This window comes from Rhododendron vialii, chromosome 4a, assembly GCF_030253575.1.
Source record: "Rhododendron vialii isolate Sample 1 chromosome 4a, ASM3025357v1".
Lineage (NCBI taxonomy): Eukaryota > Viridiplantae > Streptophyta > Magnoliopsida > Ericales > Ericaceae > Rhododendron > Rhododendron vialii.
The window spans coordinates 40,610,935-40,744,015 of NC_080560.1; the positions used below are offsets into that span (position 1 = coordinate 40,610,935).

General features: G+C 38.4%; 12 protein-coding genes, 1 long non-coding RNA gene, 1 other non-coding gene and 3 pseudogenes across 24 annotated transcripts; 8 read left to right on the forward strand and 9 right to left on the reverse strand.

The window, feature by feature from the left end:
- Positions 1 to 9,496: 9,496 nt before the first annotated feature.
- On the reverse strand, positions 9,497 to 18,150 carry LOC131322388 (squamosa promoter-binding-like protein 7). Its single transcript, XM_058353696.1, has 10 exons — positions 17,420 to 18,150; positions 15,203 to 15,375; positions 14,701 to 14,927; positions 14,506 to 14,580; positions 14,294 to 14,401; positions 13,834 to 13,951; positions 13,446 to 13,581; positions 12,653 to 12,821; positions 11,172 to 11,711; positions 9,497 to 10,436 (listed from the first exon to the last, which is right to left on the reverse strand). Exons 1-10 carry the CDS (start codon positions 17,998 to 18,000, stop codon positions 10,134 to 10,136), a joined length of 2,430 nt encoding a protein of 809 aa, XP_058209679.1. The 5' UTR covers positions 18,001 to 18,150; the 3' UTR covers positions 9,497 to 10,133.
- An 8,273-nt stretch (positions 18,151 to 26,423) lies between these two features.
- Positions 26,424 to 27,362, forward strand: LOC131324036 (uncharacterized). The gene has a single exon (XM_058355866.1). The coding sequence runs from the start codon at positions 26,424 to 26,426 to the stop codon at positions 27,360 to 27,362; it is 939 nt and encodes a 312-aa protein (XP_058211849.1).
- Positions 27,363 to 27,598: 236 nt separating this feature from the next.
- LOC131322764 (serine/arginine-rich SC35-like splicing factor SCL28) lies at positions 27,599 to 33,224 on the forward strand. The gene is made up of 7 exons (XM_058354219.1): positions 27,599 to 27,893; positions 29,157 to 29,234; positions 29,503 to 29,667; positions 29,786 to 29,844; positions 30,029 to 30,068; positions 31,652 to 31,951; positions 32,916 to 33,224. The coding sequence occupies exons 1-7, from the start codon at positions 27,742 to 27,744 to the stop codon at positions 32,923 to 32,925; spliced, it is 804 nt and encodes a 267-aa protein (XP_058210202.1). The 5' UTR covers positions 27,599 to 27,741; the 3' UTR covers positions 32,926 to 33,224.
- A 632-nt stretch (positions 33,225 to 33,856) lies between these two features.
- Positions 33,857 to 38,295, reverse strand: LOC131322766 (NADH dehydrogenase [ubiquinone] 1 alpha subcomplex subunit 8-B). Of its 2 annotated transcripts, XM_058354222.1 has the most exons (3): positions 38,136 to 38,295; positions 37,725 to 37,947; positions 33,857 to 34,183 (listed from the first exon to the last, which is right to left on the reverse strand). In XM_058354222.1, exons 2-3 carry the CDS (start codon positions 37,916 to 37,918, stop codon positions 34,051 to 34,053), a joined length of 327 nt encoding a protein of 108 aa, XP_058210205.1. In that variant the 5' UTR covers positions 37,919 to 37,947; positions 38,136 to 38,295; the 3' UTR covers positions 33,857 to 34,050. The 2 variants fall into 2 exon arrangements, with proteins under 2 accessions (XP_058210205.1, XP_058210204.1); XM_058354221.1 differs by having other exon boundaries at positions 37,725 to 38,187.
- A 1,063-nt stretch (positions 38,296 to 39,358) lies between these two features.
- On the forward strand, positions 39,359 to 42,432 carry LOC131322767 (uncharacterized). Of its 3 annotated transcripts, none has more exons than XM_058354224.1 (2): positions 39,359 to 39,441; positions 41,731 to 42,432. In XM_058354224.1, exon 2 carries the CDS (start codon positions 41,734 to 41,736, stop codon positions 41,908 to 41,910), a length of 177 nt encoding a protein of 58 aa, XP_058210207.1. In that variant the 5' UTR covers positions 39,359 to 39,441; positions 41,731 to 41,733; the 3' UTR covers positions 41,911 to 42,432. The 3 variants fall into 3 exon arrangements, with proteins under 3 accessions (XP_058210207.1, XP_058210209.1, XP_058210208.1); XM_058354226.1 differs by having other exon boundaries at positions 39,415 to 39,438; XM_058354225.1 differs by lacking the exon at positions 39,359 to 39,441 and adding an exon at positions 39,592 to 39,693.
- A 3,431-nt stretch (positions 42,433 to 45,863) lies between these two features.
- On the forward strand, positions 45,864 to 71,278 carry LOC131322763 (probable 1-deoxy-D-xylulose-5-phosphate synthase, chloroplastic). Of its 3 annotated transcripts, none has more exons than XR_009198956.1 (11): positions 45,917 to 46,356; positions 47,496 to 47,624; positions 47,807 to 47,971; positions 48,059 to 48,209; positions 48,636 to 48,907; positions 49,263 to 49,536; positions 49,938 to 50,245; positions 50,905 to 51,186; positions 51,666 to 51,950; positions 52,586 to 52,787; positions 70,892 to 71,278. XR_009198956.1 is itself a non-coding variant. In XM_058354218.1 (10 exons), exons 1-10 carry the CDS (start codon positions 46,249 to 46,251, stop codon positions 52,733 to 52,735), a joined length of 2,124 nt encoding a protein of 707 aa, XP_058210201.1. In that variant the 5' UTR covers positions 45,864 to 46,248; the 3' UTR covers positions 52,736 to 53,068. The 3 variants fall into 3 exon arrangements, 1 of the variants encoding a protein (XP_058210201.1); XR_009198955.1 differs by lacking the exon at positions 70,892 to 71,278 and adding an exon at positions 52,968 to 53,068; XM_058354218.1 differs by lacking the exon at positions 70,892 to 71,278 and having other exon boundaries at positions 45,864 to 46,356; positions 52,586 to 53,068.
- LOC131324037 (peroxidase 24-like) lies at positions 54,802 to 62,803 on the reverse strand (annotated as a pseudogene).
- LOC131322765 (brassinosteroid LRR receptor kinase BRL2-like) lies at positions 63,034 to 68,570 on the forward strand. The gene is made up of 2 exons (XM_058354220.1): positions 63,034 to 63,457; positions 67,941 to 68,570. The coding sequence occupies exons 1-2, from the start codon at positions 63,145 to 63,147 to the stop codon at positions 68,090 to 68,092; spliced, it is 465 nt and encodes a 154-aa protein (XP_058210203.1). The 5' UTR covers positions 63,034 to 63,144; the 3' UTR covers positions 68,093 to 68,570.
- On the forward strand, positions 63,451 to 68,570 carry LOC131322762 (probable leucine-rich repeat receptor-like protein kinase At1g35710). The gene is made up of 3 exons (XM_058354217.1): positions 63,451 to 67,065; positions 67,205 to 67,657; positions 67,902 to 68,570. Exon 1 carries the CDS (start codon positions 63,628 to 63,630, stop codon positions 66,064 to 66,066), a length of 2,439 nt encoding a protein of 812 aa, XP_058210200.1. The 5' UTR covers positions 63,451 to 63,627; the 3' UTR covers positions 66,067 to 67,065; positions 67,205 to 67,657; positions 67,902 to 68,570.
- LOC131324038 (probable 1-deoxy-D-xylulose-5-phosphate synthase, chloroplastic) lies at positions 68,127 to 70,720 on the forward strand (annotated as a pseudogene).
- A 1,967-nt stretch (positions 71,279 to 73,245) lies between the features above and the next one.
- On the reverse strand, positions 73,246 to 75,385 carry LOC131324039 (peroxidase 1-like; annotated as a pseudogene).
- Positions 75,386 to 80,663: 5,278 nt separating this feature from the next.
- LOC131324040 (uncharacterized) lies at positions 80,664 to 92,163 on the reverse strand. Its single transcript, XM_058355867.1, has 11 exons — positions 91,931 to 92,163; positions 90,520 to 90,711; positions 90,192 to 90,351; positions 88,807 to 89,204; positions 86,221 to 86,462; positions 85,319 to 85,379; positions 84,814 to 84,882; positions 83,871 to 84,188; positions 83,162 to 83,353; positions 82,062 to 82,227; positions 80,664 to 81,412 (listed from the first exon to the last, which is right to left on the reverse strand). Exons 1-11 carry the CDS (start codon positions 92,150 to 92,152, stop codon positions 81,006 to 81,008), a joined length of 2,427 nt encoding a protein of 808 aa, XP_058211850.1. The 5' UTR covers positions 92,153 to 92,163; the 3' UTR covers positions 80,664 to 81,005.
- A 3,287-nt stretch (positions 92,164 to 95,450) lies between these two features.
- Positions 95,451 to 105,000, reverse strand: LOC131324042 (uncharacterized). The gene is made up of 10 exons (XM_058355868.1): positions 104,544 to 105,000; positions 104,068 to 104,259; positions 103,674 to 103,839; positions 103,154 to 103,545; positions 98,486 to 98,566; positions 98,353 to 98,442; positions 97,792 to 98,052; positions 96,420 to 96,611; positions 96,078 to 96,243; positions 95,451 to 95,935 (listed from the first exon to the last, which is right to left on the reverse strand). Exons 1-10 carry the CDS (start codon positions 104,763 to 104,765, stop codon positions 95,523 to 95,525), a joined length of 2,175 nt encoding a protein of 724 aa, XP_058211851.1. The 5' UTR covers positions 104,766 to 105,000; the 3' UTR covers positions 95,451 to 95,522.
- A 5,185-nt stretch (positions 105,001 to 110,185) lies between these two features.
- LOC131322759 (uncharacterized) lies at positions 110,186 to 117,680 on the reverse strand. 5 transcript variants are annotated; one of them, XM_058354210.1, is made up of 8 exons: positions 117,485 to 117,680; positions 115,239 to 115,700; positions 111,837 to 113,824; positions 111,318 to 111,587; positions 111,164 to 111,244; positions 110,947 to 111,058; positions 110,795 to 110,861; positions 110,186 to 110,587 (listed from the first exon to the last, which is right to left on the reverse strand). In XM_058354210.1, exons 2-8 carry the CDS (start codon positions 115,639 to 115,641, stop codon positions 110,491 to 110,493), a joined length of 3,018 nt encoding a protein of 1,005 aa, XP_058210193.1. In that variant the 5' UTR covers positions 115,642 to 115,700; positions 117,485 to 117,680; the 3' UTR covers positions 110,186 to 110,490. The 5 variants fall into 5 exon arrangements, 4 of the variants coding, with proteins under 4 accessions (XP_058210193.1, XP_058210192.1, XP_058210195.1 ...); XM_058354209.1 differs by having other exon boundaries at positions 117,302 to 117,680; XM_058354212.1 differs by lacking the exon at positions 115,239 to 115,700 and having other exon boundaries at positions 117,302 to 117,680.
- A 1,171-nt stretch (positions 117,681 to 118,851) lies between these two features.
- On the reverse strand, positions 118,852 to 118,923 carry TRNAP-AGG (transfer RNA proline (anticodon AGG)). The gene has a single exon. It is a non-coding gene; the product is annotated as a tRNA-Pro (tRNA).
- A 1,259-nt stretch (positions 118,924 to 120,182) lies between these two features.
- On the reverse strand, positions 120,183 to 126,431 carry LOC131322761 (uncharacterized). 2 transcript variants are annotated; one of them, XM_058354214.1, is made up of 2 exons: positions 126,209 to 126,431; positions 120,183 to 123,485 (listed from the first exon to the last, which is right to left on the reverse strand). In XM_058354214.1, the coding sequence occupies exon 2, from the start codon at positions 123,346 to 123,348 to the stop codon at positions 120,637 to 120,639; it is 2,712 nt and encodes a 903-aa protein (XP_058210197.1). In that variant the 5' UTR covers positions 123,349 to 123,485; positions 126,209 to 126,431; the 3' UTR covers positions 120,183 to 120,636. The 2 variants fall into 2 exon arrangements, with proteins under 2 accessions (XP_058210197.1, XP_058210198.1); XM_058354215.1 differs by having other exon boundaries at positions 126,200 to 126,404.
- LOC131322768 (uncharacterized) lies at positions 123,492 to 124,881 on the forward strand. Its single transcript, XR_009198957.1, has 2 exons — positions 123,492 to 123,904; positions 123,958 to 124,881. It is a non-coding gene; the product is annotated as an uncharacterized LOC131322768 (long non-coding RNA).
- Positions 126,432 to 133,081: the final 6,650 nt, after the last annotated feature.

Here is a 133,081-nt window from a genome sequence, read left to right on the forward strand (position 1 = left end):
GTCAGAAATCTAAAAGTTGATTTTCAATTCTGACCGTCTATTTATTGTGAGGCAAATTAAAATCGTTTAATCATGCAGACCAATCAACTAGATTTTTTTCATCGGTAATCACACATTAAAACTTACAAAATAAAATACTCGGATCATCAATTTCATGATCTCCGTGTGCGAAAATATACCCTAAAGCTCTCAGTTCACGAGGATCAATTATAAATTCCTGATACTTAACTGAAAAGATCATCTGTCCCAGCTCATGTATTAGTAGCAGTAGCAGTTAAGAAGCATGGATCATGTGTATTTAACAAGTATATAGAATGATTTGCTTAATTTTTGGGTAATCTGATTCTTATTGACTATCAATATTACAGGCATTTAGATATAGTGTTTGGTCGTGGTTAATATATGTGGCTGATCACACAAGTGTCGGCACACGCCCGACATCACTCCCGACGTATACATACGTATCCGGTTAAACCACAAAGATAATGGGGAGCCGACACGTGGCGCCCCAAACACCCCTTCTCTAGCTTTTTCCACATTTTTGCAGGGTTGAGTAGTGTCGCAGCACCCTTCTCTAAACAAGTACTTATGATGCGTGTGGAGAAAAAAAATTCGAAATCATGTGAGGATGACGCAAGACAGCCGAATACTTTGCTCTAAACACCTGCGTCCACAATCATCATCATCATAATTTAAAATGTGATCACCATGGTGAGAGAAAAATATAGTCAAATTTGAAGATGATGGGCACCAATACCCCATACCACTGGGTCATCCAATTGAACTCTCTCATTGTGAATTGAAAAATCTACTCCTATTATAAAGAATTATATGATGGGGTTGGAAAGTTGAACATTCCATATATATGGGGTGACATTGCTGTCACTTATCATAGTCGTCATTAGTCACAACGCTTACTACTATTATTAATCCTTTTCCTTTTCTTTTTTTTTTAATCGGCAATTAATCTCTTGCTGACTAACAAGCTGGGGGACGGATCTTGTCCAGTCCTTATCGACCCCAGTTTCTTCCAGTTTTTGCATCGGGACTGTCCAAAACATTATGTCCTAGGCCTCCTTCTAGTCCAACTTCCAAGGTGGTAGCATGTCAGGCTCAACTATTCCAGTTTTGGCATCAGGGCCCAGATTTGTCTGCATAAATTTTTATTACAAAATATCCAAAAAAAAACCCTAGCAAATATGAGCTGTCCAAAACACTTTCGGACGGTCCAAATACAAAAAACTGGACGAAACTGGTCAATAATGACTGGATAGGATCTGAACCCAACAAGCTGTGTGTGCTTTGACCATTACCCACATTTCGTTTCTTTTTTTTTTATCACGACCAAGATCCAGATTAATTATTGTCTCCCTTTTTTATTCTCTAATTTTTTTTGGGTCTGACTTTGTGCTTATGGAACTTTGTGGTGCATCGTTGGTAGGGATGGTAGCTGGGCAGGGCAGGGTAGGGCGGATTTTGTCATGCTCCGACCCCACGCCCGGACCCCGACAAATGTGTGAGTGCATCTGTCCCTCTCATGATCTGTTGACGGGATTTATCTGTCCCGTTAAAAAAGAGAAAACTGTTTAACTTAAATTAGAGACCGGAGAAAATAGCTATATATAAGGTGGTATTTTGGCATAATAGTGAAAATAGGATGGCAAGTACTGCCTTCGTCCTATTTTGCTTGCTCATTACGGGATCGACTTCAAAGACTTTTTGTTGAAAAATGTGCAGATTTCCAAGAAATGTTTTGTTTGCTCATTACGGGATCGACTTCAAAGACTTTTTGTTGAAAAATGTGCAGATTTCCAAGAAATGCCCTTTAGAGCAACACAATTACTTCAATTGTTGTGTTAGAATTTTACACTAAAATGTTATAATTTGAACTTTGCCCATTTGGTGGTTTCAAATTATGAAAAATTGCAAATAATTTGAGACAGTCCAAAAAAAAAAATGTGAGCAAACAAAATGGGATGGAGGGAGTATATTATTTTGTTTAGTATAATGGTGAAAACACAAGGATATAAAATATAATTTGTTTTGGTATAATCATAAAATATTAAGGGTGAAAATATAATTTCATACATAATAATATTTCGGAGAGGGTTTAGGGTGGGGCAACAAACCCCAAACCCGATCAGGTTTTTCAACATTTTTCCGAAACGTACTCACCCCTGTACTTGAAAAATTGACGAAAATCCACCCAGATCGGGGCCGAGGCAGGATGGAGCGAATTGCCACCCCTAGATGTAACACATGGATGGCATGAGTTTTCAAAAGCTCGTGGGTTTTTACTTGGGGAAAATTCTATGTAGTCACAACTTAGTGAAATTTGTACTGACCTCACAAAAGATGTGAACGTGTATATATATGTGTGTAACTAGTAAAACTCTTTTTACAATTTTGGCTCAGTTTGATGGACCAAATCTACAAGGAACATGAAAATAGTGGTTTAGATTTGGGCGCCGCTATTCGCAGCTCTCTATTTACTCCCGTAGCCCACTAAATTTCGGTAAATGATTGTTGAAAATCATAAATAACATTTCGGTAAATTGCTGTTGAAAACAAGATTATATTTCGGTAACTACATGTCGAAAATATGTTCAACTTTCGGTAAACAACTGCCGAACATGCATTTTCGGTAAACATCTGTTGAAAAAAATATTATATTTCGGTAATTGGACGCTGAAAATATATCTCAATTTCGGTAACTAACTGTCGAGTATAATTGAAAATTTTTAACGGGCTATGGGAGTAAATAGAGGGCTGCGAATAGCAGCGCCCTTAGATTTTCATAGTTTTTAGGGAAATTTATGTAAATGATCCTCCTAGTTTCACCCAAGTCTCATTTTTCATCCTTCAAGTATCAATTACAACTATTTTGCCCTTCAAGTTTGGTTTTCGTATCAAATTGGTATAATTGATAACTTCTGTCAGCAAAACTGGACAGAAAAAATCAAATTGATGGTAGTTTGGACGTTGCAGTTCATACCAAGTTGGTCCAATTGATAACATCTGCCCTCAATCTGATTTTTTTCGTCCAGTTTGGCTGACAGACATTATCAATTGGACCAACTTGGTTCGAAAATCAAACTTGAAGATCAAAAAAGTTGCAATTGATACTTGGGGGACGAAAATGAGACTCGGGTGAAACTAGGAGCACCATTTCTATAAATTTCCCTAGTTTTTATGTTCAAAGTGATCTGAAATGGAACTCCATGTAATTCGTTGATTATCTAGCTACGTAGTTTGGAATCCCGTGTACAAACTAAATAGGAGTTTGATCCCCACCTTCTTCCGTAGTAAGTTTAGTTTGACTCTCACCGACAATAACATTCTTAGAGTCAATGAAGGTTTGCCTAGTCATTCATTATAGAATTTCGTGATTAGTCAATATATGAGCTGATGCGTATATTATATGTGGTGTGCATACATATATATTTCATCTCAAAACATTGGGACCCAGAAGAAGATCTCCCTGATCCTAAAATATCAGACATGAAATTAAAGAAGTATCAAAACCCTAATGGGGAGAAAATATTTTGAACTTTGGGATTCATGCATTATTTTGACTAAAGTAGTATCTGATTTGTTATCTTATGATGGAACACCCATTGATTTTGTGTCATCAACTTTTCCTTACCCCATTCAATGTATAGAGTTTAATTGAACCTTTAAACAAGGATCACCAAGATCGATCATTAAAGTGAAATCCTTTTTCTTTTTTCTTTTTTTTTTGGTTTCCACAACTTAGCCCGGCCTTTTTCAACTCCTTAATTTTTGTTTTCAAAATAGGGGACACATTAATCATGCACGTATCTAGGATTTTTTTTTTCTAAAAGAAAAGATGTCCTTAATTGGTTATTCGAAAAATCTTAATTTCGATAGACTATTTCGTTTAATTCTATGGAAAGTAGCGAAATAACGTCAATAGATTAAAGTCTGCCAATATTGATGATGAATTAATGATCATATATGCATCTCCTTCAAAATGATTTTCGCTCTCGCTCTTAATCCTCACTATGCGCTTGCGCTTTCAATTTTTACACTCATGAATTTAGTTGTTTGAAAAATTTTTGGAAGACGGACTTGCGCTCGCCCTCTTGCTCCTGCACCTGCGCCCCCATTATACGTGACTTAGATCGCAGGTTGGGGAGCCTCACCCGTCACCTTTCCAAAAAGGCCGAACGGCATGCATGCTGACGGACTCCCGCATGGTGCGTCTGGGCCAAGGCCTGATTATTTTCAACATATATACATAAAATAATGTAAAGCTCGCAAGAAATACTTTCAGATCGACGACGACGATTGCTGACTACAAGATATAATGCTCCATGACCCTTTCCACACATACAAACCTAAACACACACACACACACACTCTCTCTCTCTCTCTCTCTCTCTCTCTCTCTCTCCCCCCGCTTTTGTGCTCGAAGCCTTGCACTCGAAAGCCCATTTGAGAAATTTGGGCATTTTTGAGGTGGCCAAAATAATCAGTCCATTCATTCAGGAAACAAGGTGGTATTTGACTTTCTTCTCATTGGAGGCCACCACGTCCACGTGTCACCCAAACTTCCCATTATAGATTTCCTGCTGCTGTACGTTATCTTCTTGTGGGAGCCCCCTAGATCCTCCTGTCTTATTAGGGAGTAATTATTTAGTGGTCTAGCGGTGCCAGTATCTCTAACACTTTTTTTCCATCGCACATTCATATGGAGTATGGTATCCTAGAACTAAAAGTGAGTTGTGATGATGAGTCTTCCACATACAATGGTAAATATTCCATGTAGAGTGGTAAAAATTCAAATGTAGTGGTAAGTATATTTTATATCTAAAATATTTACCCGTGTACTGAAATACTTAACGCTCCATGTCTAATACTTACTACTATATATGAAATATTTATCACAATCCATCTTCGGGATACCATACACCAAAACATATTGGTGTACTATAGAAAAGTTCTCATACACGTACATATTACTGAGCTCGATATAAATGTGTGATGAAGAAATATATAGGGCACATATGTTGTGTCCAAATACCACTATGCTCCTCCACTTCCTATTCACCAAAATAATACACCAAACTACAACTGTTCCTAATCGATGGGTATAACAATTGACTAATCAAATAAGTAAAATAGTAATTTACGAAAATATATAGTTTAAATGTTTTCCTTACTTCTTTTTTTCCCTTCTCTTAATACAAGTCGGCTACCACTATTTTCTTTTCTTTTTTTGGTAAGTTGCTGCCATTCTCTCCCTCTACTTCGAACCAAGACTCTTCTTCATGTAGCTTTCCATTCTCGGGGTACGCAGATCCACCCGTGTTTGTCTACTTCCCACGAGCCATTTATGTATGCTATTTCATCCATTTTTTTGGAACCTAATACCTTTGTAGAGGCCACATCTCAACCCTGTAGGCAACTCTATGCAGAAAGAGATCGTAGCGCTTTAATGAATGATTTGTTATTTGGGATGGAGTCAAAGATATTTAATTTGGTTTGAACCCCATATAGACACGCACGGAAGGCCATGAAATTAAGTCCGCTATGATTTATGGGTAAAAGTTCTTATTCACAAGATACTACTCCGTTTGATAGAATTTATATAAGTCAATTTATTCAACTTATTTGCTCAATAAAAATTGATGCTCTTAAGAGATTTGTTTCATACTGTAATTTTGTACTGAGCGGCAGATCCCGACGACACGTATATTATTCTATTTTCTTGAGATTGTGAGATCACTGATGAGTACTAAGAAACTTCAACATTCAAAAATGGAATGATTAGATGTATTTGGACTTTCCCCTTTGAGTAGAGGCTGCAAAAATTGAAATGATTAAGTTGAGTACCCTTTTCATTGTTTGGTGGGAAGTACTATTCAAGGACTAGCTAGCTCACTCTGATTGGTCCAAGGTTTGATTTGTTGTCCAAACACGGTGCTAATTAATGGAAAAAGTTGACCTTTTTTTCTTCTTCTTTTTTGGACTACAAATTAAGCAGTTCGCACGAGGAGTATAAAGGAAAGGAAAGCACCTTTTGTTGCCCAACAAAACCTTAGAAAATTAACCAATAATATGCTTCTAAAATCTTCTCTAATCCTTTTTTGGGTGGCCCTTATCCCTTATTATTTTAGTTTATCCAATATGTCAAAACCGTTGTAGTTGCGGCCTTTTCATTCTCCACCATCGGATAAAGAAAAACACCCAAACGAGTACATTCATCTATATTATTCATAGTATTTTAATCATCTGCGAGTATTGAACTTGTTACGCTACAAAAGTACACTTTCCTCGAGAATTTTGAAGCTAAAAATCATATGCTCGTGCTTACGACATCTGAATTTCAAGAGTTATTAGTTACTCAAATCGAGACTTTATTAGATGCGTTTGATATCAGAAACTCTACTTTTGATTATTTGTTTCTATTATATTTCCGGAAAAAATTATAGTTGTTTTATGTACTTATTAGATACAAAGAAGAGGTATATAGAGGGGGGGCAGTGGGCCATAGCCTCCAATGCTCATTGAATGGTTGAAAATGGGGAATAAGCTTTGTGACATAAATGTGCCCACCCAGGGGCTAAATTAACTAAAATTCCAACCATAATGAGATTCTTCTAAAAGGGTCTAAGATGATAGTATTGGGAAAAAAAGAAAAAAAGAAGAAGAAGAAGAAGAAGAAGAAGAAGTCGGCAAAAGGGTTTTTTGTGCAGTTCTTTGCTTTGGAGCTTTTTTTTGGCATAGAGTAGTTTACTTCCAATGAGTAAACTTTTAGAAGAATCTCATTATGAAGAGCTAGCCTACATTCATTTTACTTTACAAAATGCTACTCTGTATATATAGCTGGAACTATTTCTCCTACTTAAAAGCTTAAGCTTGTAAGTTCTGATTCCGAAGATCTAATTCGCATTTTGAGTCATTGTATAAGGGGCTCTTGCTATCCTTTTGAGTTTGATTTACCACATTTTACAGTGAGTTAAGAGTTCAAGATCGTCAAAACTCTGTCTCAGCCCATTGGTCTTCGTCAGCTACCCATGTCGAAAGCCCCTACGATTTTTAGACTAGGAAAGTTACGTGCACTCATAGATCGTCAATCATCGACTCTTATATATATATACCTCATGTTAGGAGAGAATTTGCTTTAGGGGTCCGGTCAATGGAAGCCTATAAATAGAGATCTAACGTCGTCGTCCACTATATACATTATATGAGCAAACCCTAAAGTCCAACTATCTTGGTCCAAGCTAGAGTGAAAACAAAACCCGTAGTAAATAGCAGCCAATATATATGGCTGCTGTATCGAGTATTAGGGCCTCAAGTCTAATAATGGGTTTGGGTAAAAATAAAATATTATTATTTAGGCGTGCAAATTGTAATGCCAAAGTTTAAAGAGCTAATTATAAAGTGGCTTTGTAGTGGTGAAAGCTAAAATGGAGTGGAAGCATTGATTCTTTTTGTGAAGTCAAGGCCACCTACGCTAGAAATTCAAAAGCCACTTTGACTTTTATCTTTGTTACTACTAGCTTTAATTAAACAAAAGTAAAAATTCAAAATCCATTAAAGAATGTTTTAGCAAACCTTGAAAAAGTTAAAACTCACTTTAAAAGCCTGCGAAAATCACTAATCCAAAGTAGGCCTATATTCAGATCACCAATTTATGAGGTGCTTTCAAGAAACTAATTTTCAATAATTCGGTCCCGCGACTAGTTCACGCACACTTTGACTAATATCGAAATCTTGAAATTAATGGTTGATAGCGAGAGTAAAACCATTAATTTACTCTCCAACTGGTTGTATTCCGTATGGATTAGAAGCTCTTCTTTCTAAAGATAGGCCCCTGTTACTTCTTGTTCCTCCATGATCTTATAGAAAAAAACACAATTTCGCAATAAATCCGATCGATGATGATGATAGGATTTACCCTAATTATTGGTTGTTTTCCATTTGATAAGGGTATTAGCCCTTAGGATTGAACTACTAATCCCAAGGGACTAACAATACTTTGTTTGGTAACCCAAAATGGGTTGGGACTGTTAGTCCAATGGACTACTAAAGTGGGCTTTAGGAGGTATACACAATACCCTCTCACACTTGGTATTGATAATTCAATCCCAACACAAGCCATGCAAAATTACTTTCCTATTGTTGTTTAAACCAACTAATGACCGATCCCTCCTCCCTGTTACAGATTTTAGTTCTTGTTTTTTTGGGTTCCATTAAACGCAAAAAAATAGCTAACACCATATAGATTAGGTTTGCTACTATTACTAGTATATAGATTAGGTTTGCTACTAATTGTTTGGTATTTTCGAAATTTCCATCTGCGTAATAATTTTTTTCCAAAAGTATTTTTTTGATGTTGTGATAGTTTCTAGAAAATTGGTTTGATCCGGAAAATATTCATTTGGGTTTGAGTTGGTTTGATTAGGTATTGAATAAATCAAATTGCATAAGGGTAAAAATGAAAATGTATACTATCAATCCAATTCTATCACATGTGAAACAAACATGATATTAATAATCTCATTGCCAATTTCAATTCTAATCTCATGTCCTTACAAATCTCAACCATCTATTACTGTTATCAAACGAGACATTAGGGACCTATAATATGAGGATTCTTGTTGTTAAAGAAACAATCTACAAAGTTCACGCCTATTAGCTTTTCAACTCAAGACGAACTTTACTAAATAAGTAAATTATTATTTTTTTAAATGGCCTCCAACTCTCATAAGGGAATTGAATGTTCCACATTGTCGTCCACTGGCCTCCACAAAAAACACATAAAAAAAAAGTCCAACTTTCTCTTCTGAGGGCTAGTTTAATAGTCATATACCTGAATAAAATGACTTTTCTTTGATGTTGACAAACCAAGCCATACCTAGAGAAGAATAAAGAGAGAGTACCATTTGTTCAAGGAAAGTTCAAAACAAGCCATGTCTAGTCTAGAGAAGAATCAGTTTAACAAAAAAAGTCTAGAGAAGAATAAAGAGAGAACCATTTGTTCAAGGAAACTGCAAGTTCTTCACCACTCGCAAGCTTACATCCCAATAATCCCACGACAATATGATCTTGGGATTACTAGAGAATTTGTCCGGTCGTCAATTTCAAGGCCCCAGACTTAGTCGAGATGCATTATATTGTGACACTGACTAGTATGTTAGCAGCATAGTATTGTAGCATCATCTGGATTTTTCAAGTTTGTATCCCACTTCTGCTTCAACTTTTTTTTTTTTTTTTGAAGATGACTTCTGCTTCTGCTTCAACTTGAAGCAGCTAAAAATGTCATGTCATTTTGTCAAACAAACAAAACAAAAGTAGAACAAAAGAGTGGATATACAAAATCAATATTTACGCGGTCTACATAAATAGATAAACCTGGCATGGGTGGCTTAAACTTAAAACTACCCAACTTACCAAACATGGACCCCTGCGACTTGACCTGGGACATAGCCAACTCGAAATGACCATTCAAAACGAATCAGACTTCACAAACCAAACATCAATAGCACTTTTAAACTCAGAAGCCAATCACAAGGTCGTAGTAATGCAAAAGAAAGTGCTGCTACAATCATGATTAGAGCACATGCCTGTCTTGTTTTTCCAACAACTTAACTGAACTTAATGTACAAGAGAAACGGGTGAGAAAAAAGGATTTGAATCACAAGTTACACTAGAAAGGGAAAAGGAAAAACAATATAGAAGTACAAGGTACTGTGTGGTTCTAGTATACATGCTTTTGAAGAATTCCCCTCCAATAACTACTGCCAGCCCTAGTAGAAAATGTCTGGTGCATCTGAAAGAGCAGCAAACCCACACGATTTCGACTCTGGTGGAGCAGAAAACCAGCATTCAGGTTTGAAGCTCAATAGCATAACGAGCACATGCATATGCTGAAGATTCTGACCTGAGACTGCGTTTTTGGATAAAGAACTGGCCGAGGTATCTTTAAAGGAAAGGAAAATGATAAGGAAATGGAAAATAACTTCTTCACCTCATTACCAACCTATCTTTTTCCTTTCCAGCCGTAAACCCACCACAAGTAAGCGATCCAAACACAGCGTAAAAGAATGGCATCCAAAGCATGATTACAAGAGACTCTGGATCTGAGATTCAGTTAACAGCTATTTGTTGTCAAACAGACACCTGCGGATAGTCGTGGCAAAATGTCCAACCTTTTGCGGATGGAAGACCACAGCACATATCCCAAAACAAACAGCAGCAGCAGCAATTACAAAGACAAGACGATGAGATGCCAAATATTTGTTAGTAGTAAATACACGACTGCAGGACATTCTGGGCCTTTCCTTTATTAGGTTCATCCTCGTTACCGCCTCTCTACTCAAAAGTGGTAAACTTAAACTCTGGTCTTGAGAATTTGATCCTGCTCTAGCATCCAAATTGCCTCTCTTTGTTGCCTCCATTTCCTGCAATTACAAAAGCCACTATACTTTAACAGAAAGAAAATAATATCTGACTTAAAGGAGTAACTTTGCTACAAGTTCAACGTTTGCGGGCATCTTTGCCCCCTTGCCCTTTTGTATTTTTTTGACAAGGCACGTGAACACCATTTTATATATAACCTATTTACTGAACCAAACACTAAAAGAGAGTCAAGTCTAGCATCACATGAAGCCAAAACAAAAACAATAACAGCATAAGTGAAACCAGGTGTCATAGTTATGTTTCAAGGCACGCTCCAAATGTAAAATAACAGAAAATGAACCAGACAGCTGAACCCAATCAAAATGAAACTTAATCAATCAAAGTTAGAAAGCATAACAAAAATGTAGACAAACTTATTAATACAATGCTCAAACACGACCCCAACAATAGGAAGAAGTGTAATATAAATTTAAAAAGCTGATCAAAATACACACACACACACACACACATTTAAAAAAATTTGAATTACATTTACGTAAATAAATCATGATTCCTAAGCATCCTAACTTCAAAGTTCACCAATAACGAGAAATGAGTAAATTTTAATATGCGATATAATGGCACAGTCCTCTTAACAAAATGATGTTCGTACTATCTTGCTAAATCACGCAGAAGGTCAGTAAACAAAACCACTCATGAAGAAAAACATCAGTTTTAAGCAAATATAGAAACATCATTCTTTTATGTCATTTCTGCACAACTACTCATATTCTCACCTGATCAGAACATGTAATGGAGAGCATGTCAGCTTGAGAACTTCTGCATAAGCTGTCCCGTTTTTGGACAAGATTTCCAGAATGCAGAACAGAATCCCCATTCGGCTGAAGTCTCTGACAAAGGATGTCTCTCGCATGTTCCAAATTGCCCTGAAGTAACTTCATATCGGAATCAGCAATGCCATAAGCCAACTTGTTTAACTTGGTATGATCCATCAGAGTCGTTATATAATGTAAAACTCTCTCCAATATGCTCGTGGACTTATTGTCTATTAGAAAGGTCAATAACCTATTGAATCTTCCTATCTGAGACAAAGTTAAGATGTGTTCTAGATCTTCCAATGCAGGCTTCCTGAGTAACCAAGCTGTATCTATGATAAATTGAGAGAATGCAGGTTGTCTTCGAACAGAAACCTCACATTCATGAGATGAAGAACTAGATGATTCAAATCTGTGCTCCATAATCTTCATTTCAGAACAAATTTCTTTGGTCCCGATGACAATTGGAATGAAGTTGGATAGGCCGGATTCATTCTCAACCTACAACAGAAGGTAAAACAGAACTCTTCAGGAGTTGAGTAGAGGACAATTTCTCCCATGCTGTGAAATGCAATTATAATCAACACTTTGGATCTAACTGTATTGACGAATTTGAAAGAGAAATGATATGTCTATTGTCTACATCTAACGCAAAAATCTTCACAAGTCTGCCTTCTTCACCAAAAAGGCAAAAAGTTTATGTAACTCCATTCTAGATAACAAGTCGACAGGCCAAACCAACATATTACCGGACATAGGAAAAATGAAAAAAAAAGATCTAACTAGTAGTTAAGATACAATAATTACTATATTCCTTATCATATCAAGTTCCAAACATTTAGATCTTTCTTCAAGGCATCTCAAGTAAAAAGGTGTGCACGAGGCTGTGCAAGATGTACCACAGTGGGTATAGACCACAAAATTAGGAAAATCCACACAAAAGACTTCATCTTTTACTACCACAGCGGGTATATACCAAAGACGATGTACCCACAGGCTAGGATGCCTTTTTCCATAAAGCCACAAGAATTTTGTGTGTTTCTGGTACGGTCTTTCAAGGGGCTGGAAGCCGAACAATAATCGAAGCAAGGAAAGCACCTTTTTGCGATGAATATCACAAGTACAACCAAACTTAGTGCCTGAGAATCTGTCGAAACAAGCATAGCATAATAATCCATACAACATCTAGTGCAGAATCTGCCCACTGTGAACTGTGCAAAAAAAAAAATAGTGCAAGCAAAATCAATCTACTTAAAATGCGTTCATTACAGCATAAATCTGTTAAAGGGAAAAATAATGTCCAGTGCAGGACACCTTTATAGTCGTTGCAAATTTACTCATTCTGGGAGCATCTCACACAGATAATGGTACTTTTAGTATGAGATTAGCGGAGGAACAAAAAAATTGAAGACAACAATGTGAAAAAGTAGCTCAAATCCAACCTCAATAAAAGCGGGACCATAAAGATCTGGTTCAGAATGAGGGACATATATCTTCAATAACTGATGATCAGAACTAGCAGTGACCCCTTCACTGTCACCAGACTCGCCACACATAGATGGAACACAATAATCACATCTTAGATACTTCCCAGCAAAAGAAACAAGAAACCTGCCATCGAGATCCCAGTCAGGAATATGTCGATCTGAGAAGAATAAATTGACAACATAACCAGAATGCAAAAATGGCACTCTAGCATGTAGATGCCAGGGCTGGATGGGAGAGTAATAATATATGCTTTAGATATCTGAATGCTGAGTTTTAAAATAATTTGGAAATATGAAGCAAGGTACAAAGAATAACATAATACTGGAGAACCTCATAGGGTTCGAGCAAGGTGAAATTAGAAGATGATAGACGCCAAAAAATTTAAGAATCTGACACATGCATAATCAATCTTTCTTAAATCACGAACTGTTCCTTTCCTACAGGTACTTTATTTTCAATCAAAGAGCCACAATTCCATAATTAACCACAATGGCCAACTGCCGACATTCTTGCTCTTAATTTAGTTTGTTGGGCTGCTTTGCATGGGACCACCAACCTAGGGGGGCTGGGAGGAAGAGAGTAGAGGAAAATGACAAGTGAAACTAAGGAGCTTGACTCAAAATTCTTTGTGAACTAAATACTAGATGAGAAATATACAAATAAAGGGGGAAAATCATTACCAATGCAAAACAAACGGAATGCTGAGCCTATTTGAACAATGATCAAATCAAGGTAGCACTGCCATACCGAAATTTAGGTTGAAGTAGATTACTTCCACAAGCCAAGAACTCCATGGGCTGCCCAGCCTCAAAACATGAAGGACGAACATAGTGAAGCTTTGGGGCCCGCTCCTCCACCTTGACATTCAAGACAGAAGTTCCATCTGTATCCATTACAATGCTATGACCGCGTTAGAGAGTTTGAAAAAGCTCCAAAAAAGGCAAACCGTTCCAACTGAACAAGAAAACTTCCAAGACTAAGAACAAAATGTCACTCTCAGGAACTGAGGAAGTGCATCTACTGCACAGATACAAGTAACATACGCATCAGATTATTTTGATAAAAGAAAATTCCTTGAGAGGTCATGCTTTAATTAAAAGAGAAGCACATACTATACACAGAGGCCTCAACCTACCTCTTACCGCTCGGAAGAGCACATTGTCAATATAAACAAGAATATTGCCTCTTCCAGGTAGCATCTTCCCGGGAGCAGCAACAAAGTTTCGTATGTAAACAACAGGGTCTTCAAGTAGCTGCTTGACAGTATGTAGAACTCAAGTTAGATAATAAAGATTGCTCCAAAACATGCCCTGAGAACCTCAGGTCATAAAACATGACTTAAAACAAGTACACATACAACAAAAGCAAAGTATCATTTACAAATAATGCTGCGGGAATTTAAATACAAAACCACAGTTAATGCAAACAATTTGGGATTCAATGAACGCCTACAAAGGAGTTTCAAAGTAAACTAAGTATGCACCAAAGTTTTCCATTTGTAGCAGAAAAATAACCACGCATACATAAGCATATATTTATATAAACGCTGGTGGGATTTGTAGGAATGAGCTTACAGAAAATAAACAAGACATTACCTTAACCCACATAAAATTTGGCATAGCAATGAACACCGTCAAGATTGTACAACCAGGGCGGATATACCCCTCCAACTCAACAGGCATGCTAGCCAACCATTGAAATATCTGCATAACATTTACCTCGTGTTAATAACCTCCCAGTACCTCTGATGCAAACGAAAGTTTATTCTTTTCTACATACTAAACTGTAATAACAATGCTGTAAATACTTGGTGCCGGAGTCGTCTGGGGAACTCTGCAGGATTCCAATCATAAAGCTTAAATGAGATCCGACCGGTGGGGCACTACATTCAAAAAGAAGAAAAGGAAAAAAAAACCATTTAACAATTAGTTTCAAGTAGTTTACTCACAGGCACAGAAACATATAAACAAGCAAACTGGCAAAAGGCACCCATCGGACATACCATTGAAGAGTAAGCACTCTTATCATCACAGTAGGATGATGAGCGAGCATATTTGGACTCGTCTTTTTCTCCAACTATCTGGGCCTCACCAGATGCCCCAAAAGATCCACCACTATCGTTCTGGTTATTCTCAGAACCAGGATTTGAGCAGAGTGTAGAAATTCGTCCTTCTTCAGACTCTAGTAACGGTTCCCTTTCTGCTATTTGGTTGCTCAAGCATATGCTTTCTGTGCCAGGTAGAATTCCAATATTTCAGCAATTAATGTATAAGTAAATGTAAATGGATGTAACAGGGTGAGTTTGCATTATCATGTTTGGCAAACTGCTTAATAATAGCTCCAATAACGTTAAACAATATGTGAACTGCCTCTCGAGCAAAGCTACTAAAAGGACATCATCTTCCCCAAGTCAACATATCTAAGACTAGGAAGTTACTTAAAAAAGCTACAAATCCAAGAGTAGGAAACCATGACAAAATAACATAGGTATTTTTCTGCAATACCTTTTCCATTTTCATTTTCACAAGCTTCATCATCAGCCAATACAAGCCCATGAGGTTCCCTTTCACCTGCAACTCTGGACTCGCAAGGTTTTCTTCGGCGTCTATTATTGTGGCGTTCTAACTTTCTTCGACAACTACGTTTACCTTCATCAAAGTCCGACAAGATATGAAACCTGCCAACAAATCACCACACCAGCAAAGATAAACATCAAAATACAGAAAAACTGTCTCAATACATTTATCCCTAGAAAGAATGCACTGCCACAATGGTGCACACTATATTTTTGATGAGCTACTATGATCCTAAGAATATAAGTTAATCAAAGCAAATTCTCCAATCTTTCTATGTGCTTCACTCTTTACGATTAATAACCAGTTTCGTGTCCACGTAAGTTCGCTCTCATAAGCATGGTGTACCCAGAGAAAGAGTGGATAAACATTACATCAACAAACACGAGCAGACAAATCAGTATTTGCAGATTAGTTAAGAGGATGGTACGGAGGCACTACAGATAGAATACTAAACCTACCTCCTTCCCCCTAATAAGCTTATTTTTCAATCCCAACTATGCGGAGGCGGAGTCTAGCCTTCTCTATCCCTCCAGGGAGGAGTAAATATGATCGGCTAATTGAGTGAAAGAGATTATGTCTTTCGAGCTATGCTCATAGGGAATGCTCTGAGTAAAAGGAAATTTACCTCACATGAGGCATCTGGATATATCTGCTATTACTTACTCCTTTCTAGGGTTTCCAAAAGGACTTTGACTTTATCTCCATGGAAAACAAAGAAAGCAGAGGATCCTAGGGTGTTTTCTTAAGGAAAAGCTTTACAATCTTTGTGCCCCAATGAGAGATTCGTTCACATTGTTATTCGGCCTAAAAGGGACCTGCCAATAGAGACTGCCTTTCACGGGAAGTCATAGACAGGTAATGCTTGCTGAAGCACCATCATGGATAGGTAATAGGAATGAAAAGGATGAAGCTAAGACAAACAAAACCTTATGAAACAAGCAACATTTAATCAAGCAGAATCACCAGATTTCCTGGTGAATAAGAACCACTTCCCAGATGTTTCCACGTTATTTGTAGTCTAACAGAGCACAGGTGCTCTTTATCACCATTCAAGATTCATTCCATAAATATTCACCCATAGTTTCATTCAGTCACATAGTAGAAAATAAGGCAAATTTTCTTCTTTGTGTTTATATCTCAGAGTGTCTGGGCCAGCTTACGCGCACCTAGACTAATTCTTGGGGACCAATCCCACCGTCCACTTGTGGGGGCCGCAAATTTTCTTATTCAACTATAAATTTCACAACCTTTAGTAACCCTACAACAAAGATAGCCAATCAATCACTACTACCTAAATACCTAAATGGTTAACACCTATCTAGCTACAAGTGGTCCAGTATAAGATCATCGTTTGCACAAGGATCAACAGCTATGATATTCAGGGCCGTTCTATTGGCCAAATTAGACATTGAACTCTACTAGACTGCTACAATTCCGAAAGGACCGCGTTCTGAAATCTCAATGCAATAATGCAATTAGAGGAGGGGTCACCTATCCATTGGAAACCAATCCCAAAAATCATGCGATATAAAATAGCTTATGAGATATGTGGTATTCAAGTAAAATTGCAAATGCAAGTTGATGTTCCTGACAAGAAAGCAACCGGGGCAAATCTTTCCCCTGTCTCTAAATACACTCTTAGTATGGTGGAATTACTAATCATAAGGAGATTACATAGCGGTCCATGTCATGCTTAGAGTATCTTCCACACAGTTAGTCCCAAGCCCGAATAAAATAAGAGTAGTATGTGTTAAACACGCGACAATCAGCACGTAAAAGTCCCCGTCCCCCCCTCTTAGATCCTTTATTTCCTTATGACATGAATCCAATTATGCATACGGGGCCCTATCAAGAGTCATGCAGCTGACCCCAATTGACTTTATGACATGAATCCAATTATGAATACGAGACCCTATCAAAAGTCATGTAGCACCACCCCAATTCATAGGGAGTCTTGGGACTTAAAAGACTAGGACCGGGCGACCGGCCGGGCGACCGGCTAATCAAACATGGCTTTCTGTCATTCATTAATGACTAGCAATTCACAAAATAAGCAATAAATGTGGATCCACATCTCCTCAATTACAACTATAAAAAGCAAAACCCCAACAGCCAAACATCAAAAAAAATTCAGCTTTTACTTACTTGCCACACTGTTGACAGTATCTCTTCCTCACCCCCTCAAGCACAACAGCACTCGCATTCGCACACCTAAGACAAACCCTATGCCTCTTATGATACCCTTTCAGCTCCCCGATATCCGCCCCGCATACCGGCACCTGACACCTGGCCCCCGTCGCCTTATCCATCACCTTCACCCCCTTATCCGCCGCCCTCACGCGCTTCTTCCCGGGCAAACCCTCCTCCTCCTCCGCCTTCTCCTCGTCCAACTCGGGGCAGGCGCAGGGGACCCGGGCGATGTAATTGGGGCAGGTCAACCTCGGGTCCCGCTTTCGCACCCTGTCCAGATCGTGATCGGGATCGGGTGCAATCGGAGGAGAAGGGAGTTGGGGCTCGGCTTGGGATTGATCAAGGTTTAAGTGATCGAAGGGGTCGAGTTCGAGGCCAAAGTCGAGGAAGTCGGACCAGTCCCATGGGGAGGGGGAGGGGGAGGGGGAGGAGGTGAGGTCGGGTTGGGCTGGGAGGTGAGAGAAAGGGGTCGGTGTTGTTGCTTCCATTGAGGAGAGAGAGGGTTCGGCGGAGGGATGCTGCGGCGGAGGGTCCATGATTGTGGGGGAAAAAAGGGGAGAGAGAGTTGGTGGGTGGGTGGGTGGGTTTTGGTGGCGGTGGTTGAGGGGAGAGAGAGAGAGAGAGAGAGGGTGTGGGGGAGGAGAGAGAAAGGGGTTGCGGGAAAGGGAGGGAAGAGAGTGGACCGGAGGTGCGAAGATTCGGTTGGGGAAAATGGGGTGGTACTGACTGCGTGGAAAAATAATACTGTACAGTGCACACCTGTGGGTAATAGTAGGGGCCCACTAGGCAAATAAATGTTGTCATATGGAGGAATGAAATTTTCGGTAATGCTTCCAAACATGAACATATCATGCACATGCATTTTTATGGAGCCTATATCGGGGTTTCAAAAAATGATCCGAACCGCTCATCTTTTTTAAATATTTTTTGAAAGGTTCTTGTAAAAAATCAGCTCCAACGGATATCGATAAGGGCTTTCTCAAAAATCGTAGGGCGAATCAATCTGTTTTGCCCTACGATTTCTGAGAAAGCTATTACCGATATCCATTGGAGCTGATTTTTTACAAAAACCCTTCCAAAAATATTTTAAAAAATGTGAGTGGTTCGGATCATTTTGTGGGACCCCCATATGGGCCCCATAAAAATGTATGTGCATAATATGTGCACAAAAGTATGTGCAAGTAGCATTGTTGTGAAATTTTATGGCCCCCACCGTATGTAGTTTTGTTCTTTGTTTGTTTTTTCACAGAGGTAGTCGCCCGGAAAAAAAATAATACAGTATACAGTAATAATAATGGATCTCTAAAAAGAAAAAAAAAATTACGGCGGAGTCATGAGAATAATTTACGGCACTCAATCGTGCGTGTTCAAATGTGTTTTGAACAGTCTAAATTTTGAAAAACTATTCGAACTCTTCAAGCGAATAGTTCTTTTAAATCTAGACCATTGATTGCCGAAACAGACGACTAAGATTGCGTGGAACCGTGAATAAGTTTCTTTAAAAAAAAATGTCATTTTCTAACCAGGTTAGAATTGGTGAGAAGTAGCTACCATCCTGTTGGAAGTGCCTTAAAGCATGGATAATCCCTGGTTGAAAGAAAATAAGAAAATATGAAACAAATGTAGTGATATGAAAATTGTAAAGTAGTAGTTTTTTTAATGGAAAAGTCTAACAGAAGTTATTGAATAAAAAAAGGGTCATATCTTTGGAAAAACAAGAACAAAAATATAATGACTTCCCTTGGCACAAAGGTTGTGTTAAAAGAATTACATTCAGATGGAAGTGTTGGTATAGTACTCGTCACTTCTGTCAGGAAGTATTGCTCTGTCACGTCACACTACCGTCGGTAATCCCACCGCACGGTTCACACCTATGTTGGTACCAAAGCTAAGGTCCCACCATATAAGGGGTAGTGTTGTCTTGCTAACCTTTGTCCACTAGACGGAGGACAATAAGCATATAATATCAAACAAGTTCGAATATCAATAATACACTTTTTTTCCCCGCATAAATCTGATATCAAGATTCAGATAATCTGATATCAATATAATACACTCTCCTATTGTAGATAATTTATTATCTGCTAAGTCAGATTTATTCCTTATCTTGTATACTTCATTTCGTTTATTTTATCTTGTTCTATTTATTTGATTCTACTCTGCGGAGTGTTTTCAGTAGTGAAAAATTTGTAAATTTTTATTTGTAGTCGAAAAATTGTTAGGTGTTTCTGGTAGTGAATAAGTTGTTAGAGAAACATCAATTTGTTTCCGGTAATGAATAACTTGTTGATGGTTTGTGAGTAGAGTTACTGTAGCAAAAATAATGTTTTTTGACAACTTTTTTGTCAGTGAAAACGAGATGGTAAAATGCATAAATTTTTTGTTAATGAAAACGATATGATAAAATACGTTAAGATTTTAGTATTTTTTTGTTAGTGAAAACGGGGCCGCAGTTTTTAAAAGTATATTATTGAAAACTTGAAAGCATAAGATGCTATCTAATCCAAGATTTGATTACAAAGAAAATGAGTGAGAAAATAAATGCTTTGCTGGGAAGTGGATAGTGAAGCCATTATGACGACACTCAAGAAGACTCTGTTGTTTCTCACATTTGATTCGCAGTCTCTATCTATCGCAATAAAAAAACATACTACTGCTAAAACTCTGTGTGAAATGGTGTGATGGTTGACCGGAAATAAGCAATATATACCAGCAAAGGCTAGTTTTGGACCGACAATGGGTTGTCTTTATCTTTATTTTTAAAAAAATTGTATTGGTTAGTTTTGCGTTAAACTTTTGTAAATTATTGATTCATCTCGGCGAAAGGAATTAAAAAATTAAAAAATTATGATCGAAATTTGGTAAATTTGAAGTTTTAAATTCGCACTCAAGTTATATTAGGCTATTTTCGTCTCTCAAATTTACAACTATGTCATTACTGAAACTTAAGTTTGTCCATTGGTGTGTTTCATAGTGAAGGAAGTTTTTAATCCAATTTTTACTCAAACTTGACTAAAAATTCGAGTAAGGGCGGGAGATGCTCTTACTAGACCTTCGTTTCGTTTGGCTTAAAAATGACAAGATAAGTATATGCTTAATTTTTTGTTCAGGCATCCATTAAAAATACCATGTATGGAGTAAAAATATTAATCTTTTATTTTCTCGTCAATATTTTATTTTACTTCCACTTGTCTTGTTTCAATAGCAATGAGTGTCCACATCAACTTACATACATCTCGGCAAATTTCTTTCTAGGTTCATTATAGAAAAACCGTCAATGCCGAGACCAAAGGATTCATGAGGAAAATGCTCGTGATCTATCACGAAAAGCCTACTCCTTGAAAGTCGAACTAGTGACCTATGCTTGCAAGACATTTATCTAAAGTCCCAGCAACATAAAGGGGCCCATTACCTGTGCGATATCTTGGAGTGTAACGACCCTGAATTTTGGTCTATAAAAATTTCGTTAAAAATTTGAATTTTATTTAATTTACTTATTTTCTTTTGAGTGACTATATGTTTTCTTGTAAAATTCGTTGTAGTTAGATTTTGGTCTCAACTAGAAACCCTACTTGGCCAATTTGGTTAATTTCCAACCGACTACTTGGAGGAACCGAGCAACCTGTAGCAGGCCGAACATGAGTTCGCTACTTAGCAACCGAGCCCGTGCCTTGCCGAGCACGCATCTTCAGCACGGCTCCCGTCCCTGTTCTGCGACAGCCCTTTCCATGACCACGGACTCGTTGTCGGATCGTCTCGTTGACGGCCACCTTCCACGGCAAGTCACCTGTGACTGTCCTCTCCTGTCGATCTGACGCCCGATCGACGAAGGCGTCTTCGGCCACCCGCAGGGCGAGGCCACTGCCGACCACGGCTAGCCGCTGGTTTTGCATATTTTTCCACGTGTAAAGACGGTTATAACAAGCAATGATCATGAGCGCACATGGGTATGCCAGCTCAGCCCTAAAAACGGTTACCAGATCTATTTGGTGACGTCATGATGACACTGCCTGACCTGTGCAAGGCACGTGTTAGTGCTTGAAGATCAAGTGAAGAGATTCTATAAATACCTAGCAGTGAAAACCCTAGAGAGGTACATGCTACTACATACTCTCTGATAATCTTCTGCCTACTCTCTCTACACATTACTCATCCTCACGCCGGAGGGCCTTGCCGGGACAACCCCCGGCCTGGCCTTTAGTCGTGCGCTCATCGTGCAGGCTGCGTGGAGAAGGCGAGGAGACCACTGAATCAACGAAGGAAGGACTCGAGTCGGAAGAGAGGGGCCACACACAACCAACTTACCTAGTTACTAGTTGGACCTTTTGAAACCCTTGGACCTTTTGAACCTTTGCCTTTACCCTTTGGTCCATAATGATTAGGGTAATTTTTGTCCATTGGATAATAAACTTTTTATAAAAAGTACATGTAGTCTTTTCAAAATTTTATTTTAAAGGTACTTGCACTCTTTTAACCAATGGTTATTAACCGCAAGGGAAACTATTATCCATTGGGTAATAACCGTTAGGAAAGTTAGTGATCATTGGATAATAGAGACTTTTGACCAAATAAAGTACCGATGTGACAAGGAAACTTTCCAATAAAGTTGATTTGACTTGTACTTTATTATTATTTTATTGGGGAGAATCCTAGTCAAACTTTTTAACCCTAGAAAATTACTTCCTTATTTCCTTTTGTTAAATTGGTTTTACTCTTTGTCCTTTGGACAATAAAAGATTAGGGGAACTATTATCCATTGGATAATAGAAACCCAATTCTTTATATTAAAGGGGTTTTGAGCAAAGTACTTGAATAGACTTTTATAATTATTTTGAAAAGTACTTTTGATTATTTTTTCTAATAAAAGTACCCTAGTAACTATTGTCCCTTGGACAATGATTGATAGGGTAATCTTTACCCATTGGTCAAAAGCCTTTTCTTTATTTTATTTGGTAAGTACATATATATATATCACATGTGTATTTTCAAAAAGGACATGTAGTCTTTTCCAAAAACTTAAATTATGATTTAAAGTACTCGTACCTTATTATCCATTGGACGATAACCGTTAGGGTATTTATTATCCATTGGGTAATAGAGTTATTCTTTCACCAAGTACATGGGTTTATTAAATTAGTCTTTTTTTCTTAAAACCCATGTGATGAAGTACCCATATTTTAATTTGAAAGTACTTATTAGCCTTAGTAGCCTTTAAGGCCTAAGATTTTCCAAAGTACTCCTTTATTATTTTGTATTGGGGTTTTTACCCAATTGGATTTATTTATTGGGGACTTGATCTTTCTAGATTACAAAGTACCCTAGTTTATTTATTTAATCAACATGTGCCTAAATTAGATTTCTTTAATAGGATTTGGATTTAGAAAATCTTGTACCTTTGTACTTTTCTTATTCTTTCTTGCATTTATATTTATATATATATATATATATATATATATATATATATACATGTGTGTGTAGTGTACTAGGGAGAGAGAGAGAGAGGGAGAGAGACCCGAGAGAGAGAGAGAGAGAGAGAGAGAGAGAGAGAGAGAGAGAGAGAGGAGGAAGGAGAGTAGAAGATAGGATTGTATTTCCTTGATCTTTCTCATCTTTTCAAAATCCTTGGTGAATCTTTCTCCTAACCAAACATAACTCCCATTTGTACTTCTAGGATTTGTTCAAACCAAATCTTGTACCCCTTGTCTCCTATCCTTCCAACAAATCTCCCATAAATCCCATCCTTGGTACAAACTAGCCTTGCAAGCTACCTATATAGGCCTAAGTCTTTTTATGCCTAATGACAACCTATGATGGACCATTATGACATAATCCTAGCCTTTATTAGCCTTAGACCTTGACTACAAGCTAAACCTAGGTTATGACTACCTAAAAAGCCTAAGATCTTAGTTGATTACATAGCCTTACACCTAAGATTTAGATTGGACAAACTATGACTTGGTTGAAAGGTTGATTTGATGACTTGATGGAGCAAAATCCATGGGAGATATAGAGAGAGAGAGGGCCAGCCATAGAGAGAGGGGGAGAGCCAAGGTTTTGCCTATAAATAGCACCCCATGTTTGCCATTCAACTCACACCTTCACCTAGCAACTTCTCTCTCCAGAAAAATTGTATTCTTTCTTTGATTCTTGTTAGTTCTTCCTTTGTTCTTGAGTAGTTCTTGAGTTCTTCAAGAAACTCAACCTAGGCCGCCACTAAACCGCCACTCGACCACCCTTCGATCCAAAAGTAGTGGTAGTATTAGTCAAGTAGAAGTTTCGAGAGAAACCTTTCTCTTTCGAAGCTACCGGAGACCACCGTAGGAAGTTACTCCGTCCGACCACCGACGTACTTTCCGTAGCCGACTACCGCCAAGAAGTAAGGTAGAGTCCCTCGTCCACTAACTCAACGTATAACGTAGAACTGTATGTTGGAAAGTATAATGTAGAACCCCTTGACCCTAACTCCACGTATAGAACCGTATGATATAAAGTAGGTTATCTTTATTTACGTACTTATCGTTTGATTAGAAGTATTCGTATTTTGATCTTTAAGATAGTTATGAGTATGCGTATATGAGTTGCTTGTATTACTTGTGGTATGTGATAAAGCATAAGTGATTTCACTCCAAAGACGTCCGTACATGTGGCGTTGTGCTTTGAATAAAGCATAAGTGATACACTCCAAAGGCGTCCGTATATGTGGCGTTATGCTATAAGTAGTGATTGAGCGTGTTAAAGTAATATAGAATTGGATGATCTTGTTAGAAAGATTCATGTCCTACCGCGGAGTCTTTGAATGTAACGAGACACGAGAACCGAGAAAGTAGAAATATGACACCTAGGGTGTAGTTAATTAAAAGAAATGTTTTCTGAGGAAGGAAATATTTTTGAAACAACATAATGACCAGTTTTGGGTGACATTATGTGAGTTGTGTGCGTGTGTAAAAGAGACATTTGAAAAGGTTTTTGAAATGTTTTGAAAACCGCAACGTGGCCGGACTTGGTAGCCCGTTGTGTGTATGAAAACTCGTAATGTGGCGGGACTTGGTAGCCCATTGCGTGGATTGTGAAAACCACAATGTGGCCGGACGTGGTAGCCCATTGTGTGGTGTGTGTTTTGTGTGTGTTCCAATGGGATCCGGGAAAAACGGAACCATTGTGAGGTTGTGTGCCAATGGGAACCCGGCGCGGCGGAACCATTGTGAGGATACTCGGGAACCCGGCGCGGCGGAACCGAGGTAGGGTGTGTGTAGCTTGGTTATCCGCGGTACGGAGCCAATGCAATTATTTTTGTGTGCCAATGGGAACCCGGCGCAGCGGAACCATTGTGAGGATACTCGGGAACCCGGCGCGGCGGAACCGAGGTAGGGTGTGTGTAGCTTGGTTATCCGCGGTACGGAGCCAATGCAAATATTTTTGTGTGCCAATGGGAACCCGGCGCGGCGGAACCGAGGTAGGGTGTGTGTAGCTTGGTTATCCGCGGTACGGAGCCAATGCAATTATTTTTGTGTGCCAATGGGAACCCGGCGCGGCGGAACCATTGTGAGGATACTCGGGAACCCGGCGCGGCGGAACCGAGGTAGGGTGTGTGTAGCTTGGTTATCCGCGGTACGGAGCCAATGCAAATATTTTTGTGTGCCAATGGGAACCCGGCGCGGCGGAACCATTGTGAGGATACTTGGGAACCCGGCGCGGCGGAACCAAGGTTGGGTGTGTATGCTTGGTTATCCGCGGTACGGAGCCAATGCAAATATTTTTGTGTGCCAATGGGAACCCGGCGCGGCGGAACCATTGTGAGGATACTTGGGAACCCGGCGCGGCGGAACCAAGGTTGGGTGTGTAGCTTGGTTATCCGCGGTACGGAGCCAATGCAAATGATTTTTAAAGTGTGTAGCTTGGTTATCCGCGGTACGGAGCCAATGCAAATGTTTTTGTGTTAAACAAATGGTTTTTTGAAAGGTTGTTTTGTAAGTGAAAATGTTGACACGGTCTACGATGAGTCGCGTAGAAGAAACTCTGAAATCTTGGACACCAACGATAGTTGATTAACGAATGTGGATGTGTCATTGATTGTTAACTACGTATATATACTTATCATGTGGAAATTGATGTGTTATTTCCTATTGTTTATAAGTTATGGGTTAGCGGGTATGAGATTACTCTGCTGAGCTTTGTAGCTCACGGTGTTGCCTTTTGGTGACCCTGACATATTATATCGGTGGCGACGCTGGTATAATGTGTCAGACTTTGTAGATGATCAGGGTAAGCAGATCACCGTGGAGGCTTTGGAGCTGAGGAGCTGGCAAGAATAGAGGAGCTGAGGAGCTGTAGTTAGGAACCTTAGAACCCCTTCATTTGTGTAAAATATTGAACTCTTGTGAGAGTATTTGTTGTAATAAGAGCCAGACTCCATTTGATGTTATCAATAAAATGTTCTTTTAACGTACCCAAAATTCAGGGCGTTATAGATTTTTATCAATAAATTGTCTTCTTAACGTACCCAAAATTCGGGGCGTTACATGGAGTACCTCTCATCTCTACACAGGTTGAAGTATGAGGATTGTATACAGCTTAAGGAAAGAACCCAACAAAGATAGCAAGTTGGCCAAATAGAAACCTCTCTTTTGGGGGTAGAGCTCTTCTGATCCAGTCTGTTCTCTTCAGCATGCAAACTTTCTGGTGCTCTTTGTTTATTCTCCCTCAGAAAGTCATTAAAGAAGTGGAAGCTTTACTCAGAGCATTTCTTTGGTCAGGGCTTAATCTAAAGAAGGCTAGGGCTAAAGTGAAGTGGATGGATGTTTGTACTCCGAAAGCAGAGGGTGGATTGGGTTTCAAATCTCTGAAAATGTGGAACAAAGCCTCCATGTTAAGACACCTATGGTCTTTAAGCAAAAAGGAAGATACTTTATGGGTCCAATGGGTGCATAGCTATATCATCAAACATCACAACATCTAGTACATGCCTATCCCCATCGAATGTTCTTGGACAATTAGGAAACTTATGAAGTTAAGAGATTTGGGCCAGCTCTATGTTAAACACACTATAGGCAATGGCAAGTCTACCTTCCTTTGGCTGGACAATTGGCACCCAAAAGGCCCTCTGTATAAACTCTTTGATGATAGAACTGTGTCCAGGCTTGGCTCATCCCTTTATGACAAAGTCAGTTCTGTAATTGAGCATGGTGCTTGGCATTGGCTTAGACCACGCAATAGGGTCATTCAGCTGATCCAATCCTCCACCCCTACCTCTCTTCTTCCTCTCGGGGACAGTAAGGATGTGGTCACTTGGACTTGTTCCCCTTCAGGTAGCTATTCAACTAAACATACTTGGGAAGCTATCAGAAACAAGAATCCTAAGGTAATCTGGTCTTCTCTTGTTTGGTTTTCTCAAAATGTTCCGAAATGGGCTTTTATCTTGTGGATTGCTTGCCTTCACAAGCTGCTCACCAGAGATAGACTAAAGCGATGGGGTATGCCTATTGACCCTCATTGTATCTTATGCTTGCGACATGATGAAACTGCCAATCACCTTTTCTTTGAATGCTCCTACTCTAGTCATATTTGGCAGTCTATATTGACCAAGTTTCAAACTATTAGAAGTTCTGGGAACTTTGATATGAAACTGAATTGGATTTTGGCTCACTGCAAAAGTAACTCATTTCGAGCTATTCTTATCAAGCTGTCCTTCGCTGTAGTAGTATACCACATTTGGCTTGAGAGAAATTCTAGAGTATTTGGTGGAAGACTGTGGAGCTCTGAAATAGTTTTTGCTTGCTTAGAGGAAAATCTGAGGCTTCGAGTTTCTACCTGGAAACATTTTCCAAACTCAGTGGAAAATGCAAGGCTATGTCAACTTTGGAATCTTCCCATTAGAATTCTGCGAACTCCCCCTCATTAGAGTTTTGATTCTTTCCTGCAGATTGTTGTAGGTTTCCCATGTATTGGTTACCTTTGTTTCTGGGTTTTCCCATTGGTTTTCTTGGTTATTGGTTATAATCAATTACCACAAAAAAAAAAAAAACATAAAGGGGCCCAAATGTAGTAGTTTAAACTACTCGGGGCTACGAAATTCAAATCGGAAAAGACAGGGGGGTTTCACAGTAATTTATCCCAAACCCTCGAAACTTTATAGAGGGGTTTTCATACATAGGGGGCGTTTCAGCCCCGTATCTGAGAGACCCTCGAGAGATTGACCATTACTGTAAATTTTAGGGTTAGGGTTTTGCACGAACCAGCTAGGGTTTAGGGAGAGAGAGAGAAGAGAGAGAAGCATATCGATGGGAAGGTACCGAAGCAGAAGCAGAAGCCCCAGCCCGAGGCGAAGCAGCAAGCGATACGACGACCCTCGAGACTCCTCCAGGTCTCGCCGCGACCGGCGCTCCCCTGCTCCTTCTGGTCTCCTCGTTCGCAATATTTCGCTCGACGCAAGGTCCTTTTCGTAATCCCTCGATACGTATATGTATAGATTGATAGATTGGTAGATAGATATATCGAGTCGTAATCTGTTGCGTTTTGCGAACTTGGACAGTGACTTGATTTCTTGTTACATATATTAGTAGTGGAACCAAGCTATCGATTGAGTATCCGTTTTCAGGCAATCTTAACTTGCCCCGGATTTTCCCCTCAGATAGTAGAAGTCCACGGAAGCCTTGTTTTGAATAGTTGGGTGTTTACAAATGAACGAACTGAGCTTTTCATGGGCAGCTCGAGGGTTGGCAGTTATGGATTATAGACAACAATAATCAATCAAAGTTCACGAAATGGACTATAGACAACAATAATACATTTGCATGTTCATTTCCTTGAAAAGAAATATTTGATTTGCATGCTCATAATTAGCGGAAGATAACCAGCCTAAATCAATTTTTTGCTTTCCTTCAACACCTGATCGAAACATTAACAACTCCACGATGAAACCACAATAAGGAAACCAAAACAAACATGATCTAAGAAAATATCAGATAATCCCGGAGGGCAGCCTTCTGCCTCTCGAGTCCGGTTCTGGGGCTACAAGCTCCCACTCCACCACCGCCGCCGGATCAGAAGGTGGCCGTGAGATTGAGGGTTCTGATGATTCCGTCGCAAACTCCGGTGAGAACATGTGTGATTGGTAGTATCTAGTAGTGTTTAATGTTCCTCGTACAAATTTTTTGTTCAAGAAAAATACTAGAATCACTGTTGGTAGTGAATCTCGTAATTTCAGTAGAACTGTAGAAGTAGACAAGAAATCCATCGAGAATACAAACCTTTCGGATTAGCTTTTGACAAGACAAGACACGGAAGTCTCACTTTACAGATTTGAAATTTACGGGTGTGAGATTCAAATGAGATGAGAGAGAGAGGTGGAGAAAACCTTTAGGGATTAGCTTTTGACAAGACAAGACAAAAAAATATAGGTGAGAAGAGTAACATAGTTGCAGCATTTACCCCTTGCTGTCATGGAAATTTGAAGCTTAAACTTGCTAGAGAATGTGGAGGAGGTGGTGTGGCTGCTTCATGAGGCAAGTAGGATCGTTTATCAATTGCGGTCATTGGAGTTTTGGCCATTGTGAGAAGAATGCCCCCTCCCTAACCCCTTTACCAAATAAAAAACATCATCATTCATTTCGTTTTATGTAGTTGGGTTTCAATTTAACGTGAAACACTGTCTTTTAAAAAGAGGAAATCTAATGATTCTGAGTGATTCTTGCAGGCCAGAAGATCTTAGAATCCCATTTGAGCGATTTGGTGCGATAAAAGATATTTATCTACCCAAGAATTACTACACTGGGTATGCCAACTTCATCTATTTTGTACTGTTTGTTTTATTGTAACTTTGTGTTATCGGTTAGTTATTTTCTGGTTTCTGCAAAGATCTAGTTTTACATTAAAGTTCATTGCATAACCAAAGATTCAGAAATTAAAGATTTAAATCTTACGTTTAATTTTGAAAGTACCTGCCAAATAGGTGGGATTTTTTAGTTTTACCAGATTCTTATATCTCACAGTGACATTTTTGACAGTTTCATGGCTTATTGTTGTTCTGATAAATTTTTTAGGGAACCACGAGGCTTTGGATTTGTGAAGTTTCGTTATCCTGAAGATGCAGCAGATGCAAAGGAACAGTTGAACCGTACAGTTATTGGAGGACGCGAGATAAGAATTGTTTTTGCTGAAGAGAACAGGAAGACACCTCATGAAATGCGTCGGACTACACGCCCAAGGTCTGATAATGATGTAGTTTGTTTATTCTTCTGCTGTATCATCAGTTCTTTTCCTTTGGAAAACTTTATTTATCCTTAAAGCAGTTTTTGACTGTATTTGGCTTATTTTTCTGTATAGTGGAAGGGGAAGTTACAGGAGGCGAAGTCCAGTGGGGTCACCTAGACGCCGCCATCGCTGTCAGTTCATGTTTTAAACCTTTTCCATTTGTTGATATTTTTCAGATAGGTGTTGTTTATGGGCTACACATTTCTCATAGTAAAGATTTACACTTTTATATCCCTCCATTCATCTCATGACTGGAGGTTCAGTTCCATGAGACCTTTTCCCTCTGATAAATTATTGGCGTGTTTTCTATGACAGCTTACTCAGGCTCCCTTTCCCCAGCAAGAAGTGATTCAAGGTCTGGCTTCATTTCTGTAAAAGTAAACCTAATTGCATTGGTTTTTTTTTTGGGTATTCGGGATTCCGGGGCTTTCATTTCCACCTGACAAACTTCTTTGTGTTTTTCTGGAAGGTTTCATTTTAGTTCAATAATTGTTTGCTTTTCCCCTCTCTTTTTTTTTTTGGCTGTTCGTACACATACTAACTTTACCGAGAATATCAAAATACTACCTTTGTTTGTTGACGGGTTGAACATATATTTCACAATTTTGCGAACTATAATTACTGTTACCCAGAAGGGTGGTACAGTTTATATAGTTTGTGCATGTGACTTTGTTTGGTTTGGTTTGGTTTTGTGCCTCTGTATAGTTTATCTGCTTTCTGTCTTGATTTCTCTTATTTGTTTATATTATCGTAGTTTTTAATGGAAATAGTATTTGTTTCCTTAATGAGAAGATTCTAGTGTTACTTGGGAAGTATTACTATTTTTACCTTCTTTCCATTTGCCGCTGTCTGTTCTGAGTCTTGTGAGTTTGTTCCTATATTTTGATCAGAGGTTATCTGCCAGACGTGAGAAATATGAGTGCTTCTTATTCTAATATTGGTGTCCTTTTTTAATTCAAGTCTCTCTCTCTCTCTCTCTTCTTTTCTTTTTTTTCTTATGCCCTTTCATTGCTGTGATTACCCCCTTTTACACATATATTACGCTTTAGAGTGTGCTGTACATGTTCCAGTGGATTTAAATGATACGTTTCAGTGGCCTTGTTGGTGCAGATTCTAAGTGAAAAAGAGAGAAAGAATTCCGTATTAATAAAGACGGACAAAGATCATAAAGTCACGCGTGCTTGCTTACCTTTCCATCAAAGCCTCTCCTGAAGTTTCATTTCTAAACTCACCTTCATCAACAATAACCTACAATTTGCATGGGCCTTTCCTATTTATGCCTTATGGGTTGTAAAGCTTCGACCGTCTAATGGAACCAACTTGTTGATCATGGTTTGTTAAATGATTACAATCACACAAGAACTTCATTTGCTTTCTTGTTTAATTTGTTAGTTTGATATTTTGGTGTTGCATACTATCCAGTTAAAGAAAGAACATAGAGGTTGTAGTTGGCCAAAGAAAGAATCGTCTTCAAATATGGGAACTGTTAGACGTACAGTGGGTTGTTCAAGAAAAGATAGTGTGTTGTAAAAAGTTGCACAAGAGAGCTGTGAAGTTATCTGATGCTGATCAACCAGTACACCATTTTAAAGACTTAAAGTGTGTTTCGATCAAAGTATCATGTTTTTGTGCAGAAAACTCTTAAAGGTTCAGGTAAAGGTCAATTTCAACTGCTTGGCTTTTGAGGGACGTTTATGTAAATTCTCTTAATTCAAGCAACTTATTCAGTTTCTATTTTCCTAATCAAGCGTGTGCCAAATTTGCTTTTTTGGATTAGTTTATTTCTCGCCTTGTGACAAGTTTGTCTTGTGGGGAAGCCACAATGCTTATGCTTCTAGTTGGTCTTTTATATGTAGTTAGATGCATCAACTAGGCTTATTTTCTCAGTTGTACTATGTATTTAATTTTTTTGTATTCTCTCCTTGTTCATTGATACAGGGATCGCAGGGCAAGGGATGATGATTACTCTCCACGTAGATCTAGATCTGTTTCGAAATCAGTTTCGCCCCGTGATGAGAGAAATTATAGGTCAAAGATGAAGTCTCCAAGGCGTTCTAGATCCATTTCCAGGTCTCCTTCTCCACGCGATAAGAGGAATTACAGATCTGACCTCAGGTCCCCAAGCCCTAGAGTGAATGGTAAGAACCCGCATGATGAGAGGTATGATGAACAAAGCAGGTCACAGAGTCCAAGGAGAAATGCGCGGATCCCCTCGAGGTCTCCTTCTCGATCCTTAAGGTACTTACCATTTCCAAATAAAGTCTTGGATGGATGATAACTATATGACAATCACCCAATGTGGTGGAACTCTTGTCTACTCATATTGAGGTTTTGATCTGCATACGGGGCTTGCGTAATGACTTTATTTTTATGTTTCTGAGATGCAAACTTCTAGAAATGGTTTATATGTGATACCATGGCCTTCAGGCTTAAGCACAAAAATTCCAGCAGTCAAGAATTGAGAGTTAAGTAACAGGGGCTTGGTGTTCGTGGCACGCATGGGACTCTTGCCATAAGCTTCAAATGTGCCGAGTTTAGTACAACAAATTGCCCAAAAAGAAATTGATTCTTTACATTTTTTAAGCAAATTATATCTATATTTCATATGGTATTGACATACATTTATACACATGTACACATGTATGCAATATTCTGTGAGGCTTTCATTGAGCTTGAAAATTTGAAGGCATAATATTTCATGACGTCATCCACAATTGACCTCTCTATTATTTCCTGCCATTCTTCTCACATGATCTATTGTTTAGATTGCTACAAGGTAGACAGCAATGCCGAAGTTCTACCAGAGGGTCTTGTTTCCTATTTAATCTCTACTTTCAAGTTTTTTACTTAATTTGGTTTAGTTTTTGGTTTTTTACCGTTACACGCTTCAATGTTTATGCACTGTAACCTCTCCTGATGTCAATGATCAGTACCCTCTGTGACATATTGTTGTAGTCATGATTATAAATTGGCTGACTCGCATTCATACACATCCATGCGGTATCTTTATAATCATTTGTGCTTCAAGGCTTCGTCCTTTGGATTGATTTGGGTAACCTCTCATGTGATCAATACTGTTTATGCACGTATTAACCACGCACACGAGCGTGCCTCCTGTTTGGTGCTGAAGGGATATGTCGTTCTAGCATAGTGGATTAGAGAAGTTCTGTACTCTCCCTAATTCATTTGTTTTTCTGTGCAGTCCTCGCTGATGGATGTTTGACTTGCGTTTCTGTTGTCCTATGGCCCTGTCCCTCCAGAGTGTGCTCCTTATAAATTAAAGCTAGATGACTACCTTATATGTAGAACTTGAATTTAGTTGACTTGACATGTTACGAATGATGTTATTGCCGTTTCGTCTTTGTCTTTGTTAGACGAACCCTTGTTATGTTTCAAGGAGTTTATGATTTTCGTATTTAGCAGTTTGTATCGTTGAATTTGTTGTTATGGTTCCCGACTACTCTAAGCAGTTTCTAATTATGCAAAATGCATGCTGAACCCTATTTTGTTCTTCGAGTTCATATATGTTGATTCACTTTGCAATCCATCCAAGCATTTTGGCATGTTTTGTGCCGGGTCTCTCTATTTTTATTTTGTAGTTGCGATTTTTGAAACTGCTGGTGTGCGAACCGGTCGTTTAATTGGTTTTGAAACTGCAGTTATGATTTTCTAGAAGCAGGGGAGGTTGTGGAGACTTGACTTGACGATCTTAAGATAAATGAAATTTTTGTAATTGGTAAGTGAGGTTCGCAATTTTTTTCCTTGTTTGGAATTATGACGCAGAGCCTATAAAAAGATTTACAGACCTTTGCAATCTGAGAATTTGATGTTAATTGAAAATACAAAAAACACGACAATTGAAACCGTAACGATGGTTACAGTATCTGGAAAGTCTCCTTCAATTTTGCCTGATGAACGTGAATCAGTGCATTTATAAATTCATGTTCCTTATCAAACACAATTCATTCTGCTTATCTAACCAAAAAAGAGAGTTCACTCCATTTCCTTATTTCCCATGTATTTACTTTGATTTTCTTTTCTCTCCGCGAATTCAAATCTCCAAAGGCATCAATACACAGACATGCGACGGTGCAACCTCAAAATGGATCGAGATGAGAAAAAAAGGAAGAGAGAACATGAATATTTCAACAAGGAATGGAGTATTTTATCGATATTTGTGATGGGAAATAAATGTCGTCTCAGGAAGCATTTCTCAAGGACAATATGCGCCAATAAGACCGTCGTCGGGTTAAAAACCCATCAAAAAAGTGAACAATTGCTCATTACAGTTTAGCCAAAATTATTACGCGCATTGGAATCGGGTTGGCATCTTCCAGTCACTTCAAGGGACATGCTTTCTCAAACTCTTTCTGCTCTTTGCGACATAGTTCAAACTCATTGGTATGGTAGTACATGCAACCAACATAAGCATCCATCTCCTTTGTGCAACTTTGATGAAGGTCTTTCAACCTGTGCGACCAAATTTCATATAATTGAGAAATGTCCAAAGTGAAACACAAGCTTTGGGCGATATTGATGCAAAAACCTGTTCAGCTTGTATAATCAACAAAATGTTTAGTTCCACACTAATTACAGTCTAGTATACCAAATGCAGTTTGACTACAAGGTCATCGACTAGCAAGAAAAAATAGTCAGACCAGATAGGCTGGAGAACTGAAAAACTATGATGTAAAATTAAAACGTTGAGCTCATAGGCAAGCTTCAGGATGCAAGCCTGGTGCCAAAAATCTAATACCAAACTTCTGATAGAAGGGTTAAATCTCCCTACAGTCCTGAAAAAAAAAGTGTGAGCACAAAAGGTTTACACTAGACAATTCCTGAACAGGTTTGCAACGGTAATCTCACTTGGATCCTCCATTGTCGATTTGGAATATGTCTGGCTAACACCGTTTAGCATTTGATACCCCTACCCCAACCGCTCTTCTTTCCAGCGTGCAGCAAAATGCAATTATGTGGGCCGACCGGCAGGTAGAGCTTCATTAAGTCGTAATGTAAATTGACCTGGTCGCTCATCTTCCAACACAGAGAGAGAGAGAGAGAGAGAGAGAGAGAGAGAGAGAGAGAGAGAGAGAGAGAGAGAGAGAGAGAGAGAGATGGACAATTGAAGTCCAGGAGGAGAATTAAGTTGTTTGGAGAAGAAGATGAGACGGGCACATAGACTGAGGCCGAGGCAGGTACAAATGGAGGATACCCATAGGTGGTGGACGTGCTCAGCTAAGCCTATGTCGAGTGAAGAACAACCAATATGGCTAGGTCTTGAGTGGATGAATTTCCGTTTGACCAAAAAAAAAAAAAGGGTCTTGAGTGGATGCCCTCAAGTGTCCGTGTCAGGGGCCAAGGCACTGCATGCATTTGCCTGAACTTGCCCTGGAATGTTTTACCCCGCAGAAAGTGCATAAGATGTATAGGAATTGAAGTGGTGGCCGGACCATACGCCACATCAGGGGATGACATGTGGAGGCATACGGTGACAGGGAGATGACATGGGCAAGGTGTGATAACATGCATAGGTTCTCCACGAACTGGTCTGATGGAATTTCAGCCTTCCCACATCGACCTCCAAGAATAGCGGTGATTTGATCCTATCAAGTTCATTATTGAACATACTGATATCTTTCGACGGGTATGTGTTGGTATGTCAAAACGAAAACTCAACAGTTTGATAACATGTTGTTTGATAGCATTACGCTTGAGTTTTCATTCTCATTAGCAACGTTAATGAAGTGAAGGAGACAAGGAATACGTTATCATTCTGCCGTTGAATTCAACCATAATACTAGCAAAAAAAATGAAAGTAAAGTACAAGTTAGATTGGCATTGCAGAAGGGCTCAAATAGGACTAGACACGCGGTCTGGTTGACAGGCAGGTTTCATTTTACAGACCCCGCAATATAAAGAAAAGGCTGAGACTTGCTGGAACCACGAGCCAAAGAAATGCTTACTGATCTGATACCTAAACACAAAGAGAAATGCAGCGCATCTATACTGTAGAACTTGGACAAATCAACCAAATTACGGGTTCATTAAACGTTACTGAGAAGACACAAGATAGGAGTCTATAAAACAATTGGAACAACTTGGATTACAACAAGATAACTCGAGAAAGAAAGAAATGAAATTGGAAGATGGGGGAATTAGCGTACCAATTACACTTCATCATTGAATATAATTAGCCAGTTCCTAAATTACCACTGAAAGCTTTCATTTTTTTTAAGTCTAAAAGCTTGTATTAGAGATTGTGCCAGGGAGAACTACCCATGAACAAGAGAAAGGAATAACTAAAAGGGAAACCAAGAAAAAAAAAAAAAAAACCGTTGACAAGAAGAAAACATAAATGCTAAAATCTTGACAAGACCCAACTCCTCCACAGGTTATTTGCCATCACAAATAATTGAGCACTGCAACATCTTCAACTCACTGCTAAAAAGCCCGCCACGTTATACTTTTCTTCACAACGCTCACCTGTTGCCTCTATCTATCTTATCTACATCTACCAACCTTTACATTCCATCTTTCTCCCAACTCCAAATGACACCCCCCAAGAAAATGCAAATCGATCCGATGTTTTGCTTCAGCAACACTCTGCACTAACATTCAACTTACTATCTCCACTTGTAGGTAACACAGACAAAGGGGTAGCATGAGGCATCTCAAACCCTTCTCCTCCGACACCTAGACCTGGTTGATTCACCTCATCCTTTTGAATGACCACCATAACTTCCCCTGACCTAAATGTCCATATTCTTCCTGGCCCTCCTCACCAACAAGGCCACACCCTTCAAGCCACAATGCTGCTCCATCTCACCCTTTCTTCCAACTCAGCTTCAAGAAAAGTCAACCCCTACTGTCTACTTGCAATGAGTGTATTTGTTCAATGCTTTCATGGGATACCTTCAATTTGAATTTCAACCATCAAATTAAACCAAGATCTTACCAAGTGAAATGTGTGCTATAGCTAAAAATTACCCGTAGAGAAGGCAAAAAACTAGCAGGGACGAGAAAAGCTTTCCTTATGATATATACAAAATAAATGATCAGATCCTTAACAAGTCAAAGTGGGTCCATTCAATCATGTCTTTAATGTATAAGAAATTTCGACACTCAGTTGGAAACATCTCAATCTATTCAGGAACCTAAAAGATGGCCTCTATATAGAGGATATGTTATTCTGAGACTTTTTGGTTGTACATGTAGAAGTGAACAAAAACTTGTCCAACTACGAAATACTTAGCTCCATGAAAAATCATAAAATGCCACCACAAATGCATAATTAATCCTCCACAAATCCCTTAAAATGGACACTTCTTCAACATTCCAATATCATCTTTCTTCACATTACAGCAAGTGAATGATCACCCAATTTTAACCACCATATCCATTATGAATCGGTTGTCATACTAAGAGATTCGTCATTACAACGCAACACATGGACAATGTCCAACCTCAAAATCTCAATCAAATTCGCACTTCATTTTTTGATAGCGACAAATCCCTACAAAGCATGGCCACTTTCAACCCAGTACCGCTGTACCCACATTGTTCTCTATTACCACTATATCTAGTCCCTCTTCTACCAAATGATTCTTATATGAATTTTCACTAGAACTCCATCTAGCTCTTACACATAGCTCAAAAACAAAGGCGTGCACACCTAGATTGCAGAATCCTCCGGTAGACTCCACTCCCACTCTCAAGGTGTCTTTCTGCTAAACTAAATGGATTAAATGGACAAAAGCTCAAGTATTCACGGATTTTCAGACAGGTCATCCTCCTCACAAACATCAATAAAATACCATTTAGCGAACACAACTTGACAATTGCCATCACCCCGTACTCCATTTAGTTTAGCGGAAATGCACCCTCAATCCTCGCTGTAATGAATCTTACTAATTCAGGATGTTTTTGAAAGGCGCTCACACACATTAGGTGCACAATCACATGCATATTCTAATTATCCGTAAACATAAATATGTATACGTATAATGCTTACAGGCTGAGGACGCAGCGAGTGACTTGCTGGCCTTTGTCGAGGCATTTCTCGGGGTTAGGGTCGTCTTTCTTGCACTTGAGAAAAGCAACGTTCTCAGCCCTGCATCTAGTCGATATGTGCTTCGCCGACGCCATCAGAACCGCCGACGTCGGGATCGGTTCTCCCTCCGGATCCACAGCGCTGGACGACGACATCTCCGGCCCCGATCAAATCGATCTCCGCCCTGGTCAGTAACAAAAACCCCAACTTTCAGCAAGATTTCAAGAACTCGTGCCGTTCGGTTAAGAAGAAATGTAGACGTAGAACTCTTTGTGAAATAGCGTAGGGCTTATTAAAGTTTTCGTTTTTCTGGTTTCCTACGAGTTCCCAGCTACCAAACAGAAAAAAATTCATCAATTGAAAGCTCTGTACCTTGATCTCTCTCTCTCTCTCTCTCCTCTCTTCCCACTTGCTCAATGCCAGCGTCAACGTGAGTAGTGAGCGCACAAGTTTGTGCTCGTGTTCATTCGATGAAAACTAACAATAAGATTGCAAAATTATGGACAATAAGATTGCGAAATTTTAATGTTCGGGAAGCTAATAGTTTATTTGATTTGGGTTTTGAGAGAGATTTTCGAGTAATGAGTTGAGAGATAAAGAAATGAAAATGAAAGTAATAATTGAAAAAAATTGATTGGGAGACTGTGCGCAAAGAGGGATTAGGTTTTGAAACACAAAATGAACTCAATGAAATAACATCTAATAAAAAAAAAAAACAATACATAGGTGTTCTTAACATATAAAAAAAACAACTAAAATTAATTTTTTAAATTTAAAAAAAAAAAAAAAACTGAAACTACAGGTGTCTTGGCTCCTATCCTTCCTAGTTTCTTCTCTGATTTGAACATGTGTTTGTTGATTAAAAACTCATTTAATAGTCAACTTAAATTTAAACAATTTTTAAAGTATGTTAAACTCTTAAATGAAGCTCGAATAACCTACCACGCGGCTCCTAAAAAAATTTAACCTACTCACAATTTACTGGTGTTCGGCTCGATTAGGATGCATTTTTGAAATTGGCGTAGTAGGTTACTCCATTTTGGAAATGTTTAATGCTCTGTTTGGAAATGGTGGAAATTTGGCGAAAATAAGAAAAAAAAAAAAAACAGAAAGTCTATATCCACTGAACGCCATGTGGGGTCCGCTCTGGGTTGTGCATGGATGATCCGAGTCGTTCAATAATTTAAAAAAAATTTGTGTGGGCATTACGAAACATCAGCTCGATCCGATATGTTTATATGCTCAAATCAAACTTCTCATCTTTCTGTACATCAGAAAATTAATCTTTCTATTTTTTCGATTTTTCAAAGATGAGAAGTTTGATCCGAGCACCTAAATACATCAAATTGAGTTGATGTTTCGAGGAGGCCACTCGGTTATTTTTTTTAATTATGGAATGACTCGGATCATCTGTGTAGAGCCCGGAATGAGTCCTACCCGACGTGCGATGACCGTATTTTTGGTACGGTGACTGTGGCGCTGCTAAAAAAAAAGGTGGGCAAAAAATGAGAGGAAAGTTTACTACTCCTATAGTACGGAGTAGCATTGGTAGTCGGTACCCCACCCCCAATAACCCTAAAATCTAAAATCGATCCCACCTCTCTCTGTCTCTCCCTGACCTCGAATCAGTCGAAGGTGTCGTGACTCCAGCGAAGATCGACTCTGATACTCTACAGTGGTACGTCTCTCTCTCTCTCTCTCTCTCTCTCTCTCTCTCTATGCACTGTGCCACTGATTGTCGACTGTATATGGGATTTTTATTTATTTTTTGCGATTCGGTGCAATTTGTGACTGTATCGTACTATCATGTAGTCTATGCTACTTTTACTTTTTTACGATATTTAACCTTCTCTGTTCATAAACCTCCCTCGATTCATTTCGCCCACAAACTCGCTCTAGGGTTTTGATTGGCGACTCTGAAGATCGAAAGGTAAGTCGAAAACAATCACTACTTTCTTTTGTCAATTCCGCGGATTCATTGAACAACATATGATTATACGGATCGTGTGTATTCCGCAGAAAAAAGTAAAGATATCTGCGATACAAGCATCGCAAAAGTGGGATATACGCATGGACATATATATATGCATACACCAGTGACCAGTGTAATTCCGTTGCTTGAGTTAGCAGTGAAGAATATTCCTTCCCCCCACACCCCCCCACCCCCCCCCCCCCCCCCCCCCCCCGCCCCTTTTTTTTTGGAGTTAATAGCAGTGATGCAAAGTATTGTCCTTTAGAATGTCTCTCTGAGTAAGTTCGCGATTTAAGGTAATGCAGTTTGCCTCGTGCCATTTTTAGGAAAAATGCAGGTGGCTGATGTTTTGTTGCCCTTTGCCAAAAAAGGCTACATTGTAAGTTTTAATAGTTTTTGGTTAGTGAATCACGCTGAAATAGTTAGGCAATTTTAGTTTTGGAGAGCACCAATAATAACCGGTGGAAGGTAGGTTGCGCTATTAATACAAAGGGCTCAGTTTATCTATTTGAGTAATTGAGTCGAGGTCTCACAATGCACTGAAACTGTTTGTAAGAATGCCTGATTTAAGGTAATAGCTTCATCAGTTCATTCTTCTTTTTTTTCTGAGTTGAGAAAGGTGTGGTTTTCGAAGGTAAATAGAGTTTAAGAATGGCCCGTCAGAGTTGAAATTATGATCTATAACATGCCTCATTAGTCGTCTGATCTCTTGTATTTTTGGGTTTACTCCTGCAGCACTATGGGTTACTGGAAGTACTACTCAAGCTAGCAGCTTGTTTGGTTACTTAAATCCACAGGGGCAGAGCCAGGATTTTTTTTAAGTGGGGTCGAATGAGTAAAAATGAATTCTACTCATATAGGTTGGGGCAAAAATGAATTTTAAAGGGGAGTCAAATGAGTAAAAATTGGGTGAAAATTATACCGATCTCTTAAAAAAATTGGGAGGCAGCAGGGTCGGCTGCCCCCCCTTGACTCTTAATGGCTCCGCCCATGTAAATCCATGTCCTGTTTCATGTATTTGTGTGACAAAGGTTTTACCGGCCTTTGCTCTACGAACTTGGTTGAGTTTATAAGGTCTGCACCATAGGAATTGGTCTTTTTTGGGGTACATTATGTCGGACATGACCACAGAAAGGGTACGGACTGACTTCACTATTAACCAAACCTAAAGCCCAGGCCAGGCTTATTATTTCGGATTTCCACTAGCGTTATTGCTGCTTCAGGTTTCCATTAGTGTTATTGCTGCTTCAGATTTATAGCCTTTCTCTTTGTTTAGTCAAATGAATGTCGCCCATAAAGATCTTGCTGATTGCTCTTCACTTAGTTACTTTTCAATAGGTAGCTCTTGTTTCCCTTTCCCTCCATTGGTTTTGTATGATGACTTGCTGCTTTGGATTGAACTCTGCATCTACTTTAATAGTTCAATGACAATCATCACACATTTGACAAAATATGATCTTGTGACGCGGTGATGTATTGTCACTCGTGTACTTGGCTTGTTATCCTTTACACCTATGTTTGCATCCTTATAGAGTTTTATGGATTTGTGGTCATGTAAGGAAATAGTTTCCGTGCGATAAATTGTTTACTAGTGTCTGATGCTAATTACTTGATATGAGACTATTACAATGTTGTAGAACATGCATTGCACTCCCACACACTCGTGCATAAAAGAAAAGCCAGTTAAAATATGGAGTATCCCTTCATAATTTCATATGCTCAAGTCTCAGCCATGAAGTCTCCAGTAAAAAAGGAAGCTCTTGAAGCCTCAGCTTGGAAGAGAAGCTTCAGAATTACCTTTTTTATGCATTAGTTGGTGTTATTTGATCTTGCGAAAACAATCTTTTGGGGTCAACAATATTTGGCTGTTCTTTAATTTTACTTTTAAATCTGCAATCTCTGTGGTAAAGTACATAGTTGTTCCCGCATTTCATGTCCTTGCTATATGTATCTGTGTCTGCTGACTTGCATCCTTTTTTCCTTATTCATATCAAGACAATGGGCCAGAAGAAGAAGTCAGCTTCGCTTTTCATCAGGCTTGTTTCTGCTGCTGGGACTGGATTCTTTTATGTGAAGAGGAAGAACCCCAAGCGGATCCAGACAAAGCTTGAGTTCCGGAAGTACGACCCGCGGGTGAATCGCCATGTTCTGTTTACCGAGGCAAAGATGAAGTGACGCAGAAAAAAGGCCCATGACAAGATCCATCTGTGCGTGTCCTATATCCTGGATCAGCATGGTGTTGCTCCTATTACTTGTAGTCCATTTTTCAATTAACCTGCCCCTAGATGCAGAAAACATAGGAGTAGTATTTTCAACCAAGGGATAGTTTCTAAATTCTCAGTGTATCGTTTGCAGTGTGACGACTTCTGTTATATTTCTTGGAAGTGCCAAACTTTGTTATCAGGAATACACGATTCACGGTAAGTATCATTCGGTTTGATTCGACACGCCAAGCAATTGGCTTGGGTACTGAACACCATCAAGCGAGATGTGTAGAACACACGGCGATATGGATATCGAGAGCCTTTTGAGGAGAGCAGTAAGATTGCATGAACTGCAAAATTTTAATCATCCACCCATTTGATGAGGTGTAGAATCTTGTAATGGGTTTAATGTCGTATATAAATTCTTATTGTAATAAGATTTCTCTCAATTTGGTTTGGCAAAATAATAGTACTACTACTTGTTATTCCGATAGAATTATAACTATATATTTTGTGTCATCTTGTATGATCGTATATCATAGGTTCCTATGAATTCGTCTCCTAAGACAAAATTAATAATGTAGTAGAGGGAGATAGAGACAAAAAAAAAAAAAAAAACAAAGAGAGGAAAATGATATTGCCAAAACTGTTTTTGTTGGTGCTAAAACTATAGTGCACAAAAGGTTTGTACCATTTGTAATGTACTACAAGATTTTTATGCGCTAGAGTTTTGATACCAACAAAAACGGTTTTGACATTATCACTATCCAAAAAAAAATCATATAGTAAGTCTAATGTTCTTAACAAGTTATTTGAATCTTTTCCGGTTTTTCCTATAAAGGGCATCCTTTATTGAATCGCATGATTTCCAATTCATCACCGAAGACAAGCTTCTTATTTAGGTTAATAGTACTCGTAGTAGTAATCAGTTTTTATTTTTTATTTTTTATGTCATATTCTAAAAGTCACGACCATCACCTAACCCTTGTGAGGGTAAAGAGCGCTCTCTCCCTCTCTCTCTTTCACACACACACTCTCTTTCCATTCGTCTTCTTTTTCCACTTACCCCAAGTAGTATTCTCATTTCTTTACTCAAATCCACCACAATTTTTATTGTAAGTGGGAAAAGACGACGAAAGAAAAGAATATGTGTGAGAGAGATTTATCCTTGCAAGGGTTAGGTGATGGTCGGACGCCTTAATATTCAAATTCAATAATCAAGTCATCAATATTTATTTCCGATATTTATAAGCCCTATCGAAGGCTATACTACTTTCTAGAGATAGAACAAACCCAAAAGCCATTAATATGTTTCAATGAACCTATGAGTTAATGAAACATTGAATGTGACTCTTTGAACGAACAAGCATACATTGAATGAGAATAAATTCTCTCCGCAAAAGTCCACTTTTCCACTTTTCCTCCAAACCAATGCAAACATGCCACGCCATTAAATTCCAAGCAAAATCTTCTCCGATTAAAAAGTGGATATTACCTGAGCAGATACGGCGCCGTTGTTCAGGTGCCAAAATTTCTACGGCTCTTTTAGGGCTCTCATTGAAAGTCTGAGAGCTAAAAATTGATTATGACTTTTTAGAAAAAAATGATCAAAAAAATAATATATTCGCAACGATTCAAACGGATTAGAAATTGGAACACTTAAGTATCTGCTATTCATTTGGTTCTATGGCTCTCTTAGGGCTCTCATTGAAAGCCTTAGAGTCAAAAAATAATTATGAACTTTTAGGATAAAATGATTAAAAAAATAAGATCTATGCACCGTTCAAACTTATTGAAAATTAGAGCACTTAATTTTTTTAGATTGTTTATATATTAAAAAATTAAGTGTTCCAATTTTTAATCCGTTTGAACAGGTGTAAAGATCTCACTTTGTTTTTATCATTTTATCTTAAAAGGTCATAATTAATTTTTGGCTCTAAAGCTTTCAATGAGAGCCCTAAGAAAGCCGTAAAACCAAATGAAGAGCAGATACTTAAGTGCTCCAATTTTCAATTCGTTTGAATCGGTGCGGAAATACTATTTTTCTAATCATTTTTATCATAAAGGGTCATAATTAATTTTTCGCTCCAGGGCTTTCAACGAGAACCCCAAGAGAGCCGTAGAATTTTTGGCACTTGAACGGCGCCGTATCTGCTCAGATAATACCCATGTTTTAATTGGTAAATGTTTGGCTTGGAGTTTAATGACGTTGGCATGTTTGCATTGGTTTGGAGGAAAAGTCCACTTTTCCTCCCCTCGCGGAGAGAATTTATTCTCACATTGAATATACAATTATGTAAATGACCCTAAATATCAATGCATACATGGAAACTAACTAACTAACAATAGGTTCATTCATGCAATGAATTTATAATGCGTGTTTATAACGTATCTAAATGCACATTCACGCAACTATAGATCCATGTGACTGACTCTTGAATGAACGGTTTTTGAATGATCCATGCCGCCCTTGATTAGGATCTATGCAAACACAGTCCAACAACAACAAATATGAGAATGTACATAAACCAAATTGTGCTTTTGTGAAATGCCATCAATGATCCAAACACAATAGTGTTTTCTAGAATATTGTTGTAGAGTCTTTTCCACCACACATTCACGTGGATCGCACCGATGTGTGGTGGAAAGAACCCAAGGAGTATTGTTTCACGAGCTCTAAATAAGCTCGGGACTCGAACAACTTACCAGGAATAAATTTGGCCTTCAATCATTTCCAAAACAAGAATACAAATTACTACTAAAGAAAAAGAGTTTGAAATATAGAGAAACGAACAAAGTGTTTTTGAAGGCAATAGGGTAGCTCAAAGTCGCAAACAACATACTCTCAAGTGCTTCAGAAACCAAATGAATTAACTACTAAATTCAAATTTTACAAGGATGGATAAACATGTTTATAGGAAAAGATCGCTATAAATATTTTGAGACATGCTGCACTGATGGGGAAAAAAATGCATCTTTCCTAATTTTGAACCAATCTGATGAATCTTTCAAATGTCGATACAAAGAATTTATAGGCGGAGTTAACTGTACGGATAATATATCCAAATCCATTTAGTCTTTAATCGTGAGGAATTAAAATCGATAAAGTTCTCCATTACTCCAAGGGTTTGGCCAAATGGTTATGAGAAAGCAATAAGTGCTCCTCTATGAGATCGCAGGTTTCATTCCCACGGAGGCCAAATATTTCAAATATTGGGGCCATTAAGGGTTATGCCCGGTCATTACCTTCATGCCCCCAGAATTAGTCAAGCACCGAGCAAGCTGGTTTAGACATCCGGTTATTAAAAAAAATATGAAAAATAAAAAGAAGGTTCTCCCCATATGTGACATTGCTCCAATCGGGTAGCTCCGATGTAACATTTCGCCTAATCTAAGATCCATAAGACACGAATCTAAATATTATTGTAATAGTTTAAGTGCTCACAACATTACCCTACTATTTAACACATTGACTTACTAATCAGAGAGGAGTCAAAATCCACAATTGGAAGGGATTGACACTCTCCTCTTTTCCCCCAATGGTGAGATTAATCATGCATCCATTATCTTTTCCTTTTTTTCCTTCCGATGTTCGGATCAACTTACGTTCATCTCGATTATTTTTCTTTTCGGTTCAGTCAATAACAGACCATCCACAATAGAACTATGAGATTCTCAAAAAATTTATATCTTGTGACCCGACTTCAAGAGGTTGCAAAATTTCGTACCCAGCATTCTGGATTACAACTCATCGGTGTTGTAACTTGAAATTACTCCAGGGGTTTTCGAGCATCCATTATCATATCTCCCTATCCCATTTTGTGATTTCTGCTGACGTGGCCCAATAGGAATAAGCCAGCGAGTTTTAATTCTTGAGACACTGTCCCCAGACTTTATTACCAAAAATAAAGTCCTGGATAGGCCGCCCAAGTTTGGTCCTTTTTGAAAGGCTCCCTCTGTAACACCACCTCATTTCCCCCTCACCACTCTCTCTCTCTCTCTCTCTCTCTCTCTCTGAGTCAGCACAGGAGCCGTGGGTTTTCACACACTCTCTCTCAATTACAAAGTCAGCATAGAAGTAGTGGGTTTTCATTGTCACTGGCACCAAGCAAGCTCCAGCAGCTCCAGCAATAGCAAGAAAGGGCATCAAATCTCTCTCTCTCTCTCTCTCTCTCTCTCTCTCTCTCTAGCAGGCTAAACTTGGTTTGCTAATCTGGGTTTTTCATCTTGAACCCTTTTACTACCTTACTGGTATTCTACAGCTTTGTCTGTACAGTTCCACCCATTTACCGCATCCACAGATATATACATGGCTCTGTGTACATTCTCTTTACCCGGGCACTTTAATCGGCCATTGACTTCAGATTTCGCCAAAAATGGTCTCCTCTCTACTCAATTTCAGCACAAACACCACCAGGTTTGGGATTTTCTCTCTCTTAGTAGAAAGTAGCAGAATTTTCTAATTTACCCAAATCATAGATTTCCTACGCTTTTCATTTTAGATTACTTTTTCCTAATGAAGCTAAATTCCTATGCTTTTCACTTAGAGATTTACCCATTGGAGAGTCATACCAAATGAAGCTTTTACTCAAAATTTTACCCAAATTTGAGTAAGGAATGGAGATACTCTTAGGAAAAGAAATTAATTTTCTTGATGTTGTATTTTTCTGTTCGACTCTGTGTGTTGATTTGGAATTTATCTTTATTCGTAACCGAATTAGGACATACTTAGGTTCCGTTTGTTTCGATGTAAAATGCTTTACAATGTAAAATATTTTTCATGTAAAATGTTTTTTTAGAAAACAAACTTTAAACTCTTATTTTTTGGTGTTTGGTTGGCACTTGAAAATATTTTCAGAAATCAACAAAATAGTGTAGAGAGAGAGAGAGGGGCTTAAACGGTGCAGAGATTTGAGAATATTGGAATTGAACGTGAGTCAGGACTGACGATCAAGGAAATTGAGTAGTGAGAATTGCAGTAGAAGGTAGCGGGTTTATTTCGGAAAATAACTTACGGAAGATTTAAGGGTAAGTCATTTTCATCCAATTGATGAAAAATGTTTTACATGTAAAATATTTTCCTAATTTTTTACACAACCGAACACCGGAAAATAGGTAAAATATTTTACCGAAAAATATTTTACACCCAAACAAACGGAGCCATAATTGAAAGATTTCTTGTGTTTTTCTACCTTTTATAGTAGAAAGTAGCAGAATTCTCTCATTAACACTAATGTTCTAAAAGTTGGCCGACCAGTCCCTGCCTTGGGACTAGGCAGTAGGCAGTAGGCAGTGGTCCAACGGCTTGATTAGGCAGCCAACTAGTTGGCGCCCATTTTTTGCCCGACTAGCGCCTACGATTTTTAGAACATTGATTAATACATATCATGGATATCCTATGCTTTTCACTTACCAAAGGAAATTAATTTTGGTGATGTTGTCCTTTTTCTGTGTTATAGATGCTGATTTGGTATTTGCCTTTTTTTGAATGCCAATTAGGACAGACGTAATTGAAAGATATGTTTGTGTTTGTACTGGGTTTTTTTCCCCCCACAGGTCAAGAAAAGCGCAGGTGGGGTTTGTGCATCACTGTCTGAGAGAGGGGATTATCATGCACAGAGGCCGCCAACGCCTCTTTTGGACACTATCAATTATCCAATCCACATGAAAAATCTGTCAATTAAGGTACCAAGTTATTGAAAAACTTAAGGACACAAAAAGGGTCATTTCATTTCATTTCAAATCAAAATAATCATAATCCCAGTTTATAACCGCAAAAATGTCATTGCCATGGCAATCTGGTGGATTTCTGTACCGGAATTTTGTTTGTAACGCTTTTTTTGACAGTTATCAAACATTTGTTGCAGGAACTGAAACAACTGGCAGATGAACTGAGGTCTGATGTAATCTTTAATGTTTCAAAGACTGGGGGTCATCTGGGTTCGAGCCTTGGTGTGGTTGAGCTCACTGTGGCTCTTCATTATGTGTTCAATGCTCCTCAGGACAGGCTATTGTGGGATGTTGGTCATCAGGTGATTGCTACTTACCTTGTGTACTTAAATAGTCAAAACAGGAAACTTTGTGGAGAGAGTAGTGCTTAATGGGGAAATTTTGTGCAGTCTTACCCACACAAGATTTTGACTGGTAGAAGAGATAAGATGCACACAATGAGACAGACAAATGGGCTGTCAGGCTTTACTAAGCGATCGGAGAGTGAGTATGATTCCTTTGGCACGGGTCATAGTTCAACCACTATCTCAGCAGGCTTAGGTAATTCTCTGTGCTGCTCTCATTGAGTCTATAAACTTAAGTTAGAACTAGAATCTCAACAAGATAGACTTGTTTAGACTTCAATTCTGTTACTGTGGTGGCTATTCATCCCGTGTTTCATGTTTCTTGGGTGCCTCGTTTCTCCTTACAGCTGTATTTTATTGGAGAAGACTATGGTTCCTTTTTTGATATTGGATTTTTTTAAAGTCCAGAAAATGATGGAGGCTTTTTGTATGTTTGCTTGTTTGTCCAATTACTTGTTTTGTATTGCTGCTGCAAAATAGGTTGGATTTTCGTATATGTCTTTCTAAATGAGATATCACTGTCATGTCATGATAATGTTTTGTATTGTTTATAAGCTAAACAAGGAGGCTTTACTCAAATTTTGCTCATTAGTTTGATAATTGACATGTTTTGGGTGGACAGGGATGGCTGTGGGAAGAGACTTGAAGGGAAAAAAGAATCATGTAGTTGCTGTTATAGGCGACGGTGCCATGACAGCAGGTCAAGCATACGAAGCCATGAACAACGCGGGTTATCTTGACTCGGACATGATTGTTATTCTTAATGACAACAAACAAGTCTCTTTGCCCACTGCAAATCTAGATGGGCCTATACCACCAGTAGGGGCTTTGAGCAGTGCTCTAAGTAGGTTACAATCAAACGGGCCGCTCAGAGAATTAAGAGAAGTCGCAAAGGTTACTGTTGTTTTACTTCACTGGAGTAACAATGGGAAACACCTCCCTATTTGGTTGCTAGTTGGAATTGGTTTTTCAAAATACTTCTCAAACAGCTCGTTTTGGAAACATTAAACAACTATCCTTTTCCATATAGTATTATCTTGATAGAAAACGATTTTCTGAGAATCTAAAGCCATCATTTTAGTGTTTTCAAAAATGGGTTCTTGTGCCAAAAGTTTCTTAAAAACAAGTTTAAAAAATTGGTCTGCCAAACGACTTTTTGGATAAGCGTTCTGGAAACCAAGTTTTGAAACAGCAACCATATAGGGATGCTTTCAGTGAACCTGATTCTATTGTGATTGGGATTTTTCAGGGAGTAACCAAGCAGCTTGGTGGGCCTATGCATGAACTGGCTGCAAAAGTTGACGAATATGCCCGTGGAATGATCAGTGGTTCAGGGTCAACCCTATTTGAAGAACTTGGGCTCTATTATATTGGTCCTGTGGATGGCCACAACTTAAATGACCTTATTTCGATTCTTAAAGAGGTTAAGAGCACTAAAACAACCGGTCCAGTCCTCATTCATGTTGTCACTGAGAAAGGCCGAGGATACCCATATGCAGAAAAAGCAGCTGACAAGTACCACGGTATATGCAAAAAGTTTCAACTTTAGAAAATCTATTGCCAAATTTAGGCTGGTTATGATGGCTGAAAGGTTATGTATTCCCATTTCCCATTGGTGTGCAGTTGATTTCAGCTGAGGAGATCACAATGTAGAATCGAGCTTTCATTTATTTTGGCAAATCTTCTCATTGGAGTTGTCTTGTAAACCATATAAAATCCATGTCACTGACATCTAATTTCCATGTCTATGTCAATGCATTTGTGTGAGAAGTAGGACAATGCCCATTTCACATGTTGTAGTTTTGACGTATATCTACACACTTTCCACCAAATACTGACAACCTTTTCAAGCTTATTTGGCACTCTTGTGGACTGTTTTTAGCATTTTCCAATTTTGAATAGTAAGTGGACCTTGTTATTGCAGGAGTGGCCAAGTTTGATCCAGCAACTGGGAAACAATTCAAAGCCAGTGCTAAAACTCAGGCTTATACGACGTACTTTGCAGAGGCTTTGATTGCAGAAGCAGAAGCAGACAAAGATATTGTCGCAATCCATGCTGCAATGGGTGGTGGAACAGGCCTGAATCTTTTCCTTCGCCGATTCCCAACACGATGCTTTGATGTTGGGATAGCAGAACAGCACGCTGTTACTTTTGCAGCCGGATTGGCCTGTGAAGGCATTAAACCTTTTTGTGCAATCTACTCATCTTTCTTGCAGAGGGCTTATGACCAGGCAAGCCAACTTCCCCTCTTATTCTTTTAGATGAATACAATTGAGGGTTATGTTATATGAGCTTCGTACATGTGTTGGTTGTGGTCATGTGTCTAGGCCTCAGATTTGTTTATTTTCATGTTTCCAAGGACATGGAGACATCAAAGTCTTTAATTTCTTATAATTGCACGTATAAGATACGGCTCTGTTGGGATAGATGCGACTTTCAAATGAAAGGATTGTTGTGACTATGCAGCTGTGAATGGCTCAAATCTAGATTTGATAGTTTACCTATGAATTACGACATTGAGTTTGGGAGTTTTATCGTGATGGATTAATCTACATAAGGATCCCAAAATACATTTGTACAAACCTCTAATCGGTTTTGCACTTTATTTCATGAGCTAAATGTCGCTAAAGCTCCTATACTGTTTGGGTGTTGCACAATTTATTGCTTGATGTGAAATCCACATCTTTCCAAATGAAGCTAAAGTTTTATGCGTATGGACATGGCAAACTCAATCTTGTAGACATACTTTGTTGGATGAATGTTAGGTACACATGGGTACTTACATACATTTAGCCATTTAGGCAATTAACATATATCGAGATCATTACAAAGTTGTGCCCAACATTGAGCTCTAATTTTTCCTTTGAAATTTTCTTGGTTTATACCACAGGTTGTGCATGATGTCGATTTGCAGAAGTTGCCTGTGAGATTTGCGATGGACAGAGCTGGGCTAGTTGGAGCAGATGGTCCTACACATTGTGGTTCTTTTGATGTCACTTACATGGCATGCCTACCAAACATGATAGTAATGGCTCCTTCCGATGAGGCTGAGCTTTTCCACATGGTTGCAACTGCTGCTGCCATTGACGACAGACCAAGTTGTTTCCGCTACCCAAGAGGAAACGGGGTGGGTGTTGAGCTGCCACCAGGAAACAAAGGCATTCCTCTTGAGGTATGGCTGAACCTATATTCCAGTTGTTTTCTCCGTAGACCCTGTTTGTTTAATAGGACTGTTAGTGAAGCAGATATAAATTATGGTAGGATAAGTAATGCTATCAGATGAATACTGAGGGGATTAATAATGCTACATCCCCAAGGTATTGTGTGTCCCATGTTTTGTGTGATTTTAATCAGATTCTTAATCTTGGTTGCAAAATTTTCAATCACACATGTGGTTCCCTTCAATATGTAATCCAATCTGATGCTCTAATCTGAGCAAACAAACTGGGCCTCAAGATATGAGATAACCCGTGTTTCGTGGATATCATCAGACATGTCTACAAAGATGCAAAAGGTCCAGCCAAATGTGTGATATGTGGTCCCTTGGATTTCTAGTTCGGACAACCAAACGGGGCCTCAGTGAAAGGAAAAAAAAATCACGAGCATTTGAAAAGGCAAAGTTATATGTATGAATTGGGACTTTTGCTACAGGTTGGGAAAGGCCGTATATTGATAGAAGGGGAGAGAGTAGCACTGTTGGGGTATGGATCAGCTGTTCAAAGCTGTTTGGCTGCAGCTGCCTTGGCAGAAGCCCGTGGTTTACAGTTAACAGTCGCAGATGCCCGCTTCTGTAAGCCATTGGACCATGCTCTTATTCGCGCCCTAGCAAAGTCACATGAGGTCTTGATTACAGTAGAAGAAGGAGCAATTGGGGGGTTTGGGTCTCACGTTGTTCAGTTCCTTGCCCTAGATGGACTTCTTGATGGCACAGTAAAGGTACGAAGTTATGAGATCTTGAATCCAAATTATGGTTTTTAACTTCTTATTATAGTCTTGTGTCATGGTTCAACTTCTTGGTGAATACAAAAGTTTTAGACTACTGTTGTTTCCACCAGAATCTGTTGGTTGCAGTGGTCAAAATCAATTGCACATAGCACTTCCAGTTCCAAACTCTAGTACCATCAATGTGGAACCATCTTTCTCATGTTCTCTCAAAGTTGGTTCTTCTCCGAAAAGTTTCCAGAGAACAAATTCTGAAAACCCTCAACGAAACAAGGACCTGCTTGATATATTTTTAGGATTACTAGAACCTGTTTTCGGGATTTTTTTGTGTTGAAGGCAACGATTACGATATGCACACCGTAGGTGTTTGCTTTCAACCGCACTTTCTGGAAAGTGTTATGCAAACTGTATTTCAAATTTGCAACCAAATATTTTTCTGCTCTTTTCAAGAAATGGATCCAGATAGCTTTTTCTTATTTCTGCAGCCAAACAGGAGCTTAGGCTTTCTACACATTATTTGCTAGTAATTTATATGCGTTCTGTTAATAACCGTGAACAAGATAAATGGAAAGTTCAAAACCTCAGCTCCAGGTAGCTTATTTTGCGTCTTTTTGAAATTCATTTTGCAGTGGAGGCCACTGGTTCTTCCCGACCGGTACATTGAGCACGGTTCACCGGCTGACCAACTGGCAGAAGCTGGTCTTACACCATCTCATATTGCAGCAACTGTATTCAATATGCTCGGACAAACAAGAGAGGCTCTGGAACTCATGTCATAGAAAGAAACGGTGGGGATTTCAGCTCTCTCAACAATGTACAAATACAGTGGCTGTAAGAATTCTGATATATTTTTTTTTCCCATTTCCATTCTTTGGTAGCATATTGTAGCCTCACTGAATAGATGCAGGGGCGGCCCTTGGGCACAAGGCCAGCAGACCGCAGCCTAGGTCCCCACTTTTCGGCCCAAAATTAGTGCCCCAAACCAAAATATGTAATGAATAATGTATGCAGCTCAAAGTTGAACAAGGTCAAGTGGTAGGAGCAACAGATGAAAAGCCACAATTGTACTCACGATTGAATAATGCCTCAAGAGTGCCTCACAATTGTTTGTATGATTCGCGTCAAGTTAGTGTTGGCGACTGAGGCATGTGTTATAAAGATAAAGGGTCCCCATCTTGTAGTTTCGCCTCGGGTCCCAAAAATCTCTGGGCCAGCCCTGAAGAGACGACGTCAAAAAGAAGTAGCAGGATCAAAAGTGAAGCGGTTCTTGTTCTGATTAAAAGACGGCGTTCTTACCTTTCTATCGATTTAGGAAAATTACTGAGAAACTTTAGATGCTCGAATGAGGAACTTCAGTGTTAATATGATATCAGATACTGCTAATAATAAGTTTTACTACTTCTTGGGCTGAGTCAGTAGCCAATAGTGTTGCATTTATCAGGAAGGGTTGCGATACAACCGAATCAAAGGATAGATTGATTAAGAGAAACTTTCCGAAAGGGATACAGAGAGTTACGCTCTCAAAAATTCCATTTTTTCAGATAAAGGAACAGAAGGATATATCAAGTTGAGGACAGAAAAGAACATCAAGCAGACGGACCTGGGGATGCTGCGGAGAAGCTCCAGCATCTCCCCATTCCCAAGCAGACATTTTTTTGCATTTGACATTGTTGTTAGAGGGTGTTGCTTGCATGTTACATTACGTTCCATTATTGCAATTTTGATGGGGTGCCATTACGTAGTATGGTCCCATCTTAATTTCTTTTTTAGCAATGCATGATGTTTCGGGTCAGATTGCGCGCATCTCGGACTAATCTCTTCAACCCCTCCGAGCACTGTCTCTCCTCATTCCCTCTGCCTGGATCTGGGCGGTCCAAAATACGTTTGGACGGCTCGGATGGGAATTTCTCATGTTATTGACACTTGGCACATTCATGACATAAAGAGGGAGAAAGTGGGGGGATTAATTAATTTACGAAATTCCTCAGATGAATACGTGTTGTGTTGGGATGTCCAGGTGCCAATAATAAGATGCCTAGTTTTAGTGGAAAAGTGGAAAGTGCAATAACTAAAGTTTGTCGGTTGGGGGTGGGGATAATGGAAAACTCTCTCTCTCTCTCTAAATTCTTAATAATGGGTAGTGGAATCAATTGTCGGTGGGGTGGGGGTGGGGATAATGAAAAACTCTCTCTCTCTCTCTCTCTCTCTAAATTCTTAATAATGGGTAGTGGAATCAATCGTTAATAAGCAGTTCTTCATGATAATTGATTTCCCATTAAAAAAAGATAGTGGTATTGATTAGTTGATAAGATATTGATGTTCGATTCGTTAAAATCTTATTCTAATTAGTCAAAAAACATTTTTAAAAAAATTCGTAGAATCTTAAAACAGCTCAAAACTTGGATCAACATGTTCATACCTCATTTAGAAAAAGACAAAAAGAAAAAATGCCGAGCTACATAAGTCCGCTCGTGAGACTTGATTAATGCTCATTTGAGAAGACAACTATTGCTAAATAAATTAAACTTGAACATATTTTTAACTTGTTTAATTAGAACCCTAATGGACAACCCAAAAGGGAATTATCGGGGCACAACGCGTAAAGAACATCAAATTCAAGTGAAAAAAGAAAAACATCCCAACTAAGCTGACGTACCCGGGATAACTCACAACTGAATCAACCAAACGGTAACGGGAAATAAAAAAACGGGAAGTAAAGGAAAAGGAAAGCAGCTCGCAAGATACCAACTTGAAAATAGAAGAAACCAGCAAAAGCAAAACAACAAATCATCGGTTAATCGATACTACTAATTCAAAGCATATCTGATTTGTTTGTTAATAACTGTTAATTTACGATACGGCATTTCTTCCTAATCTCCCCATCCTTTCCAGTAAGCAATTCGACGGCTCCCATCTTCTCCATCGACGTATTAAACTCGAAAAAGATATCGCCTGTCGACTGCAGCTGTTTCACCATCTCCGCCGATTTTTTATCGGTGAGGAGCGCAGCGTCGGATTGGAGCAAACCCTTGTGTTGGTTAAGGATAGTGAAGAAGTGAGTGTCAAATGTGAGGGAGCTACGAGGGTCCATTTCCACAGTTGTTGAGGATTTTGCTGGATTTGGGCACTGTTTTTTCAGGGATTGGGCATAAGTTGGGTTTAGAGAAGGGTCAGAATCGCCTTTTCCAGTGAAATTGTATAGTCTGCTTGAAAATGTTGCACAATGGGCTACTCCAATGGTATGTCCACCTGGTTAAAAGAAAAACGATTCGTTATATCGGAGGGAAATGATAGAAAAGTAGGTCAAAATATTTCAAACTTTGGAGTCGATCACTGGAGATTTTTTCGATCGTTAATTTTAGGATATCCCAGAATTAGTCGAGGCTTTTGTGTTCTTAGTTTTGTTTTTGGGGCTTGGTTAATAACAATTGAACATGCAAAGCAAATCATGAAAAATATCCCATGATTGATCATATGGCTTTACCTGATAATACTACAAGATCAATGGCGCTAAGGCCTTTCTTTGCAAATACTTTCTTGAGAGTGATGAAGTCCGAAAACGGCGACGGAATGTTTCCGGCGACGTCCGACGACAAAGAAATCCTTCCATCTCTTCTTCCAGTGAGAACGTCCCATTTAGGCTGCTTAAACTGCATGCCACCAAGGAAAAAAAAAAAAAAAAAACTTGTGTAAGGTACACGAAGATAGTAGTAGTTGAATTTCATTTTTATGTGATTATATAAAAAATAGAAAATATTAGGGGTCGAAAATTTTTGTCTTTTAACTTAGATCAAATCCTAACTCCATCAGTCATCTATGGGGTCCACATCCACACAGGTCTTTTGTGCATGTTCCTCAAGTTCAATTTCTCTGCACATAAAAACACGAGTTCTTTTAAGGACTTACAGGAAAGGAAACCAAATCCCTAGCAGCCAACGCTAGAATATTAGCACAGGAAACAATGCCAGGGCAAACTTGCTCGACTTTAGCCTTGACATCATCTATCACATCGAATCCAGATAGTGTAGGGTTTGGTATTGTATCCTTCTCGGACTTGGTAGTTCCAACCGTGTCTAGCAGTATTTATGCATCGCAGCCTTGCCTCACATTAGAACAGCAAAATCTTATGTTCAATTAAAATTTGTCATGTATTTTGCACTCTCTTCTCATTTGATACGTAGAGAATTTATGATTCATGAAATGTACCTGATTAAAAACTTACGTCTATTGTCGTATCGTGCTTTCGACCAGTGTGTTTTTTTTTTTTTGTGCAATTCTGTGCGTGATTTTGGGTCAAATCCACAATATTTAACTGTTGCATCTAAGAGCTAGAAAATGGACATACTCTAACAAAACATTCATGAAAATGCATCCTAAGCAATTTAGCACCCAAACTAGGGTTCTTTTGGGCTTTGCATGTCCCTCACGCGTAGCCTCTTTTTGTACAAGCTCTTTGCTAGTCTGTCAATGCGGACTCACTACAACACGAAAGGGATATAGCGAGGATTCAATTTCCTCACCGAAGAACCTTATTTCCTCGCAAAATGTATTACATGTCCCTCACATGTAGCCTCTTTTCGTACAACCTCTTTGCTAGTTTGTCAATGTGGACTATATATATTTCCTTAACATGACCCTCACTTTGCATTCACCAAGTGATGTACGTGGGACTTGTGACCACCCATGCATCCAGACGTCTACGGGGATTCTTTACCGGAGCCTAGCCCCACCGTGGCTATGGGGTGCATCACAGATGGTATCTATTCATTTCAAGCTGAGCTTCAATATTGATCATCTTTCTTCTACATTGTCCTTGCTCTTTCTTTTAACGGACTTGGGTCTTCTTAATTAACGAACTTGGTTCTCTAATGACTTCTCCAACATAACATTTCTCTAAGTTGTTAAAATACGTAGTTGTGCTGCGACAGTTAGTTTATTTGTGGGAATTTTTTAGAAAATCTGCATTACCTAATTAAATTTTTAATGCACTTGAGAAACAACTGTAACAGTTATTGTTCTTGATCTTAATTTTAGTTGTAAATTCAACAAGAATAATCTTTTATGTTTCTTTGCCAATCGAATTGTCTATTTGGAAGCAGACTAGTCCTCTCTGCTCCCCATGTCGTTTTCGATTGGTACAGGAGGGGGTAGCCTTAAAAAGACTAAGTCAAGTCGTCCCATGACAATTAGCCAATGGAGAGTGTCATGGAATGACAAAAGGGCCCAAAGTTTCAAGAAAACAACAGGCCGGGGAACAAATTTAACTGTATTGATAAGCATATAAACTGTGATTAGGTATCCTAAATTGGATTGGTATTAATTAAGAGTTTAAGATAGTATTGGTCAAGGTTGTGAATCTCGTTCCGTACCGACCGGTACTAGTGGATTTGTATGAAACTGGTAACTTACACCTCCAATACCGCCCCAGCTCTAATACCAGGCCTTACTGGCGAGTACCGTCGATTCTGGCCGATTTCGGACGAGACGGAGGTACCGAAAATTTTGGCCAGTACCGTTCAAAACCAGATCAGATCGTGATCAAACGCATCTCGGTCAGAATCAGATCACGATCAAAGAGAGGAGGAGAGAGAGAGACGCATCCCGGTCAGAATCAGATTGCGATCAGAGAGAGAGAGAGAGAGAGAGAGAGAGAGAGAGAGCTATACCTGTGCTCTATTTTGCCATGGGTGGTTGAAGAGAGAGAGAGGGGCTCGATGGCAGGTCACGCAGGAGTAGAACGAACTGCTGGTGGAGGGATAAAAATTTGGAAACCCTAGGGCTCCGTTTGTTTGGACGTAAAATATTTTACCTATTTTCAGGTGTTTGGTTGTGTAAAAAATGAGGAAAATATTTTACATATAAAACATTTTCCATCAATTTGATGAAAATAACTTACCCATAAATCTTCCGTAAGTTATTTTCCGAAAAGAACTCGCTACCTTCTACTGCAATTCTCACTACTCAGTTTTCTTGATCGTCAGTCCTGACCCACGTTCAATTCCAATAATCTCATATCTCTCCACCGTTTAAGCTCCCCCCTCTCTCTACACTATTTTGTTGATTTCTGAAAATATTTTCAAGTGTCAACCAAACATTGAAAAATAAAAGTTTAAAATTTATTTTCTGAAAAAATATTTACATGGAAAATATTTTCCATTGAAACAAACGGAGCCTAGATGAGACAAGGCCCAATTACCCTTTTATCCTTATTTTTAAAGGGTTATTACATGTGTGATGTGTCTCTACATGGTAAGTATTTGTTCAAAAGAAAAAAGGAAAAAGACTGGCCTGGGCCTTATTTGGGAGAGGAGTTGACTGCAGAATGATTTTTATTTATTTATTTTGTGAACTTAAAATTATGTGAGCTTTTATCTTTATCTTTTTTTAATTAGAAGAGGTTTTTATAATGAGAGTGTAATTTTTGTTGTCTAATAAAAGTTTATTTTATGATGAATTGCAAGGCATGGCAAAAAAAATCGATTTATAACTATATGTAATAGCAATAGCACTAAATCCGAAAGGGTACCCAGTATTTGTCCGGTACCCGTTCCAATATATAAGAAAACCGGTATCCTAGCCGATACGGTATTCAGAACCTTGGTATTGGTATCTATATTCTTAACCCTTGTTATTAGCCAATATTAATTGAAGTCTCGGGAAGCATGGATACTACGACTATGCATACTCGATTAGGAGCAGACTGTCCAGCTAGGTGGGGAACCAGCTCCTCACTCTAGTGCTGCAGTTGATCTAGCTCACACTGGAATGCAAACGCCTCAATGAATTTCCTTTCCGGAGATGATCACTCCTCTTTCACAGTAATAGCCGAAGACTTGAAGACCTTTCATTTTCCATGCAATAAAAGTCCATGTAATAGACAGCCAATTACATATACCATGACGCAATTAAGTCCAATTTGCGTGCAATTTGGGGCATCTCAAAAGGGCATTTTTATCCATAATTGATATGAAACAACCGTGGGAAATTACCGGATAGTGGTGGGGACATAAAATAATTATAGTTCTAAAATCCCCAAAACATGATTCTGTTTGAATTTTGAGTGAGATTTTTTTAGACTAATGAGTGGAGAGAGATATATAGAAGGAGAAAATTTATAGGACAAAAGTTTATGGTTTTGGCTAGACCATTTTGCCCTCAATGAAGTGGCGTTGTTTCCAATACAAGGAGAGTTAAATGTTTGAGAAGCAAGTCAGACATGTAAAAGCTAATACTCCATTTGTCCCAAATTGCTCCTCTTTTTGAAACAGTGTATTTAAGAAAAGTAATGTATTAGCACGAATTTTCTTTCAAAATTTTTGCAGCAATTTAAAGGTCTCATTGACAAGAAAAAATTGATGCAATTTTTTTTAAAAAAAAACTCATAAATATGTTATTTTTGCGTGCAAAATGCACGGTTCCTAAAAAGGGCGAGCAATATGGGATGGAGGGAGCAATGTCGTAGCATTACTTTCTTTTTATCTTAATAATTTAACATCACCTTTTTTATCTGCATGAATTTTTTGCAAAAGTTAATAATGCCTCAATTTTTTATAGATTATTGGTTCGTATCGACAAAAGGAATTAAAAATTTTAAAAAGTCAATATAGATGATTGGTTCGTATAGACAAAAGAATTTAAAATTAAAAAATTAATTTTTTTTTATAGATTACTGGTTCGTATTGACAAAAGTTAATAATGCTTCAATTTTTTTTTATAGATTATGGGTTGTGCTACACATTTTTGTTGTGAATTGCAATACGCTAATAGATGTTTAAAGCAATGTCTATGGGGTCCTAGAACATTTATGGTGACCATAATTGACTGAAAGCTCCCAGTTCTTCCCAAATGCCATGCAGTAATTTGATATATTATTCCATCTTAATTGGCATACCCCTTGATATCGATCAATTTCGGCCACTTCTGCTAATTATTCTCATCAGTCATCCTCATTCTGACCCAGACAACTGTAGAATTTCCACAAATTGAAAACATTTGTTGTAGATATTATGGAAAGTCTAGGTACACCGCATGAAAATGCGGTGACCGTCCACCGCACGCCTATTGGGGCCCACTCCGGGCTTCAAAAAAATAGAGAAAAATATTCATAAATTTTAAAATAATATTTCATGGGACCCTATAAAAAATCAGCTGCAACGGATATTGGTAGGTATGTTTTTCGGAATTCTTAGGAACGAAACTGTTTAGTTTTGCAGTTTTGTCCCTACAAATTCAAAAAACATATCTACCGATATCCGTTGGAGCTGATTTTTTTATAGGATTCTATAAAATATTATTTTAAAATTTATGAATATTTTTTTGTATTTTTTTAAAATCCGGAGTGGGCCCTAATAGACATGCGGTGGATAGTCACTGCGAAATCCATGCGGTGGCGGTGGCCGTAGTCCTGCTCTAGATATCAAGACTATGAGTACTTCCTTGAGTGGGCCTGGGAAAAACAAAGTGACCCAAGACCGGGCCCAACATCAAGTCTACCCCTCCGTGCACGGTAAGTGAATTCCATGTTTATTGGCATATATCTTGCCCCCCAACATCAAGTCTACCCCTCTGTGCACGGTAATTTGATTCCATGTTTATCGGCATATATCTTGCCCCCCAACATCAAGTCTACCCTTCCGTGCACGGTAAGTTGATTCCATGTTTATTGGCATATATCTTGCCAACTCATTTGTGTAGCTGTTCCCTCTCGGGCCTGTGGTGGTATATGATTGTCGAGATATGGCGGTGCCAATCTCGTTGGGATGTCCGAGCCTCGGGATAAATGCCTTGTCCCTAGTTCTTTTAATCTTTGTAATGTCTTCAAAGGTTAATTAATAAAATTTCCCTTTTACTGATCAATCAAAATACAAAAAAGACAAAAGAATAATCGAATAGGATTATTAAGCCAAAACAGGAACGTATATCAAAAGGGTAAACATATCCCATGCATGAATGGCAATAGAATAAATATCCGTCGAATATGATCCCACAGAAAGCATGGTTTAGGTTGGAAACTGTCTCGCCCTCTCATTTGGGTGCCAACGTTGTTGAGATACTTCCTTATTGTTGTGATGCCTCTTGCTCCTTATTCTTTAATCTTTGTACTGATCTCCTCAAAAATTAATAAATTCTCTTTTGCCATTCAAAAAAAAAAAGAAAAGAAAAGAAAAAAGAAAGAGCAATTGAGTTACTTTTGGGTGGCTCTTCTTGCTTCTGGCCCAGGGGCTTCTAAGGGAAGAGAAGGTCTCCATTAACAAAAAAGTCTATAAATACAATTTTAAAATAGAAAACCGGATACAACCGCGTTTGGAGCCATTCGATGCATGTACCACATGTAAATTCACATTAATTGGGTAGGAAAACAGTAATTGATTTTCACACTTTATTTTTTACCCTTATGTTATATGAATTTACAAAATTAATCTTTCATTTCTATAGTTTTTCACACTTAGAAGGACAACATTATAAATTGACATCACAAGATGATAAAAAAGAGTAGTTATTAAAGGAGGCTATGAAAATCACTCCTTGGAAAATAGAGAAATTTCCAAGACATTTCCATTCTTCTATAAAACTGAGAATGGTGAAAGACATTTCCACATCTTTTGTTTGTCCAGGGTGTTTCACCTTAATAATTAAGTCAGATGATTTTTTCGTTTTATTCAATTTTTTTCATTTGTTTGTTTTTCGTCAAATTATTGTGGCTTATTGGTTGGTCCAGAAAAAAGAAATCAAAAAAACAAATACAAAATAAAATGAACCAGACGTAATTTTTTTTAAGGAAAACAAAAATATTTTAAAAAAAGTCTGTATGTTTTGCATAATTTTTGTCTTTCGTGAAAGTTTTTAAGATTTTGACCATAATTTTTTTTAGATTTCTTTCGTCTAGACGAACCAATAATTTCAAAAATTGAAGTAAAACTATCATTGACGAAAAAAATTTGAATCAAAAGGTAAACATATCCCATGTTTGTATTGAACTTCCGAGCTTAGGATAAACATGCCAATTATTAGGTACTCCCGGAGTACCATGTGGCATTTTCATGTGTACTGGTCGCACATAACATATCGTGACCACATTAATTGTGTAGGTCACTCCTTATCTCCCAACCACCCAACCAAGTGAATGATAATATTCCTTCCGAATAATTTGCCATTACGTAAATTGTTAGGGGTGGGAGTACCATGTAGGCAACATCACATAGTATTCTGGAAACGCTAAATAATTACCTAGATAAATATCCCACGGATATGATACCACAGACAACATAGAATAGACAATGACAATAGGCCAATAGCATAGCTCAGTGACGGGGCCAAGATTTTGACCCGAGGGGCCTCTAAATCGACAAATATTTTTTATCGGAACGTGTACTTATTATATTATAAAAATTTGCATTTCCAATACATATTACATTTGTACATTGAAATTATTCTAGCCTAGTGTAATTAAAGTATATATATATCAATCATTTTATTTTTTTCTTTAGGCTATTTCAAGTTTCAACAGCCACGCGCTTGTTTTTTATTTATGAAAGAAATTAAGAGATGAGAATAAAAAATAACCGGTTTTTTATCAAATCAAACCAAAATTATTAAGATCATAAGTAGTTATACACAAATAATTATCATTAATATTCAAAATCAAATATATACAAATAAAAATTTTAAAACTCGCTGCCGAGGGGCCAACATAGCTCCGCCACTGCCAATAACTCACTTCTTGCTGCCCAGAGGCCTCCAACTCTCCAAGGGAAGAGAAGGTGACCAATAGACACCGGAGTCAAGTCTATGCGGCCCCGTAATATTGATGATGATAATTGACTGAAACCTCCCAGTTCTTCCCACATGCCTGTCGATATCGATCAATATTGACGACTTCTGCAATTAAATTGTTCTCATCGGCTGTCCTCCTTAATTATGATCCACACAGCTGCAGAATTTTTCAACAAAATGGGAGTGTAAGTCATAGATATTAATTAGTACGTATACATATGCACACCGCTGCAGGATTATAACTTTTGGAATATTTAATGTGTGATGAAAATTTCAATTTATCTGAACCACGCGATTTACGTATGCGATAAAACCATGTTCCTATAAATAGTCCCCCATACAATGGAAATTTAAAGCTTTCATCCTTCTAAGAAACAACTGCCACTCCTAGCTTAATTGTCGTAAGAAACCAACCATGGCATCCGTACCTAAAAATGGTCCCAATTTCCAAGCAGTTCACTCCAGAATCATATTTGTCTTTGTTATCATCCTAATTCCATTTGTCTCTTCATCTGATTCCGCCGTTGCTCGTGCTTCTCCTGCAACTCAAACAGTTGCAAAAAATAGTGAAGCAGTCGCTCTCTTGATGTGGAAAGCTAGCCTTGACAATCAAAGCCAATCTCTCCTTTCATCATGGAATGAAAGTAGTCATTGCACTTGGGTCGGAATTGGTTGCAACGAGGCCAGTAAAGTAACAAATTTAAACCTTGACAGTATTGGTTTGAGAGGTACGCTTTCTAGTCTTAACTTCTCTTTGTTACCTCATCTAGTGAAACTAGATCTGTCAAACAACCTAATATATGGGACCATTCCCTCACCGACTGGTGGCCTTTCGAGACTCGCATAACTTAATGTGTCCAGCAATCATCTTTCGGGAATACTTCCTTCAGAAGTTGGGATGCTAAGATCTCTCATTGACATTGATTTGTCAATAAACAATCTCATAGGATCCATCCCCACATTAATAGGGAACCAAGAAAATCTCACAACATTGTACCTTCACCACAACTCTCTCTCTGGATCTATCCCTCAAGAAGTAGGAATGCTAAGATCTCTCACTAATCTTCAATTGTCAACGAATAATCTCACGGGATCAATCCCCGCTTCAATAGGGAACTTGAGACACCTCACAGCATTGTACCTTGACCACAACTCTCTCTTTGGATCTATCCCTCAAGAAGTAGGAATGCTAAGATCTCTCACCGATCTTGAATTGTCAACTAATAATCTCACGGGATCAATCCCCGCTTCAATAGGAAACTTGAGAAACCTCACAACATTGTACCTTTATGAGAATTCTCTCTCTGGATCTATCCCTCAAGAAGTAGGAATGCTAAGATCTCTCATTGATCTTGAATTGTCAACGAATAATCTCACGGGATCAATCCCCGCTTCAATAGGGAACTTGAGAAACCTCACAACATTGTACCTTTACCACAACTCTCTCTCTGGATCTATCCCTCAAGAAGTAGGAATGCTAAGATCTCTCACTGATCTTGAATTGTCAACGAATAATCTCACGGGATCAATCCCCGCTTCAATAGGGAACTTGAGAAACCTCACAACATTGTACCTTCACCACAACTCTCTCTCTGGATCTATCCCTCAAGAAGTAGGAATGCTAAGATCTCTCATTGATCTTGAATTGTCAACGAATAATCTCACGGGATCAATCCCCGCTTCAATAGGGAACTTGAGAAACCTCACAACATTGTACCTTCACCACAACTCTCTCTCCGGATCTATCCCTCAAGAAGTAGGAATGCTAAGATCTCTCACTGATCTTGAATTGTCAACGAATAATCTCACGAGATCAATCCCTGCTTCAATAGGGAACTTGAGAAACCTCACAACATTGTACCTTCACCATAACTCTCTCTCTGGATCTATCCCTCAAGAAGTAGGAATGCTAAGATCTCTCACTGATCTTGAATTGTCAACGAATAATCTCACGGGATCAATCCCCGCTTCAATAGGGAACTTGAGAAACCTCACAACATTGTACCTTCACCACAACTTTCTCTCTAGATCTATCCCTCAAGAAGTAGGAATGCTAAGATCTCTCAATGATCTTGCATTGTCAAGGAATACTCTTAAGAGACCAATCCCCGCTTCAATAGGGAACTCGAGAAACCTCACAACATTGTACCTTCACCATAACTTTCTCTTTGGATCTATCCCTCAAGAAGTAGGAATGCTAAGATCTCTCACCGATCTTGAATTGTCAACGAATAATCTCACGGGATCAATCCCCGCTTCAATAGGGAACTTGAGAAACCTGACAACATTGTACCTTCACCACAACTTTCTCTCTGGATCTATCACTCAAGAAGTAGGAATGCTAAGATCTCTCACTAATCTTCAATTGTCAACGAATAATCTAACGGGATCAATCCCCGCTTTAATAGGGAACTTGAGAAACCTCACAGCATTGTACCTTGACCACAACTTTCTCTCTGGATCTATCCCTCAAGAAGTAGGAATGCTAAGATCTCTCACTGATCTTGAATTGTCAGCGAATAATCTCACGGGATCAATCCCCGCTTCAATAGGGAACTTGAGAAACCTCACAACATTGTACCTTTTTAAGAATTCTCTCTTTGGATCTATCCCTCAAGCAGTAGGAATGCTAAGATCTCTCACTGATCTTGAATTGTCAACGAATAATCTCACACGATCAATCCCCGCTTTAATAGGGAACTTGAGAAACCTCACAACATTGTACCTTGATGAGAATTCTCTCTCTGGATCTATCCCTCAAGAAGTAGGAATGCTAAGATCTCTCAATGATCTTGCATTGTCAAGGAATAATCTCACGGGATCAATCCCCGCTTCAATAGGGAACTTGAGGAACCTCACAACATTGTACCTTCACCACAACTCTCTCTCTGGATCTATCCCTCAAGAAGTAGGAATGCTAAGATCTCTCATTGATCTTGAATTGTCAACGAATAATCTCATGGGATCAGTCCCCGCTTCAATAGGGAACTTGAGAAACCTCACAACATTGTACCTTTATGAGAATTCTCTCTCTGGATCTATCCCTCAAGAAGTAGGAATGCTAAGATCTCTCATTGTTCTTGAACTGTCAAGGAATAATCTGACGGGATCAATCCCCACTTCAATCGGGAACTTGAGAAACCTCCAAACTTTGTTCCTTGATGCGAACTCTCTCTCTGGATCTATCCCTCAAGAAGTAGGAATGCTAAGTTCTCTAATTACGCTTAGCATTTCAAGGAATAATCTCACGGGGTCGATCCCCGCTTCAATTGGGGACTTGGCAAGCCTCACCAGATTGATCCTTCGCGAAAACTCTCTCTGTGGATCTATTAACTAGTGAGATACCACCAGAGGTTGGGAACTTGAAAAGCTTAGTGACATTAAACCTCTTCCACTACTTGTTGTCCAGTTCAATCCCCTCTTCTTTCAAAGGGATGTCAAGTTTAACGTCGGTTGACATATCTTACAATCACTTAGAGGGTCCTCTGCCTAACACAAAAGCATTTAAAGATGCTCCATTTCAAGCACACCGAAATAACGATGGATTGTGTGGCAATAAAACTAGTTTGATGCAATGCTCACTGTAGCAGAGCGATGGAGATAAAGAAAGAAATCATAACAAAGTTGTGCTTCAGGTTGTAGTTCCTACGTTGGGAATTTTTTTTCTTATTGTTGCTATGATTTTCCTGGTTCATTGCAATAGAATGGGGGACAATGAAATTGAGCCAAATAGAGCAACTAATAGAGATTTGTTTGAGATTTGGAGCTTCGATGGAAAGCTGGTGCATGAAAACATCATCCGAGCGACAGAGGATTTCAATGACAAGCAATGCATTGGAGTAGGTGGATATGGCATTGTTTATAGAGCTGGGCTTCCGAGTGGTCGAGTTGTCGCTATAAAGAAGTTTTCATGGTTCTCAAGATGTAGAGTTGACTAATCTACGAAGTTTTATGAGTGAGATTCGTGCATAGACAGAGATACGACATCAGCATATCACAAGGCTTTTGGATTACTGTTCACATCCACAACACTCATTTTTGATTTACGAGTTCTTGGAAGGTTGGAGCTTGGACAAGAAACTAAGCTGTGAGGAAGAAGCACTAAGGTTGGATTGGGGTACGAGGATGAATGTAGTTAAAGGTTTGGTAGATGCTTTATCATATATTCATCATGTCTGTTCACCCCCGGTAATTCATCGCGATATATCAAGCAAGAATGTTATGCTAGACTTAGAAGACGTCGCTCATCTCTCCGATTTCGGAACTGCTAGATTTCTAAACCTGCACTCATCAAATTGGACGTCCTTTGCAGGCACCTTGGGATATGCTGCTCCAGGTACTTGCACAGTTCATCTTAGCTACCAATATTAGTGTCGTGTTTTTCTTTTGAACATGCTAATTCCTAGCTAAGCCACCTTTACAATCTCTTAGTAGTTTTTTCCCGTGATTTTTTTTGCCCTAATTTCTTTGTGCAGAACTTGCTTACACAATGAACGTGAATGAGAAGTTAGACGTTTACAACTTTGGAGTTTTAACACTCGAAGTTGTAATGGGGAGGCATCCAGGGGATCTCATCTCTTCTCTTTCTTCATCAACTTTGGATTCCTCGCCACCATCTTCTTATGGTATTTTCGTGAAGAATGTATTGGATAAACGGCTCCCACTGCCAAGGAATCAAGTGGAGAAAGCAGTGGTTCTTGCTGTCAAGCTAGCACTTGGGTGAATGCGCCCCAACCCGCGGTGCCGACCAACTATGCACCAAGTTTCTGCGGCTCTATCGAAACAGAAGTCGCGCCTGCAGAGCGCGTTTCTCATGATCACATTAGGACAACTACTTGATGACAATTGTCCAAATGCCTAAGTATTCATGTTGTCCCCTCATTGCTTGGGTTTTGGACCTTTGGTTCTCCAGTTTTCTACTTTGTGAGGTATGGAATTTCCTAACATTGGCTCTAAGATTTTTTTGGGTAAGTCATTGGCTCTAAAGTTTTGTATTATATTCATATTATAGCTGATCATTTCTAGCAATTGAAACTTTGCGAAATAATTTTGATTATTATACGTACTTTTAAGTATTGGCATTCAAAATGAATGAAAATAGCCACGGAAATATTACCTCGTACACCTGACGCCAACTCTAGGCCAATTTACAAAGTTCAAATTTGGGCGCAGTGTGGCGGGAATGATATAGTTTTCAATGGATCAAGATAGGGGGAAGAGAGGATCAATGCAAAGGCGGTGGCAGAATTCACAAATTATTGTCGAGCCACAGAGGAGGGAAGAAATGGAAATGGAACCAGTCAAGCAGTGGAAATACAGTGTCGGGAGAGACCACAACAGGGGACGTTGAAGATCAACATTGATGGTTCATTTATAAAGGAAACAGATAGAGGAGGAATGGGTTTTGTCGTTAGAGATCATCTGGGAAGCATTCTAAGTATGGAAGCCATTCCAATCACAAAAGCATGCTCAACTGACATGGAGGAAGCGATGGGATTTTGTATGGCAGTGACCCGTTTGCAGAATTTGGGAAGGCATAATGTTGTCTCAGAAGGTGATGCTCAGAAGATCGTTCGTATGCTGCAAGGAAGGAGCTCGATCAAGGCTGATTTGGATGTCATCATTCATGATACTTTAGCTTTATCTTGTACTCTAAACTCTTGTTCTTTTAATTTTATTCCTCCCACGTGTAATAGGATGGCTCATTTGATAGCCAAGTATGCTCTATCTCTTGTTTCTCCACTGACTTGGAATGGGGACTTTCCCACCTTGTTGGAAGCGTGTTTGAATTGAGACTTTTGTGCGATTAATAATGCTACATCCCCAAAGTATTGTGTGTCCCATGTTTTGTGCAATTTTAATCGGATACTTAATCTTGGTCGCAAAATTTTCAATCACACATATGTGGTTCCCTTCAGTATGTAATCCAAAATTCATTTGTACTAACCTCTAATTTTGCACTTTATTCATGAGCTAAATGTAGCTAAAGCTCCTATACTGTTTGGGTGTTGCACAATTTATTGCTTGATGTGAAATCCACATCATTCCAAATGAAGCTAAAGTTTTATGTGTATGGACGTGGCAAACTCAATCTCGTAGACATACTTTGTTGGATGAATGTTAGGAACACATGGGTACTTACATACACTTAGGCATTTAACATAGATCGAGATCATTACAAAGTTGTGCCCAACATTGGGCTCTAATTTTTCGTTTGAAATTTTCTTGGTTTGTACCACAGGTTGTGCATGATGTCGATTTGCAGAAGTTGCCTGTGAGATTTGCGATGGACAGAGCTGGGCTAGTTGGAGCAGATGGTCCTACACATTGTGGTTCTTTTGATGTCACTTACATGGCATGCCTACCAAACATGATAGTAATGGCTCCTTCCGATGAGGCTGAGCTTTTCCACATGGTTGCAACTGCTGCTGCCATTGACGACAGACCAAGTTGTTTCCGCTACCCAAGAGGAACTGGGTGGGTGTCGAGCTGCCACCAGGAAACAAAGGCATTCCTCTTGAGGTATGGCTGAACCTATATTCCAGTTGTTTTCTCCGTAGACCCTGTTTGTTTAATAGGACTGTTAGTGAAGCGGATATAAATTATGGTAGGATAAGTAATGCTATCGGATGAATACTGAGGGGATTAATAATGCTACATCCCCAAGGTATTGTGTGTCCCATGTTTTGTGCGATTTTAATCAGATTCTTAATCTTGGTCGCAAAATTTTCAATCACACATATGTGGTTCCCTTCAATATGTAATCTAATCCGATGCTCTAATCTGAGCAAACAAACTGGGCCTCAAGATATGAGATAACCTGTGTTTCGTGGATATCATCAAACATGTCTACAAAGATGCAAAGTCCAACCAAATGTGTGATATGTGGTCCCTTCGATTTCTGGTTCGGACAACCAAATGGGGCCTTAGTAAAAGGAAAAAAAATCATGAGCATTTGAAAAGGCAAAGTTATATGTATGAATTGGGACTTTTGCTACAGGTTGGGAAAGGCCGTATATTGATAGAAGGGGAGAGAGTAGCACTGTTAGCGTATGGATCAGCTGTTCAAAGCTGTTTGGCTGCAGCTACCTTGGCAGAAGCCCATGGTTTACAGTTAACAGTTGCAGATGCCCGCTTCTGTAAGCCATTGGACCATGCTCTTATTCGCGCCCTTGCAAAGTCACATGAGGTCTTGATTACAGTAGAAGAAGGAGCAATTGGGGGGTTTGGGTCTCACGTTGTTCAGTTCCTTGCCCTAGATGGACTTCTTGATGGCAAGGTAAAGGTACGAAGTTACGAGATCTTGAATCCAAATTATGGTTTTTAACTTCTGATTATAGTCTTGTGTCATGGTTCAACTTCTTGGTGAATACAAAAGTTTTAGACTACTGTTGTTTCCACCGGAATCTGTTTGGTTGCAGTGGTCAAAATCAATTGCACATAGCACTTCCAGTTCCTAACTCCAGTACCATCAAAAAACTCTCAGTGCTCCTAATGACTACGATATGCACACCGTAGGTGTTTGCTTTAAAACGCACTTTCTGGAAAGTGTTATGCAAACTGTATTTCAAATTTGCAACCAAATATTTTTCTGCTCTTTTCGAGAAATGGATCCAGATAGCTTTTTCTTATTTCTGCAGCCAAACAGGAGCTTAGGCTTTCTACACATTATTTGCTAATTTATATGCTTTCTGTTAATAACCGTGAACAAGATAGATGGAAAGTTCAAAACCTCAGCTCCAGGTAGCTTATTTTGCGTCTTTTTGAAATTCATTTTGAAGTGGAGGCCACTGGTTCTTCCCGTCCGGTACATTGAGCACGGTTCACCGGCTGACCAACTGGCAGAAGCTGGTCTTACACCATCTCATATTGCAGCAACTGTATTCAATATACTCGGACAAACGAGAGAGGCTCTGGAACTCATGTCATAGAAAGAAACGCGGGGATTTCTGCTCTCTCAACAATGTACAAAAACAGTGACTGTAAGAATTCTGATATTTTTTTTTTTCCCATTTCCATTCTTTGGTAGCATATTGTAGCCTCACAGAACAGATGCAGGGGCGGCCCTTGGGCACAAGGCCAGCAGACCGCGACCTAGGTCCCCACTTTTCGGCCCAAAATTAGTTCCCCAAACCAAAATATGTAATGAATAATGTATGCAGCTCAAAGTTGAACAAGGTCAAGTGGTAGGAGCAACAGATGAAAAGCCACAATTGTACTCTCACGATCAAATAATGCCGCAAGAGTGCCTCACAATTGTTTGTATGATTCGCGTCAAGTTAGCGTTGGCGACTGAGGCATAAAGATAAAGGGCCCCCATCTTTTAGTTTCACCTCGGGTCCCAAAAATCTCACGGCCAGCCCTGAAGAGACGACGTCAAAAAGAAGTAGCAGGATCAAAAGTGAAGTGGTTCTTGTTCTGATTAAAAGACGGCGTTCTTGTTACCTTTCTATCAATTTAGGAAAATTACTGAGAAACTTCATATACTCGAATGAGGAACTTCAGTGTTAATATGATATCAGATACTGCTAATAATATGCTTTACTACTTCTTGGGCAGAGTCAGTAGCCAATAGTGTTGCATTATCAGGAAGGGTTGCGATACAACCGAATCAAAGGATAGATTGATTAAGAGAGAAACTTTCCGAAAGGGATACAGAGAGTTACGCTCTAAAAAATTCCATTTTTTCAGATAAAGGAACAGAAGGATACCAAGTTGAGGACAGAAAAGAACATCAAGCAGACGGACCTGGGGATGCTGCGGAGAAGGGCCGGCTCATAAGTTTTGGAGGCCGGAAGCGAACCTCTTGAATGAGGTCTCTCTATATCTTTCATACAAAAGTGGTCTACAAAAAGTCTCATAAAAAAACCATTACAAAAGATTTACCATTACGAAATAGAAGCATATTATCCCAAAAAAAATGCAACTATTACAATATCTTAAAATTCATCATTTAAAAATTATTCTTCTCACACTTTTTGCTGCAAACGTACTAATTAAGTCTCCATAGTCCTCAACTCTTCAAGCATTTCTTTTCTCTCTCTCTTTTTTTTTATCGCCCCAGTGTTTCTAATGAGTAATTCTACCGTTTGAGTTTATTTTGTGTAAAGGAGATTCAATGCAGAAAAAAAAAAATGGGCCACACACACACACACACACACACACACACACACACACATATATATATATATATATATATATATGGATATGGATTTTAGAATGTTGGAGGCCCTCGTTTTTAACATTTTTTGGAGGCCCGAAGCACGTGCTTCCCTGGCCTACCCCTTTAGCCGGCCCTGGTCAGAAGCTCCAGCATCTCCCCATTCCCAACCAGACATTTTTTGCATTTGACATTGTTGTTAGAGGGTGTTGCTTGCATGTTACATTACGTTCCATTATTGCAATTTTGATGGGGTGCCATTACGTAGTATGGTCCTATCTTAATTACTTTTTTAGCAATGCATGATGTTCCGGGTCAGGTTGCACGGACTAATCTCTATAACCCCTTCGACAGTCGTTTCACACGTTAATGCATGAGGATTTTAAGAGAGCAAAACCCCTATGCCCCATCGCAAGACCACTTGGCTAATCCCTCGGACTATATGGTCCAATATTTTTTCTCTGTAACACCCTTTGAAGTTGGTATTGGGGTGTCCACCAAAACCAAGTAGGCAAAGGGGTGTCCGATTATGTTCTCCTTTTCTTTTACTACTTTTTTCCTTTCTCCATCAGGGTGTCCAATTATGTTATTGGAGAAGTTTTTGGTTGCAAATTGGATACCACGTAACAGTATTCAGCACCCATTTGAGCCATTTAAATGTGTTTTGGACGGTCCAAATCCGAGCACTGTCTCTCCTCTTTCCCTCTGCCTGCAGGATCTGGACGGTTCAAAACACGTTTGAACGGCTCAAATGGGAATTTCTCATGTTATTGACACTTGGCACATTCATGACATAAAGAGGGAGAAAGTGGGGGAATTAATTAATTTATGAAATTCCTCAGATGAATACGTGTTGTGTTGGGATGTCCAGGTGCCAATAATAAGATGCCTAGTTTGTCGGTGGGGATAATGAAAAACTGTCGGTGGGGTGGGAGTGGGGATAATGAAAAACTCTCTCTCTCTCTCTCTCTCTCTCTCTCTAAATTCTTAATAATGGGTAGTGGAATCAATCGTTAATAAGCAGTTCTTGAAGATAATTGATTTCCCATTAAAAAAAGATAGTGGTATTGATTAGTTGATAAGATATTGATGTTCGATTCGTTAAAATCTTATTCTAAGTTGACTTATTGTACGTAATAAAGTACTAATTAGTCAAAACACATTTTTAAAAAAATTCGTAGAATCTAAATAAAACAGCTCAAAACTTGGATCAACATGTTCATACCTCATTTAGAAAAAGGAAAAAGAAAAAAAGCCAAGCTACGTAAGTCCGCTAGTGAGACTTGATTAATGCTCATTTGAGAAGACGACTATTGCTAAATAAATTAAGCTCGAACATATTTTTAACTTGTTTAATTAGAACTCTAATGGACAACCCAAAAGGGAATTACCGGGGCACAACGCGTAAAGAACATCACCTATCAAAAAATAAAATAAAATAAAATAAACACGTGAAGAACATCAAATTCAAGTGGAAAAAGAAAAACATCCCAACCGCTGACGTATCCGGGATAACTCACAACTGAATCAACCAAACGGTAACGGGAAGTAAAGGAAAAAGAAAGCAGTTCGCAAGATACCAACTTGAAAATAGAAGAAACCAGCAAAAGCAAAACAACATTTCATAGGTCAATCGATACTACTAATTCATAGCATATCTGATTTATTTGTTAATAACTGCTAATTTACGACACGGCATTTCTTCCTGATCTCCCCATCCTTTCCGGTAAGCAATTCGACGGCTCCCATCTTCTCCATCGACTTGTTAAACTCGAAAAAGAAATCGTCTGTCGACTGCAGCTGTTTCACCATCTCCGCCAATTTTTTATCGGTGAGGAGCGCGGCGTCGGATTGGAACAAACCCTTGTGTTGGTTAAGGATAGTGAAGTAGTGAGTGTCAAATGTGAGGGAGCTACGAGGGTCCATTTCCACAGTTGTTGAGGATTTTGCTGGATTTGGGCACTGTTTTTTCAGGGATTGGGCATAAGTTGGGTTTAGAGAAGGGTCAGAATCGCCTTTTCCCGTGAAATTGTATAGCCTGTTTGAAATTGTTGCACAATGGGCTACTCCAATGGTATGTCCACCTGGTTAAAAGAAAAATGATTCGTTATATCGGAGGGACATGATAGAAAAGTAGGTCAAAATATTTCAAACTTTGGAGTCGATCACTGGAGATTTTTTTGGTCGTTAATTTCAGGGTCCCGCAATTAGTCGAGGGTGTTCTTAGTTTTGTTTTTGGGGCTTGGTTAATAACAATTGAACATGCAAAGCAAATCATGAAAAATATCCCATGATTGATCATATGCCTTTACCTGATAGTACTACAAGATCAGTGGCGCTAAGGCCTTTCTTTGCAAATATTTTCTTGAGAGTGATGAAGTCTGAAAACGGCGACGGAATGTTTCCGGCGACGTCCGACGACAAAGAAATCCTTCCATCTCTTCTTCCGGTGAGAACGTCCCATTTAGGCTGCTTAAACTGCATGCCACCAAGAAAAAAAAAAACTTGTGTAAGGCATACGAAGATATTAGTAGTTGAATGTCATTTTTGTGTGATTATATAAAAAATAGAAAATATTAGTGGTCGAAAATCTTCGTTCTTTTAACTTAGGATCAAATCCTAACCCCGCCACTCATCTATGGGGTCCACATTCACACAGGTGTTTTGTGCACGTTCTTCAAGTTTAATTTTTCTACACATAAAAATACTAAGTTTTTTTTAAGGACTTACAGGGAAGGAAACCAAATCCCTAGCAGCCAAAGCTAGAATATCAGCACAGGAAACAACGCCGGGGCAAACTTGCTCGACTTTAGCCTTGACATCATCTATCACATCGAATCCAGACAGTGTAAGGTTAGGTATCGTATCCTTCTCGGACTTGGTAGTTCCGACCGTGTCCAGCAGTACCGATGCATCGCAACCCTGCCACACATTAGAACAGCAAAATCTTATGTTCAATTAAAATTTGTCATGTATTTTGCACTCTCTTCTCATTTGATATGTAGTGAATACTTTATGATTCATGAAATGTACCAGCTGATTAAAAACTTACGTCTATAGTTGTATCGTGCTTTCAACTAGTGTGTTAATTTTTTTTTTGTGCAATTCTGTGCGTGATTTTGGATCGAATCCACAATATGTAACTGTTGCATCTAATAGCTAGAAAATGGACATACCCTGACAAAACAGTCATGAAAATGCATCCTAAGCAATTTAGCACCCAAACTAGGGTTCTTTTGGGCTTTGCTCCATGTGAGGTTCCTAACCAGCTGCTCAGCTTGTGGGCAGCTCTTCTCATAGAAATTTTTCCTCAACCCATTTGCTTCACACTCCCCTATGAGTGCTCCAAACACAACAAGCTGGCAAACCAACACAATGAAAAACATTTCTCTAGCACTCATTTTGGTTGAAATTAAGCAAAACAAACACAAAAGACATAGGGGTGGCAATAGCAAATTAATTAATTAGGAATTCCAAGTCTCTAAAACTAGACCAATGTATCCATATATAGCACACAAGCTAAAAGGACATAGGATTTTCCTTTTATAGGCAACGAAAATGATAGCCCCCATGAAATCATGAGTTCATGACCATTGTGGGGATCAGAAATATATCTAAGAACTCTTAATTTCTCCTTGATCTTAGCTTGCGGGTCTTGTCAAAGGTGGACTCATTTGTTTATCTTCCCAATGCAACTGTTATCTAGTACGTATACTGGAAGGTTTGTCCGATTGTTAACTTTAGAATTCCGGAATTAACCGAGATGCGCGCAAGCTGGCCCGAACATCCAGCTATAAAAGAAATATTAATTTTCTGAAGTGCTCATGATGAAATAAAATGATCATAGCATAGCAATTAGACATATGATTAGTAATTCCGTGATGATTATATTTCTTCATATCTAAGATTAACTAATGTACGTGATTCTAAATAACACCGACCGTTCGTAGTACCTGATACTCCTCATAGCAATTATAATTGGACGAATGCCTGCATAAAGTGTTTATCTAAATTGTCAGGATATATCCTCTAAGAATGAAAAATAGGCCGGTCCAGTTTTGACAATTTTGCAATTTTGGATTATCTCTGATCCACTTTGATGATAATTAAGAACTATTCATTTCTGTTCAGTAGTTAATGATCATAACCATTTCTAGAATTTTAGTTGAATATTCTGATATTAGAATGCAGTCATCTTTAGCGAAACATACTAGCTAGATTGGACCTCATTAATTTATTTCAACATAAACAAGTTGCGCGTAGTCACATGATGGTCGATTTCCGATCACAATTTTCGCAATTGTTGAGCTTCTCGACAATTCCTAAAAAAAATTAATGATTCCAGTTTGACCCAGAAATGTTAAAACTGGACTGATTTCGATTAAAAAAAAATTTAGAGCATTAGTACACAAAAATTGTCACTGTGGTGTTGTAGATTACATGCAGATGGGGATTTTAAAGGCTGATCAGAATACGCCTCGTGATTCATCATGCGGTAAAAACGAAAAGATTTGACGTTTCTCCATAGACTCGCAGACCTCTCCTATGGGAGCCAAGGTGTACAAAGATTGGAAAGTCTATGGTTCCCGACCCAAATCCCGATCAGAATCCCAATGTCCTGCCGGGTACACTCCGGTCACCAGACGGCCGATCCGAGCCGTCCAAAAATTCTAAAAAAAAAACTGAGTGGGCCGCCGCGGGAATAAACGGCATCCAACGTGTGTACGTAGATGGCCGATCCAAACAATCCATTTTTTTGTTTGGATCAGCCAAAAATGGAGTGTTTGGATCGGCCACTTATACACGTACGTTGGATGCCATTGATTCTCGCGATAGCCCACTCGATTTTTTTTATAGAATTTTTGGACGGCTCGGATCAGTCGTCTGGTAGCCGAAGTGGGCCCGGCGGGACGTCGGGATTCTGATTGGGATTCCTCCCGTCGGAAACTGTAGCACCACTCTACAAAGATATAGCCTAAACACATCGTTACAATGTAAAAAGCTTTGTTTAGTCCAACGGTGGCACATGCACCCACCGTCACGTTTGTCGGTGTTCAAATTGCTGGCAAAAAAAAATAAAAATAAAAATTGCTGGTTGAATCTAATCGTGGCTTACGTTGACTTTTGAGAAATTGATTTACTCCCCATAAATATCAGTCCCTGATGAAAAGGAAGAAAAAATTGTCACATGCATGTTCATTTTCATTAGAAAAAATTATCTCCAACAACCATCCTAACGTGCGAAAAAGGAAAAAAATAAAAATTTGCATCGTTCGATTTAATGGTACTTTGTTTTTTTTGTTTTTGAGAAGGATCAGAAGCTCAAAGCTATAAGATTCGAACTCAATCCGAGAGGTTGGCCTGGTGGTCAAAAACTTAAGGCCAAAGACTTAGGTTTGCTCCCTCACGTTTGAAATTTCTCAAGTACTATTAGCTCATTTGGGTTCAGTCTATGCAGAGTTTTATTCTCGTTATTATTGAGGCCTCCGCTAGTGGACGACGAGATTGGTCTCTCAGGGTTAGTCGAGGACTGCGTAAGCTAGCCAAGACACCTAGTTATATAAAAACAAGATTACGTAAGGGGGAATGACTTCGGTGTCCCTGGTCATTTTGGGGACACCGTAACTTTTGACATAACAAAACTATTATGAGTATAATCAAAACTCATTACAAGCATAACAGAACCATTGTAAAGCATAACCAAAATCATAGTAAGGCATAACTTATTTGTTATGTCTTGGTTGGGTTTAGTTACGCCTTGGTTGGTTTTTTGGATATTCCTTGGTTATGCCTTGTTTGGATTTTGTTATGCTTGTAATTGATTTTAGTTATGCTCCTAATGGTAAAGTTATACCAAAAATTACGGTGTCCCCAAAATTATCGGGGACACCATAGCATCATCCGTAGTAAGGGGGAAGTCTTCAATACACACCCCTTTAAGGTGTGTACCATATGCACCTATTATATGGTTCATATTGTGCCACCCCATAAAAAATTACTTGTAGGACCGGTCATTCATAACATTTTATTTCGTATCGTAACTTTTATACTAAAAATTCGTAACTTTTCATCAATATGATTCGTAACTTTTTAGCAATATATTCATAATATTTTAGGAATCATAATATTTTGATGTATTTCAATGAGAGTGCATATGATACACACCCAAATAAATGGTGTGTATTGTAGCACTTCCCGTAAGTAAGATTTGAACTCAATATGATATTTAGTCCCTGTCTAATAATCAATCTTAGTTGTTTATTTGCTTCTAATTAAGCAAACAACATTAATGTTTTAGAAAATTAGAGGCCGGTCCTTTTTTTTAGGTTTGTTTTGATCCCAATCCTAAATATTATTTTCGAAGCTGCGTAGGCTGGGATATGTCATGTCATAACTTTCTTGCCCTTTTTACTCCGCCTCGTTGATTCAATCCTCACCATCATCAACAAATCCTCTCTCTCTCCCTCTTCCTCTCCAACAACCACCTCCTTTCTCTACCTCTAAACCTGGCATGTTTTCGTCCATGAAGAAGTAAATTCCAAGGCATCCCCTTCATCTCTGACGACGGTAGCAGCTCCGGTGGACCGGTGTCATGTTCTGTCGCCAATGCAGATCTCTCTCTTTGTTAACCACATCATCGCTGTCCTCGTCTTCTTCGTCAATGGCGATGCTCTTCATCCTCCGGTTCATCTTCGGCATCGTGAGCTCCGGCGTCGTCAACTACGCTAGAGCATCGGCGTGATCAAACAACGAATCCGCAATCTACAATCAGTGGCTGCGAGGAAACAATCTTGAGTCGGCAATTACTATAACATTATCTTAGTCGCACCTCTGAAGCTATTAATAATACAGAACCTGTGATTCTGTGTTTCGGTACTTCAATCCGTGGGGGGAAAAAAAAAAATTTGAAGCTTATCAACTGGTACTAATAAAAAACTTGATAAAGCTTATCAACTGGTATATTGAAGCTTGCTCTAGATTCTTCGTGCACATTTAGATTTAGAAAATTATTCTGTGGTTGAATTTTTGTATTTAATATCTATTTGAATTAGGTGAGTTGTCTATGTGAATTGTGTATTTTTTTTATGTGAATTGTGTATTTTTTTATGAGAATTGTGTATTTTTCATGAGAACTGTGTATTTTTCTATGAGAACTGTGTATTATCCATGAGAAGTGTCTATAAGAATTATGTATTTTCTATGAGAACTGTGTATTTTTCTATGAGAATTGTGTATTTTTTTATGTGAACAATGTATTTTTCTATGAAAATTGTGTATTTTTCATGAGAACTGTGTATTTTTCTATGAAAACTGTGTATTGTCCATGAAAAGTGTCTATAAGAGTTGTGTATTTTTTATGAAAATTGTGTATTTTAGTATGCGGTGAAATTATGTGAACTGTGTATTTTCTATAAGAATTGTTCCAAGTTCTCATAGACTCAATTCTCATAGAGACAGTTCTTATAGACACTTCTCATGAAAATAATTCTCATAAAGATAGTTCTTATAGAAACAGTTCCCATAAAGACAGCTCTTATAGGAACAGTTCTCATAGAGTCAATTCTCATAGAAACAGTTCTCATGGAGAGTTTTCATAGCAAAGGGTATTTTTTTAATCTCACATAATTTCATATTCAATATGGATCTTGTTCAGTAGATATCGTTGTGTATTTTCTATAAGAACTGTTTATAAGTACTGTGCATTTTTCTAAGAGAACTGTTTATTTTTTATGAGAACTGTGTATTGTCCATGACAACTATCTCACAGTATTGTCCATGACAACTATCTATGAGAATTGTGTATTTTCTATTACAACGACGTATTTTCTATGAGAACTATGTATTTTAGTGTGTGCTAAGGCTATTTTAACTGTGTATTTTTCAGTTTACATAGCCATTTCACATAGTTCTCATAAAACTGACTATGAGAATTAACTATGAGAATTGACAGTTCTCATAACCAGTTCACATAGCTAAGAGTATTTTTGTCCGAAACTTATCTCGTAAAGACAGTTCTCATAGAAATGATTATCATAAGCAATTCTCATAGAAACAGTTCTCATAGCAAATGATATTTTTTTAATATTATATAATTTCATATTCAATATGGATCTTATTTAGTAGATATCGTCGAAGAGGTTCCAAAAATATAATTTTTTAAAAAAATGAATATCTACAACAAAAGATATGACTTTTTGAAATTTAAATAATATTTTAATGGTGCACCAATGCTCATGGAGCATTGGATAATTTTTCTATACTAGATGCTCTCTAGTTTCGTGCGCTAATGCGTGTGAAGGGGCATGGTTGGAATAAAAAATATAAATAATTGTGCAGAACTAAATTAAGCCCGAATCTAATTTTTGGGGCCAGCCTAAAAATTCCCCTTAATGTTTCATTAACTCATCTTGCTTGTTTACTTATCTTTCTCATTACTCATAACATGCACTAAGCAAATTAATAAGCTAGGAATAACCATAATAAACTTAGCTTATTAAACAAGCAAGCAAACAAAGTGGATCACCAAAAAACGGGGCCTCAATTTAGAAGTGTCTTAGGACGCATTGATTTGGCTAGCAATGGATTGGACTACATATCCAAGGAGGCTATACATGTAATTTATACAAGTCTATGGCGTGTGGCATATTAAGATCTCATCTTTGTCCACCTGAATTATATATATATTGGGCCGGTTATAGAGATAATACATATGACAATACATTTTTCGGCCAAGAGCTCGGATTTCCTTTTTTCAGCGGGACATTAAGTACATGTTTCTTTGAAACAGCAAAAAGGATAAAATTTCATGAGATCGCAAACAAATTACAAACATGAATTAATCATCTTACATATAGATACAAATCACTCACCAAAACCCCCAAAAAATATACTAATCATTGAATGAAGACCTGCGAACAATTATTTAATGGAATTGATTTCTACATTTTATTTTTTGATAACCACACTTTTTTTATGTATTTTTTTTTTTTTGCTAAAAAAACAAAAAAGAAAGCGTGGATATAAAAAGAGAGAGTGTAGAAATCAATTCTCTTATTTTATTGATGGCGTTGGAAACTGATGTAAAACTAGAAAGCCCCTCTGATCATCAACATACGTTAATTAACAACTCTGCAATTCCTCCTAACCTCTCCATTACCATTACCATCTCCAAGCACTCCAATGGCACCCATCTTCATCATCGAACGGGCGAATCGACTGAAGAAAACCCCGGGAATCCGCATGAGCTGCGATATCAGGGCTGATCTTCGATCGGTGAGCAATGCAGCATCGGATTGAAACAGGCCCTTTTTCTGGTTGAGAATCGTAAAGTAATGGCTGTCAAATGAGAGTGAGCTATAGGGGTCCATCTCCACAGAAGAAGAAGGAGAATTCTTTGGGCAGAGACCCATTAGGGTTTTTGCATAGTCTTGATTTAGACAAGGGTCTGTATCACCTTTTCCGGTGAAATTGTACAGTCTTTTGAATATCAAAGAGCAATGCCCTATTCCAATGGTATGTCCCCCTGCATTGACAATTAGGGTTATCTCAAATGAGTGGAAATTTATTTTAGAGGGAAAGTATAGTAAAAGTTTTATTTTTTTTGAAACAGCAAAATTAAATAATATTGATAAAGAACTCGATAATGGGAAGTATAGTAAAAGTTGAAATAATGAGAAACTAAAATATATTTTCCAAGAATAAGAGAATTATATAAGAAAATTAACATATAGTAGTAATTTAATTGGGGAATTAGAAATAATTAGTTAATGAGGTGTTTGCCATAGATGTTAAAACTGACTTTAGAGATTTTGCTTTAAATTGTAAATTAATTAATTTTAGATTCTAGTACAAAATGAATAAACTTACGACTGTAAAATTATTTTACGATTAAGTGAAAATAAAAGGTAGTAGTGTTTGCTGCATGCTAAATCAAAATAATCTTTCAGACTAAGTACTTGAAATCTAAAATCTGGTCTAAAAAACACCTCAAACTGTGCTTTTCGAAAGCAGATAGATTTTAGGCTATTTTCCAATTTCTAGGACCCCAAGAATTTCAAAGCCCGTTATAAGAATTTCCGACGGACACTAGCAACAATTTTTTTTTTAAATATAAAAGCTTAAAATTAAAGTGTTCTAAAATTAAATTAGGTAAATTAAATATTGGTACGTACCTGATAAGACTACAAGATCTACAATATTTAGACCTTTGCTTGAAAATTGAGCCAAGAGGGTGCTGAAGTTTGCTCCTGGTGATGGTATATTGGGTCCAATATCTGTCGCAAGTGATATTTTCCCGTCTTTTCTCCCTGTTAAAACCTTCCACACTGGCCTTTGGAACTGCAATTTCCACGATCATGCATCACGTTAATTAATAGCATTAATCATGCTCTAGAATATTAACATACTACATGTATAGGCATTTTGTTACGTAACCCGGATGCGTTTAGACTATCATACACGCATCTTGAATAATTTCTCGTAGATTTATTCTAGTGTCCAGAGTACTAGTTGGATCTCCAGTAAAGTCGGGACAAATCCCCATAAGAACTGGCCCCACAACATGGACATATAGCACCTACAAGGTTTTCGAATTTGAGATCTAGGAGGGAACTTTTAATTTTCTCATACCTTTCTAATGCATGTAAGGCTATATAAAAACATCATTTTTTCTTTATAGGCTACAAGATTTTATTAAAAACTCGACAAAGGGTACATCGAGATGAGACCAACTAATAGCCATCAAGGAGAGGCATAGTAACAGGCCAAGGGAAAAAAAAAAACAAAAGAAGAAAAATTACATCCAATGGGAAAATTGAATGAGCCCGGCCATAGCTATCACAGTCAAAGCTTTCTACACGTAAGGACACATTAAATTACCACTCCTCAAGACATATATCAGCAGCAATTGAGACTAATTCTGGGCAGCACTTGAGTAACTCCATGCGTACGTAGCTTTTGACAGAAATGAAAGATATCATGTAAATCCTACATATAAAACAAATAAATGCTACAATACACACTCGATCTGTAGTTGGTGTGTACGAATTTTTATGCAACTATTGTGAGATTTTAAGTCAATGTCATCAATTTTTACGCAACTTATGAGTTTTCACATATAAGTTAAGATTTCTTGGCCTATAAAAAAAAAAAATTACGATTTCTTGGTATACAAATGTTATAAATTTAAGCTAGCGTACGCGCAGATATATATAGCCATGTGCATGTTATAGTAGTAGTATTTCCCCTATATATATAGCATTGATGTTATTACTTGGAAAGAAACTGCATCCCTAGCTGCCATGGCAAGAATATCAGCACAAGAAACAGTTCCATTGCATTTTTCTTCAAGTGCTGCCTTTATCTCATCAATTACATCATATCCTGATAAGGACAGGTTGGGGAATGCATCTTTCTCAGCTTTGTTTGTAGGTGTTGAGTCCAGCAATACGGATGCATCATTCCCCTGCAATTAATGCATAATTAGGAATACAACTTAATTAGGTTTTATAAATTTGAATAAAAGTTCAAACTCTTCATTAAATAAGTTATAAGATAGCTTATTATCAAGTACATGTCTAGACTGACCTCAATCATTCAATAGAATCAGCAATTTTAAATTAAATATTGTTTGTTGGTAAAAATGTACTTAATTTTTCAGCTTCTTCAAAGATGCGAAAAAGCTACAAGCATACATGATTTCGTCTCCCTCTCCGTTGGGCAACTCTTTTGGTCACCAATATACTTGTTTGCACAAGTTTTCGAACACGCGAGGCATGCACCAAGCAAACACATATATGATTCCAATCTCATTTCTCAAAGGGAGGACGGATTACTTTGTTTGTAGCTCATGATTCACAGTACTGTTTCACGTACATAAATAAAATCAATTTGTATACGTAAATAAAACTAAGTACTGCAATTATGCGCGTGCACGTATCTATAATAGTAGGATGGAAGAAATGCATGTAAATATATCATACCCTCACAAAGGCATCATGGAAATGAAGCCTTAAGAGCTTAGCTGCCAAGAAGGGTTTAGCTGCAACATTGCTCCATGTGATGTTCCTCACCACAGTTTCAACTGAAGGGCAACTCTGCTCATAGTACCCCATCTTCAGCTGACCACCGTCTCCATAGATACTCAACCCATGATCATCCTGATCATAGGCATTGAAGAACTGCTGATGATCATATTCATCTCCACCACAAAGAATTCTAACAGCTCTGGTTAGTACTATAAGGAGAAGGAGCAAGAAAGCAGGACTTTTTGGCATCATGATCTTCTTCTTTCCCTCTGGCTAGCTATATGCCTCAAGAAACCCTAAATTTCCTCTAGAGTTTGTTAGTTGAATGTAGTATAAAGGTTTTCATAGACTCATTTTATAGGCATCTCATGCCACCAAACTTGGGATCGGATTGTCTCTCCGGTCCAAACTGGAAGAAACAATCCAAACATGGATCACATATTGGGATAATCAATGGTTCAGATTTGCTCAGAGATTTTTATCGAGGAAATCGAGTTGACTCTTACCCGAACTATTGATTGTAGCAATAGACGGTCTAGATTTGAAAAATTAGATTTAAGTTGTCTCCTCCAGTTCAAACGTGGATCGGAGAGGATACAATTCCTAATTTATTTATTGGGTCTAAGGCTTTGGATGTAGAGGAGCTATTTGACATTCCTCTAAATTAGTTGTGGAATAGTTGTCATGATTGGGTAGCACGATGTATTAGATGATTAAATAATTACAAAAAATAAAAAAATCAAATCTTATTTAATTCTTAACTTAGGAGGAAGTTGATATTTCAACAAATCATTCGCGTCAAATATTTCTTTTTAGGCAAATCATTTTGTTTTATCAGCAATGAACAATCTAAGTTTTCTATTAATGGAGGAAAATTAATCATTACACAAATGTATACCTGACTCGGCGATTGTGGGAAAGGAGCAATTCCGTTCACCCATCCAACAAGTAGATGAACGTCACCTACCTTTTGTGGTAGGTGCTTGGTTTAGACATTTAATTCTTGGTCTAAATTCGAGAAAGTATTTAGCGTTTCCAAAGTACCGCTTGGCGTTGTCTATGTGGTACTCTCAACCATTTACGTAGCGATAAATTATGCGGTAGGGACATTATCAATTACTTTTGTCGGGTGATGAGGAGACAAGCGATGGACAACTACTGCTTGGTGCAATTGGTAAACTTTCTGCCTCCTTTTTGTGGAAGATCTTGGATTCGAGCCTCACAGGGAGCAGGCCCTTTGGGAGCCAGGGTTATGGATAGCTTTTGTACCCGTGCTAACACTAACACCCTCACTAATTTCCACTGATGTATATCGCCTGAAAAAAAAAAAAAAAGAAGGAGACAAGCGATATTCTAGCTATTTGCGGAAAGTATTATCTTTAAATGACAATACCAAAAAGTACCCAACTATTGGCCCTAAAATTGTCAACGAGGACAGTACGCACAGTTGCACGGTTTGTACCTCTGAAATTCCACCACTGTGCACGTCCTACGTACACTCTGTACGGAATCTGCATGCCTGCCTTAATTTTTTGTTTATAAATTTTGCATCAACCATCACATGGAAATATTTCCACATTTGCGGATAAAAAAAATATTTCCACATTTTGGGGACCTATTGGATGAAACCAAACCTCAATTATCAGCTTCTCGCTTTCCCAACTTCAACTGTAGTTGGCAAATGATTGCCAAAAAGTCTAGGACCACCGCACACACCCACCGCATATGTCCATCGCACGGTAAGTGAGGCTCGAGCAAAAGTAGTTTTGCTCCTACGAATTCAGAAAATATACCTATCGAAAATCGTTGGAGCTGATTTTTTTAGAAGGTTCCATAAAAAGTACTATTTTCAAATTTATGAGTATTTTTTTGTGGGGCCTGGAGTGGGCCCCACTAGCTGTGCGGTGGACTCATGCAGTGGACCTCGACTTATGCGCCTCAAATGTGAATTCACTTACAAAAAGAATTAAAAAAATTCTTGGTGCAAATTATCAAGTAGTTTAATTTACGTTTGTACTCCGTATTAGATTGATGATTGTGTTGGGAGTCTAATGTGTTTGAGGGGTTTTTTTTTTTGGTAAAACAGGAACATTTAAAAAAAAAAAAAAACTTACAGTAATCTAGGATACTCAACCTCATTTAGGTCATCACAATTGCGAATTAATACAAACTAGAGCACAACCGAAAACATGAAAGTCTAAAGCATCATTAAAAACCATACTAGCTAGCAAATCTGCACACTTGCATGTTTCCTTCGTGGTAAACATGATCAATCCTCTCCACTCCCAACTACCTCATCAAGTACCTGCAATCATGAATAATATTGCTCAGGCTGTGACGAGGTTGGTTCGGATCCGTAAGTAGTTGAATAGCCGCCAAAGCATCCATTCCCACGCAAATCGGAATTAGCTGCTTGTTGCTAGCCAAATGCAACCCATCTCTGAGAGCCCACAATTCTGCCTCCATACTATGCATACGCCTCAAGGAACGATGAAACCCATCAATCCACTGCCCATTTGCATCTCGAATAGGACCGCCCCCTGCAACCTGGCTAAGATTTTAATGACTGTGCAGGAAGTGTTTTGATAATTAATACCCGTTAAGGATATTGGCAGGTATTAATTATTAAAACACGCCACAGTCGTTTAATTCCCATCTTTATTACAGGCTCCATCTGTGTTTAGTTTAAAAAAATTTCCACACCACGTGACAAGAATATTAATTTTGTCTATTCCGGGGTTTTAAGTCCGGAATCACATTATGCTTCCATTCAACCGTGTGTGCATAGGCATAATCCGTTGAGAAATTATCCATGGAGTTCAAATGACATCCCATGGACTCAAAAAACAAGGAATAACTCATATCTATTTAAAAGGCTAAGGGTGCGTTCTTGTATACTTATACTAATTTGAAAACTTATTTTGGTATTTTTTTTATTTTTCATAACTTTTTGTTTAGCTTTTCGTCATAATTTTTGGAATTAATCGTTCATCTCGACGAGATGAATTGGAAAGTATAAAAATATGGATTGATGTTGAAAAAATTTAAATACGACGGTATTTTAGACAAATAAGATAACTGTTTGATATTTTTTTCGTTTTTAGTAAACCTTTTTTTTTTTTTTGCTTTCGGTCATAATTTTGTACTTTCTAGACTCCTCTCGTCGAGATGAATGATTAATCTCAAAAATTAGGACGAAAAGCTAAACAAAAAGGTTACAAAAAATAAAAAATATATAACAAATTAAGTTCCACATTATAAGTTTAAAAAACGCACCCTAAGTAGGGCTGCAAACGAACCAAGCCGCTCGCAACTCGGCTCGTTAGTGGCTCGTTCAAGCTCGACTCGGAAGTTAAACGAACAAGCTCGAGCCGATTTTTCAGCTCGTTTTGTAAACCAGTCGAGCTCAAGCTAGGATAAGCTCGGCTCGAGTCGGCTCGCGAGCCGGGATATATACACTTAAGTTTAGGATTTTTATTGTTATTTCATAATTTATTCTTTTTGTTTTCAGTTTCCAGTCAACCAAGGGAGACAAAAGCATACGCACACCAGCACACCATCCCTCCATAGGAAAATGAAATATATATACCTTCACAATCAAAATATTTTTGGTTATATTAGGCCTATGCAAGGATATATATATACATTTTTCGTAGGTCCGTTGAGGCTCGTGAACAAGCTCGAGCTCGAGTTAAGCCAAGGCCCGCTCGGCTTGAGCTCGACTCGTTAAGTTTTCACTGAGCTCGAGCTCGTGTTCGTTAAAAACTTAATAAACAAGCTTAAACATAGTAAAGCTCGGCTCGACTCGTTTGCAGCCCTAACCCTAAGCAGCCACAACACTTGAGCCGCTTGTTCTCCAGTGAGGACAGGATTATATGGTTTGGATGATAGGGTGATGCCACTCTTTTGATTGTGGCTTCATCCAATTTTCGTTGGATGTTTTTTCTTTTCTTTTTCTTTTCTTTTTGGCCTTTTCTTTTGCTTCAAGGTTCTTCTTGTAGCTTGAGTACTTTCAGCCTCCTCGATGTACCATTTGTCGAGTTTCTAATAAAATTTTGTTGCTTATAAAAAAACACTTGAGCCGCTCACAAAATAATTCTTTAAGGATCCCTAAAAGAAATAAGTTTAGCCTGATACCGGTAATGACTTAAGCCGCCTAATTTATTCATTGATTGTTTTCAATTGGCGGATAAAGAGAATCTAGGCTCGACAAACCTTGTCATATCCACAATACACAATTTTAGTCTCACATAGGATAGATAGAGAAAAAAAAAATTGGACCCTAATACACAATTGGTCTGGTGGCTCGCCACTTACAAGCCTCAAGTTTTTAAGTGGACTTGGGTCATTCAGCTTATATTGAATGCAATTGTGCAAGTGATATAGCATGAAATATGTGGATACTCCTCAACGGGATTGGACCACATGCACATAGGAAGAACCTGTCCGGATCAGACTTGTAAAAATAAGAGCTGTGATACTCGACTCTTAATCCTAGATGGAATCAAACTTCTATTACACTTTACAAAGATTGCATTTTTAGTATTATTCAGTAAGAACTTAACAATTATAAGTTGGACTTTCCTCATCACAATACCAATATCAAATACGCCCCTTGAAATAATTATCACAGCTGAAAAAAAAAAAACAAATTTCCAGAAAATTTAAACCACTTTATTCGAACTATGAACGAAAAATCAATACAATGGCGCTCAAAAGCCCTGAGGTTGCCTTTGGAATTAGGAATTAAGGATTTGAAAGGAGAAAATACAAGAAGAGGGGTTCCGGCCAGTTCATTTTCTCGGAATCTCTTTTCTTTTGGTTTCCCTTCAATTATATGCCTCCACAAATCAAAATTTCAAATTCGTTAGAGAAAAATTCAAGGATTAATCATGCTGCATTTCTGCCTTATCTCTCCTGAATCCCCCGTCAGCACACCAATTGCGCCCATTCGGGTAATCGAATGACCGAAATATTTGAAAAACTCCTCGTTTGTAGTTGTGCCCATCTCATCAACAATATCACTAGCATGACCGTCGGTGAGAAGTGCGGCATCGGACTGGAAAAGACCTTCGTTCAGCTTCAGAATGGTGTAGTAATGGTTGTCGAAGGTTCGACCGCTCCCCGGGTCCATTGGTACGACGGTTGTGGTGTCCGTAGCACTGCATTTGGTCTTGAGAAAAGATGCATAGGTTGAGTTTAGAGACGGATCGGAACCGTTAGTTCCGTCAAAATTGTATAGCCTGTTGCTGAAAAATTCGCAATTTCCAATTCCAATGGTATGTGCACCTGACCAAAATTGAACATAGCGTTATTGGCTTGACACATTTTAGAGCCCACAAACTTAAGAAATCAAATTTGTTAAGTTGATTGTCTCGTTTCTCTCTCCAGTGGTGACCTGAGTTCGAGTCACATGAAGAGTATGTTTGGGGTTCAGGATTATGGATAGCTTCTAAACTCCCGTTGATTAACACTCCGCTAACACTCGCTGATATATACCGTATGAAAAAAAAAAACCTTAAAAAGACCGAAAATTTTACTAGCATACATCGACTCATGACACAGCTTCCCACATTAACCTGAAAATTTTCAATGCCGGGTGGGTACCATATGACCGTGCCCATGTGATGCCTGAGCAGTCCATCCGGGCCGTCCAAAAGTGTATTGGACTGCTCAGATTGCAACCCTTTCTCTCCTCTCACCCCACCACTCTCTCTCTCCTTTTTCTCTCTCCAACTCCGAGCCGTCTAAATCCAAAATGAACGGTCCGGATTAACCGAACGGACACCACGTGGTACCCACCCGGCATTGAAAAATTTCTCCACATTAACCCATCAAATTTGCTTGCCTCTATAACCAACAGCTTGGTATAGAGTGGGCCTTATTCAGAATGAATTGTGCTGACAAAACTTTTGTTCTTTTTAAAATGGTCTAGGTTTTGTTTGAATAAAAAACTTATGCATCTGTATTGATTTCCATTCCTTGCATGTACAAATCTTTATCCTAAATTACCATCTTGTGTAACTTTAGGGGACATCGATTTTGAATAACCTAATACAAGAAAGATAATTTTTGGGCGAAAAAAGATTTTATTAAACCAATGTAAAGATTACAAATGATTAAAAGGATCGGACAAGAGAAAAAAGGCATCACAATGGAAGGGTAACATCCCAACGAGGTTGGCACCCCACCCTCAGACAAATCATATGCCACTCGATCAACGAAAAGGTGAGAATTAACGAGAGGCCGGGTACGTAGCATCCTAACAATATTTACCTGACAGCACGACGAGATCTTTAGATGAGAGACCTTTGTCGGCGAAAGCTTGCTTGAGGCCGGCGAAATCGTCGAATGGTGAAGGGAGGTCGACCTCCGACGCAAGCGAAACGGTCCCATCTCTTCTTCCCGTTTTCACCGTCCACATGCTTTTATTATACTATAACAGTCACCAGTGGTAAATCACTAAGTTAACAAAAATTTCAAATAATACTAGTCACTCAGAATCGTTAGTCGTACTTTTACGTACGTACTCAGAAAGTATGATACAAATCACAATCGCAATCGTAAGACTAATTTCTTGTCGAAATTCTTTCTTAAGACTTACTTGGAAGGAAACTGCGTCTCTAGTAGCCAAAGCGACTATATCGGCACAAGAAACAGTATTAGAACAGTTGATCTCTAGTTGGGTCTTTATTTCATCAATGACATCAAATCCTCCCAGAGAAAGGTTTGGAAATGCATCCTTCTCAGCTGTATTATTTGCTGTAGAATCCAACAATACTGAGGCCTCACAACCCTGATCATGTAACACCAAATTCACCACAAAATAAGTCAAAATTAAATAAGTTAAGCCAAACTGATCGATCCACCAGGTAATTAGACTCATATGGACAATGAGCAAGATCACAAAGAGTGACAGAGTCACAAGTGAACAATAATGGTGCCAACGAGTGGTTGAAAGCTAGAGGAGTATGAGAGAGCTAGACAAAAGTACGGAAATTACCAAATTGTAATTAAGATGGGACGCCGCCTATGTATAAATTTAAATTTATGGACAATTGAACACATATTTCACAAATTTATATACAAGAGCGGAGTCGGGATTTATAGTTTGTCAGACAGGACAAAATTTTAGATTTCCGAAAATTATTTTGGAACAGTGAAGCAACACTTATACCACTTGCCAATGTATAGCCAATCTAGCACTTTTTTTTTTGCAACTAAGTGGGATTAAGTGATCCCACTTGCCAATGTATAGCTCTGCACATATTTTAACTTAACTATAGCCTTGAAAACTTGAGGAGATCTAGCTAGGCATGTAACCTTTCTGGGAGAATTTACGTCCAAATTCTCATGCACAAAATTAAATCTGGTCTTTTTCAATCCTTTCGCATTGCAACTCAAGTTAAGGGATCCCTTAGTGGAAACTCCATGTATATGTTACATGAAAGTCTGTTTGTCTATACATACTTTTCCATTTCGTATTATAGTTTGAAAATCTAAAGGTCATGTATTTTTGAAAATCATCGCCGCCTCATATATAAAATGCGTAAAAATGGCTTAATCCCGACCTTTGTGCACTGAAAACTTTATATTCAACTCAAAACCAATTTATAATGAATGAAGAGGTCTCAACATTATATTAAGTGATCGCTCATTCAACTCCCATGCAATATGGGACATTAATATTTCCTTAACAGCAATCACCTCATAGCTAGACAATGCATAGGATTTTAAACAAAAAGGCATGAAAAGACCTCGAGGCGTTTTCCGATAACACAGGCTTGATGTGGGGCGGGCCTTGAGGCAAGCATGAATATGTGCATACATGTAACTAACACATGTGTGTCATGAGAAAAAAAGGGCCGCTGATTTTGCCACTCCCTTTATTGTTAACATTACTTCCCTGTAAGTATATTTTTGGTGCAAAAATACACTTGCAGAGGAGTGCCATTAACCAAAAAAAAAAGGAGTGACAAAATCATTTAAAAAAAGAGATTGTATGTAAAAATTACCCTGACAAAACAGTCATGGAATTGCAGCCTTAGCAACTTGGCAGGCAAAAACGGATTGGAAGCCACATTTTTCCATGTTATGTTCTGAACAATTTGCTCGGCTAAGGGACAACTCTTTTTGTAAAAGTTCTTCCTCAACCCATCTCCATGACAATCTCCCACAATTCCTAGCACCACCACTATAACAACAATGAACAAGTTCATGAATGTGGAGTACTTCATATCTCTCTCTCTCTCTCTCTCTCTCTCTCTCTCTCTCTCTCTCTCTCTCTCTCTCTCTCTCTCTCTCTCTCTCTCTCTCTCTCTCTCTCAACCTTATTTTCCTTGGACAAGTTCTATCTTTATGCCTCTAAGCTCAGACCTTGTGCATCCTTTATATACGAGGGAAGTAGGTAAGCAACATGTCAAAAAAAAAATAGAAGGAATAGCAAAACTCCAATTGTGAGACAGAGAGAGACATTCTTGTGTTGTTCCCATTTCCTTGCACGTTGAAGAATAAAGGCACCAAACTAATTAAAAACGTTAGTAAACATTAACGGCAATGTTTATTCCAATATATTAGGCTATATATGTTTTGACCTTTCGTACCCGAAGCCCAGTACCCTAGAAAGGACAAACGTACCACAACCACTTTCAGCTAGAAATTCTTCATTAATCCAACTCTTTTAATTTTCAATACACTTTCGTATAGGGGAGAGGAACAAGAATCCAAGTGATTTGATTTATTAATTTGTTCCAGGTCCCACGTCGATGGATATTGTTGACCTTGACATTATTACGTGATTATAGTTGGTTAGAGCATGATCACCGTAATAAGCTGTATAATTTGAAGTTGAAGATTAACACACATTCAAAAGTCAAATGTTACTAATACATTCTCGCCCGGCAGTACTGACGGCTTCGGGAATTTGTAATAGGATACACCGGCAGTTGATGTCGTCACTTTCTACCGCTGCCCTTGTTGCAGCTGCTCAACACGTTGGTTTCCTGGCAGAAGGGGTGGTGGTGTTGGCGTGTTGCTGCGGTTTGTGTCCTTGGGGCGGTACGTGGTGGCAGTTCTCTCCTCCTGGGCCGGCTGCAGCTTCAATTAGGATTAGTGTTTTTTTTCGTTTTTTTTTCAGGTATGGGCTTGACCCAATTGGTGTTTGGGCTTCGATCTTTTAGGTGTGGGCTTTGTGCCTTTGGGTATCTTTGATTGATTTCTTGTCAATCGAGGGATTGGGTCTCGGACTGGTCATATGATAGTTTTTAGTTTTGTTAGGAATTTGATGTCGTTCTCCCTATCCTATTAACCTTTATAACAACTTCAGAGATTAAAGAAATTTTTCTTTGCCGTTCAAAATAATACTCTACTTATTGATCTATTAATCAACACTACATGTACAAAACCTCGTATAGTAGTATAAATAATGTCAACGTATAAACTACGTATTAATTTAGTAAATTCCTTTTGGACGAAATTGTGGACGGGGCTGAACTTTTTTTTGAAGTGGTCGAAGGAAAGACTTGAATCAAATGGCTGTTTGAGGATGCTTTATGGCACGTTATTCTGACTATAAGGGGGGCCTAATCCTAATGTGATGCTATAAGAGCATCCGTAGTAGAGTCAATAATCAAAAGTTATCACATTATCTTTTAGTAATCCATTTAAGGAGTTGTTAAGCTTAGCAATGTAGAGGCCCACAATGGTACAATTAAAATTGAATAATCAAAACTTGCCAAATCATCTTTTCAACTTATAAAAATCTAAAAATTGTGACATAGAAAACAAATTTTTTTTAAAATAGTTTTCAAACTAATAAAAACAGTTTATTATAGAAAAAGAGAAAATATTTTTTTGAAAACTTTGATTTAAAAAATATTTTTTTGAAAACTTTGATTTAAAAAAAATAGTTTTCGGGAAAAAGTTTTAGAAAAAAACAGTTTTCGAAAAAAAGTTTTTTTATTTTTTAAAAACAACTGTTTTTGGAAAAAAAAAGTTTTAATAAAAAAAAACTGTTTTGAAATAAACAGTTTTTGCAAAAAAAAAATTGAAAAAAACAGTTTTTGCAAAAAACTAAATACTGTTTTTAAAAGTATTTTTCGTAGAAACATGTTGAAAATATATGGAAGTGGGAGAAGGTTTTTGTGTGTAATGATTATGTACTTGATTAAGAAAATATGGGGACAACTAAATTTGGTTATTGGCAAAAAATTACTAGTTTTGATAATCCAAGGGCCAAAATTTGGTGAGTTGCTAACATGTTGCTAAGTTTAGTTATTCTAATGTGAGCTCTTTTTTGAGCAAATGTTGCTAACTTTAGCAACCTTTTGATTTTGATTATACCACTTTGGATGCTTTAAACTAACGTCTCAAAGCAGACAAAGCATGCCCATGCAAATATACTCTTCTTTAAGACGATATGATGGAATTGTCTATCGTAGTCTTGATTTCAAAAGAATATTGTTCAAGTTGATAGGTTTTGAAATGTAGTTGAATTTTTTTTAATTAAGCATTATACATAATTCGATACGATAACCAAAAAAAAAAAAGTAGTTAATGTCATGAATGCGAAATTAACACATTTACTCTATTGGCAATAAACATGGAGAGAGAATGCATGACATTAAACCAATAGATTCTTCTTTTACTCTTCCTTTTTTTTTTTAATATTCTTTCATTATGATTTTAATTGTTGAGTTACTTTAAGATTTCTTATCTGCCCTGTATTTTATTTTATTAGTTTTGATTTGAGTAATAAACCCAGAGACATAAGTAGTGCAAACATTTCCTTTTGTAATTGGATGAATAAAATGTATAGAGACACAGAAATCTCTGGATGAAAATATACTACCAATTTCAACTGTGTAGATACTGCTCAATGGATCCCAAGTGATATGGTATCAACTTTGTGGATGCTGCTCAATGGATTGGGCCTACGTACACATGGGAAGAACCTGTCTGGATCAGACTTGTAACAATAAGAGCTGTGATACTTGACTCTTAATCCTAGATGGAATCAAACTCTCTATTAAACCTTACAAAGATTGTATGAGTATTATTCAATAAGAACTTAACAATTAATAATAACACACCCAGGGGTTGCCCCAGGAGTTCGGGCGGATGCCTAGGCTTTGAGAGTACTCCTCAAGGTCTGGGGTTTGATTTCTCACAGAATCAATACCTTGCGGTAAGTTGGGGGGGGGGGGGGGGGGGGGGGGGGTGTGTGTGACTAGTATGGCCTCGCTAACTCCTTAGAAGGCTTAGGTTGCGCAGTTGGGTTCATTTAATGACTTGGTTGTAAGGCTTAAAAAAAAACTTAACAAATATAAGTTGACTTTCCTCATCACAATGCCAATATCAATACACCCCTTGAAATAATTATCATAGCTGAAAATATCAAATTTCCCAAAAAGAAAAAGAAAAACCACTTTATTCGAAATACGAACGAAAAATCAATACAATGGCGCTGAAAAACTAAAAAGCCCTGAGGTTGCCTTGGGGTTTAGGATTTATGTAGGGATTTGTACGGAGAAAATGAAAGAAGAGGGGCTCCAGCTCATCTCCTCCGACGATCTCTTTTCCAAAATTCGAATTCGATTTGAGAAAAAATCAACTATTAATCGCGCTGCATATCTTCCTTATCTCTCCTGAACTCCCCGTCAGCACTCCAACCGCGCCCAGTTGCTTCATCGAATGACCGAAATATTTGAAAAACTCCTGGTTTGTAATCGTGCCCATCTCATAAACATCATTGCTCGCACTCTTGTCTGTGAGGAGCGCAGCATCGGACTGGAAGAGACCTTCGTTTTGCATCAAGATGGTGTAGTAATGGTTGTCGAAACTTGGACCGTTCCCCGGGTCCATGGGTACGTTGGTCGTGGTGTCCGCAGGGCCCTTGCATTTTGTTCTGAGGAAAGCTGCATAGGTTGAGTTCAGAGAGGGATCGGAGCCGTTTGTCCCGTCGAAATTGTATAGCCTGTTGCTGAAAAATTGGCAGTTTCCAATTCCAATGCTATGTGCACCTGACCAGAATTAAGTAGAGTAAAAGGCATCACAATGAGAGGGTAACATTTCAACGAGGTTGGCACCCCGCCCTTGACAATCATATGCCACTCAACGAGAAGGTAAAAATTAACGAGAGGGTAGCATCCTGACAATGTTTACCTGAGAGCACAACGAGATCTTTAGATGAGAGACCTTTGGCGGCAAAAGCTTGTTTGAGGTTGGCGAAATTGGCGAATGGCGAAGGGAGTTCGGCCAGGGCCTCCGACTCAAGCGAAACGGTCCCATCTCTTCTTCCCGTCTCCACCTCCCACAAGCTTTCATTGTACTGCAACAGCCACCAGGCCGGGTAAATCACTAAGTTAAAGATAACGAAACATTTCTCACTTCGGGGACATCCTATAAAATTGGAACGATACAGAGAAGATAACAAAACATTCCAACGGCAAATCTTTATATTTGTTGGCGAGGCTAATTTTTCATCGAATTTTTTTGAAGACTTACTTGGAAGGAAACCGCATCTCTGGCAGCCAAAGCGACTATATCGGCACAAGAAACAATGCCAGGACAGTTAATCTCTAGTTGGGTCTTTATTGCATCAATGAGGTTAAATCCTCCCAGTGAAAGGTTTGGAGGTGCAGCCTTCTCAGCTGTGTTATTTGCTGTAGAATCCAACAATATTGAGGCCTCACAACCCTGCAGATCGATACACCATGCAACCAACAAAATTAGTATTAGATTAGCCTGGAAATAGTTATATCAAAAACATCATGTACTGTCACCATACACCATTGATTTAAACAGTGACGACTTGGGGGGTTTGGCCTAACTTATTTATTTCGACTTGTTTGAATTACTATTTATTTGTCTAGACAAGAGGAATAAAAAAGTAAGAAGAATATTAATCAAACTTGAAAAGAAAAAAAAATACAAGAACATCGGGAAAAAAAACCTTACATTTTTTTATTTTTAGTGAATTTTTTATTAGAATTTTTTACCATTTAATGTCACTCATCTAGATTAATAAGTAACTCGAGTAAAATTTAACGCAAACTAACGAAAATTCAGAAAAGATAAAAATAAGTCAAAATAAATAAGTTAAGCCAGAATCCACCGGGTAAGACTCGCATGGAACAATGAGCAAGATCACAAAGAGTGACAAAGTCACAAGTGAGACAATAATCGCGCGCGCTAACGAGTGGTTGAAAGCGGAGTATGAGGGAGCTAGACAGAAGTATAGAAATGACCAAATTGTAAGATGGGATAGTACGTATAGGTTTAAATTTATGGAAAATTGAGCACAATTCACAAATTTATGGGCGGAGCCGGGATTTTCTCGCAGTTGGGTGAATTACTAGTCATCTATAGTTTGTCATGACAAGACAAAATTTCAGATTTCCAAAAACTATTTGGAACAATGAAGCAACATTTGTACCCTACATTACAGCTAATCTAGCACCTTTTTTTTTTGGTATTATAGTTTGAAAATTAAAGGTCTTGCATTTTTATGAAAAGTGTCGCCGCCTCGCATATAATGCGTAAAAATGCTTAAATCCCAAACCTTGTGCATCGGAAACTTTATATCCAATGACTGAAAACCAAAACAATTGGTTGAGAGGTCTCAACATTATATCAAGTGATCATCACTCATTCGACACCCATGCAATGTGGGACAATATTTCCTTAACAGTAATCACTTTGCAGACAAGGCATAGGATTTCAAACGGAAAGGCGTGAATTGAAAGACCTCGAGGCGCTTTATGATAACACAGACTTGATGCGGGCCTCGAGGCAAGCATGCATCGATCAATATGTGCATATCCATATAACGAACAAAAGTGTATAATGAGAAAAAGGAGATTGTATGTAAAATTACCCTAACAATACAGTCATGGAATGCAAGCCTTAGCAACTGGGCAGGCAAAAATGGGCTGGAAGCCACATTTGTCCATGTTATGTTCTGAACAATTTGCTCGGCTAAGGGACAACTCTTTTTGTAAAAGTTATTGCTCAACCCATCCCCATCCCCATGACAAACTCCCACAATTCCTAACAACACCACTATAACAACAATATTATTGAACAAGTTCATGAATGTGGAGTACTTCATCTCTCTCTCTCTCTCTCTCTCTCTCTCTCTCTCTCAACCTTTTTTTTCCTTGGACAAGTTCTATCTTTATGCCTCTAAGCTCAGACCTTGTGCATCCTTTATATACGCGCGAGGGAAGTAGGTAAGCAACATGTTAAAAAAAATAGAAGGAATAGCATAACTCCAATTGCGAGACAGAGAGACATTCTCGGTTGACTTTTACTTGTGTTGTTCCCATTTCCTTGCACGTTCGAGAATAAAGACACCAAACCTTTTTTTTTTGCCTAAGCAAAGAGATTTTATTATCTTTATAAACGATTATAACAATTAAACGGAACAAGGACATACCGGCATAAGCCATCCCAGACCACCGAGAAAAAGGACGGCCCGCAAGACATGTACTCCTACCAAAATAGTAAAATTTTGAGGAAAACCTAACTAAAAAACACCCAAATACTTAAACGAAAACTCGAAATCATACCTCAAAACCCATAACTCCACATAAAGCGACAACAAACCGAAACGAGATTTCGAAGCAAATCCGAAAGACCGACACCAAAACCTGGCAAAAACGCACTAAAAAGCCTTGGACGTACACCAAACAAAGGAAGCTAAACTCCGAAGAGACCAAACTAATTAACAGTGAATTAGAACTAACTGGTAATGTTTATTCCATTAGGCTATGTTTTGACCTTTCATTCTTCAAAAATGCTACGATACACATACCTATTTAATTGGGCACGGCCTATATATATGCACCCTTTTAAATTGTCTTGATCGAACTCGTGACATTTTCCTTGAAATTGAGAACATTTATACTATAACAATTCATCACATCAAGATAAAAAACCCCATAACGTAACAATGAATTTAAGGTGAATCAGCCACATAAGTGTGTGTATTAGTGTTTTTTCATCATTTTTTTTCCCTTGGTAAATCCTTCAACCAAGTGACGTATCATGCAATAGTCCGGAAGCACCGTCGCGTGGTGCTCCGAACCACTCCAAAACCACACAATCTCATGGGATTCACGATTAAGTGTACGGACCGCACATAAAATGTGTGATCCTGAAGTGGTCCGAAGCACCACATGGCGGTGCTCCTGACTACTTTACTCTTCGACCAATTCTTTATGTTTTGTTATTATAACCCGAAGCCTACCCTAGCTACCAACCACAACCACTTTCAGAAATTCTCTTTTACCAGAAAAACAGCCTAAGCTGTCATAACAGAATACTAACTGTTATTATAACCTATAGTATTTCCTAGCGTAGCTAGATTCTTGTTCCTCTCCCCTTCTCCCCAAATTAGAGAGAACTCTCTCTCTCTCTCTCTCTCTCTCTCTCCAAAGTTCACCTTGGGCTGCCAAAATGTCGGGATCGTTGATAACAAGAATTTTCTCTTTAATAACAAGGATTCATCGTTCCCAATACACAGTCAAATTATTGTATTTTATCTTTTACGTATTATTTCTCAAGGTTTCATTCTTTTTTTCTCGTATTAGAGGATAGAAAATGGGATTTGAGTTACGTTAGCATTTCTTATCAGCCTTCTTTTTCTTTTCTTTTTTTATACAAGTTTTGATTTGAGTAATGAACCCAGAAACAAAGTATTGCTACAATTTTCCTTTGTACTAATTAGTTGAATGAAATGGAATATAAGGTCTACCAACCTTCTCAGTACATATAGTATTATTTTGGAAGCAATTACTATTCCTCTCCTTCTTAGCTATTTTAATTAATTTTCTAAACAGGATTTTATTCAGTACATATAGTATTAGTATTTTGGAAGCAATTAATATTCCTCTTACTTGTACAAGTTGGTAGCATATTGTTAGATTAATTACTAAAAAACAAGCATGCATGCACGTAGACTTCTTTGAGCCTGGAAAGTCAACCAATTTAAATTAATTTTTCGAAAAATTGATTCAATGAATCATATACGTACGTGTCAAATGCTTATTTGAAACCACCTTTTGCCAAAAAAAAATTCCTCAAGTTTCTTAGGTAATAATACGAAATTTGAAAATTTTCCTCAACTCTAGCTGGTTGGCAAATGAATCCACTTCAAATGTAATTTGATTCTGGACCACTCACTCATTTTTTTTTTAAAATAAAATGCCAACTCATTTAATTGTTTCGGGATGACCCCTCATTTATTTGAAAAATTATTCAATCCCCTTTGGGGCGGTGCCCCAAGACACTGAATAATCGCTCCATTTATTTTATTGTAAAATGAAATGCCAACTCATCATCATTATGTATTGAATCGATAATTAATATGCCAATCCATTTATGTTTTGAGACCCCCAAAAAAAAAATTACAACAGTACCTAGCAAATTAAAGCCCTCGTTTGCCCTCTAAACCAATCTTTCAAAATTTTTAATTACATCACATTGTTCGTCTCAATAGGAGGAATTAAAAAGTATAAAAATATATCTTAAAGTCGAAAAAAGTATATGTAAGACGACGCTAAAGGCATTTTAGTTGGGGCTATCAGGATGTGGGATACAGAAAATAAAGTACATAATTGCCATATATTATCTAATTAGTTTTGGGTTGACAAATTCAAGTTATTTTATATTGTCATTTAAAATTTTCTTAAGTTCTTTCATAAACAAAGAATAAGTGCGTACATGGGTATTTTAATTATCTTAAGAAAAAAGAAAATACCTAACTATATACAGCTTGTCGATGCATTGGGTCATCGTACTTTCGGTAAATATTAGAATCCCAAATCTATAGCATTCAAGGAGTGCATTTTCAACTGAAAACATCTCTCTCTCTCTCTCTCTCTCTCTCTCTCTCTCTCTCTCTCTCTCTCTCTCTCTCTCTCTCTCTCTCTCTCTCTCTTTTTCTGTCCGCAACAAAATTTTATTATAACTCGACAAATCATGTATCGAGAAGGCTAAATCAGCCACAAGAAGTCTTGAAGTGGATAAAAGCCAAGAGAGAGAAAGGATAAAAAAAGAAAAGATCGAAAATTACATCTAACAAAAAATTGAATGAGCCACAGATAGACAGACCAATCGTGAATGCCTAGAAATTCCAAAGAAAATCAGCACTAGATCCACGTTTCTTGAGCATGCCTTGGTCCAAACATGTCTCTTAGCTAGGCACTCCTCGTATCGAAATTCTGGCTCTTGCAATTATGGGATGAAAAAGTCAAAAGTGAAAGTGGGCTGGTTTATGGTAATAGAGTTCTGCATTTATTGGGCCCCATGATTGGGTTTGGGCATTCGTTCAAGGCCATGTAGATAGAGTTCTCCTACAAGCCCATGCCTTGGTAGCCCACAAGGGCCCTATCCTTATGATTGTAAGCCTCTCTCGTATTGTGACAATGGACTTTTAATGGGCCCATGCAACATTTGAGAAAATTGGAAATTAACCTTGTTGGATCAGATTAGGCCCACCAATTGCAGGACGAGTTCCTTTTAGGGATTTGGGCTTTTTCCTGGTTTTAATTGGATCCCATCAGGAAAATTGGTTTTCTAATAATTAGTTGAAGTAGGATCAAAAAAATAATAATAATAATTAGTTGAAGTGCACTTTAAGTTCACCTGAAAATTAGGGCTGTGCAAAAAAATCTGGTAAACCGTGAAATCAATCTGGACTGAATCGATCCGTACCGTTTGAATTTTGTCCGTGGATTAATGGTTCAGACACGGATTAAAAAATTAAAAAACCGTAACTCGCAGTTTGGCCCCGGGATTTTTATTACGAAACCGTGGATTAACCTAACCGGACTGTGAGAATTTATTATAAATAAATAAATAAAACTCTGTGTGTGTGTGTGTGTATATATGTGTGTGTGTGTGTGTCTATACATAAATAATTTTCACCTATAAATAAATTAATAAAATTTTGTATACCAATTCCAATATTTTACTTAATAATGGGATATAATGTAAGTCTACATAAAATTTAGGGGTAAATCGTAAAGTAACACTATTTCCTAGATCTGATTCTTCAAAAGAGTAATATACACTAAATTTTTGTTGTTCTTTGGTTTTAATGAACGTCTGGAAGACTAAAACTGCACGTATTTTTTCATTTGGTGTATGCTCTATTCTAGAACTGCAACGCAGCAATGAACTGTAATCCTTTAGTCTACGAAATATATGATTATATGCTAGTGTTTAATTTTTACTTACTTACGTAACAAAATCCATGGACAAAATCGTAACTGATCCGCGAGTCACGAATTGGATTGGAATTGAACCATAAGACTTTTGATCCAGACACGGATTTTATTTTCAAAAAATCGTGACAACGGTTCTGTTCTCGAATTCTTAGAATTTCAAACCGAACCGGACCGTGAACAGCCGTACTGAAAACTCTTATTAAGACATTCAAAAAATGGGTCTTGAATAACTTTGACCGAATACACATCATTCCACCTCATTTATGCTAGCGTAACTTAGTCGTGCTCTCCTTAATTACGAAGAATGCCCTCGATAAAATGATTTAATGGTGCTCTAAAAGCACCACCATATATGCATGTAGTACTCTTGGACATTTCCCCCACAAACGGGAGCTATGGATGTATTCAATTACACGTTTCGAAAACCATGTAAGGTCTCTGTTTTGTTCTTTGTTTCTTGCTTGATTGTTCTTCGATCTCGTGTTGTGTTTGTTGTGTTTTGACCGGTTTCTCAGCGAATGGGATCAAAGTGCAATCGTGTGTTTTCTAACTTTCTTATATCTTCTCTAACTTTTTTTTAAGAAATAGAAGAGAAAATCTACAGTTGGATTTTCCAAATTACAATATCTCATGTATATATAAGCTGCAAAGAAACCCCTCAAAATAATTATCGTAACTGAAAAACGAAATTACAAAACAATCACTTCATTGCAAAAATGAAAGAAAATTGAAGAAGACTTTTTAGCTTTGCTTCAAGTTTTCAACTAACACACAATGCCTCACAAAATAAACTCGCGTTTGGTTCCTTAGATTTGTGTAATGATTTATGAAGCGAAAAGAAAAGACGATAGAAGAATTCGAATTTCTCCCTCTTGAAATCGCTCGTCTTTTATTTTTCACTTCACATCAATTCCCCCACAAATCAAAAATCCAAATACAATCCCCAAAAATCAACAAAACAACATTACAATCAAAAATACAATCGCAAAAGAATCAATTAACAACAGTACATTTCTTCCTTATATTTCCTGAATCACCCGTAAGCACTCCAACTGCACCCATCCGCTTCATCGACTCACCAAACTTCGCGAAAAATTCCTCGTTTACGAGCAACTTGTCAACGAGATCGCTAGCGTCATGGTTAGTGAGGAGTGCAGCATCAGACTGGAAAAGACCGTCCTTTAGCTTCAAATTGCTGTAGTAATGGCTGTCGAAAGTTAGGCTGCTCCCCGGATCCATTTCCACTGTGGTTGTGGTGTCCGAAAGGCTCTTGCATTTTGTCCTGAGGAAAGCGGCGTAGGTTGAGTTCAGAGAGGGATCGGAATCGCCTTTTCCGGTGAAGTTGTAGAGTCTGTTGCTGAATAGATTGCAGTGTCCAACCCCAATTGTATGTGCACCTGACCAAGCACGCGAGGTATTTGTTACTTCCATGTTGCTTATTCAAAGCCAAATCTAAAGTTAAAAGCTAAAAATCTGTTTCCACAGCTATCGCAAACAGTACTGCCGAGGTGTGTTGTATATTTACCTGATAGCACAACAAGATCATGAAGTGAGAGATTTTTGTTTGCAAAGTCTTGTTGAAGGGTGGTGAAGTTGGAAAATGGTGAAGGGATGTTGGCCAATGCCTCCGAAGCGCGCGAAATGTTTCCATCCCTTCTTCCAGTGTACACCTCCCACAATGATTTCTTGAACTGCAACATTAATCACCATCAGAGCTATTTCATGATTTTTACCATACATATCTTAAAATGGTCCGACTCTTCTCGTCGAGAAGAATCAAATAAGGCAAATATTCGTACCAAAAACTTTACAAAAAAATCACTAACAAAAAAAAAATCATTTGATTAAAAAGCTAATAAAGGGTGTATTTTGCTTGTTCCGGGTTCTTTTTTTTTTTTTTTTGGCATTCGAAGACTTACTTGGAAGGAAACTGAGTCTCTAGCAGCCAAAGCAACTATATCTGCACAAGAAACTTTGCCAGGACAGGCGTTCTCTAGTTGGGTTTTGATTTCATCAATAACATCAAATCCTGCAAGTGAAAGGTTTGGGATTGCAGCCTTCTCAGCTTGATTATCTGGTGTTGAGTCCACCAACACAGAGCCATCACAACCCTAAACACACCAACCAAACAAAGTACTGTATTAGATTTGCCCGAATATATATGTGCATGTATACGTATATAACAAAATGAATGTATGTACGCCATATGGGTACTTTGAACTCAGTTCATACCGAGTTTTGTTGATCAGGGGCGGTGGAATTGATCTCTCAAGATTAATTAGTCAAGGCGCGTAAGCTGGCCCGAACACTTGAATTATAGTAAAAAAAAAGAAAAAAAACGTCATGCATGCACAGATGAGGGGAAGGGATGTAGTTACGTAAGAGAATTACGTACCCTGACAAAACAATCGTGGAAATGCATCCTCAGGAACTTGGCTGGCAATGCAGGATTGGCAGCCACATGCTTCCATGTTATGTTCTGAACAATCTCCTCGGCTAAGGGACAACTCTTTTCGTAAAAGCACCTTTTCAACTCATCTCCATGACAATCTCCCACAATTCCTAACACCACCACTGTGACAACAATCAACAAGTTCATGTATCTTGAGTACTTCATCTCTCTCTCTCTCTCTCTCTCTCTCTCTCTCTCTCTCTCTCTCTCTCTCTCTCTCTCTCTCTCTCTCTCTCTCTCTCTCTCTCTCTCTCTCTCTCTCTCTCTCTCTCTCTCCTGTGTAGATCACAATTCTGAAACCGGGATTAAAAGCGAAAGATCACACCAAAAAAACCGTGATCTCTATCTATTTTCGTTGTTGTAGTGATCTCTTTTTCTTTGCACTTCCATTGTAAGAGCCTGTGCATCCTATTTATATGCACAGCCAAGGGGAGTTGTCTTCCGCGTTAACTTTAAAAAATTGGTTTTCTTGCCCCTCTAAAGTCTAAACTAAATTAAGAAGAAGAAGGTCAGGGATCCTCTTGCATGGGAGCAGGTAAGCAACATGTTCTAAAAAAAGGGGGAAAAAAAAGGCGCCAAATCAAAACCCGAGTTGATTACTGTACGCGGATAGAGAGAGAGGGAGGGAGACATTTTTCTAGTTGACTTTTGCCTGTGTGTTCATATTTCTTCCTTTGCATGTTTGAAAAGAACAACACCAAACCTATTAATTAACAATGATACACACAGGCAGGAATATCAAAATCATGTGTGCAAATTGCTCTTGAGAGATGGGTTGCAAATTGCTCTTGACAATGAATGTGTTGGAAATTGTCCCACGTCGGTTAATTATTTCATTCAAAACTAGCATATGAGCCTGAGCGGCCTCTCCATTCTTTGCCAATTAGTATCGAGTTTGATGCTTTAACAGAATGATTCTTGGGTGGCGATTGCCGGCCATTGTGTCCTTGGCCAGTTTAATCTTTGTTGTCCTTTCTAAAAATTAATAAATTCTTCTTGCCGATCAAAAGAATGAATGAAACTTCTCTAAATTGGTAAGGTTTATATAGTTTTATCAAGGACTTGTGAAGATTAATATGCGCGGTGGGCAGAGAAAATGTGAGGAAAATCAATTAAGTAGCATGGATTTCATTTTTTTCCTATTAAATCATTGTTGTACATATTCGATCTTGATCAAAAAATTGCTCGAGATTTAATAACATATACTACATGATATATATTACATATGATCGTGTCTGACCTCTATGTGTACATTGAGCGCGTTAAATACAAATGCCGTAGAGTTTTTAAGCGAAAACCCGATTGATGCCATGTAAAATTGAATTATCCAAACCTATGTGCTATCAATTCTAATGAGCAAGCAAGGCTGCTGATTTTGTTCCGGCATAATGGGGCACCCCATTAGTCATGAAAAATGGGATTAGGTTCTCAAAAATTAAGCTAGTTCGGATACCCTAAATTATTTTTAAAACGGAGTATTAAAAATTACTAGGTGCAGAACAAACATGCCATAGATTAGTCTTACATAGGAAAGGATGAAGAAATCTGGCTGGCGTTGGTCGTTTAACCCAACCCTAAAAATTCCCACCAAAACTTTAGTTATATTTCTAGAAAGATGTGCATATCCCCGTTCCACATTCTCAAATAAGTACTTAAAAAATAATGACGTATTTTCAAACTTAAAAATAATGGACTTACAAAAATAATTTTTCAAATTTTTTTTTGCAGGGTTTGAGATTCATATTGCATATTTTTTTATTTTAGTAAGCCTGTTATTTTTAAGTTTGAAAATTACAAATAAGTACTTATTTTTTCAAGGGTAAACCGGAACTCAAATTACATAATTTTTAATAACTAAAAATTTTATTAATTAGGATTAAGTTACACGTCAATTAGTTGGATTAACAAGGGTTCATGAGGTCAAAGCGAATTTATATATAGGAAACAGTCAAAGTTGATGTTTACACTCTTTATTCACTCGGTCTGAGCTGTGATTAGTTTAAATAATCAAGTGGTTTCCACTTAATCCAGTGGACCCCACAGTTTTAAAAATAGAATGGTTTCCCCAAAGTCAAGTTCAGCTCACCTTCATACGTACGTCTGTAAACGAGGCAAACAAAAAGGAAAAAGGGTTTCAGGACCACTCGAAAACGCAAAATGCCATCGATGTGCTGACCCACACTTACCGCGATGCCAATCAATGTGCTGATCATCTTGCTCGCCTGGAAGCCGAACAAAACAACGAGTTGGTTCTTGCAGTGACTATTATTCCCATCTTTCTACGGGAGTTGTTGATTAGAGATAGCTTTCTTCTTAGGCAGGTTTTAAAATAGTGTTTTTATGGCCTTATCTCGGCTTGTTCTATCCTCTAACTTTACTGCTGTGGACTTTGGTTGATTAGTTATATGAATTTTCAGCGTACCCAAAACAAAAACAATGAAATGCCTAAAGATTTTTCCAGATATCTTTACAAAGCCTCTCTTAGTATCTCGATTTCAGGTTCTCAAGTCCAATCTCATGGTAGGTGATCCTCCCATGAGCTTGCCGGGGTGTGTCGAGGATTCTGATTTCAGCTCAGCTTCTGCAGCTACAAGCTTGGTTTCCACCTCAGCTTCTGAGCCTTGGCTCAGCTCAAATGCTTCTATATCAGCTCCTGTGGTTCCCACTTTCACCAAAGGAATGCTTTCCACGTCAGCTTGTTAATGGAGAGTTAGTTAGAGTTTGTTTCGTTTAGTTAGTGATTAGTTTCCTTCAGTTAGTGATTAGTTGGGGTAATTAGCTGATGTTAGTGGAGGTAATCAGCGGTTAATCAAATCTATAAAGGCTAGAGGGCCTGATCTTTGTACGGCAGAATCAGAAAATGAAATGAGAAACACTTTCCCTTCTCTCTCTTCTTTTCCTTTTCTCTTTTCAGTTCTTGAGGTTTAGTTTCGTTTGTGAAGAATTCAGAATTTCCTTATTAACGATTAACTTTAGAAGACTGTACTTTTTTTTTTTTTGGGTATAACTACATGGGCGGCTGTAGTGTCTAATGTGGGGGTTTGCTGACAAGAAATACATCAAAATTTTGTATATTTATTCAGCATTGTCTGCACTGAATCATTCGTAAGAAGCCAAAGAAAAGAAAAATTCGACGCAGAAGACCGGGCAATTAAAACTAGGATATATAATAATACCATTGGAAGAGACGGTGACCATAAAAAGTTAAAAAACATGCAATAAACATCCAGTTAGTTAATTACATTAAAACATATACTAGTATTAATGGAAGTTTGAAAACACAAATGTCAAAGTCAACAGTATTTGTTCAAAATTTAAATCTAATAAAATTCCTTAACCGTGTTTTAGTTACCCACCAAGATTCCCTCTCCACATGACCTCCTAATTTTTTTTGATTTAGTTGGTTTCTTGCCGTCCTTTGGTGATGGTTCTCGGGTGTCTTTTTGTCGATGTGCCCGAGATCCGTTTAATCTTTATTATCTTCTTCAAAGATTAATAAAACATTTGTGCTTATCAAAAAAAACTTGCTTCTTCCTCCTTTCTTTTCCTTGAGATGATCACCTCTAACCATCCACTTTCTCCAAATTAGGGCCGGCTTGTTCCAATCAAGCTAAAAAAAATACTCCCTCCATCTCAATTTTTTTATTCTTTGTTCTGCTCGATCTAACCGGATAAAAACTATTTCTATAATCTGATTGATACTGTATTACTTTTCATAAGCAATTTGAAACTTGTTTAATGGATATCGATTAGTTCCATTAAGCAAAGTTTTAAAAATCACTTATAATATCATATATTTAAAGATACTTCGTTTGTCCCATACTCTTTGTTCCCTTTCTAACTTTTCCATATTCCAGATGAAATTAAATTCTTTTCACCGGCGGTGAAAAATCCTACTTTTCCACCACCACTTTTTTCGGTCCTATCTTGTCTTTCTTTTGTAGACCTTTTACGGTACCTCATTCTCTGTGGTCTGTATCTGGGTTTGCCTCGATGTACCATTTTATCGAGTTTCTAATAAAATTTTGTTTCCTATCAAAAAAACACTGTACATCACCCAGCTCAACTCCGCCCGTGCTACCGGAGTCTCCTTTGGATGACATGTTCTGGTGATCTTCTTTTTGCCGTTTCTTGACAGAAACCTATGATCAAGTCTACAAGAGAGCCGCCGGTCTCGATGAAAAATACGATAGTAAAATGATTGCTGAAATCTTGACTCGAGTGCAGGCGTTTCAAGTCATTATTCTCCAAGACATTGTTCACGTCTTCCACCGCGACCCACGACCCCTCCGCCGAGCACGGAATCCCCTGCGACACTACTACCCTCCTCTGGCCCGCCCTCCTCCGCCCCACCTAGCTCAATCCCGCCCGTGCTCCCAGAGTTCCCTATTGAAGACATGTTTTGATCATCTTCTTTTTCTGTCTATTTGGTTCTTCGTTCAAACTCGTTACGGTAGTTTTACACTTATAAATTCCGTTAATTTTATGCAGAATTTTATGAGTTTACTGTCTACAGTTGTCTTTGGCTTTGTTTTTTGTGGTGTTTGTTTCATGAGTTTTATTTCGTTATCCGTCTCATGAAAGGTATCAATTTGAATCATTTGATCATATATTAATATCAATTAGCAATAAACTTGTGCTATGCACGGGAATTAGACCAAAAATATATACTTGCGTGCTAATTTTCAAAATTCAAATGGTAACTTAAAAATAACGCCTATGAAAGAGGTGTACTTATTGAGGACCTACACTAATTGGGTCTACAAAACGAGTGAGACGAAATACTGCACCTCATTGATACTAGTTTTTTTTTTTTAAATCGATCGGATATTACGAGTGAGGGAGAGAGAGAGAGATTATGAGGGAGTGATGAGAAGAGAGAGGAGGGTTTTCACACAGAAACCGGATTTGATCGTGAACAATGCCGAAACAACTGATATTTTCAAGTACCAATCCCAAAACTTCATCCTTTTTACCACTTTTTCTTGATTATTTTTCTCAATGCGAAAATCGTAGGAAAAATAAGTGAAGTTAAGAGAGAAATTAGGGCAAGTTTGTCTAAGCAATTAACGATCAAATGAGTCCAATTTGATACAGATAGCTAGCATTCCATTCTTTTTTTTTTTTTTTTGCTCACGCTTTTGGTCCAAAATTAATGAAGGCTATTTGCTTCAGTAATGGGATTATGCTCCGGCAATAGTCATTTAGCCATGCTACGAGGATTCAAACTTTAGTCTTGTCCAATCAAGTCCAAATTTCCACCGCTGAACCAACCCCTCTGAACTGTACCCTAACAATAGCGTTGGCCTAACGGTCTGATTGGTACTAGGGGCAAGAAAGAGTGTGGAGGAGAAAATTTTCTCCAATAAGTATATAACTGCACACAAATACACAAACACTTACCCACACTCACTCACAATAGGAAGGGAATCTGCGAACCGATGGTATCATTTTCCTCCTGGGTAATGTCTTATTCCACACACCAAAAAAACACATAAAACAGCTCATTTTGGCTGAATAAAGCAAACTCCAAGCAACCAGAAGAAGAGAAAAGGAAAACAAACGGAATAAATCAAAGGAATATATACACTGAAGTAATTTTCTTTTTTGAGAAGAAGATCACTGCAATTGTCATTATAAAGAAGATCCAAGAGGATCAAATTACAAGAGGTAAAGGACCAATAAGACACGGGGAAAAAAGAACCCGAAAGAAACACTAAAGAACTCCGTAATACAACCCCAGTTAAAAACAACTGAAGCACACTCAACAATGACAAGACTTGCCTAGCTACACGCCGGTGAACAAGTAGGATAAGCAAACAAAATTTGAGCACTAAAGATTAAAGAATATGCACCGAGAAAGCAAGACAGAAAGGGAAAAAAGCAAATCTTATTTGCGTTTAGTCACAGGCAGATAACGATCACTGTTTTGTTTCAACCATATCGTTGAACGGGTTTTCTCGATGCAGTCTGCGAAGAGACGGTGTCTGCCATCAAAGACATAAAAATTTGTTACAAATCATGTATAAATCCAAATACAATTTGTTCGGATACATGCATTAGCATGCAAAAGGTTGCAATTCATTTGTAAGAATGACATGCATTTCCCCATTCTGATTGAAGAAATTCAAATTTTCCGAGATAGATTAATTAATTTTCCAAGATAGATTAATTTTCCAAAAGTACAAACTAACCTTTCGTACTCTAGCTTCTGGGTAACCATTCCATTAAGTAGCAGCTCGGAACTGTAAACTGCAGCCCCTGAAAATAAAAGAAGGTTCAAAATTCCAAATCAGACGATCATTATTAATCGACTAAGGCTGGAAAAGCATATATTATAATTAACCTTTCTCAAGAAAAGGCACACAGATAGCATAATCTTCCTCGCACGATAAAACCAAGAACTCCTCCGGAATTTCACTATCCTTGAATGCTGATCTGCCAATTCTTTCCACCACCTGCGCAGTCTTACCCTTCAGCATTAACAAAGGGAATTCAAAATTAACCATATTCTAGACATTAATGCACATAGCTCTCAAGAAAAGAACAGAAGCCCTACCAACCTGGCCATGAACTGCCTTAACCAAGCTCGCCAGTAGTTCTTTACAAGGTTTTGTATTTGGAGTGATCAGAACTTTTTGCCCCTGGATAAAAGAAAATTTGTGTAAAGGAACGAAACAGTAGCTGCATTTGATTAATCAAGAATCGTGAGATCACCTGTAAAAGTGGACGTTGGCATGCACGTGCCAATGAAACTGGCAAGCTAAAGCCAAACTCCTTTTCCTTTTTGGCATCTCTCAATATGTAAGTTCTCTCGTCAATGAAACAACCAGCTTGTCCACAGCTCTCAAGCCATAAATGTGTCACCACTGGTTTGCCAAAGGCAATAGCTTCCAACATATTCCTCGTTCTCACAAACTCATCTGTTATGAAGTGTGTGGCTTCTGAAATAGAGGATGCTACTGAAGCTCCTAGCCGAGCCAAAATCTGTGACGAGAACAATAATAAGGCACGTTATGAAGTTGGCTGGGGTGCCAATGTTTCCCGACTCAAAAAGGTTATTAAGGTCTTTATTTTTGTTTAGGGTGTCACTATAAACTCCATTTCATTCTCTTTTTCTCACTTAACGTTAAGGGGTGGTCAAGCGACCAACCTCGCATATGTGCAGAGCCGCCAATGGGCACACATAAGTATGAACCTGCTAAGGAAAGAGCAGAAGATACCACAAATGAGTACCTTCTTCTGCTGCTTGATCATATCCCCATTCAAGTGGTGACTGAACAAGACTCGAACATTAGCCATCTCTCGCCTCCTCCTAGAATCTCTGGTTGTAGAAGTAGCCTCTGGACTGTTGGAAATTAAGCTCTTGATTTCCCTCATAAGGAATGATCTTGACAAATTCTTTCTGCATGACTGTTTAAGACACTCATCACCCACACAGATAAGCGATGCAGCGCTTACAGGAGTGGTACAATTAGCAGATACTGAACCAGAGGGCTTGCATTTATCCCCTGGTGACACTTGTAATTTGGCGTTTCCTCCACCTGAAATGGTATCTGCATCCCTCTGCCTGTCAGAAGGCTTGGATGTCAAAGCCCCAACCATGTCTTTAGGGGCCAAATTTCCGTCTGTAGAGTTACATTCAAGAGCCGCAAACCCTGAAACACCTTTATCCACAGCAGGCGAAACTGGACCATCATTCGTAGATTCTCGGTTTTTCCTTTTTAAACCATTGGTTTTCGATCTGTTTGATTTTCCAGGAGATTGTCCATTAGTTTTCTGCCCAACAATTTGATTGACTGATCCATGTGGGTTGGTACTTCCATTTAACTGGCCTGAAAACTTTCTAAGAGTTCTTCTAAATTCACCAATTCTGACAGCAGCAATTGTATCTCTCACCTTCTGACATGATTTCTCCTGCTCATTCACATTTTCATTTTCATTTTCTCCAGATTGCTTGGGATTAAGGATGCTGGCTTTTCCAGAATTATATGGTGCAATTCCAGCCCTTAACGGGTTTGTCACACTTCGCTGCCTAGTTCGACAAGCTATGGGTGTAAAAAAACCAGTTTGCCCTTGCAAATGGCATTTCTTGACTGAACTTGATCTCGTCCGTCGCACATGCGTCGCAGACCATGCTCTATCCCCTTTTTCTCCTCTGGAAGAACCGTTATTAAGATTGTTGCTACCATCATGAGAGTCTTCGTTGTCACAGTTAGCCACATCCAAACCAAAGCACAACGCTTCCATGGATTCAGCAGCCATTTGAGTATCAAAACCTACATTAAGCATCTCCGGCATATCCTTGTCAGTAACAATAGCTTCTGTTCCATCTGGGGCGCCAGTCTTTAACTGTTCATCCAACTCCTCAGTCACGTTCTTTTTAGGTTTTGTATCTATTATATTTTCTGTCTTGTCTTTCCTTTTTGAGTTTTGCGACACTATCCCTTTGTCCCTGGTTTCATCAACAGCCCCACATCCTTTGGAGTAATTCTTGACCTTCTGATGTTTGGTACAAGATCTCTTCCTCCGACCACCTCCATCATCAAAGAACGCTTCCTTCTTTTTGGTGAAAAACTCACCCCCTCCCTCATCTTCAAGGCTGTCATTCCAATCAAAAGTCCCTCTTTCTCCAGCTGTACTGATGAAACTAGTTCTTTTCGCCAAACTTTGAATCCCTTTCGTACTTGAGACGGGCTTTGATTTCTCCCCAGTAGACCTTCCAATGTCACCTTCTTGATCAACATCCATGACGTTAAATTTCAGAAACCTGTCCACAAAGTTGAGTGCATTGTCTTGCGACAACTCTCCAGGTTCTTGAGAGTCAACATAGCTTAACCCCGCCACTTCATCGCCACAAGCAGGTAAATGAGGCAAATCAGCATTATTTGTGCAGTTGTCAGGTCCTTCAAGTGTATCATTCATAAAAAGCCTCCTCACTATTGAACTACCAACCCCGTACTTGTTTTCATTCCCTGATCCCTTAATCTGCTCATTGCACTTGCCCGAAAAATCCTCCAGATCTACTTCCACTCCAAGTGCCGATGAATTTTTAATAACAGCTATCTCCTTAAAGTCAGAAGTATATTGCTTCAAAGACTGTGTGTCACTCTTTATTAGAGAGGACTCATCGCTGGTTCCCTTAAGAGCCATGATACGAGCTGCTGAAGAACAGGCCCTCCAAGATGCTGCATGAACTGAAGTGGAAGTCTTCTGCTTGAATCCTGATTCAACAAGCAGTAATTTCAATTCCGTACTTAATATGACAGTTCACCCAATGTGCGCTATATTTTCAATTTTCTTGACCTTGACAACTCAAAAGCTTCTGAAAGGGTGCAAAAAAAGATGGCATTCTACATGCTAATAACACTCTGGTGATAGCACTGGGAATTACATTACAATACAATGATTCAGGACAAATCTTTTAAGAGTTATATCCTCTATCAAAATCGTTAGATATTTAAGCAAATACATGAACAGAACATGAACGGAAGGTATACAATATGTGGATTCTCTGTTAATAAGACAAAATACTAAATATCATGATCGTAACTAAGGCTGCAATAACATGAACCCGAATTTCCAATAAGGTCCACGAGCGGATGGCTTTTGCTGCTTCAAAACGTTACATTAAATTTAGGTTTGCGAAGACAAAAAGAAGGCAGTGTGCATTTTGATACAATATTAATCCCCGCCATCTTCCTCAAACGAATTGGAGGAATGCCAACATGGTAAAACTATTTCATTCTAGGAAGTATAAAAGCAGGTGGCTTCATCTGACACATGAATTGACGTTTGAAATGAGATCTTTATGTGAAAGCTATGAGACAGTTGTGTCAATTTCACTAACAAGGTATGAAAACTGATAAACATAACTATTTTGTACAAACAGTGATCATCATCCACTTGGCATGAGATGCCCATTTACGCAAGTTGGGTAGAGTAGGTTTTGTGAATCAATTGGACAAATGAGATGCAGATTAAACTGATGAAAACGAAAAATATGGTACCACGCTCTAATTCTTAGGTTTCTTTGTCAAATGGGCTCTAAAATGGATTCATATTTATCGCTACAATCGATAACTAGGATCAGATAAAGGGCTTCGTGGATTGCCCCATTTTCACCTATTTTCTGCAACTGCTCCACAGCATCCACTCATAAGTCTACTAATCATAAAAATTGCATACACAGTTAGTGAATCAAACTCATAACACAACATTTCTAAGCATGCCCCAAGTCTGAGTACTAACATCTCAACCAATTAGTAAGGGAAGTGGAATGCACACAGAAGGTACAGGATTAAATTCATTTTGAACAAAAAAAAATACCTTTTTCATTTTTGAACAGAAAAAAGATATTTTATTTATCTTTGGACAAAGTATACAAAGATTAAAAAAGGGAAATTAAAAGGGCAAGAGAAAGACGACATCACAATGAGGGCATTTTGAACCAAAAAAACCTAGTAGTTAAGCAGGTGAAAATGAATACATGACGCAAATATTATCCCAATCCGCACTCCATTTTTCCCTGATAAACAGTGCATAACTTGCATCACCGGAATAAGCAAGTGAAATATAGCACTCCATTTTTTTCAGAATCAGTGACCAAAATGAGCCTCCTATCCACAAATTACTGACCTGAACTCTGCAGTTCAATGTCCAAACCATCTAACTTTGCTTTAAATCCCCTCTCATCCTCTTTGAAAGCAGAGGAATAGAGCTTACTCTCCTGATGCACTGCACAAATACCCACTCTTTTTGCTGAATCATCATCAGAGAACTCCACAGAATCATCTAAAACTTCTGTCGCATCTGATCCTTCACCATCAGTAACAACAACTTCATAATAGCAATTGCCCAACAACTGGGCACCCATGTTTGCAGCACCATCAGGATCATCCAATACTTGAGTTTCACCAGCAATATCTATAGCCTGGGTCTCAAATGCTGCAACATCAGGATCATCCAATACTTGAGTTTCACCGGCAAGATTTATAGCCTGGGTCTCAAATGCGTCTTCGAGTGGAATGGTATCAACCATTGGCAATGTACACTGCTGAAACTGTAACTCATAGAAGGCCTTGTCTTTGAGTTTTTCACCTATTGCAATAAATGGATAAATATGTGTTTAACATTTTAACCTTGTATTTGTCAAATTTGTACATCTGAGTTACTTGAAATTTTAGACTGATCAGTGTTCACTCCTAGGTTACCACGGGTGCCAAATCTATGTAGATGATGTACTGAGACATCATAAGAGATTAGCCAACTGATTGTTCATTAGAAACACAATTTCTCTGCCCCAACCAATTTTTCTCTTTATTCCAATTAGTTAAACAAGTGCATGGGTTTGTGGGCCATCATAAAGCCCAATGTTAACCATTACCATACAAAATATTTAGTGTTTGCACTAACCATCTTTCCATAGCGTGATAATAGCCAGGAAGCAAGATATCACCACAAACAGTAAAATAACATGCATCGAGTAAGCCCACTCATGATAGTTCTTTCTCTAATGCGAAATAGAAAGTTGTCTCTCTTCCACCATTCATTCAACTGAGTTATCATTTTCACCCATTATTGAAGGAAAATAGCCTAAAGCTATCTCCAGCCTTTCCTAAAATCTCGACTCAAATTAAGTGAGACTCTTTAATTCAAACTCATGACCAAACTACTCAATTTTTAACTCCAATCAAGCACGACTCTTTGTTTTGCTCAAAATACTTTATGCTTAAATCTGATTATACCCCATTGAAGTGCTTCATACCAAAGGAAATTCTACTCAAATCAACAGTTTGAGTAAAGGGCAGAACCTAAGAGCATCTCCCGCCCTGAACTCAAATATCCACTCTAAGTCAAGTTCCAAATCCTTTGAAACTTCCTCCAATCCTAGATTCCAAACCTACATTTAGACAGTTTTACTCAAATCCTTCTCAAATTTCACGGTCCTTTCGTGTCTTCCAAGTTTATAACCATGCCGTTAATGAAGCCTTTACTCAGATTTATGCCCAGCATTGAGTTGGTCTATTGGAGTGCCTCACATCAAAATGAAGATTTAATCAAGTTTTACTCCCATGAAGCAAAAGTTAGAATAGTGGCAGGAGATGTAAAGACTGCTAGCATCTCCAGAACTTACCCTTTTTTCAACTCAATGCCAAAATTCTGACTAAAAACCGTAAAACTCCCTCTACTCATAGCATCTCCGGTCCTTGCTCAAAATATTTAAAAACTTCATCTGGTATGAACCACTACAACGGACGAACCCAAATCTGAACACAAATTTGAGGGAAAAGCTTCATTAATTGAATAGTCGTGAATTGTGAAGAGAAAACAAGCCTTCAAAATTTTGATTAAAAATTTTAAGTCTCCCTTGATTTGGTTAAAATTTGAGTAAAACACAATCTACTATGAGTTTGAGCGAAGGACCGGAGTGAGTTTACTGAGCGTTTCCAAATTATCAAAAAAAAATCGAATTTTTCTTGATAAAGTTCATTTTTGAAGTTCTAGTTTCGGGGACCGGGACGACGTCAGTATCGAATTTAGTTATCCACAAAGTTTTACTCAGTCTATTCCTCTCTCTCAAACTTACAACTAAGTCAGTATTCAGTAATTTAAACTTCTACTCTAATTTATGAAGCTTTTCCTCGAATTCAAGTGAAAGTACGAGTAAGGAATGAAGATATGGTCTAATGGTAATTTACCAAGCAGTGAAGGCGGAGGAGACTGACTGTCAAATTGTTGGGTTCTATTTTCGCAACAATCCCTACTCGAATTCAGCTTCGCCGCTTGTATCTCATCATCAATTGAACCCATTTCTACTTCATCCGAAAATTGTGCAAAAAAAAAAATGTTACAAGATGAGCCGAATGAAAGAGTCTTTTTACATGTGTCGGATTTTGCGTGTACGAGTGGGGTAGAGGCTGTAATTAGGGTTGGAGAAGGGGGAGGGGGGAGGGAGTTTTGAGAAGAGCACGGAAGTGTTCATGGCGGCCGGCGGTGGCTGGAGGAGGTGCAGGCGAGCGATCGCCGCCATTTCTCAGTGGCCCCGAAGTGGTGCAACGATATGGGAATTTGTTTTTGTTGTTTCAGATCAATTAATAGATAAAAAATCAAATGGCTAAACAAAAAGCAATTAATTAGGGAAACAAGGAAAGCGTGGTGCGCAGGCGCGTTTCTTCTGAATAGCTAAACAAAACTTTCCGGCCAGAGTACATAAGTTTGCGTCTCTTTGCAAAAGTTTGCGGTCATAACTCGAACCCCAGCGTGTTCGTGGTTCGGCTTTCCGAATTAACGGGGAAAGCGTGATTTGTACGTGGGTTTTACTCATTTTAGCACACATGTACTCGTATTTACGGACTTGTTCGAGCTCTTTTGTATGTTTCAGAGGCTTTACTCAGTTAACCTTTTAGTTTTAGTTTTAGTTTTAGTTTTTTTTTTTTTTTTTTTGTCAGGGCGATATACATCAGCAGGGATTAGTGGGGCTGTTAGAGTTAGCACGGGGAGACCAGAAGCTATCCATAGCCCTGGTCCCCTAAAAGGCCTGCCCTCAGTGGGGCTCAAACCCAAGACCTTCCACAAAGGGAAGGCAATCATTACTCTATTCTTCTCTCCACCCACTACCAAAACTAAACTAAATTAAACTAAACTCTCAACCAAATAAAGCCAGAGCATCTCAAATCCATCTCTATTTTTCTAAAATAGAGAATAAATGTGACATATTGAGAAGAGATTTTGTAATTTATGCTCTCCTTTCTTTATTTTTTGTACTTTTTTGAGAGAATTTTGGAGAAACTCATTGTTCTTTTTAGATATTTGGTCTCCAAAAAACGAAAGATCCCTCTAAGATTTTCTCAAAAAATGATTAAAAAATGGAATAAATTATAAAAACTCCTATACATTTATTCTATTTTAAAGAAATTGAGATGGGTTGGAGATGCTCTTACACATCCATCAAATTTAAATATCACTTACTACTAGATGGTGGTGGTAAACATTTCCATTCCAATATGATTAAAAACTCCTCACATCATAATTTAGAAGGAAAGAAAACCTGTTACACTGTTACAATCTATTTGAAAATGAAATTCTTTTGATTAAAAAAGAATGTTAATTTTTTATTGAACACTGGACGCACAGAAAATCTGTCTCTCGAGGCAAGGATTATGGTTCTCTCATTTCTCTAAAATACCCAAGAAACAAATAAGTGGAAAAAAAAGAAACAGGGACTATTCTCGAAACAAGAAAAGCAGGAGGGGCATTCCGAGAATTGAACTCGGGACCTCTCGCACCCTAAGCGAGAATCATACCACTAGACCAAATGCCCTTATTTGATTATCACAGCGTGGTAAATATATCTAACCGTGACACACACTTTGAACCATTATAAAAAAGGAGTGATTTTCACACTCCCCAAATTTATTTAACTATGACAACACTTTGAACCATTATACCATTGGGAAGGCAAAAATCAATTCTGTATTGATTTCCATAGTACGGTTAACAATTTGAGGAATTCGAAAATCACTCGCCTGTAAAAAACATAAAATATTCAATATGCTGCCCTTGACAAAACAAACACTCCCACCAGAATCCGACAGTGGGTATCAATTGTGTATGAACCCTCTGTGGGGCCATCTCGGATCCAACACAAATGATCCAAAACGTTCATTTTATCAAGAATAAAAAACTCGTAAATTTATCGTATAAAAAATCAATTCATTTGGATACCGATAAGTACTTAACCAATTCATTCAATTTTGGTTCAAGGAATCGCATTAAAAATTACTTTGAACAAACTAATGTCTCATAGCGTTTGTGCGGGACCCATCAAAGGGTGGGTCGGTACCCATAGCATTTTTGCTTCCACTATTGTCTAGTACGTGAAACAATAAAAGGAAAAGAAAGTGTAATTATACTGTCATGCACCAATTCGTTCAATCCTTCCAGTAACTCGCGCCAAGAGATAAGTACTACCTAAGCATCACTACCAACCGGGAGATCAAAAAAATCTCAGACGCGCCAACAAACGTCTGTTAAATAAGACAAAGTTTCAACAGGAAAGAGAGATTTATTTCCCTCCATATCTTTACTATTTTCACCAAATCACTCACACCAAACAAAGATATTGCTTGCAAACTGCATTTGATTCAACCATGGGTGAAACTCATGTTAAGAGACTTCGTACACTTCAACTTCCAGTAACTCGCGCCAAGAGATAAGTACTACCTAAGCATCACTACCAACCGGGAGATCAAAAAAATCTCAGACGCGCCAACAAACGTCTGTTCACACAGTCCACGCTATCGTGATTTGCAATATAGATCTGTAGTTCCCCCCGTCTACAAAAGTTTCAAGGAGCAACAAGGAATTCGCATCAGAATACCTGGAGAAAGCAGTAAATCCTTCAAAAAAAAAACTCTGTACGGCAACATTTCATAAGGTAGTACTAATATTCAACTATTTCCAAGATTGAAGTAGAGCATCCATGCCAAGAGGTATTAAGCAAACGCGAGTAAGACCTCCGTGGGATTGCAGTCCAGCAGAAGCCAGAATTGACAATTAAGTAGCAAAAGGGCATAGTAATTGTAAGAATGACTTTTGAGGCCATAAATAATCTGTCCAAAGTAAAACAACAATAAGTAACTAAAGTTGCTTAAAGCTAACAATGGACACAACATCAAGATTAACAAAGACAAACCAATAGTATCTGTGTGGACAGACTAGACCACAAAAGGTTATAACTACAGTTCAGAGAGCAATACTTGTTTCACACCGTACCGCGAATCGGTACACAACCTAATTAACCAAGACAGATTTCAAAATTCAGAGTGAGATAGAGAGAGAAAGATGAAACCAGCAAGGACACTTTTTCCAATGTCTGATGCAGCTAGCCAGGAACCAAAAATCATCAGAGGGGATTAATATCCATAATGATCGATCCGGATCACCCAAATCGTAAAGCAGCAGTTGATGCATCCAGTCCCTATTTACAAAACAACCAGCATAGGAAAGGCATCAGATTCATCATTCTCCCGCATCAACTCGAACGAAACAAAGCGATTGGCAACGCTGCAGGATCAAGCTCCCAGTACCCTCTCAATCTACCACCTTTCTCTGTTGTCAGCCGGAAAGCAGGAATTTGATGGGAAAATCTAAGCAGCCCATAACGAGGAATCTCCCTAATGATAGTTGTTCCTTCTTTCGTTTGAGCCTTGAAAACGGACTTGTAACCACTTACCGGTTCAAGTACCAAAAGCTTGAACTCTGAGTCATTTTCCTCCAGGATTTGCACCATGTCATATTCACACTTCTTTAAGTCAGAACGTGTAATTGCAGCATTCCAGTTCCTGTATAGCGCCCAAACCTCACCTTTCCTAGGGAAAATGGCACATACACCCTTCTTATCCATACGTTGTGCTATTACCTTATGAGAGAAGGGACCCGTTTCAGTATACTCCCCGTGTCCATCCTTTTGAAGCCTAAACATCCCACAACAAGTGAGCATGTTTTTATCAAACCACCTAACAGTGTCCTTCGGCAGTGGCAAGCTAGAAAGCCAAGTTACATGCACTTTAAACTCTGGGTTAGCATCAATTTTTGTTATTCGCCCATAGTACTTCGGCAAGCCATCCTCATCACTGTATAATGCCCAAGTCTGACCAACCTCAAATTTTTCGGGGGATTTATCAGTATCAAAATCGTAAAATTCTGGATCAGGAATTTCATAAAGTTCGGAATCCTGTTGTTCAGTGCAATTAACAGCACTAATGTGCTCAGGATCCAACTGGGTCTTCTTGTTTGGAGACACGGCTTTCAACTCTTCAGGAACAGAAATCTCTTGGAGATTAAGAGGAAGAGAAGCGGGATCCAGTTCAAAAGATCCCTTGGGAACATCTTTTCTTTCCTCACCCGTCAATCGAAATGAGGGAACCCTGTGAGAGAATCTAAATAGTTGATTTGGTGGTATTTGAAATGAGTCGATACCTTCTTCCCCCTTCGTTGTTCGACAGAAAAGACATGAAAACCCTTTTACCTTACCCAAGTACGCAACAGAAACACCAATACCCTCACCCCAGTCCAACAATATTTCCACAAATTCGAATTCATACTTCCTCCCACTGACTGGGTCAGAGTGCCACTTCATATCCCAGTTTTTGAAGAGGGCCCACGTTTCTCCCTTCCTCGGATATATATTGTAAGTATCCCTTCTGCTGCCCTTTTCCCAGTGGACCAAATGTGAGAACATGGGACGATCTTCAATGGTGTCAGAGGCTCCATGCTTGAACTTACCACAAGAAACAGGCAAACCTGCCTCAACCCATTTAATTCCATCCTCTTCGCCTGGCTCTGGCTCAAGCCAAGTTATGTTCACTTTGAACCCAGGTGAGGATACTTTCCGGATTCGAGCATAAAATCTAGGCATTCCATCCACTGTATCATAAACAGCCCAGGTTTGGCCAACTGCAAAACACTCTTGTCCTCTATGGCTATCAAAATCACTAAAATCAGGATCAGGGTATTCGTAAATTTCTGGATCTATTGCCGCGGAAGGGCTTGAGTTCAATGAAGACTCCACATTAGCCCCTATTTCTCCATTTTCTGTCTCAACATCTGGCTTGTTCGGTTTGAGAGCCTCTTGTTTCAACACCGCTTCAGTAGCTCGAACTGGTCCATTTCCCTTTACACTCTTTGAAGGTCTACCAAAGTCGTTTTCATCGTCACTCAGATTGTCATCATATGATACTTGCCCTCTAGAACGAGTAGATCTCCTGGGGTACTCTCTATAAACCCCAAAATCCTGTTTCACCAAGCCATCATCATTCTCTTCAATATTGAAATCTCCCTCAGAGTCACTGCTACTTTCACTCGATTCATCTACCTGCTTCCTTTTCTTACCATTAGCTTTTCCTGAGGCTTTAGATTCCTCAACTCCTCTCTTATTACTTTGCACACCCACATTTCCACAGGTACTTTGTACATTGGGCTTAAAAGCAGCAGCCGGATGGGGACCCTCTCTCTGATGGGGCAATACGACAGGGCGAGTGGAGTTGGTTCCTGGTGGCATAGGTGTAGATTGGTCCTTAATCTCATAGCCAGTAAAGTGCTTTTTGCATTTTTGACAATCAAGAAGTTTGTTGACCACGTTCCTATAATACTGGTACTTTACATAACAGTAAGGACACATTGTCCAAAACGTCTGCCCTTGTGTCTGCTGCGTTTGTGGGTTGAAGCTTGTGAAAGGTGGAGTAGGCTTGTTCATAGGATGGTTATGCACCCAAGGCTGTTTCCGGCCGTGTGAGTGAGTGCTTGCCTGTTGTGAGGCCCAATTTGGTACTGCCCCCGGTCTTGAAGCTCTACATTTGCTGTCATGTAACCTGCGTTTCTCACTGTCCAAAAGTACCCTCTGAGCTTCCCCAATCAATTTAAAGGCATCTGTCGCGCCGCCAAAATGATTCTTATCGGGATGAAGCAAGAGGGCAAACTTCCTGTATTGTTTCTTAATTGACGCCTCATCTGCAGTAGAATCAATTTTGAGGATACCATACCAGTCCATTTCGTTCCCATAAACCTTTTTCTCAGCAGAGCAGTGTACATCACAAACGGTTATCATTTGTGAGATGTTTTCCAAATCCGGATAGAGTTGTTGAGCCTTAAGTGCAATCTTCCGTGCCCCCAAAAAGTCTTTATTTTGCATCTTCTGCTCCGCAATTAATTTCGCTCTGACAGCCTCTTCTTTATTGCACTCCATTATAGAATTGTTAAAAACCAAACTCAAGTGGCCTCCATACAGTGAATTAGACGATGAAGGTCATGCTTGAGGGGTACAGCAACACAGGCAAGTGAACATGCTAACTTGAATCAGACCTTCATATTTCCTCAAACAGCCTGCAAAAGGGCATCGATTTCCTTACAGTAGACAAGCGTAAAAAAAAAAAAAAAGGGAAACAAAAACGTGCTGGAAGAGGCAAGGCATTGGTGAAAAAGGCTCTAGAAAAATTCAAAGTTGCAAACTAACAAGAATACAAGGAAAACTCTATAATGTACCAAACAATATACCAAATAAATATTGTCAACAAGCTAAAAACCATGAGAATTAATGCAAAGCAATTGAAGAGAACAAACAATAGTTCAAGTAATCAAGATGAGAAAAGCTTTGAAAAAGGAAAGAATTGTTTTGTAGAAGAGATGCATCATGAACTTTTCTTAGGGGAAAGGTAGGTGAAAGTCGTTTGTCAAGATCATGGATAAATATGCGTAGATATGTCAGGCAGTCCAACAAAAGATAATTTCCATAAACAAACAAAGTTCACGAGAAGCTTAATCCTCTAAGTTTTGGGTACAACCTTTGGGCTGTGAGTTACCAATCCAAACTGATGAACACTTCCATCCACAGACTTCAGCTATATTACATGGACTTAATGTTCTAAAAGTCGCTATGCACAGCGGTCAGCCACCTTCGAGTGATTAATCGGCGAATAATTGGTGCATATTAATTAGTAATCGGTGATTAATTGTTAGTCGGACCTAATCGGATAGGCCCCGCCAACAATTAATCACCGATTAATTCCTTGTTTTAGAACACTGCATGGACTCGGGTGCGGGTATGTGCCTAAGTGTCCACTTCATCCGTTTTCAGTCTCAAGGTCAAGGACTGGGATTATATGCCACAACTTCAAATTTTTGTTAGCATATTCCTTATTTTCTCGGTAAATAGTGTTTACAAAGTGTCTTAGGGCAATTTTGTTCGGTTACTGGTTTGCCTTTATATGATTACGACATTCGAATTTGTCACAGTTGTGTCTGGTAACAGTATATCCTATGCCACCTTTTAATCCAGAAAAAGTATATCCTCCGGTTCCAGAGACTGTGACAGGGCCCATGATGAGCTTGCTTTTGGAAGTAACTGCTAATGCCTGATGGAATGCAATGGGATAGATGGTAGAAGGATGCCTTTGGACTCGTATTTTGTTCGTACACAATCATGAATAAACTAGGAGTTCCACGCATAGTTTGTGGCAAATTAGAATTACAAACTACGATTGCTAGGCGAATATCCAACTAAATGTGTCGAGAGTGACACAGATCTCAATTCCCACACCCTTATCTGAGTGCCAAGTGTCCCATCGTATTTTGTACATGTAGGAGGACCCATCTTAGTCTCTACTGACGTGTTTACAAGGATCAACACAGATTATTAAACCAAAAGGAGAAACCAAGATACTTTGATACCACTTAGAAAGAAATTACCGCTTAAAAACAACCCCAAGAATATCCATACTCCAGTTTCGCTAATCAGCTAGTTCCTCCTACATAAGCCACAGAATATGTAATGATGAAGAATAACAAGACCACTGCGATAGAGATGCAAAAATCTCCGGAACATCAATGAGTGTCCCACATGTAAAATGCCATTCACTCTTCTGATGAACAAAATCCATCAAACACAAGTTGAATATACAGACTCATAAAAACAACTTGAGGAAAGGGAGGAACACTCTGTGTTTTTTTACCCTTCTTAAGCAGTAGAACCAGAAAAACAATATCACCAAATTGTGGGCCATCAACGCTGCACCAAATTCGCTATCCCTACCAACACTGCAATACGACTTTTTCTCACCCAAATTCAAATTCACGAAATGATTTTCTTCACAGGAAATAACTATTAGGGCAAAACCACTAAGGCTAAACAAGCCGGAAAAAAAAAAAACTAAAGCACCTCTCTTACAAGTGGCTGCTTTCCCCTCCCCTTTCTTACTGCAATGTGACCAATAAAGTTTCTTATTTTGAAGCCGCGACTTCAATACCATAGCACAAGATAACTATCTAAAGACAGCAAAACAAAGTCTAAACTCTAAATTCACAACTACCCAATGACAAGTGGCTGTTTTCCCCTCTACCCTTTCCTACTGCAATGAAACCAATAAAGTTTTTGGTTTCCCAATTTCAATAACATAGCATGTGATAACAATCTAAAGACGGGGAAACAAAGTATAAACTCTAAATTCACAACTACCCGCAAAAGCACAAAAATTAGAATTACAATTAGCATAAAGCAATAAACCGTGCAAGTAACAAAGAAGTGAGCAATAAACCCTAAATCACAAAATTAGGGCAAAAACAAGCTCATACTTGTGCATTTTTCACTTCAAAGACACAAGATAACCAACTCATTCAAACTAATGGAAACCCAGAACGAAAAAAACTCCCCGTTCTGCTAAGGTTCTTATTATTTAAGTACTTATTTTTCACTTTACGAGACAAGTCATGCTCTCACAGTACATCACCTTTAATTCAAATTCAAAGAAAAAGTATTGGAACACATAATCAAAATAATCAGTACCCATATAGCCAACAACCATAGGCCATAACAACCCAAGATAAACAACTCATTCATACTAACGGGAACATGCTCCGTATGTAAAACCCAGAACAAAACAACTAAATACAATCGAAATAAGCATTACCCACAGAGCTAACACCTTCCACCTTGAAATTAGAAAGGAAAAAAAACCTTAAAATATAATATAACAAAACAAAACCCTAAAACTGTTCGATTCCAAATAAGGTAAAAACCAGAGTAGAGGACAAAGATCGATAACTTCTCCTACCATGAGAGCAGACTATTGAATGGGGCTGGATAGATCAGGTAAAGAGAGCTCTGGTGGTTTGTTCTACCCCCGAAGTTGACTTCCTTGAAATGAACTGAGGGTAGAGAGAGAAGATGGTTACGGTTCTAGGCGGGGTGCGGGCAGGGAGAGGAATATAGGGGAAATGCGGTGGGAGGGAGGGCTAGAGAGAGACAGGGAGGGAAAGAAGTCTTCAAGCTTGGGTTAATTACACAGGTGGTCTATTAGGCCAGTCGTAATTAAACTGAATTTGAGGGGTATTTTGTAGTGACTTGTTTTCCACTTTTGCCCTTTGCTCAAATGGGAAATTACAACTTCTTTTAGGGTTAAGGAAGGAGTAAGGAATCTCTCGTGTGATGATCCCTCGTGCAATGGTCTCTATGATGCGGGATTGGACTCGTTGCGGTCCCATTTGATGATCCGGATCGTCTATTTTGTAGGTCTCGATGCATTTATCATCTATGCATAAGTTTAAGTTGATATGAAATCGGTATCAATTTGAACGAAACCTATGTGTCACAAGAAGAATGAACGGCCAGAATCTGACTGTTTATTTCTCTTATAATCGGCTCCGTTCCTTCAAGATTCTTATTTTTAAGTACTTATTTTTCGTTTAACGAGACAAGTCATTCTCTCACAATACCTCACTTTTAATTCAAAAGCGGAACAGGGCATTAATCTGTGTCGCCCAAGTATTTGGCATTAGTTGATCAGTTTTATTTTTTTGGAAGCATGATGATCACATCCAAAAGTACGAGATGAACGATTTGGATCGTCAAATGAGACCTTGGTAGGTTACATTTTGCATCACATGAGAAGCACATGATGAATCATTGCATGAAAGATCTTGATTTGTACTTGAGAACTGTTTTGTTCTTCTTCTATTTTTGTCATACGATATATGTCTAGCCTACTCCTAAAAGAATGGGGAAGGGATATCGCAAAGCGGCATACGGGTGGAGCAAGCCCAAAGGGCATCAACACCACAACAAGCACTCACGCTCCTGGCGAGACTCGAACCCTTCACTTTTCATGTGAAAGAGATGAAGAAATGTCATTGGGTTACAAGCCCATTGGCAGAGTGTTATTTTGTCCACCCTCCTTATTTAGTGGGCAAACGTTATTCAATTGCCGTAGAGTTTACCCTGTTCGTCTATAAGATCTAACACATTATACCGGCGTCACCACCAATATAATATGTCAGGGTCACCAAAGGTAACACCGTGAGCTACAAAAGCTCAATAGAACAACCCATATCCACTAACCCTTAACTTACGAACAAACGATCATAAATTCAATGATTTCCACATAGTTCATACATATTTGACAAAACAGTTATCAATGACACATCCACATTCATTATCCAAACTAACGTTGGTGTCCATTATTTTTCGAATTTCTCCTACGCGACTTCTCGTAGACCATGTCACCATTTTCCACATTTCATACCATATCAACATTTCCAAACTCGTTTTTAATATACCCAACCTCGGTTCCATCGTTCCGGTCTCTCGAGTATCCTCATAATGGTTTCGCCGCACCGGGTTCCCATTGGCACATTTTGCATTAACTCCTCTCCGCGGATAACCAAGCCATACACCCAACCTCGGTTCCGCCGTTCCGGTTTTCTGAGTATCCTCACAATGGTTCCACCGTACCGGGTTCCCATTGGCACACAAAACACACACCACACAATGGGCTACCATGTCCGGCCACATTGCGGTTTCCAAAATATTTCACCTTTTTAAAACATGCCTTTTTATTAACCACACCCTAGGTTTCATGTTTCTACTTTCTCGATTTCCGTGTCTCGTTTTCATGCATAGACTCCGCGCTTTTCACAAACATAAATCATTCATTGTAATTTTGAAACTAAACTAGTAAAATCAACCAACTCAATATTACAATTCATGCTCATAATCATCTTAAAGATTAAAATACAAATACTTCTATCAACAATAAAGTCGTATCTTTCGAAAACCGTTCTTTATTCCTTTGTGGAAAATTCAAAACAACACATGTTTATTAGAATAAAAGTTCCTTATTCAACACGTTCATACCACCTTTAGCAAAACGAATTGGTTTACCATCATGCAATCTAAACATAATAAGCGATAGATAACCTTATCTACTTAAAAATACTTCAAGTTATACTTTGAACTAAAGAGTAAAAATATCCTATTTTTCAACATATGGTTCTATGCTATACGTTGAGTTAGTAGACAAGGGACTCTACGTATACTTAGAGATAGCGTATATGGGACTCTACGTTATACGTGGAGTTAGTGAATAAAGGATTCTACCTTTCTTCTTGGCGGTAGTGACGACTACGGAATGTAAGTTGACGATCGGGCGGAGTGACTTCCTACGGTTGGCTTCCGGTAGCTTCGAAAGAGAAAGGTTTCTCTCGAAACTTCTTTGTGACTAAAACTACTAGACTTTATGGATCGAAAGAGGGGTTTAAGTTGAGTTTCTTGAAGAACTCAAAAACACTCAAGAATAAGGAAGAATAAAGTAAGAACACAAGGATTTTCTAGAGAGAAGTTGGAGGATTTGAAGGTGTGAGTTGAATGATGAATGGGGGGTCCTATTTATAGCAAATTTTGGCTCTCCCTCTCCTCCATTTGGCCGGCCCTCTCTCTCTCTTCTTTCTCCCATGGATTTGCTCCATGGTCATGTCAAATCATGCTTGAAAGCATGCCAAATATTGTCAAATCCAATCTTTAGGCATAAGGCTATAAAATCAATTAGGATCTTAGGTTTTCTAGGTAAATCCTAGGTAATTATAAGCTAGGTTACAAGACTTACAAGCTTAGGGTAGGGTTTGATTAGGCTAGGCTAATGTGTAGTCTTCCCATGTGTAGTCAGTCCTAGGCTAGGTTGTAGTCAATTTATATGATGATTAAAGGCTAGGTAGTGTGCTTGAAATAGTCTAGGAATGGGTTGGCATGGCCATAAATAGACTTAATGCTATAAAGTAGCTTGTTGGAGTGACCAAACACATGCACACACCTCATCCTTTCTCTCCCTCTCTCTCTCGGGCTCTCTATCCTCTCTCTCTCTCTCTCTCTCTCTCTCTCTCTCTCTCTCTCTCTCTCTCTCTCTCTCTCTCTCTCTCTCTCTCTCTCTCTCTCTCTCCCCCTCCCTAGTACAATGTGTGTGTGTGTGTGTATATATATATATATATATATATATATATATATATATATATATATATATATATCTACAGAAAATCTAGGAAAGTAAGCCTTGGAGGGTAATTATTAGGTTTAGGGCTATTAGTCTTAGGTTGGCATGCATGACAAGGCTAAGTTTGCTTCTTTTAGTATGACTTATCTTGTCAAATATATATACACTTTGGTAAGTCTAGTCTCCATTATCCAAGGGATAAAAAATTTTCTAACAAATATTATCCAATGGTTAAAGAGGTAATGATGATAGATGTGACGAGATATGATTAGGTCTAAGTAGGCTTATATGGCTAAGTGATCGTGTCATTTCCGTATCAAAAATAATTAATAAAACAGAATAATTACTACTATCTAAAAAATAGCGGTAAGTACTCTGAGTATCGTCCTCAAGGATTACGAAGGCTAAATTGCAATTGTTTCAATTAATTTCTATATTAATCCGAGCAAAAAAAGATTGATTGATTGTTGGTTTCTTAAAACTATTGAACTAAAATTAAAGACGATAGAAAAGCAGGAGAAGAATTGATGGAAAAAAGTTCTAGGGTTTCGAATCCACTCTTCCCCCTCGTAACATAAATATGTTTCGATTACAGGTTAACTATTCGAATCAATTCGGATACCGTAGGATTGCAAGCCCTAGCGATATCTCCTAAAAATAATTTATGAATCACCAATCGGCATGGACTATCTCCGCCTAGCACGAATCATCTTACCAGCACGACTCGTCTTACGTAGTATAATCCATCTAATCAGTTATCACAAAACAATTAAAACCATTGTATGAACGTGCATAAAACCTAGGAATTCATACACGAGATTTGATGGAAAGAATTAATCTTATAAATAAATCCTTGTCATACAACCATGATCCGAATAATAAAACCTAAATCAAAACATAGAAAGTGTTACTCAGAGTTTGAGCTTCATCTACACCCTAGAAGAGGGTTTAGCTGGCCATCGAAATAGAAAAGATCGAAGTTCTTGTCTTCTGTTCTTTGGACATGACTATCTTCATCGTCCTATTTCAAAAAACCCGTTCCGCAGCCCCCTGCCGAAGTCAGTCAATTTCCATTATATAGGGTTTCAAGTATTAATTACATATAGGCCCTTGAACTTCGTGCTTTAATAGATTAGCAATTCAACTTTGAAGCTCTTTACACTTTGACCCCAAACTTCCATTAAACTCTTCGTTTTATCCAATATATTGGACTACGAGCTCGAACAACCTACTAACAAAATAAGAGCAAAATAAATATCAAGTAACAAATATAGATGACTAACAAATGTAGTTTGGAGGGCCAAAATTTGAATATTTCTTCACTTATCACTAAGGTAGGTTATGATTAAAGGTTAAGCTTCCAAAGGTAATCATATGGACCAATGGTTAATAGTTTACTAGAAAGTAAGTCTATGGTCAAGTAGTCATGATTAAAGTAGGCTATGGGTGCTACTTTTGGTAGCATCATGATTACTATCTTTGTCCAATGGTTCTTAAATGCTAGGGAAAGGTAACTAAGTTAATTGGTACTTAGGTTTACTTAACTAAATGATTGGAAACAAAACCTATTACCCAAAGGGCAAGAATTTCCCTAACAACTATTGTTCAATGGGTAAAGAGAAAAGATATACTAGAAAGATGTAATGATGAGGAAATAAAAAGTCAAGAATTGACTAGTCAATAAAGTGCAATGATTACATCCTTTGGTCCAAAAGGTTCAATCAGGGTTTGGATGTGTTCACAAGGCTCAAAGATGGTCAAAAAAAGGTCCATCTAGGGTTAGGAGATGTAACTAAGTGAATTGATAGTTCGATTTCTCCAACTAGTCGATTGAAAACCAAATCTATTTGTCATGTAGGACTTCTAGTCAAGAAAATGAAATTTAAAGGACTTAAATCTAATTATGATGGATTATAGAAATTTAAAAGGAATTTTTAAAAGCAAATCCAAGTAATTTAAATAAAATTTAAATATTTAACGAAATTTTTATTTACCGAAAATCAGGGTCGTTGCAAGTTTGTAAAGTTCAATGAACATCACCAGTGTACTACAAATTAAGGTAACGGATATTGGTAGCTGTGTGATTAAGATAGATTTGTCTTACAATTCATTTTTTAGGATTAAATATTGACCATCCATTCTTTGTATTAACGAATGTTGACCTACCAAGGGGCAAATGATATCCAACCAATCTATTTTTTTCCCTTAACGATCTACTCTGTGAACTCCACAAATTGAAAGAAACCGAGGCTAGAGAGAGAGGGGGGCGGAAAGGGAGGGAGAGAGAAGGAAAATTTAAGTTTGGATTAATTACACAGGTGGTCTCATTAAGCCGATGGTTATTAAATTGAACTTGGGGGGCCTTTTCCAATTACTTGTTTTCCACTTGCTCAAACTGAAATTACAACTCTTTTAGGGGTAAGGAACCTATCATATGATGATCCATCGTGCGATGTTTTCTATGATGCAGAATCAAACTCATTGCGGTCTCATTTGACGTTATTGGTTGTCTATTTTGTAAGTCTTGATGCATTTATTGTCCATGCAAAAATTTAAGTTGATTTGATACCGATATTAATTTGAACAACGCATATTTGTCACAATAAGAATGAACAGTGATTCATCAGAGTATTTGGCAATATATAATCAGTTCAATTTTTTGGGGAGCATGATGAACACATTGAGAAATGCAAGATGAATGACTTGGATCATCATAATGAGACTATGGTTGGTCACAAGAGCACATGATGAATCACATGGGAGGATCTTCATTAGTACTTTAGTAGTTAAGAGGGTTGTTTTATTCACCCATCTAAAAAGTGGGCAAACATTATTCACTTGATGAATTTTTACATGAAAGGATCATTACTACGCCTAGGAGAACGTAGTGCGCCTCAGTACGGTCTATCAAAATATCATTATCGTAATTTGATTGATTTAGTTTGTAGAGTTCTTTTTTTTGTCAAAAGTGAGAAGATTGTATTGATAAACGCTTAGCGTTACTTACAAAACGAAGATCATTACAAAGAACTTTGACAAAGCCAAACTAATCGTCTAACAAATACAAAACAAGTAAATCACAAGGCAATCAATATCTTTCATCCTAACCCGGACATGGCTTGACGCAATAATGACACTTTTAAACTGCCTAATACTCTAATTAGGAGTCTCAAATGAAAAGTGCACAGTTAAGGACAAAAGACACCAAATACCCAGACGATCAAATGCACTCCACCCAAGTATGAACGCACCAATGAACTCCCTAGAACTACGATCTGTCAAGCCACCACGGGTTGCCTCGCCAAAGACATGAACGCTAAAGCACAGATATAATTGTGACGCAACCTCGATTGAGAGAACCTAATCTATAGACAAAATTCATCCAAAGACGAAACTAATAACTCTTGTAGAACGAGAGACAAAACTCTCACAGATCAGACTATAAGTCGTAGATCTGAAGAGATGGAAGGAAAAAAGAAAACAAAAAGCAAAGAAAGGGAGTCGGTAGTACCATGGCATTCCCCTCTCACCGCCACACACGAGTACGAAACCCATAGGGGGAGGGGGAGGGGAAGGGAGAAGATCGAGGAGTTGTGGTGGCTAGGGTTGAGAGAGAGTAAGAGAGAGATAGGGTTGTTTGTAGAGTTCGTTAAACACTACATTGTA

Excerpts from the sequence above, each read along its gene's own strand:
- LOC131324042 (XM_058355868.1), bottom strand. The coding sequence starts at position 104,765 with ATGAAGTACTCAAGATACATGAACTTGTTGATTGTTGTCACAGTGGTG. Across the intron at positions 103,840-104,067 it reads GAGACTCAGTTTCCTTCCAA|TTCAAGAAATCATTGTGGGA; the intron begins GTAAGTCTTCGA and ends TTAATGTTGCAG. Across the intron at positions 95,936-96,077 it reads AGATCTCGTTGTGCTCTCAG|GTGCACATAGCATTGGAATT; the intron begins GTAAACATTGTC and ends AATTCTGGTCAG.
- LOC131322388 (XM_058353696.1), bottom strand. The coding sequence starts at position 18,000 with ATGGACCCTCCGCCGCAGCATCCCTCCGCCGAACCCTCTCTCTCCTCA. Across the intron at positions 14,928-15,202 it reads TGAAAATGAAAATGGAAAAG|AAAGCATATGCTTGAGCAAC; the intron begins GTATTGCAGAAA and ends TACCTGGCACAG. Across the intron at positions 13,582-13,833 it reads GCTCTTCCGAGCGGTAAGAG|ATGGAACTTCTGTCTTGAAT; the intron begins GTAGGTTGAGGC and ends TAATGGATACAG.
- LOC131322766 (XM_058354222.1), bottom strand. The coding sequence starts at position 37,918 with ATGTCGTCGTCCAGCGCTGTGGATCCGGAGGGAGAACCGATCCCGACG. Across the intron at positions 34,184-37,724 it reads ACTCGCTGCGTCCTCAGCCT|GTTGAAAGACCTTCATCAAA; the intron begins GTAAGCATTATA and ends TTGGTCGCACAG.
- LOC131322761 (XM_058354214.1), bottom strand. The coding sequence starts at position 123,348 with ATGGAGTGCAATAAAGAAGAGGCTGTCAGAGCGAAATTAATTGCGGAG.
- LOC131324036 (XM_058355866.1), top strand. The coding sequence starts at position 26,424 with ATGCCTATCCCCATCGAATGTTCTTGGACAATTAGGAAACTTATGAAG.
- LOC131322765 (XM_058354220.1), top strand. The coding sequence starts at position 63,145 with ATGGCATCCGTACCTAAAAATGGTCCCAATTTCCAAGCAGTTCACTCC. Across the intron at positions 63,458-67,940 it reads TGACAGTATTGGTTTGAGAG|GGGGAAGAGAGGATCAATGC; the intron begins GTACGCTTTCTA and ends GGATCAAGATAG.
- LOC131322762 (XM_058354217.1), top strand. The coding sequence starts at position 63,628 with ATGCTAAGATCTCTCATTGACATTGATTTGTCAATAAACAATCTCATA.
- LOC131322764 (XM_058354219.1), top strand. The coding sequence starts at position 27,742 with ATGGGAAGGTACCGAAGCAGAAGCAGAAGCCCCAGCCCGAGGCGAAGC. Across the intron at positions 27,894-29,156 it reads AATATTTCGCTCGACGCAAG|GCCAGAAGATCTTAGAATCC; the intron begins GTCCTTTTCGTA and ends TGATTCTTGCAG. Across the intron at positions 29,235-29,502 it reads CCCAAGAATTACTACACTGG|GGAACCACGAGGCTTTGGAT; the intron begins GTATGCCAACTT and ends TAAATTTTTTAG.
- LOC131322759 (XM_058354209.1), bottom strand. The coding sequence starts at position 117,413 with ATGGGTTCAATTGATGATGAGATACAAGCGGCGAAGCTGAATTCGAGT. Across the intron at positions 111,588-111,836 it reads TGATCAAGCAGCAGAAGAAG|ATTTTGGCTCGGCTAGGAGC; the intron begins GTACTCATTTGT and ends TTCTCGTCACAG. Across the intron at positions 111,059-111,163 it reads TTAAGGCAGTTCATGGCCAG|GTGGTGGAAAGAATTGGCAG; the intron begins GTTGGTAGGGCT and ends AAGACTGCGCAG.
- LOC131322767 (XM_058354224.1), top strand. The coding sequence starts at position 41,734 with ATGGGCCAGAAGAAGAAGTCAGCTTCGCTTTTCATCAGGCTTGTTTCT.
- LOC131322763 (XM_058354218.1), top strand. The coding sequence starts at position 46,249 with ATGGCTCTGTGTACATTCTCTTTACCCGGGCACTTTAATCGGCCATTG. Across the intron at positions 47,972-48,058 it reads TGTGGGATGTTGGTCATCAG|TCTTACCCACACAAGATTTT; the intron begins GTGATTGCTACT and ends AATTTTGTGCAG. Across the intron at positions 51,951-52,585 it reads TTCTTGATGGCACAGTAAAG|TGGAGGCCACTGGTTCTTCC; the intron begins GTACGAAGTTAT and ends TTCATTTTGCAG.
- LOC131324040 (XM_058355867.1), bottom strand. The coding sequence starts at position 92,152 with ATGAAGTACTCCACATTCATGAACTTGTTCATTGTTGTTATAGTGGTG. Across the intron at positions 89,205-90,191 it reads AGATCTCGTCGTGCTGTCAG|GTGCACATACCATTGGAATT; the intron begins GTAAATATTGTT and ends AATTTTGGTCAG. Across the intron at positions 86,463-88,806 it reads TAAGGCAGAAATGCAGCATG|GTTGCAGGGGGCGGTCCTAT; the intron begins ATTAATCCTTGA and ends AATCTTAGCCAG.